The sequence below is a fragment of the Chenopodium album genome, chromosome 8, assembly GCF_948465745.1.
Source record: "Chenopodium album chromosome 8, dcCheAlbu1.1, whole genome shotgun sequence".
NCBI lineage: Eukaryota > Viridiplantae > Streptophyta > Magnoliopsida > Caryophyllales > Amaranthaceae > Chenopodium > Chenopodium album.
This window is the reverse complement of record NC_137841.1, coordinates 63,001,008-63,145,186: the sequence shown is the minus strand read 5'-3', so window position 1 is coordinate 63,145,186 and position 144,179 is coordinate 63,001,008. Positions and strand designations below refer to the sequence as shown.

Sequence of the window (144,179 nt, the reverse complement as noted above, 5' to 3'; positions counted from 1 at the left end):
ACAAATTTATAATTAACAAAACAAATTAAAAGGTGTAAATTATTAAATACCTTGCTGCTTCACTGCTTGCTAGCGCCTGCCTTCAAAGTTCAAATCCTTCAATCGGTGATTCGGTGGTCCGTGCTAGACAGATGGCTACTCGCCGTGCTCGGTGGTGTTACTGGCGTAGATCTGAGATTCCGAGGGGTGAGGGCGCCGTCCAGTCGGGGCCGTCGGGCAGTCGGCCAAGTCGGGCCTTAGGGATGAACGACGAACCACGATTCCACCGTTCCACGAACGAATGAACTGTTGTTTGAACGACGAAGGGGACGAATGGATGAACGTGTGAAGACTGAAGGTAGGCTGCTCCGGCGAGGCGGCGAAGTAGCGGCGAATGCGAGATTGCGAGAGAGGGATTTAGGGTTGTGAGGTTTCCGTTCTTTCTTTCACGCGTTTTGGGCCTTTGTGCTTTGTCGTTCAACCGTTCTTTCTTGTTTTTTCTTATTTTTTTATTTTTTTTTAATTTTTTTTTTTGGACTGCTGAGTCACGTGACCCAGTGTGCACACGTGTAGGTCCGCCACTGCCCCAAAACCAAACCTAGTGATGAGTACCTTTCGCGTCGAATCATAATCGAATGAAGTGAAAGTGTGGAAAGTCTAGTGTTGCGGATAGTTTTAATTTCTTTTCTCTTCTCTCTGTTTTTGAAAAATTATTTTAAGAAAACAGATAATCCAGTTTAGTTGGTCCATGATATTGGTCCAATAGTGGTGTAGTTGGATAGGGCTTGACAAGAGCTTTCCAACGATATATTATAAGCCCAATTCCGATGAATATTGAGGAAGTTATGGCCAATTTACCAAACTGGGCCCGGTTTGAGCCTTATATGCGGCCCAATGATCTAGGGGGGGCCTAATATGATTTATCATTCCTAATGCAATTAGGAATGGGTTTAGTCTTCTAGATTCTTCTAGAAGATTCTTTTCATTCCTAATTCAATTAACATTGATAAATTGACTTTTGTTGACTTTTAAGAGTTTTAATTAAAATCAAAGAACATTTTTGAGGAAAAGATACGATTTTATCCTCCTGTACGGCAAAATTTATCTGATTTTAGAAAACGCGTCAAAAACAGGGTTAGCGCCTGACGCCAGGCATTGGCGCCTGGCGCTAGCATTGGCGTCTGGCGCTAATGTTGGCGCCTGGCACCAATAAGTTGGCGTTGGCGCCAGCTCTATTTTAGGTGCGCCAGATGCTCTGTTTTGATATTTTATCTTTTTGGCTGATTTTCTCTATAAATAACGTATTAAAAACTCCGTTTTCATTCATCAATAACCAGCTTTTCAATTATAATCACCTACAACCAGTTTTCATTCGTATTCATCAATTTTCTCATTCTCTTTAATCATTCACCATCTTTCTCCCTCTCTCTTTTTTCTAAACTTGCTTTTCAAATACAAAATTCCGCATTCGCAAGATCTAGAAACACCTAGCCATATTCGAAGTTGCCTTCGCCCTAGACGTGAAAGGTTTAATTTCTGAGGGTTTGGTCCCAAATCTCTCTTTCAATTATTTAATTTAATTGTTGATTATTATTTTCCTTGAAGTTACTAACGTGTATATTTTGTTATTAGAAAGAGGTACGAGGCATCAAAGTAAGTACTTTAATTGTTTAATTGATGTTATGATGTAGAAATCATGTTTAGATTGTTATTATGATTCCTAGTATCATGTCTAGGGTAACTTTAATATTAAATATGATTGTTACGATGCCTTTTATTTTCTTCCTAATATTTATGATTGTTAGTATCATGTTAGGGTTAAAGATTTGATTTTTATTGCTTAGTGACATGCTAGGGTTTGTTATTAATCTTGTTAGTATCATGCCTAGGATCTTGCTATTATTATGCTTTAATATTAACATGAACATGATTATGATTATAATTGTTATTATGAATATTATAATTATTATTTTGATTATTGTTATGATTATTTCAATTATCATGATATTTATTATTATTATGTTGCTTGATATATTTATTTTTATTGCTTGATCACGCCTTTTATGCATGTTTAAAGGGAATTTGTACTTGTAATCACGCTTAATAAGATAATTAATAATCTTGTTTAGGGTTTAATTTGATTATAATTCAAGTGATCGCCAATAATATTTTATTTGTGCATTATATTCAACCAACATAGATTAAACAGGTTTAGGGTTAATCCTAATGATTGTATGTTAGTCAGAAAGCGCACATGAATACGATCAGAATAAAGTAGAGGCCTATTATTAGGGCAGGTTCAATCTCTTTTAGGTTGGATTTGTACCATCATCCCTGAACCCTTATTTGGTTCTAGACCTTATGGAGTTGACGATCTCTTGGATCGTTAAGGGGTGTAACCTTCACCCTGTGAACGGTTTACAAGTTCCTAAAACTTGTTGGCGACTCTTTTACTCTATCTTCTTCCCTTTTGGACGCCACCGTACTTTAGTGTATGATCACAGTGGGGTTCAAGCAAAGAGCGAGGTTTAACGCTTGAAATTTATTCCCCCACAGTTTTTGGCGACTCCGCTGGGGAGGATTTCTATTTTAATTCCTGAATTTGTTTCGGCAATGATTTAGAATGAGTGGATGAGACTCGAAACGTTCTAAGTATTTCATGTGCGTAATTTTGATTAACATTATTGTCATATGCATAAAAAAGATCTCATTGGAAAGACCATCCGTAATGAGTTAAAAACATAGGATTTTACACGTAGGAAATTTGAGAAATATCTTTCATAACTAGGACCGAAATAACACCGCGCGAAACTGAAAAATTTTATCGAGCACAGAAAGCTGCTGAGGCATGTGGGAAGTAGCACTAGGGGCCAGAGCATTGGCGCCAGACTTTTAGCCGTAGCGCCAGACGCCAGCATTGGCGCCAGGCGCTACAGTTAAAAACTAGCGCCAATCTCTGTTTGCTAGCGCCAACTTCCCCCAATATCGAGCCAGAAATATGCGTTCTAATTTCGACCAGTTTTTCGTATTGTTTGCTCGATCCTACTTCTTGATTGAATTTTTTCTCACTTTTCTGAAACCCGTATGTGTTCTACATATGGACATAACCCTCTGGGAATTCATGCTCCATCTACCTGATTGAACGCTCTATGCAACAAAGGGTACATCCGAGAATGTTGAATTCACCAAACCATGGAAGCGAGTTTTTCTAAACTCGCGGTGTCCCATCCACTCGCGCCAACCCTTCACGGTTAGGCTTCCGCGCGGTGCATCCGGACAATTAACCATGGACCCTCTATTGACTAAACCATATCCCGAACTTTAGAGAACTAGAGCCATGGTTAGGTTGCAAACTCATTGCATCATATTGTGCCTACTTGACTAATTGTGCATTATTTGTTGTGCATATGATATATGTTTTCTTAATCGTTTGTTTGACTTGTGTTGAGATTAAATAAATTAATAACTAAAGAACTTTTCCTAATTAATTAATTTGAGTAAATAAAGTCTAATATTTTAATCAGAATTGACCTAGTCCGACTTTAGGCATACCCCAGTTGATTAATAACACCGAAAACAGTCTCAGATTGAAGCTCCACCATTGGCGCCAAAATCTGAGCTGTAGCGCCACCCTGTGGAGTGTGGCGTCTGGTGACAGCTCTGTCGTCTGGCGCCAAGCTACACATTGCAACGTCAGTCCTTTCGTTTGGCCAACAGTTCGGATTCTTGGTCGAGTCATCACCTAGTGTCTAATTAACCAGTTTACTAATTAATTTGGTTAATTTTCGCTGTCAATCATGCCTTGTCGAGTCATTAATTGAGTCTAGTCACATAGTCTAGCCACATGGTCATGACACGAGTCTTAACATATCACCTAAAATCACTAGTCTTGGCATACACTTTGAGTATACGTCACCATGACCATGTCTTAGGCTCATGCATGAGTCGGTCTTTTTCGTCATTTGAGTTGGGGGGTACATTCTATTCCTAATCTTCATATCCCTCCATCTACATCTTTTTTCTTCACATTCTATTCCAATCTTCCTTCACTTCCTCCATTCATTGCATTTTTAATAGAGTTTAAGTCAAATAATTAACAATAAATATCCCCAATTTCCTTTTCCACAGTACTTGGTCGAGGAGAGAAGGGCGATTAATCAAGGACAACCTCTTTATTCAAGTCTCACTTTTTGATAAACCGATTCGTCAAAAGAGGAAGGCTAAAAAGATAATGGCAACTCAAGAAGAAGTCAATGAGCTTAGGAACCAATTGGTTACCGTGACTGAGACACTGAAGCTACTCACACTCAAGATCGATGATCCCGTGAAGCAACAACAAATGAACCTCATGCAAGAAAGTTTGAGCAAGCTATCTAGTGACTATAAATTTCAGGGCATGAGTTCACAAGGGGTCTCGCTGGACAAGGAACTTCTTCCACATAAGTTCAACGCCACTGACATCCCTAAATTCAAGGCAACAGATAACCCTTACTTCCATCTAAGAGCTTTTGAAACCATAATGAACATTAAGGGTATCGATAAGAAGGTTTTCCCCTCTCTATTCCCACTATCTCTCGAAACCGTTTGCCAACAATGGTTCTTTTCTCTCGAGAAAGAAAAAACCTCTTCTTGGGAGTCGATAACAAACGCTTTCATATATAGATATAAGTGCAACATCCAAGACGAAACAGACCACAGACAACTTGAGATGTTAAAACAAAAAGAAAACGAAGGGTTCACGTCTTTCTTCAATAAATGGAGGGAAACTTCCGCTAATATGGTCAAGGCTCCTACCGAAAAAGAATCTGTGAGGATGTTTATCAAGAATCTCCAAGGGAAGTATTCAAAACACTTAAAATATCAACACAATTTGAATACTTTCAAGGATGTGTATAATATAGGCATTGATATTGAAGATGACCTTCTAAAATATAATAGTGCGAGAGGAAAGAATAGCAACCATCCTTCTTCTTCCTCTCCCATTAATGAGGTACATGCTACGAACGCCTCTAAATCACGAATCCAAAGGTTAAAAAGAGTGTTCACCCCACTTGACATGAGTTATGAAACAGCTTTCGAGAAGCTACATCACAAAGGACTAGTCATGCCCATAGGGCCCATCAAAGATCCAGTTCCAGAAGCCAGGCCACCTAAGTGGGACCCTAATAAGCACTGCAAATATCATCAAGGAAAGGGTCACGGCACTAAGGAGTGTTGGAAACTCAAAGAAACTATTCAAGATCTGATCGATAACAATGAAACTTCCGAGATTATAGCCATCGAAGATGACCAAGCATCCTTTGATCCATCACTTCTTATCACACCTGTAGGAGAGCCCATGATTGAGACAGCTTATATGACCTCTCTCGATGAAGTGGCCATAATTGAGGAGGATGAAAGTCTTTTCTTAGATAATACCAAGGAAGACTCGTCAAGTCTAAAAGAGGACGTTCGAAAAATGCAAGATGTCATTGCCATCCTCTTGAATGTGGTAGAAGGATTAGCAAATCGGGTAATAGCCATCGAACAAAATTCTCGCCAGGAGTTTAATGAAGAACTCAATGCTCCTAAGCCACAGGCAAAACGGACCATTGAAGAATACACACCAATAGGAATGACTTGCAATGAAGCTTCTAACTGTCTTCACGATCAAGGTCAAGATCCCCCACCTGAAAAAAGTTTTCCCAATTGGGATCCGAATTCCTATTGTCGATACCATAGAGGTCGCGGTCACACTATCGAAAAGTGTCTCGCCCTCAAGGATCGTGTTCAAGACTTCATTGATTCAAGTCTCCTTCATGTTCCTCCGCGCAACAAGAAGGTAAAGATTAGTAACAATAGTAACAGTGGCTGTAAAGGGAAAAAGAACGACTATCCTTCTTCTTCCAGAAACACCTACTCTAGTAATAGTGTTGGTACTTTCGACCTTAGTGAGATCCTAGCCATGGGTAATCAAAAGCAACCAAAAAGGGAATTTACCCCTATTGGAATTAGCTACAATGATGCTTTCGATCGACTCCATGCCAAGGGAATCATTACTCCCATTGAACCTATTCAAGATCCCCCACTTAAGAAAAGATTGCCTAGTTGGAATCCAAACGAACACTGCAAGTACCACCAAGGTAGGGGTCATGCTACTGAGAGCTGTTGGAAGCTAAAGGAGGATATCCAACATTTGATTGATAATAACAAGCTTCCCATACCTCTAGTTTACAAGAAGAGCGGGTGATGATAAAGGAAATAACACAAGACAAGAGGCGAGCTTCAACGACAAGATTTCGTGACCTCTTTATTCTATTCCTTTTTTATTTTTTTCCTTTCCCCAATAAGTCTAGCATAGGCACCTTTTCTTTTCCTTTAGGTTAATTTTGTAGATGTTTTTTTTCTTTTCCTTTAATAAAAATGAGCATTTATTTTCTTGCATATGATCATTTCATTTCATCAAAAAAAAAAAAAATCCATGTCGAATTAAGCACAAGGTATACCAATGATTTAAGGCACCCCTTGTAGCCACATCATATCTCCTTTCACCTTTCAAATTTACAATCTTTTCTTCATAAACCACTTTGAGCCTCGTCTAATGATAGACCTTTCATTTTTTCAACCTACATCTACCTAACCTTGGGATGGGATGGTGTATAACTTATGCAATTCTAAAAAAGCTTGAGTGATTTCAAAAGATCAAAATAAATAGAAAGCAATAGCAAAAATAAAATAATCATAAAAGTGTACAAAAGGGTAAGTGTTCCAACGTCTTTGATATGAAAATGTCTTTGATATGAACACGTCTCAGATTGCGTTTCTTATCGAGTGCTCGGTACCGTGCCTGAGAAACATGAATTCCAAGTGAGTGATAGACCGCATGATCGGGATTGCCCATACTTATAAAAATAAAATAGATGCTAAAGCAAAAAAGAAGAGAGCTAAAAAAGAGTAGAAACTCAAGCATAAAAATATAAAGATTCAAAAGCGAGGTTGCACACCTTGGGGGCTTATCTAGGGTCTTGAGCTTTTATCCCCTTCTTCTTCAACCTTTAGCCTAACCACGTTACAACCCTTAAAAAGACCTCTTTGAGGTATACACACACTTGTGCGAGGTTCGGCTAGAGCTACGTTCGGCCTGATTCCTAACGGATACGTAGGCAAGCTCACGTCGAGGTGCGGCCGTAATAAACATGCATTCATATTCACATTCACACACTCACACCATGATCATATCAAGGGATCTCCAATGCTCATCCCTATTCATTTAGAGCTAGACTTGGGGGCTTGATCCTTACATCATTAGCTTACCTAGCCTAAGAGTCACCATCATTTGACTTTTTTTTTCTTTTTTTTTTCAAATAATATTTTCCCACACACTTAGCCTTTGCGGCCTAACTTTAGTGTCACTTTCACACACCGCACAGATACATGACCAAATATACTTCCCTTAGGAGCCCTTTGTCATGAAATCTTAACGCTGAAGCATGCAACATCACTCATCAATCATAATCATCATTGCATCACGAAGTATGAAGTGCTTAGCCTCCGTGCCTAAGTTACCCAAATACTTTCATCATGGAGTCAACAGTTGAGATAGCCTAGGATGGATTAATCCTTGCACCTTGAGAGATAGTATCAAATGACATTTGACTAAGCTCATTCAACATGCATCTTCAAACTTTCGATTCTTTTTTCGCGTCTTTATTTTTCGGGAGAAAGTCGATACCCTCCACAAAAATGACGGAAATTTTTTGCTTTTTTGCATTTTTGAGTCAACACTATGCACACACGGGTCATGAGTCACACGTGTCATTTCACTTCGAGTCGAGTTAACCTCGAGTCAGTCGATCACAGCGAGTCAAGTTTATGCCTTGAGTCGTGCCAAGTCAATGAGTCAAGCGACGCTAAACCTTAGGTCAACCCTAAGATAGTTAAAGAAATTGGCAAAGTTCTATAGTCAAAATAAATACAGGTGCAGCAGAATAGGGAGGACCCTACTCCAATTCCTGGTGCTAGAGATATCTCAGCAACGACAGAGCTCAAAGCCTCTCAGAAATGTGATTTCGACCTCATACAGCAATTTTGGGTTCCTTGGTACGCCAGTTAGCCCCTATAAGCAATTTGACATGATCAAGTAGTCAGTTTGATTACAATCACAATAAGTGGTCGACCTGATGAAAGATCGTCTCACTTAGCTTAAAGCGCCTAAGAATTGGCTCGTCACGGAGACACCGACATACTGGTTCAACGGAAGCAAAGTTCAAACGAGCTTTAGATATCGACAAGTGTTGGTCTTCGGAAATTTTTCTTCGAAATATTATTGCAACAACTGAGGATGACTTCAAGTAAAGTTATTTTTTACAGCGTTCGCTAAGATTGTGGAAGTTGTCACCAAAGATTTGAGAAGATAGCACGGGATGGGCAGTCTTCGACGGCATTCGCTAAGATTGTGGAGGTTGTCACTAAGATTTGAGAAAAGATTTGAGAAGATAGCATGAGATGGGAGGTCTTCGACGACATTCGCTAAGATTGTGGAGGTTGTCACCAAGATTTGAGAAAAAATTTGAGAAGATAGCACGAGATGGGCGGTCTTCGACGGTATTCGCTAAGATTGTGGAGGTTGTCACCCAAGATTTGAGAAGATAGCACGAGATGGGCGGTCTTCGACGGTGTTCGCTAGGATTGTGGAGGTTGTCACCAAGATATGAGAAGAGTGGTTCATGATGAGGCGGTCTTCGGCGACTTCTGCTATGATTGGAAAGGTTGTCACCATGATTCAAGAAAAGGCTCAAGATGTAGCAACATTGATCGACGGCGTTCCCTAAATTGCGGAAGATCGTCAAAACAAACAGCAAGATGGCGTTCCATAGATGGTGGAAAGTTGTCAAAAAGCAACTGAAGGTGATTTCAGGCGAAGTTGTCTTCGATAGTATTCCCTTGGACGTGGAATATTATCAATGCGGATGAGGATTGTTTCAAGAGAAATAATCTTCGATAGTATTCCCTTGGACGTGGAATACTATTAATGCGGATGAGGATTGTTTCAAGAGAAATAATCTTCGATGGTATTCCCTTGGACGTGGTATATTATCATAGCGGGGGAGGATCATTTCAGGTGAAGCAATCTTCTAATTTGGAAGCAGTTACAGGCGTAGCGGTTTTCAAGCGGGATGGCATTCTCTAGCTTGCAGGAGGTCATCAAAACAGTCGGTTACTTTCAGAGACGTGTGCTCGACGGTGCAAGATACGCGTTTCTTAACTCTTTTATCTGTTTAACTAATGCTAGTTTTGCAGGTATCGGCGTTGCAAGAATGATTTAGGATCGCAGAACGTTCTGAATCATTCTTCGTACCTATCGCTACTTTGACTTTCGTTTTTGTAGGGAATAAATTTCAAGCTTTAATCCCACTAGCTTGAACCCCACTGTGATCATACACTAAAGTACGGTGGCGTCCAAAAGGGAAGAAGATAGAGCAAAAGAGTCGCCAACAAGTTTTTTTAGGAACTTGTAAACCGTTCACGAGGTGAAGGTTACACCCCTTAACGTTCCAAGAGATCGTCAACTCCATAAGGTCTAGAACCAAATAAGGGTTCGGGGATGAAGGTACAAATCCAACCTAAAAGAGATTGAACCTGCCCTAATAATAGGTCTCTACTTTATTCGGATCGTATTCATGTGTGCTTTCTAATTACCATACAATCAATAGGATTAACCCTAAACTTGTTTATCTATGTTGGTTGAATTTAATGCACAAATAAATCTATTATTGGCGATCACTTGAATTATAATCATATTAACCCTAAACAAGATTATTAATTATCTTATTAAGCGTGATTACAAGTATAGATTCCCTTTAAACATGCAATAAAAGGCGTGATCAAGCAATAACAATAAATATCAAGCAACATAATAATAATCATAATAAATATCATGAATAAAATTACAATCATAAATAAAATAATCATCATCAAAATAATAATAATCATAATCATAATCATATTCATGTTAATATAGAAATAGCAAGATCCTAGGCATGATACTAACAAGATTAATAACAAACCCTAGCATGTCACTAAGCAATAAAAATCAAAGCTTTAACCCTAACATGATACTAACAATCATAAATATTAGGAAGAACATAGGAAGCATCGTAACAATCATATTTAATATTAAAATTACCCTAGACATGATACTAGGAACATCATAATAACAATGTAAACATGATTTCTACATCATAAAATCAATTAAAGCACTTACTTTGATGTCTCGTACCTCTTTCTAATAACAAAATACACACGTTAGTAACTTCAAGGAAAATAATAATCAAAATAATTAAATTAAATAATTGAAAGAGGGATTTGGGACCAAACCCTCAGAAATTAAACCTTTCACGTCTAGGGCGAAGGCAACTTCGAATATGGCTAGGTGTTTCTAGATCTTGTGAATGCGGAATTTTGTATGAAAAGCAAAGTTTTGAGAAAGAAAGAAAGAATTGAATGAATGCTAATTAAAACTGATTGTAGGTGAGAACTCGTAAATCATGAGAATTGGTCAATGAAAACGGAGTTTTTAATACGATTTTTATAGAGAAAATCAGCCAAAAAGATAAATTAAACAAAACAGAGTCAGACGCACAAAAAACAGAGTTGGCGCCAAATTTGGCTAGCTAGCGCCAGGCACCAACCCTGGCTAGCTGGCGCCAGGCACCAACACTAGCGCCAGGCGCCAATGGCTAGCGCCAGGCCTGGGGTTGGGCGCCAAGCCTATTTCCAACGCGTTTTCGAAAATTAGATAATTTTGCCGTACTGGAGGATAAAATCATATAATTTCCTTGAAAATGCTATTTGATTTTGATTAAAACTCTGAAAAGTCAACAAGTCAATTTATCAATGCTAATTGAATTAGGAATGAAAAGAACCTTCTAGAAGATTCTAGAAGACTAAAACCATTCCTAATTGCATTAGGAATGATAAATCATATTAGGCCCTCCTCTAGATCATTGGGTCGTACATAAAGCTCAAACCGGGCCCAGTTTAGTAAATTGGCCATGACTTCCTCAATATTCATCGGAATTGGGCTTATAATATATCGTTGGAAAGGTCTTTGCAAGCCCCATCCAACTACACTATTATTGGACCCATATCATGGACCAACCAAACTGGATTGGTTGTTTTCTTAAAATAAGTTTTCAAAAAACAGAGAGAAGAGAAAAGAAATTAAAACTATCCGCAATACTAGACTTTCAACACTTTCACCTCATTCGATTATGATTCGAAGTGAAAGGTACTCATCACCGGGTTTGGTTTTGGGGAGACACAAATGGGTGTCTACAGTTTTCGAAACTCGCGTTTCTCCAAACTCAGTCAAAGGGGGGGCTTCTGTAGACACCCATTTGTGTCTCCCCAAAACCAAACACAGTGATGAGTACCTTTCGCGTCGAATCATAATCGAATGAAGTGAAAGTGTGGAAAGTCTAGTGTTGCGGATAGTTTTAATTTCTTTTCTCTTCTCTCTGTTTTTGAAAACTTATTTTAAGAAAACAGCTAATCCAGTTTAGTTGGTCCATGATATTGGTCCAATAGTGGTGTATTTGGATAGGGCTTGACAAGAGCTTTCCAACGATATATTATAAGCCCAATTCCGATGAATATTGAGGAAGTTATGGCCAATTTACCAAACTGGGCCCGGTTTGAGCCTTATATGCGGCCCAATGATCTGGGGGGAGGGCCTAATATGATTTATCATTCCTAATGCAATTAGGAATGGGTTTAGTCTTCTAGATTCTTCTAGAAGATTCTTTTCATTCCTAATTCAATTAGCATTGATAAATTGACTTTTGTTGACTTTTAAGAGTTTTAATTAAAATCAAAGAACATTTTTGAGGAAAAGATACGATTTTATCCTCCTGTACGGCAAAATTTATCTGATTTTAGAAAACGCGTCAAAAACAGGGTTAGCGCCTGACGCCAGGCATTGGCGCCTGGCGCTAGCATTGGCGTCTGGCGCTAATGTTGGCGCCTGGCACCAATAAGTTGGCGTTGGCGCCAGCTCTATTTTAGGTGCGCCAGATGCTCTGTTTTGATATTTTATCTTTTTGGCTGATTTTCTCTATAAATAACGTATTAAAAACTCCGTTTTCATTCATCAATAACCAGCTTTTCAATTATAATCACCTACAACCAGTTTTCATTCGTATTCATCAATTTTCTCATTCTCTTTAATCATTCACCATCTTTCTCCCTCTCTCTTTTTTCTAAACTTGCTTTTCAAATACAAAATTCCGCATTCGCAAGATCTAGAAACACCTAGCCATATTCGAAGTTGCCTTCGCCCTAGACGTGAAAGGTTTAATTTCTGAGGGTTTGGTCCCAAATCTCTCTTTCAATTATTTAATTTAATTGTTGATTATTATTTTCCTTGAAGTTACTAACGTGTATATTTTGTTATTAGAAAGAGGTACGAGGCATCAAAGTAAGTACTTTAATTGTTTAATTGATGTTATGATGTAGAAATCATGTTTAGATTGTTATTATGATTCCTAGTATCATGTCTAGGGTAACTTTAATATTAAATATGATTGTTACGATGCCTTTTATTTTCTTCCTAATATTTATGATTGTTAGTATCATGTTAGGGTTAAAGATTTGATTTTTATTGCTTAGTGACATGCTAGGGTTTGTTATTAATCTTGTTAGTATCATGCCTAGGATCTTGCTATTATTATGCTTTAATATTAACATGAACATGATTATGATTATAATTGTTATTATGAATATTATAATTATTATTTTGATTATTGTTATGATTATTTCAATTATCATGATATTTATTATTATTATGTTGCTTGATATATTTATTTTTATTGCTTGATCACGCCTTTTATGCATGTTTAAAGGGAATTTGTACTTGTAATCACGCTTAATAAGATAATTAATAATCTTGTTTAGGGTTTAATTTGATTATAATTCAAGTGATCGCCAATAATATTTTATTTGTGCATTATATTCAACCAACATAGATTAAACAGGTTTAGGGTTAATCCTAATGATTGTATGTTAGTCAGAAAGCGCACATGAATACGATCAGAATAAAGTAGAGGCCTATTATTAGGGCAGGTTCAATCTCTTTTAGGTTGGATTTGTACCATCATCCCCGAACCCTTATTTGGTTCTAGACCTTATGGAGTTGACGATCTCTTGGATCGTTAAGGGGTGTAACCTTCACCCTGTGAACGGTTTACAAATTCCTAAAACTTGTTGGCGACTCTTTTGCTCTATCTTCTTCCCTTTTGGACGCCACCGTACTTTAGTGTATGATCACAGCCATACATATATATATATATATATATATATATATATATATATATATATATATATATATATATATATATATATATATATATATATATATATATATATATATTTAGTATATATATATATATATATATATATATATATGTATTAATTACATGGTTTAATTATTTTAAAAAAAACACATATCAAAGAAAATTAAATCATAAATTACAATGTATATTAATGATTAGTTAGTTTCATGTAATAATCTGGGGCATCGCCCGGACCCAAAAACTAGTTTTATTAATGAAATCCTTTATTCTTCTTGTAAAAAAAAAAAAAACTGCTACCTAAAATTATGCGTCAAGATAGGTGTGGAAATTAATGTGGGTAAATACTAAAAAAATTATACAAGTTAATTAAAGTGAATTGCGAAATTATTTTTGTAAGACCCTACTAGAATATGTTTTTACTTACATATTAATGTATATTTTGGCTCTATAATTAACCAAGACATTTAATGAGGATATTTATGCTTTTTTAATTTACCTAAAAAAAATTAAAAATTAAAAAGAGTGAAACTTTTTTTTTTTTTTTTGAAACAAAAAAAAAAAAAAAATGGAGAGCAACTTAGTAATGAGGATATTTATGTTTTTGCTCGTGTAATGTTGTATTTTGTATGAAGATAGCAAATAACCAACCCTTTAAGCAAATACAAGAATTAATTTTGTGCATATTTACATTTCAAAATGGTCTTTCTAATCGTCATCTCTAATTTGCTTGTGACGGTAATAGAAAATACAATCGTAAATCGTAGTGAATAGTGATATCCCCATGACTATAAGTGTCAAAAACTGACTTGACCGACTCAAACAATTCGAATTTAATAACTTGTACGGATACAATAAATTAACCTGATTCAAACATTAAATAGACCCAACCAACCTCGCCGAACTTGTCTCGAACACCCAAATTGACACTCTACCCATTGACAAATTTAAAACACATAGACAAAAATAGACTCGGCCAACCTCACAAAACTTGTCCCGAACACCCAAATTAACACCTCTACTCATTGACATATTAGACACACATAAACAAATATAAACAATCCATTACCCATGCATCCAATCCCATGGTGATTTACATCATGCCTCCTAAATTGCAAGTAAATCCTTTAGACAATGACATCTTAGCATATTCTTTCTATCCATATTCCATCCTTACCCATTTAAGAAAACATAATTTTCGTTACCAATCTATATATATAGACTATGGAGCACCACATCCACATCACATTAATGTCGGTTTGAGATAAAATAATACCCGTTGTATATGGTGAATGTTTTGCTGGTGTATCTGCCTGTTTTGGCATGCACTCAGTAACAACAACAATACATCAAAGGAGAGAGAAAAACCACTGTGGGTCCCTCAATTAACAAGCTTCTTCCTTTCCTCCTCTCATGGTTTACCGTCTTAGGCGGCTCTTCTTCCAAATTACTTCCTCTTTTCTTCTTTTCTCTCCCCTATTTTCTCTCCTTTGAATCAACAAACCAGCTTTTTTTGGATTTCTTTGGAAATTTTTGTAGCAAATTTCATTGAACGAAGCTGTAATTTTTTTCTCCGGCGAACTTTCACCGGAGCTCCGGCTAACTTTTCCCGGCGACCCTTTTAAATTCCGTAAATACCCAGATCAGATCTGTCGTTAATCTACATTATCATCGTTTTTTAGGGATTTTTTCAGGAATTTTTTTTTCTGACATTTAGGAATTTTTCTGGGTTTTTTTTTAATTTAATTTTTGTAATTTAGCACATTGGGTATATATATTTTTTCTGGGTTTTTTTGGGTTAGTTTTTGAAAAATTATAAAAATAAAAACTTGGGTAGATGTCAAATGTTGATGGAAAAATGAAACAGCAAAAGAAAAAAAGTGGTGGGTTGAAATTCATGGGAATGTGTTTTAGTTCCAGTGAATCTGAACAACAATCTTTGCAAGAGGAACAACATTTGCATAAACAACAACAATACCAACAATATCAACAACATTTACAACACAAACATTATAATCTACATCGCCCACATCAACAAGCTCCTCGGAATAATCAAAGAGGTATCGTCTCGAATCCATCTTTGTTTATGCTTCGAATTTGTTGGGTTTTGTATTAATAATTGAGATTATGTGAATGTGGTTTGTTTTGATGATATGATTGAATAGGGGTTACAAATGTAGAACAATAACAACCCCAAAGCCAAGAAATTAATGTTGATTAATATAATAGTTAATGTGGTTTATATTGTTGGTAGGGGTGTATTTATTAGAATTTGGGAGATTTTACTTTTGTTGGTTGTATTGTTATGTTATTTTAAACTTCTCTTTGAGTTTGCATTGTTTAATTGATTGAATGTATGAGGTTTTTTCATTTTCAGGATGGTTTTTGGTTATATATGCTTTTCAGCTATGAGAATTTGATAGATTATACTTGTTAGATGAGTGGTTGTTACTTGTTAGATTATCAAACTATGTAAATGCAAATATCTTATATTCTTATGCAATACAATATTAGAGAGTTTGCTTTAGTTTTTGGCTTGTGTTTTGTTGCATTACACTCTACTCAAAAAGGGGTTATTGTAAGCTGCAATATTGACATGATTTGAAGAAGTGGGAAATGTTGGAATCCTTGGAAGAATTTCTAATTAGTCCATTTTTGGAGCATTTAGAATGTTCAGTATACATGACTTTTTGTGCTAATTATCTTCATTTGTATGGTTGGCTGTTATTCAGGTGGTGGTCATCGAGTCGGTCGAATGTCCCCTGTACTAAATCAAGCGACAACTACTTCGACGAGTAAAGATGGATGTAAAGGGGAGCGGCAGGGTAGCAAGAGCCCGAACTTCCTGTTTACCCCAAAAGATGTAAAAGAACTCCGCCAGCATCCTGAATATAGTAAAGTTGACATCTTTTCATTTGAGGAGATGAAGTTGGCTACGAAACACTTTCGGCCAGATCTAATTCTTGGGGAAGGTGGCTTTGGAGTAGTTTATAGAGGAGTTATAGATGAGACCGTGAGGCCAGGCTACAAGACCACAGAGGTGGCCATTAAGCAGCTGAACCCAAATGGTTTTCAAGGAGACAAAGAATGGCTGGTACTTCTTCATACATCTCTTGCCTTTTCGATCCTTTGTATTCATTATCATGCTCATAATATTGCTAGAGCTCTGTCTTGATCTCACTCAAGCACAACCAAGTTGTTGATTTGGAGTTGTCAAAAGATATTTAACTAGAAGCCTAGTCTCTATTTTAGTTTGACTAGATTATGATTGGGGCCTGTTGATAGCAATAGAGAATGAAAATAAGGTGCAATTAACAGCTACATGTTTAGAATTTCTTAGAAAAGCTCTTTCAAATAAAAAAAGAATTTCTTACAAAAATGACAATTTTGGGACCTTAACATGCAACTGATGACTTAAGATTCTCTTCTTAAAATCTTAATGCTCAAATTATATTTTCTATTCCTGTCGTTGTAGCAAGACATGATAAAGTAATTACTATTTTCTAGCTCTTCAACTTAATGTGTTAATGTTGTTGGAGACCCAAGTTGATGTGAGGATCCTTATTTGTCATAGAACATGATATGCGCTTGTTGCATTGAAATGGTGATAATGAATATAGATCTTTTATGATGCAGACAGAAGTTAGCTACTTGGGACAGCTTAGCCATCCAAACCTTGTAAAGCTGATTGGCTACTGCTGTGAAGATGAGCACAGGTTGTTGGTTTATGAATATATGGCATCTGCATGCCTGGAGAAGCATCTCTTCCGCAGTAAGTTGCCATTAATAGTTGCAAAGCCTTTTTAATTTTTTTTAAATCCAGTTGAATTGAATATGATGATGATTATTATTTTTAAGTAGATTTCATGCAAAACACAAAACTAATGATATATGATGTGACAATATACTTTACATACAGGGTTTTTATGTGCTTATTCTATTCTCTACATATTAGGACTCATCTCTTGTCTGAAACATCTAGGTAGATGTGTTTATTCAAAATTTATATGTATAAACTATGTTTTGTCAACTTATGCAAACAATAGGCAATAAATATGGCGATATATTTTCCCAAAAGTTAGAATATTTTATTAGGTGTAGTTGGGTGAGTTAATTGCCACTGCTTTGGTAGCACTCCAGAAGGGATTTGACATGGGAATGGACCCCTTCATTGAATTATATAGCTATCAGATAGATGTAATAGGTGAATGAGAAAGACATGTTATAGTTAATATGTACATTTGTATTATTCAACACATTTTGTATTTTCCTGAATTGCAAGATAGGAAGACAATCAAAATTCCATACATTTATTGTCTATAAGAATTGTACTATTAAAAGGCATTGGTCATCCCATGATCTCACCAAGTCCTCCATCTGGCCATGTCCCCATCTTGCAGGTTTGACTGGCACATACCATGACCATATTAAAAACTTCTAATCAGCAAAATCTCATCATATCTTCATTTAAGTTGTGAAAACATGTCTAGCTAAAAATTTAAGAATTTATTGCATTTATTCATATGATAAATATCAAAAATATTCAAAATAGATGACAAACAACTCTCCTAAATGGCTAAATATGCCAACCATCCTTTAAAAAACAGGACATACCGTGCATTACTATGAATAAGAATTAAGAACTAGTGTTATTAAATAAAACCTTTTAAAGTTTCTCATATATAGTGTACTCACTTAGTATCTCTGCTTTTGCAAGGAATGTCTTCTACCCTCACGTGGTTGAGGCGAATAAAAATTGCTCTTGATGCTGCGAAAGGGCTTGCTTTTCTTCATGGTTTGGAGCGGCAAATCATCTACCGTGATTTTAAGACATCAAATATCTTGCTTGATGCGGTTAGCTGTTGTCCCTTGCCTTTTTCTAACTAACTTCGCTTTCATTTTTTAGAAGTGCTTTATAACCAATAATTGCAGAAACATGAGATTTTCTTATTGGAGTAGTAGTTTGTATTTATGAAGTAAAATTACAGAAAATATATGCTTTGGGAGTTTGGGGTTCTTTTTTGTGTTGGGAACAGTGGGTAGGGTCGTAAGGGTAGGATGCTCTGACCTCTTTTTCTTGATTTTTTTTTTTCTTTCTATTTTAATACCCTTTGTAATGCTTATAATGTGCACATTTTGCTTCAATAACTTTATTTTTCTTCTTCGTTTTATCTTTTCTTTTTTTATTTTTTCTTTCAAAAAATTTTAATTTTATGGTGAAATAATTAGAAGTTGTCTCATCCTGTTTTGCCTTTGTTATAAAGCTGTGACTTTTCTGATTGATATTTTCTTTTGCAATGTGCAGAATTTTAATGCAAAACTTTCTGACTTTGGGCTTGCTAAGGAAGGTCCAATGGGTGACCAAACACATGTATCAACACGTGTTATGGGTACTTATGGCTATGCAGCTCCAGAATATGTGATGACTGGTAAGGCTTCTAACTAACTACTGTTTGATAAGTTCATCTTGCTCTTCCAGAATATGGAGGGTATCTTTTTCTCGTCGAGATTTTGACAAATGATTTGCTTCAATTTGAGTTGCATCTTACATTGTAGTAGTTTTTAGGCACTGCTTTGCCTTCCAGCTTCTAAAACAGTTTTCTTGCATTTCAATTAAGGGCATTTTCAGGGGGAAATCTGGATTACAGTCTGAATTTAATTGTCACATTGTTTTAACCACTTATAATTAAGGATATAACTTGATTTCACAAAAATGACACTTAATAATAGAAGTGTTTTTCCTATCTTCCCTTTATTGTTTAATTTAAGTAGTGGCGTATTAGGAAATTTAATAATAGACCATACTCCCTCTATCCCTAACTATTCATCTGCCCTATTGGGCCTCATAGCTTAATACTTAAATAAGTGTTGGAGAAAGTGGGATGATGTCTCCACTTTTAACTGGAAGGAGAGAGAATGGTGAGTTGCTGTTGGGTGATAGATAGTAAGTAGGACCCCAAATTGTGAGGAAAAAGGGGATATTATTGGACAATGCTGACATAAAAAGGAAAAGTGAAAATAGGAAGAAATAACTAGTGACACCTCAATAGGGAAGGTGGAAGAATAAAAAGGGACAGAGGAATACTATTGTAGTAGGAAAAGTGGTTTCTTTCTAGACATCTTAATAATATACGTGACTATTACTAAGAGAGTAGATGATATGTATTTGTTACACAGCATACCAGTTCTGAGGCTCGATCTGGCTTGGTGGAATCATTAAATTTCAACCAACTGGGTGTCTTTTCTTAAATTAACACAGATTTAGATTTGGTCCAGTACTTGTCTATGAATTGAGAGAGAATGCAAAGAGTGAGAAGCTCTAAAGAAACCGATTAGGCTGTTGAATAGTTTCTATCCCGTTAGATTCTATTCATTCTAACCTTGGATATTTGGCTTCCAAGCTGTTGTATTAATATTGTGTTGTCTAAGCTTTTATTGAGAAACCGATTAGGCTGTTTTAATAGTATCTATCCCATTAGAGTCTAACCATGAGTCTCATTATTTGTTTTGCTTTGGAGTGTGCCAGTGACACATTCATTATGACACTGTGATATTTAACCTTTTTCTGCCTTTCATTATGTGGGCATCTTTTGGAGATTGCATATTCCATCATTATAAATTCTAGTTTTTGTAACTTGGATTGTAGGGTTAAAAAATTTTCGCTTATTGACATCTGTTGATGACATCCCAACTCTTCTTTTATGCAACAATTATACTAAGAGATCTGTCATAATTCTATGTTTCTGAATTTTATCCTCATCCAAATACTTAATTTAAGTGATGGTATTTTTTTTAGTCTGGATGGATGGAATTTTATTGATATATATACATTCTTTTAGTGAGGCCATCAATGTAAAGTTGCCTATTTTTGTCAGGGCATCTAACGGCACGAAGTGATGTCTATGGTTTTGGAGTTGTGCTGCTTGAGATGCTCATTGGAAGGAGAGCATTAGACAAGAGTAGACCCAGCCGAGAACATAATCTGGTAGAATGGTGTCGCCCCCTCTTGAATAATAACAAGAAACTTCTTCGAATTTTAGATGCAAGAATTGATGGGCAGTATTCAGTTAAGGCTATGATGAAAGTGGCAAGCCTTGGGTACCAATGCCTTAGCCAAAACCCAAAAGGAAGACCTCCGATGAGTCAAGCAGTTGAAACTCTTGAAGCTGTTTATGAAGAGGAGCGAACCCGGGAAACGTCTTTGTCATCTCAAAATGGTGGAGTCACCCTTTATGAAGCTCCTAAAGAAAAACTTAACGTGGACCCTCGAGTAGAGAAGAAAATCCTTGCTAAGAATGAAGAAGAAAGAGTTGGTGTACAGCATGAACGTCGGAGGAGGAGAGAGGGAAGAGCCATGAGTGAGCCTCAAAATGATTTTTTTGGCCGCAGTCTTTCCCGCCGCAGTAATTCCCCTGAATTAAGGACTCACAATAGATCTTTCAGAGATCAGATGTCTAAATGAATGTTCAAGCACTACAAAGTGGTGTATTCGTCTAGCTTTCTGATCTCAAAACAAGTCTTGTATAAGAGAGAATTGAGGCATTGATTCTCTGAGTAGTAGCTATTTTGTCAAGCCTTCCGTATCAACAGGGAGTAGTAACCAATTTGGATGTAAATAGAGATACATAATGACATAATCTAACATTTTATTAATTCATTTTTATTATAGTGCCCCTATTGTTGTAAATGTCATTTTCTACTACATCCAACACTTTTTTTTAGTCATTTAGAGAATTCTGAATGAATGAGAGATATATACGAAGTATAATAGACACCATACTCAAATCATTTATGACATTAATCCTTTATTTTTTAAATTGTCACGCAATAAAATGTTATCTATTATGAGTATTATCAAAAGGGAAAGTATATACTATATTTTTACCCTTCATGTTGTATAACAAAGTGCGCACTTATTATTTTATCAATAAAAAATATTTCATCTGCTCATAAATAATCTTCTTGTATTCTTTTTTAGATTTTTCATGCACAAAAATAAGACTTTTAATTGGATAAAATGAGTTTCAACAATTATAAGTTACGTAGTATTCTTTTTAGGATTTTTTTTTAAAAAAAAATAAAAAAATAAACTTTGTGCAACACAAAATGGTTAAATTTTACACTCAACTCATGTGATGTGGAGAAGCAGGGAGAGGTGAATGCGCTCACGAGATTAACTTTTGTCTCAACAAGAACAAAGATGACAGTTGGAAGATCAAGGTGGCACATATTTATAGGGAAGGCAATAGCGTGGCAGATTGGTTGGCCAACCGTGGAGTCGTTCACGACACAAGTTTTGGTTTAATTAGTTCAGTTCATGTGGATAATGAAGAAGAATTATAATAGAATATCAGTAAAAAAATAATTTCAGTTCAGCAAAATTAATTTAAGTTCAGTAAAATTAATTAAGTGCAGTAAAATTAATTAAGTGCAGTAAAATTAATTTAAGTTCAGTAAAAATAATTTAAATTCAGCAAATACAATTTTGTTTCAGTAAAAATAATTTAAGTTCAGCAAAAATAAGGTGAAGAGAACACTGAGTTTCAACAATTATAAACATATAATTTTTGTACAACAAAAATGTTAAATTGTGACTTGAAATCTAGTAGGGTTGACTTTGAACGCAAAATATCTCTCAAACTAAAAGCGATTTTGAGGTGATTCATTGGAGGTGATAGCTATCTTGAACCAACGATAGGTCATATGCCCAATTCCGATAAAAAAACGATAAAGTTATGACCGTTTTAATTTACGAAAACCTGACGAAGCTTGAAATTTGCAACGAGGCTGCGAGCTATAGCTCTATGCGAGTGAGCTATAGCTCAGCCCTATGAGGACTTGCGGGCTTGCGGCAGGCATGAGCTAGCTACCGAGCTATAGCTCGGTAGTTAGGTTATTCTAGGATAATTGATGGAATATTTCTTAAAATTATATCTTTTCTATGATGGCTATTTGAGTCTATTTGGGGAACAATCTTAGGGTTTTATTAGGGTTTCCTTGTGTTATAAAAGGACCCTTTAGTTGATCAATTAGATTATAACTTTTGAGCCATTAGATTAAGGACTCCTTGTATTATTCTCTTGTTTCTTTCTCCATTATAGTGAAGAAACTCTCGAATCCCCCACACGTGGATGTAGGTCTATTTTGACCAAAACACGTAAATCCTTGTGTTCTTTGTATATCTTCTTTATTGTTTTTCTCGTTCTTAATTTCATTGACTTGTTCCGCATTAATCAAACACAATTACACCCTTATTTCCTAACAAAAAATAACCAATGTTTGACAAAAAGATAAGTTCACCATAAATAAGTTAAGCAAAAGGTCAGCAAAAATTGATTGAGCAAAAATAAATTTGGGGGATCACATCATGAGGATTAGTGTTATTTTTAAATGGAAGAAATGCAAAGGGAAAACTAAGATTAATTTGAAGTGAACTGACTGATTTTGTGAAATAATTTAAAGTTTCTCTGAGTTGTGTTTTCTTTTGTGTACGTCATACTCTCCTTTCTAAACTATTGTCTAAATTTATACTAGTATATGCTATTCCAATATATAAGTAAAGTTGCCTTTCAAAAAAATATAAAGTAGAGTTCTTAACTTATTTTGTTTCTGATTAAATTTGCATTTTACAATTTTTACAAAGACATGATAAACAGAAAGATCAAAACAGGTCAACTTCGAGTCATTTTAATTCGTGTCAAGCCAGATTCAAGTTATTGAGACGGGTTACAACCTGTGTAACATGTGACAGGTTGATACAATATGTGAAAAAACAAGTTTGCTACAATCGGGCAAACTACATGACAAATGCAATGAAATTGAAACTAAAAATACCAAAGTACTCTGCAGATGAAGCAGATTACTTGATATACAGACCTATTGTGCTTTGTGCTAGATGTTGCCCATGGTGGAGGAACTGGGTGACTCTGCCGGTGTCCAGCGATGGGATTCCAATCCTTACCGGAGGCAGCTGACCATGATAAAACAGATCTTTCATATCCATATGCTTCTTTTTTAGGGTTACAAATATAAAGATTGTCAACATTTTGTTAAACTAATACTTCGTATCCAAGTGTACAGCCATTGGAATAGAAAGTTAAGCCCTACAGTACAAATTCCAGCTGCAATCATGTTCATTAACAGTAAATCAGCTTCCACAAGTTCGACAAAATTTTTACATACGTGTAATCCGGCTAGTACGACTCAATGTCATCATACGATCAATAAAAATCGCTGCTTACCATTACTTGTGAAAACTAACACACTAAATTAGAATCGATCATCCATGCAACATACATGACTAGTAGAAAACTTTTTGATAACATTATGCAAGATGTACAAACTGTTCTACTGGTAGAATCTTAATCTAAGCTTGTGATAAAGATTGACACTAAAAAGATACATACTAACTCAGAGTAGCCGGAGCACTGCCTTAGTCAACGTTGAAGGACACTCATCCTACAAAAGACAACAATCAAAAATCAGCAAATTGACAGCTCACTGACTGTAAAATTTAAAGCAGCTGACAGAAGAACAAAAGGATGGGATTCAAGATATGCTGACATGACAAGTGTTAAGCCTCAATAGAAAGAATGGGGAAATATCAAGTGCTCACACAACATAAACAATTACACATCAACAAATTCACATTAAAAAGGAAAGGAAAAAGAAGGGGGAAACTGAATCAGATATGATTATTTATATAAAATTAAATACTAGTAAATAAAAAGAACCAAGATAATTCTAGGTTAGTTCTGATAATGGTTGTTAAGTCTATTTTACTACTAGAATCAATACTGGGGGTACAAAACTATAAATAAACTCAATTAAGGGCCACTAGTTACAGATAAGTGATATGTTTGCAGCCCATCATATTGGAAGAAGAATAGGACCAATGAAAAACAAGAGTCAGCAAATTAGGCTGCAAAATTAAGCTGATTCATAGTTCAGACAATGGAGAAATTTTCTTTTATTAGATGGGAGTCGCTCTGTAGGCTGAAGCATTAGATTTCTGGAATCTGAGAGTGAAATAAAGCAAAGAGTCATTTGGGTCTGAGATATCCTACGATAATGTTAGTTTCTAGTAACATCTGATGCATCTTCTCAACTACAATGGCAGTAATGAACTTACAAGACCTACTTTTCAGCATGTTCATTTCACAAAACAGTAACTTGAGCATACCATATGAGATATCAGCCTAACCCCAAATTTGTTGTAATTTCATCGCTAGTTGGGCAACCAATCTTCTCTTTGTAGGATGAGTAACTTCAACATCCAATGCTTCCTGCACTGCCAATAGAATATCTCTCTTCACTTTCAGAGAAAGAGGAACATAGTTTGGTCCGTGCATTGTGCTCAGATCTACTATCTGTAATGAAGAAAAGGTCAGCAAGTATGTTCAGGGCAGACTATTTTATGAGAGAATTAATCTGACAAGTAAGATGAAATTCATATTTCCCTGAATATGATATTTCCCTGAATATGATAATCTAATAAGTGACATGAAATTTATGTGACCAGATCTTTGTAATGTAGCTTTCTATTAACAAGATATAAATGCTATGCTGGCATAGAATACAGTTGTAATGTGAAAAGAAGCATGAAGGTTTATTTTGCATGACCTCCAATAGTTTTCAGGTTCATTGCATTTTACCCGTGACTCCATGAGACAATTATTTGACTCCCATTAAAGGGAAGAAGTCATCACCAAATAGTGATCACTGAACCATTGAAATTTAAGTAACTCTAAGAGTAGAGTCATGAAATAACAAGCACTAAGGTTAATCTAAAACAAAATTCTTACTTAAATTTGTGAGGAAGTCACATAAGATTACCTGCTGCAACCAAGGAATTATAGATTCAACAATTCTGTGTTCCGAGGCACATGATGCTAAAGCAGTAAAGAGATTGTTGATGGTCTCATCTGACAAACTATCCAACACCGGACCAGTTCCATCAATCAGCTCAATCAGAAGTAGTTGATCGCCTGAATAGAGAGCTTCTGTGTAGGCAGAGTCAAGGTCCCCTTCGCATAGAAGACTCTTAACATACTTCCAGAGGTCATTATTATCCACTCTTCCATTCAGCTGAGTATTACCATGAGAAGTTGAAGAAACAATGTCATTTTTACCCACTCTTCCATTCTGCCTAGGATTACCCTGAGAATTTGAAGAAATGATGTCAGTTTTCCTGCTTCGGTGGTAGGTTGTGTTTTGCAGATTTGGCCCAGTACTTTTCTCAGGCCCTTCTCTAATATGATTTCTATTCACCATTGACAATGGTTGTCTTCGAGAGTCCACACAAGGGCTAATAGGATTGCTTTTATTCTTCATCCCTACAGCTTTCCCCTCCCAACTGTTTCTGTTGCTTGAGCATTGTGCAGCAAGATTTCGTTCCTGAGTTTCGATTGATTGCCTAGGAGTGGAATTATTCGAAATTCCAGAAGAAATAACACTCCGGCTTTTTTCAACAGATCCCCTGCTTGCGAGATCACTATATTTGCCTCCCTGAGCAAGGTCATGCACAATTCTGTCAACAGCATGTTCCAGACTTGAAACCTTTAACTGTATGATAGATAGGGTCTCCATGGTGCTCGTTGTAAATCCCTGTCACAAAACAAAGAGCAGATTTAACAACATATGAATAATTTGCAAAATCTGACAGAAAATTTAACCATGCAGTGATGTGCTAACTAGTAGGCCATGTTACCAAGGTTGGCCAGACTCTAAAAATTTTATCTTACAAGAGTCACAAATCACCATATAATAAAGGAAACAGTGATTTATTACTCCTTTCCAGATATACATCAAATTACAATAAATTATTGGCTTGTAGGATTAACAAACAACAGAGTTCAGTTCTGTTTTTCCTTATCTACTTCTCATATTCATAATGCTTTTAGTATAGGTTGGCCTGTAATGAAAAAATAAAAATCTTATACTAGAAACTGAAATATAAGAAAATGTCATGTATACTACTGGTGGACAATAGCAGATGGGCAGCACACAAAAGCATGCTTAAAGCATCTAAGCAGTTACCTGTAAGATATCCATCAATCTTGATTGCTTGTTTTCTATTTCTATAAGCTGTTTCTGGATAGAGATAATCTCGTTTTCTGTTTGGGGACGATAAACACGCACAGAGTGACACTCTTCAGCTTCTGTAACTGTAGAATCAAGACTTCTACGATCTGTCAGCTTTGATATGTATGACTGCTTTTCAGTTTCAACGTCATCTTTTCCCACAGAAAACCTGTTATCTCCTCCTGCTGACTTTGTGATATCACCTCTACGAGAATTGCAATGGAAATCTGACACAAACTTGTTAGTAAAATTATCTGAAACACGGTTAGATGCAGATGAATACTCTTGCTTGTCTTCAATTAAATCATACTCATGCCCAACCTCTTGCATGCTTATGACATCAGCCGTCACTGTTTCTTGTGTCTTACAAACAGAGCTGCTTCCAGATTCATCATTATGAAGATACTGTGGAATACCAGAGTGCATCTTTGGAACAGCAACATCAACATGCCAATCACTGTTATTAGATTTGCTAGAAATCTCAACAAAATTAGGACTTCCTTTTCTTCTTGAATCAGAAGCTCTATTCCTCACAACATTGGTCTTTGATTCTGTATGAGAGACGCCTTTCCACATAGAGCTTCCAGCAGTAATTAGATCACTGCAATCATCACCGCACAAACTATCTGCAATATGGAAAACCATCGATTAAATTATGCCAGACAAGGGCTAAATAAGGATTGAGATCATGCTGGCAATGTGTTATACATGTTCATGGAGCAGAAAAATGTTCCAGCAGTAGTGCACCACCAAAGAAAATGAAAAATCAGATTAATCGAACATTAGCAGGTTTCTCTTCATAAGTACACTTTCTAATACTTCTTAAGTAACCTAACTTAATTCATTACATTAGGGCATTATGACTAGCAGAGTTGGGGAAATTTGGATGATTGACATCATTACCCCAAACCAATCTAGCCTAGTAGTGAAGAATAAAAAATTCAAAAGGACCCGCCGAGAAAAACCAGAGAAAGGGAAAGAAATCAAGGTAAAGCACTTAAAATAAAATTAGTCAAGCATAAAGACATGATGATCAAGACCATTAAGGCCCTACCAAACAAGGTCCAACCATGGCACCGGGCATCAGTCTTCTGTATCTAGAACTCTAGATGGAGCTTAAATTGTTTATACAACTTTACATATGGAAGACCCTTGGCTTGAAAGACATCAAAAACCTTGATTTAAAAATGAGCAAAAATGGTATACCACCTTTGAACTATAGGTCTGTAAAATGGTGCTTTGGCTCCTACTAATCAGGTGCGCTTTTTTAGAACAAAGTATAAGTTATCAGCATTCTAATAAAAAAAGTTCTTGCCACATGGCTCTTTTCACCAGTTCATTGGCACAATAAAATTCCTTACAGAAATTATGCATTAGATGGCTCTGTCTCTTTCATGAGAAAATATGCACAAACTTGTCCCTTCAACCTATTTACCTACTTGCTATATGCCAAACTTATTTAAAACCTTTTTACTTTATAGCATGCTTCTTTTCATTTTATACTTTTTCCTCTACTTTTTATGTAACATAAAAACTCAATGAAGTTTCCCTTCATATATATATCAGGATAGTTGGGATAAAAAATGTACTCCTTTTCAAGGACCATGATTCCATACCCCAGCAAACCAGTACTTCACTCTCTCATTATCATTTTTTTTTCTTTTTACATGAGCCCTTGAACAATCTCCTTGAAAACAAAGGCGTGTTAAAAGAAACTTCAAAATAAACTAGAATTGTGATTATTTGGAATAGAAAATTCATGCAACTGAAAAATAAGTGCACGCATGAATGTAGAAAATAGAAAAAGGCTAGATATCAACTTTAGAATTAGGGTCTGTGATTTACTTGAACTGAGTTGAACTGAATATTTTATCAGAGAAGGAAATTAGGAACTGAACTGAACTGATTGGAGCTGAACTGAACTAAACTGAAAATAAGCTGAAGAGAACATGCCCTTAGTTTTTTAACAACCCTAGAATATGATTAGACCATTAAGGCTAAAATGTCCTAGAGTAGGATTAAATCTTCAAATCAAAATCCAAAGATATGGGCCACATCAACTAACCTGAAGGTTCGGGTACATCCTGTTGTCCAATGCTTCTCCAGCAATGCAGTGCCTGTGATATTGTATCTCTTACTGGTTTCACCTGTATAATAAGAAGAATAAGTTGAATAAACCTTTTGTATGATGTAGGCTTAATATCTTTTTAAATTGAAGAGTTATTATCAATATTGACCTTATCAAAGCGACATGATTCAAGTGCTTGAATGCAAGAAGCCTTAAAAGGCACCAAGAAGGGTCCTCCACTTGAAGCAATCTCCCCCAATGCTAATGACGCAGCCTTACGAGTTGTCCAATCACTGTCCTTTAGAGCTTCTTGTATGCTGCAAATTGCAGTTGATAAAGCACTATGTGACAGAGCACCTCCTGCCTAAGCATCAAGAATATGCACACAACATCAGGGGGACAATAACTCAATAAGCAATATAATAAAATTCGAAAGATAGTTTCTACAATTTGTAAGTCATCAATGTGATGAAATAATCTAATTCTGCTTCTGTAGTTCTGTGCATTACATTATGCACTCCTGTAACCATCAAATTGATGAAACAAGAAACTTAGTCTAAATAAACCACATATGCTGGAAGCTAGACTGTCACATAATCTGCAAACATACCCCTCCCCAAAGTTATGCATAATAAGGTGAGCATAGTAAAAAACATACAAGCATAATGAGATTATGTATACCTCAGAACTAAACTAACCTGAATAAGACTTTTGTTCAATTCAATCACTGCTGGTTTAGCCTTAAAGTGTGGATTCTTGAGCAATTTCATGGTGCGAGCCAACATCTTTTGCAAGATCGACACTGGAGGATCATTCATGTTTTCAATGACCCTGGCTAAACACATTGCAGCACCTGCCTGAATCTGCTTATTCTGATCACCCAAGGCCTCAAACAAGGGTCTCACTAGCAAAACAAAGACACCATCAGTTTCAACTTGACGATTTCCAAATTCTGATGCAAAAATACCCATTGTCTCCACACATGTATCCCTAACAACAGAATCCTGATCCTTGAGTCGTTTTACGATTGAAGCAACCATCTTCCCCAAGTGTGGCCCTAGAAGATCCCCATGCATTTTCACCAAAACCCCCATCATCCTAACACATTCCTTGCGAACTGCACTCTTCTGCTCCGAATCAGAATCCAATATACATGACAAAAATGGGACAAGTCCATCTAGGTTCAAACTTTCAGCTGTTTTTTCCAACTCCTGAACTCCAATTTGGTATGTATCACGGTCCGCAATCTTATTTATAGCAAGAACAACTCGATGCTTGAGTTCATACACAACATGCTGTGGATTAGCCACCTTTTTAGAACCCCTTGATTTCACCTCAGTTCTTCTCTTCATCATCTTAAGTTGTTTCTTTTTCGAAACTCAATCTTCCAATGACAGAAGGATCAAAACAAAACCGATTTCAAGAGGATTAAAAAGCAACTCCAAGCACACCAAGTGCTAGAAATCTGAGTCATTCATAGGTCAATAGACCACTAGAGCTTCCACAACAGCCCTACTTTGTGCTGCAAGGCATCAGACAACAAATATGCATCAAACTCACAATAAACAACTTAATGGTGTAAAGAATATTGCTTCACTTTCATTAAGCTCGTGCCAACTAGATTACTTAGTTAAAGTATCGGAAGTGCTACTACTTGTACCCATAACCTAACACAAGACCTTAGATCAAACCCCGTCTACATCATTACCCTTTGTGATTCTCCTTTATTAAGTCGCGGATTCTGTCATATCACTTCAACTAAAACTAACGCAATCCAAATCACATTACTGGCAACCCAAAACCAACAAAAATAATGTTACTATTTTTGGCTACCCATTAGCTAATTGTAATTTCTAAATTTACAGAAAATATAAAAATCAACCAGAAATCAAATTATACTGAAATCAACACATATTTGATATTAACACTTAATCAAATTTTTGAATAACATGCATATTTCACATAAAGAGACCCCAAACTATTCGTGCTCCTTTCGTCCCGATTTATTTGTCACAACACGGGTTCAAAATAAATTACACTATCAACGCGACTATTAATTCGGGACTAACTGAATACCATATAGCTAAAAACATAAAAACCCAGAAAACAAAAAACTTACAAGTTATCAATCCTTCAATAAACTCCATAGTTGACGAGCTAGAAGCTCGAGAAGAGGAAGAGGAGAGAGAAAACAACTCATTCCACAGCAGACGTAGTACAACTACAAGTACCTCGAAATGGGGTTTGAAAATTTTGAACTGGGAACAATTCAAAAAATAGTATTTTATTTATTTGAATTTAATAGTAATAATTTGAAAATAAAAAAATGGAAATTTGAAAAGGGTAGAATGTGAATAATTTTGAAAGTGTAAAAAAGAAATGGAAAAAAACAGTGGAGAAGTCGTAGTAAGAGGAGCAGAAAATGATTAAATTAACAGGGAATCTGAGAGAAATGCTGGAAAATGGGGAAACACGAGAAGAAGACGAAATTCGAGGGTGTGGTGGGTTGTCTTTTTCGCGCTCTTCTGTGTTTTTCGAATTCAGGGGAGCGTTAGTGTTTCAATTTTAGTGGGACCGAATATAAACCCTAACCAAATTTTAGAATACTTGTTGCGTTTAATACTCCTTACTTCCTTAGGGCCTCTTCATATTTACTAAACTGAGCTGAATTGAACTGAACTGATTGGAACTGAACTGAACTGAACTAAGCTGAAATGAATATTTTATGAGAGAGGAAAATTAAGAACTGAACTGAACTAATTGGAGCTGAACTGAACTGAACTGATTGGTGTTGAACTGAACTGAACTGAAAATAAGTAGATATGAACAGGCCCTTAGTGACGTCCTTACTACATTTGGGCATGGACAATTGGACATATCACATATGTATTGCTTCCTCCGTTTTTCCGCTTTGACTTTTACACTATTCACCACTCCTCCTTTGACCGTGTTTTGTGAATAATAATTAAAGAAAAACATATTTATGTAAGATATTTTTAAATTCGTCTAAACAAGTAATATAATAATATATAACTTTTATAATTTTTACTTATCAAGAATTAAAGTTATTGATCGTTAAAGTTTTGCATTGGCAAGCGTGATAAAAGAAACTAGTCAAGTAAAAAAGAACAGAGGAAGTATGTAGTTAGGGATGACAACGGATCGGATCTTGACCGGGTTCGAATAGACCTAGATCCAAATCCCTTTTTGTATCAAAGATTCAGATCCGACCCAGATTCTTCGGGTCTGGAAAATAGAGACCCGAATCCAGATCCGACGAGTCCAATGTATCCGAGTTCAAAACGGGTCGAATATATTTTACCTGAATTTTTTGCAATAAATGTAATGTTTGGGTCAAAAAATGCATTTTAAACTTCCTTTGGGAGTTATTAAGTTCAACCTAAATTAAAGTTATACGGCTAATCTAAAAACACAAAGTAACCAATTTATACATTTATATTTTGAAATAAAAATTATAAACAACAAAAAAGGTACGATGTTAAAAATGAGCAAGGGAAAAAACAACGATGTGTATCTGATTTGAGCATCCAAAATTCATCTTTTGAAAGGGCTAATCTCTATCACTAACTAAGATCATCAACATTTTTAATAAAGAAACAAACAAATTTTGTTTCTTTAAATAGAAAAATTAAAAAACGGGTAAATGGATCTAGGTCCGGGTCTAGGCGTCAGTTCCGTTTTTTTCAGCAAGACCCAAATCCGACGGATTTAGGCTTTACAATTATTCGTGTGTGTGAAAGCAAGGGTTTCCCTACTTCATCGTAGTATCTACCTGACAGGGTAAAGTCGTATCCCCAAATTAAAAGTAATTCCTAAATCCTCTAACTAATGTAGATAGAGAAGTAGGGTCGAATCCACAGAGAAACGGATCTTTCTATTCCTAATTAACTAATATAATCTAGATTATGAGGTAACCAATATTTATATTTGAGTATGAAACTAAACTACAAAGAATGAGAATAAGGAGAAAACAATATATAAAAGGATCTAGGGCATAAGTTCACCAATAAATAATACTCCAGGGTAAAACATCGTAATCAATCATTGACATTGCATAAATAACATGATTAACAGGCTCTCGCAATTTATTAATCAACATAGATCTAACAGGCTCTCGCAATTTACTAGATCTAAGTTCTTATTGAAAATAGCCTTTAATATCAAATTAACATCTACTCGATTCGTCAATTCAACATTGCTATACTCTTACAAGCCGTAATTGTAAAACGTTAAAACAATTCAATAAGAAATTATCATGCAATACCAATAATCAATAATAGTCAATCATCGATGCATCAATTAACCAGATTGTAAAGGGCTTTCGCTACGTATTACAATCACAGAATTAATCTACCGGTATTAAATCTCATCTCCCGAATCTCGACTTAACCATTTATAAATTAACCTGCCTATTGAAACTAGACCTAAACATCAATTCTCATCTCTCGAATCTCGAATCAATGTTGTCAAACTCATGCATAAAAGATAGGCCTAATCTAGTCACAGAGCATTAAATCAATCAATAGGAAATTAATCTAGCATTGATTATTAACAACAATAAATTACCCCTTCATATTATTTATGGATCCCCATAAACCCTAGAAATAAAACTACTCACACATAGTAGAAATTAAACTAATCAAAGCAATAAAGCAAGACATCATGAAAGGAATAAAATAAACAACTAAGATTAAGAGAAGAGAAATCGTTACCAAAATAAATCTGGAATTAAGAGTAGATTAAGAACAAAGGTTTAGGGGGAAGAAAATCTAAGAGAACAATTAAGAGAGTAAAGAAAAAGTAAAAAGAAGAAGAGAGAGAGCTAAAATCGTATTACGGAGGAGTATTTATACTCCGTACAAAATCCTAAACTAAAACAAATTAAAATGACGCTAATCGTCACCTAAGAAACACACGCGCCCGATCGGGCGAGGCACCGCCCGATCGGGCGCGCCTTTTTATCCCTAATACTAATCTCGCGCCCGGCCGAGCGCAACCTTAACTTCTCCCGCCCGGCCGGGCGCGCCTCCGGGCGCCAGCCTCTTTGGCCGGGCGGCTCACTTGGGCCACTATTTGGACTACGATTGGGCTCCAATACTTCGGGCCAATCTGGGTTTCCTCTTCCGGTCTTGAATACTTGGTCCAAATGCCCCGGTATCACCTATGTCGAGCCCTTAATCACCGGTTCGATGGCTCTAACCGGCCCTGGGCTATAGAATCTGGTTGTGCTTCTCCAATGTTCGTGATTGCTCCAAAATATTTCGGGAAAATACTCCAAAAGCGTAAATCCCTGCAAAAGTCAACCAAATCTACGAAAACACTAGAAAACACCAATTAGTAATAAAAGTGGCTCTAAAGAGCCAAAAACACTACTAATTATGACCAAGGGACGGGGGTAAAATACTATATAAAATAGACACATCAAACTCCCCCAAGCCAAACCTTTGTTTGTCCCTAAGCAAAGATCTCATCAATGAATCAATAAATATGCTTCACCCCAAAAAGTAAAAATCAAGCACAAACGATCCAGGGTAAATCAAATAAACAAGCCTCAAAGTCAACCAATCAAATCCATCTAATTACCAATCTCCCTAACAATTGTCAAACAGAGCAAACCACAAGAGCATATAGAATTCAAGACTAGTGCTCACACACAGCTCTCATTTATGTGGCGAGTAAAAGATGTACTCGGTCACTCTCCATCCAACCCCTTTATGTGAACAATGCCCTCCCAACTCACACTCTCGTGTGTATAAAACAATGAACGCTCAATCCTACTAGTCGGCGGTGGACAGTGGTTGTGGTGGGGGAGACCTGGGCAGTGGTTGTGGCAGGGGAGAGGTGGCTTGCTGGTGGTGGGGGTGGATGTGGTAATTATTTGTTAAACTAACGCTTGAGTTAATTAGTGAAAACTTGGACATTAATTAGAAGAAATGGGGTGGGGAAAGGGAAAAAAAAACATGTGCAAGGCACATGGGAGAGTCAACGCCGGAAATAGTGTAGTCAACGTCGGAAAATAGCCCTTGGTTGTCTTCAACAAAAAAATTTTAGAAACTGGTTTTAAATTGCCAAGAAATTTTTAAAAGTTTTTTTTGGACAAAATAGTTGCTTTAAAAGGTTTTTTCTAACAAATTTTCCTAAATTTTATTTTCTAATTAGATATGGTAAGTTTTAAAGAAATATTTTAAATTTTAAAAATTATTATTTCCTTAATTAATTAGAACAAGGGTAAGGAGGTCATCTTCTATCAATTATGGCAAAGAAAAAATTACTTTAGCCCTCTATAATAAAAGCTAGTAAATATCCCAATTTCATGAACATAGTCTTAAAAATCCCCAAATTGAGTGAAGATCCAAAACCCTAAAATTTTCTCTCTCTTCTTTTCCTCTCAAATTCATGGCTCTTACTCTCTTCCATGCTCCATTTATTTGGCCTTCGCCTTCAGAACCACCACCATCGACCAATGGCCACCGCCATGCCAGTAGCAATTGTGAGCCACTAGTAGCACTATCGGTCTCCTTGCGTGTTCAATTTTCAACAAATAGATCATTTAATTTCATAGTTAATTAGAACTTGACATCACCATCTCCCAGCCGCCCCATGCCATACATCAATGCTTGATTCTTCCCCCGAATTACAAATATCATATTTTAATTAAATACTAGCCACCACCAATATAATGTATTTATACTCTTTCTCTTGATTTAGGTCGAAATTGATACTATACTAATTCAATTTATTGCGAGTGCACACAATTTGTTGGCGTTGTGCTAATCTTGAAGGGTAGTCGTTTGTTGAAGTTTGCACCAGTGCTTCGACGAAATGACTTTTTAGGTTAATTATCTCTCGCGTGATAGAAGATCATTGCCTTCTTCGATCATTTTCACCAAGTAAGATTGTTCTTTTTATCTGTGTTTGTTTGTGTATTCTTGCATGTTTAATTTCAAACAATCAAACCATTTACTTCAATACTTAGAGCTTGACATTGAAATCATCCACATACATTGATTCTTGCCTAAATTGCAACTAGAAAAAATCAATTAAATAATCACAACAAATATATATATTTTTTATTCTCTATCTCTTGATTTGGGCCAAATCTGTTAATTCAATCGGATCTTTGTGAGTGCACATGCCCAATTGCCAACGACGTCGTGTTTATCTTAAAGGGTGGTCATTGCTATGAAAAAATCACTTTTAAGGACAATAATTTTGCCTGACATAGCAATTCATTGTCTTCTCCATTTTCCAGTAAGATCATTCATTTTATTTGTGTTTGTATGTTGTGTATCTCCTTGCATGGTTTAATTAATAGAACTTGACATTGAAATCCCCCGCATACATTAATGCTTGATTCTTGCCCCAAATTACTGATACCATAATGCAAAATAATAAACACACCATTATTGTAATGTTCATTCTTTATCTCTTGATTTTAGGTCAACATTATTACTCAAATCAACTATTTGTGAGTCTTTACAATTTGTTAATGTTGTGCTGACAGTGACGGATTGCTCAGGCGGTTAGAGCTTCTCTCTTGGTTCCAAGGGATCTTGGGATCGATTCTCATCATTCACCATTGTGACTCTCTAAACGTTATAAAAAAAAGGTGTTGTGCTAATCAAGAAGGAAGTTTGTTGGTGGAATTCTACACAAATGCTCCAACGAAATCGTCTTTTAGGCTGTGTGATCTCCTACATCATAACAATTCATTATCTTCTCCCTTTTCAAGTAAGAACGTGCATTTTATTTGCGTTGGTGTGTGTCTATTTGCATGTTTTGATCAATGGCGGTTCTAGTATGGGTTCAGCTAAACCCATATTGGATTTAGAAAAAATCTAATCAGTTAAATAAAATAAAATAAAAAAAACCTTAATATTGGTTGTATACATAACTATGCGCTATATTGTGTTGGTATTCCCAGCCTAGTGTAGTAACTTGGTAATTTTTAGCAATGGTCGTGGGTTTGAAACCCCAACACCCTTTATTTATTTTTTTTCCCCTTTAATCAGCTTTAGTAACTTAATGATTGATAAGATGATAATTCCAATACCCAAAATTATTTTCTTCCTTTGAACACTAAAATATGAAGACTCGATGAGCTCAATAGTAGATAAAATTGGTTTTTTTTTTTTTTTTTTTTTTTTTAATAATAGTTAAATAACATGTGCACACCCAAATTATTATTTTTAACTTGTACTTTACATTATGTTACCTGATTTCATTATATGTGTTTGGACTCTGAACTCATAGCGAAAAATTCCTGGAACCGCCACTGCTTTTGATGATTTTCAACAAATAGACCATTTAGGCAAAATTACACTAATTGACACCAACTATGGGGGTGAGTTACATATATTGACACCAACTTGTACCACTTGTTGAACACATCAACTTGTTAAAAAACAGAACGAAGTTAGTATTAATGACATTGGAGTGGGCCTATTGTTGGAAAATTCATTTTAACAATATTTAAATCATTTTCATCATTTATAATTGAATTTAAAAATTAAACAAATTATCTTAATGAGTCAACATTTAAAAAAATTATATTAAAATAAGAAAAAGAACCCAAATAATCTCTCTGATCTTCTCTTCTTCTGTTTTTTCATCTTCACTACCCACTCTCCCATATCTTCATAATCTCTTTTTTAGAAAACACCTTAAAAACACATCCCTTATTCACTTTAAAAAAAAAAAAAAAAAAAAAAAAAAAAAAAAAAAAAAGCCAAAATGCCAATCAATTTCATTGACATTCAAGTAATTTCATGCTTAGCAATTATGTGCTTCAAACATGAATAAAAATGTACTATTATTGATTTCTTCAAAATTACCCCTTTAAATTTGTATAAATGACTAACTTTTTTTTTAAAAGACTGATAAACTTAAAATTATCATACATTGACAACAAATTCTACAAAGTGATAATGAATATCTGGAAAGTAGCACATAGGGAGGGAAACATTAGACGAAAGAGATGAGACATGAGAGAGGTAAGAGGAGACAAAAGAATCGGGATTTTCGAATTTTAGTTTGGGTTATTATCTTTTAAATTTTTATTTATTAAATAAATTTCTTTTGTAAATTAACTTATAAATTTTGAAATTAAATTTTTATTCTCTCTCTTATCATTGTGTTAATTACATGTTTTTTTTTAAGCAGGTTGGTTTCATTTTAACAACTGATACAATAAGTTGGGGTCAATATATGCAAAACCCTTCAAAGTTGGTGTCAATGGCCGTAATTTTTTATTTTTTTTAGTTTAATACTACTTCCGTTCTTAAAAGTTTGACTCACTTACTATTCATATGGTCAAAATAAAACTTCTTTGACCACATGCTATGATTTACATAGTAGAAATGAATTAGCATGAGGGATCTTATATTATTAGATTCCCCTTATAATTTTTTCAAATATTAAATTTTTATAATTTTTACTTATATGTGGCTGAAAATATTCATGGACAAAGATATACATTGGAGACCGCGCAAATACAAAGTGAGTCAAACTTTTAGGAAAGGAAGGAGTAGTTAGAACTTGATATTAAAATCCTCAACCTTCATTAATGCTAGATTCTTGCCCCAAATTACAAATACCAAAAATTAAAAATCAATTAAATTACCACCACCAGTACAATGGTTTTCATTCTTTCTCTTGATTCATGTCAAAACTGTTACTTTAACCGTTCTTTGTGAGTGCACACAGTTTTCTAGTGATGTGCTAATCTGAAGGGTATTCGTTGAATAAAATCTGCACTTGTATTCCGATGAAATCACCTTTTCACTTTTTAAGACAGTGATGTCCCACGTCATAGCGGCAATTCATTTTTTTCTCCAATTTCAAGTAATTAAGACCGTTCATTTTTTATTTGCGCTTGTGTGTGTCTCCTTGCATGTTTAATTTTCCAATAAAATCATAGTGGTTAGAACTTGACATTGCAAATATATAAATTTGTGATGAAGTCTTAGGGGGTGTTTGGTTCATCAAATTGGAATGGATTGCTATGAAATATCATACTAGAGATGTATGGATTCTAAAACCCATAATAATCCAAAGTTATTTGGTTTTATTGTTTGAATGGATTCTATATTTCATTAATAGAATGGATTGTGAATCTTAGGGGGAGAGCTAGAACCCCTTGGGTATGAGATTTCAATTACTAAGAAACTTAACCAAACAAAAAACTAGATAGAATGGATTCTGATTCAATTTCAATCCATTTTAAATGATCCAAACAAATGACCCCTTAGTGATAACATGAATGAACTTTACCAAGCAAGACTTGGCTAACTCGGTAAGAGACTTACCTTGAATTTTAGAGGTCTGTGTATGCTTTGAATGTTATCAATATTTTTTTTAGAGAGCTACAAGGGCAAGGGTGAGAATCGAGCTCATGATAGATCTCCTAAAAACTGAGATGGAAGCTTTAACCACTTGAGCTATCTCTCACTCTCTTGAATGTTATCAAGTGGTAGCACTAGTTAGGATCCCTTTACTTTTACAAACACTCTATTTCCAAGTAAGTGGATGACCTACAAAAATCGGATAAAAAAACCGAGGTATGAGGTTTGATAGAGTTGTCCGTCCTTACTTTTAAAAAACTCATGAACTATACTTAAGTTTGTTTTATTTTAGGCAAGTAAACTTTAATTACTTACTTTTTTGTGAAAGGTAATTCATTATAACAAAAATATCTTTGTGTTAGTTGAGACGAACAATACAAGAGGGGAGGTGAATTGTATGTGAGTTCCTAATGACTACTTTTGCGGAATAATAAAACAATGCTTATAGGAATTTGCAAAGACACATAGATTTTGCGAGGAAACCTTCCAAGAAAGTAGTAAAACCTCGACCCTATCTTAGGGATTTCAAACACAAACAACTTCACTATAATAGGGCAAACACCAAGTTACAACCTACTATAATCAGACCTTTACTCACAAATTCCATAATGAACTTGCTACACAATAGGACCCTATCCTACTCAATCTAAGCACCATACTTAGATTCACTCGTACTCCCAAAGTACATAAACTCTCAGCTTCACACTAGAAGCTTACACAAACTATATGTAAATATTAAACACACAAACACCCAAATAACCCAACCAATACAAGTAATGAAACCTAGTATATGATAGGCAAGCTATGCACGAAATCCAAAACTAATATGACAAGGTTAGAAGCTTGGTAAACTTACTCAATTAAAGCTATGTGATTTCTCCACGCATAAACTCACAAAAACCTAAAACAATTCGATCTCTACTATTTATACAAGTACAACTTGTATAGCAAGTAGGTTTTCTTAAAGATAAAGAAGTTAACTTGCCTTATCTTAAAAACACGGCTTAAGTAATTCTTCATTAGAGAAAATCTTTTCCGGAAAAATAAGATAGAAAGATAAATATTAAAAAGAACAAAATCTTTTTAAAACTGATTTTAAGAAACAAATTTTAAATAAAATCTTTTCATAAAATCTATCTTTTTATCTTTTCCAATTTTATCTTTAATTACCAAGCAACTTGTCACGCCTCTAATAAATTTCGTGCATAACCTACTTAACATATTTAACAATAAATCTAGAAGATAAAATCTTAACTAAATAATATTGCTGCGCCATATTCTATATAAGTAGGTTACTTGGGCTTCATGCAAATTAAGTTCTTGAAGGAACTTATTGTCTTCACTCGCAGTCCTGACACCTCAGCATGCTGTCTTCAAGTTCCTGTTAGGGAATGTTCCTGTTAGGGAACTTAGTTCTTGTTAGAGAATTCTTCTACTTGGTTTAACTTTCTGTTTAAAGGCTTCTTTATGTCTTCTTAGCTCAAGTTACTTCCTCCATCACCAAGATCAATTTAACCTAAACTAATCAAACACTTAAAAATCTTTATTAGTTGAGTTTGCTTTAGTTTAAGTTCATCATCATCAAAACCTTTAAGCTTCAACACTTTGTGACAAATTAAGGGCATGTTCTTTCAGCTTAATTTCATTTCAGTCCAGTTCAGCTCCAAACAATTCAGTTCAGTTCAGTTCACTTCAGCTCCTAATTTCCTTCTCTCATAGAAATTCATTTCAACTCTATTCAATTCAGTTCAGCTCCAATCAATTCAGTTCAACTTAGTTCAATAAATCAGAACATGCTCTAAGATTATCAATATGATATCCCATCAAAATTAACATTTTTAATGATATTCATAATGAATATTAATAAAATAATAGATAATAATGCAAAATAAACGTGAAAAAAAAAACTATTTTATTGTTTGAGCAAGGGCTTATTTATTTATATATTTTTTTAAATCTTTTTTATTTTAACCTATTTGTCTATACGAAGTATTATTTTGTCTAAACTTATTTTAAACCGTGTTTAAATTTTAATAAGATAAATTAGTGAAAATTACAGAAAACATAGCCTACCTCAGTTTTCAATTGTTTTTCTCCTTGGGAACGTTTCACTATAACGTTGCACACTCTCTCTCCTCCATTGAAGCGCTTACTCTGAATTCTCCATTGAAGTGGCTACTGAACTTTCTTTTCTTCATCGAAGCAGTTTTCTGAGGTAAAGATTATATCTTTTCTCTTTAGAATCATCAAACATCAGTTTTTCAATTTAGGGTTTATCATTAATTTAATTCAGTATTCAATTTAGGGTTCTTCTAAGGTGGATTATTGAATTTTTGGTTTTAATTACTGATTTTTTGAATGATTATGACGATTGATTGTGTTTGCTAGAATTTTGCTATGTGCAATTCAGGTTAATTTTCTTTAGTGAGAAGAATTTTATGTGAATTTTGATGTCGAATTTGATAATTGAGTCTTGCTAATGTGTCCAGGCTGTTGTTCATAATAATCCTTGATTGTTCAATTGTAAAAATGGACCTTTTCTCCTTGTCTCAGGGCGGTCACCCCTGCCGCCCGCCCGCCTAGGATGTGCCACTGCACAGAAATTGATTGTTTCTTTTAGCAATTGGCATGAATGAATGCATTGCTAGATGATGTATTGGGTTTTTGATTTTTTGCGATTGGTTTTAATACCCATAGTTTTGTTTTTTCAGAAACGGGTTGATTGAAGAGAACTATGGCATCTTCTGAGCATGCATCTCAAGGGGTTCAGGTAAAAATTTGATTTAAAGCTGTATTACAGAATGAAAAGAAAAAAAAAAACCAGTTAAGGTAGCTGAGTTTGTGGTTCAATTTTGTTATCTGTGGGGGAAGTTGGTTTAAATTAAGGCTGGGTTTTGGTGTTTTCAATTGATTAGTGAAGCTTGTATTTTTGTTTTGGATGACGGAAGGTTGGGGGATGGAGGAACATTATGTTGTAGACATTAGAGAAAAATGGTTTGAAGGGTTTTACAATGGATAAACATTTGGAAGGGTTTTTAAATTTTGATAGTATAAGAATATGAGGTTTTTGAATTTTGATGGTTTTGAAGCATGAAGTATGGTATTTAGCTTCAACGCCTTCAAGGTTGTTTGACGATTAAAGCCTGATACTCAAGCAAGCAGGCTTTGGTTTTGATTTTCAGAGTATAACTAAAATTATTTTTTACTTCTTAGAGAATTGTCTTGTTTCTTTGTTTTTCTTTGATTGAGGCATTACTTTGGGTGTTGTTAGGGATTGTATTTAGTTGTATACTGTATCCTGAGTATTAATGGGTTGGATGATACTGACATTATTCCTGTTTTTAAGATACTAATATAGTTGATGTGAATGGTACTGGCTACTTTTTTTTTTAATAAATTATAAATTTATTGATAAAGTATTTTGTCCCCTTGATGAGGGATCTAAGAAGTAAAAGCTTTGTAGTTTCAGATATTAGGAGCTAAGTAGTTTGGGCTTAGTTAGGTTAGATGGATATTCTATGAAATATCAAGGGACTAAGGGGGTTAACATTTTCTTAAACTGGATATGGCATCCCATATGATCCCTAGAGCACTCTAATCTTTTGCTTTCAATGTAGCACCAACCATATGACATGATGCATTACATTATGATCTTAATAAACATAGCATCGAAGTTCTGATTCTAAGAAAGCAAAGTCATTTCCAAAATAAAATATTACCCCTGTTTTTGAAATCTGACCCAGTTTTGTTGATAGGAAAGTTTGGAAAGAGTGAGTAGGTATTAGAAAAAAGGTTAATAATGTAAGAGAAATGGAGTAAAAAGGTGGGTGGATGTAAGAAAAAAGTGGATATAGATTACGAGAGAGTGAAGAATGTGTAAATATTGTGAGGTAAGGGGGATAAGGTGGTGATATGGGGTCGCCTAACATAAAAATAAAGGACAAGTAAGTTGAACCTTTTGAAACACATTCATGTTTGGATATCAGTCATATCACACATAGTTAACAATGACCTTGTTTATATTGTTATGCTGTATGCATTGTTGAAAGAGAAAGATGACTTAATCCATGTACTAATTGTTGAGTTTGGGAGTTTTTTTTTTAATTTTCATTTAGTGGAGTGATTTACAGGTCTATATCGTTCTGGATAGATTTTGGAATGAATTATCTTGTGGCTTTTTGTGAGATTTGATTTATTGCAATTTGTAATTCTGCACCTGTGTTTCTTTTTTTTTTGAATGTTCCAATTGTTTCTGAGGACTTGATTGAACAGGATGTCATGCTGGAGTTTCGTGCTGGTAAAATGCTATTCGAGGGAAAACGTGTAACCCCAGATTCTCGTAAAGGGCTAGTTAGGATTGCCCGGGTATGCTTCACCTAACAACTTTTTGCTCCATTCTTCTTTTATAGTATGTATTACAGCTTGACGTCTGTGGAAAATGTTTTGCATTGGAGCTTAATTTGGAATTTCTCTTCAAATGTTTAATTGATTTTGCCACATGATGTTTTATTACTGAAATTTTCCTTAGGGTGAGGAGGGCTTGGTCCATTTTATGTGGCTTGATCGGGTGCAAAATGCGATTGAAGATGTATCCTTTAGCCGTGTTTTACATAAATTATGTTCTTAGCTGTGTTATGATAATGCCTGTGCTGGCACTGCTGGTTGAGCAAATAAGGTATTTTATTGTCTTTGTTCTTAATTCTGACAACTATATATATCCTGTCCATCCCGTATTCCCGTTGTTAATCATTCTAGATTTGATATTTGTACTTCAATAGGAATTGATTGGAGAACATTACTTAACCATTTATTGGTGTATTGGGAAAAATGTTTGCTGTTTGAAAGTGTGAAACAGACTAGCAAAATGGAATGAAGATTGATACATCTGAATCTTTTTCATGAAATGATGTGTTATGGCTTGGATGATTTATGCAGTAAATAGCCTTTGCATGTTAGTGATCTGGATGAAGGGGCTATTTATACCCCCTCTGTCCCTTATTGATAGTTTCTTATGGGCAATTTTCACGGGAATTAATAAACATAAATAAGAATAGTAAAAGTACATTGAAAAGGTAAATTTACATTGGGTATGCAAAAGAGTAGAGAGAAAATAATAAAAGTACATGGGAAAACATAATTTACATGGGAAAGTTAAATTTGCACAAATATTGTTGCAAATTGGAGGGAATTTTGGTAAAAAATTAATATTAATGGTTGTTGGTAAAAGCAAATGAGGTGAAAATTTTGGGACTAAAATTTGGCCAAAAAGGACTATCAATAAAGGACGGAGGGAGTAGTATATATGTTTCCTTTGGTCCATATATGCATTTTGTGTCTTTTCAAAGCCGCTGAGATATGAATCATATAAAGATGGCATTGTTTAGGCCTCGCATGAAAAGCATGGCCCACACCCTAATGTAATTGTCTAACACAATGGCATGACAAAATCTGCCTTAGGCATGTAGGACCGAGCATATCCTGGTCTGCCCCATTTGAAAAGTGTAGCATGGCACATCCTGTCCTGTGAATAGTGGGTTGTGCCTAGTCAACCCCTGGCATGATCTAGTAGGAAGAGAGTTCACACTATACAGAATTTGCGCCTTCTTTATATAAGTGTGATAATTAAGATCATGAAGTTGGACAGTGAAATTGTTGGGTCCACCAAGCTAACATTTTTTGCCAGCTTTTGCTGCTTAAATACGACACTTTTGACATTGATTGTTGTTATCTTGTGGAGTTTTACACTTATTACAATGTCCAGTAGGAATCTTGTACTTGCAAGTCATGCAACCTTACTCTTGTTTTTTTAGACCAGTAGAATCACACAATCTTGGAAACATAGGGCCACTTAGAGGTTAGTTATGTTGGTGGAAGTGATGATTTAAAGGGCGATTGACTTCACATGTCTTGCGGAAGTGAGTAAGAGAAAAGGTTAGATTATAAGGCCTAGCACTCCGGAGTCCTGACTAATTAAGACTAGAAATGGATTTGGTGTTATTATCAATACGTGACGGTTTGAAGATGTAGTTGAGGTTTAGTGAAAAGAGGATAAGATCATAAGGGCAATTCCATTTATGGTAGAGGTTGGGAACGTAGTGCATATACTCCCCAAAGGATGCTCTTAAGGGTGTGTTTTGTGATACAAGGTATTATACAGTGAGTGAACTAGAGATTTGAATGATTATGTGGATATGTTGCTGTGGCTTTTCAATTGTTCATGGAGGATTTTGTCATGGAGTAAGGAATGAAGGGGAGAAACAATCTTGGACTTTGCACAACCATATGACTATAAGGGTAGTTATTTTGGTTATAAGGTGATGGAAACCTTGTGGAAACGGAAACGTTTCAAGGTATCAGGAACGGGGAAACCTGAAAAACCAGAAGTTTCTGTACTTTTTGGGTGACAAGTTTGCAAAGTGTTAGCATTTGGAATTAACAATTGATTCTTGCTTCTTTGTCTCAGGCTCACAGCTGTGAAGAAAGCTTAACATTTCACTTCAATGCTGCTAAGTGGAAGGTTCTTATGGACAATGTATTGAGAGGAGGAAACTTATAGGCAGCTATGTGAAAATAAATATTTGTCAATATTTTATCTTTTTGGTCATGCTTCAGCCTTTTATATAGTATTGCTGTTTGTCCTGTTTGGAATGAAGTAGCCGGGTATTGCTAGATCTATCAATAAATCTGGTTTCTTTAGTCCTATCTGAATACATGCAAGGAAAAAAGGTGACTATTTTGTTGGGAACATCCTGGTTATTGAGGCTTTTGTATAGGTGGCTTGCAATTATAGATAGCTGTAGCAAAGTGCTTTGAGTGAACACAGTTTGTGTTTTTTCATTTATGGCAGCGTTTTATCAAATGCCTTTTAGTTTTAGGGTTATTGATGCAACCTTGATTTAGTAAAATGCTGTATGTCATGTTGTGTATGATCCTTGTATCTCAGTATAAATACGACCTAGCATATATTGTTTATTGCATTGGATTACTATGGATGGAGTGCTTGCAAACCTAAGTAGATCATTGAATCTTGTCAGTTTATAAATGCTTTATTTATACCAGTGTGGTCTATTCACTTAACTTATTTTACATTATATTTTCTAATTATACCAAATGCTTGTACGTTACCAGTCTGTTTGGTAAAAGGCAACATTTATGAATCTATGTGTAATATTTGTAAGAAAAATCCCATGACAATGCTCTTACCACCACTAAGTATTTACTATTCTGTATATATTTCCGTTACCCCACAATACCATCTCTAGAAATGGTTATGAAAATTCATTAGGAACGCACACTCAGAGAAACTTGGGGTTACAGTTGCATTACCATGGATATGTAAGTGGCTTTCCTTGTGAAATACATGCATGTTTACTACCAATACTGTTATGTGTTACTGCTACTGCCCACCAAATGAGCTTCTATGCTTTTTTTTTTTTTTTGGTCTTTTCTTTGTCATTGCTGGGATGCCCCTGTTGTTCCTTAATGCAACATAGGACCAGATAGTTTTTCCAGAGGAGGCAGTTTTTGAGAAGGTATGTTTCCTTTTCTTTAATATTGATTCAACTTTTTGGATTTTTTTTCTTCTTAAAAATATACTATATGTGTTTAATTTGGTCCCATGGTTACAGTTTAAAGCCTTATACTCAATATGCAGGTTGAACAAGCAGCTGGAAGGGTCTACATATTGAAGTTTAACACCGATGACAGGAAATTCTTTTTCTGGATGCAAGTGAGTTGTACTATTCTTGCATTTGGTGCATTGATTCACCGAGGTAGAATTTTTGGTTTAATTTTTTATTCCTTTCTAACTTTTCTTTGCTGAACTATTTCCAGGAGCCAAAAGCCGAGGATGATCAACAACTATGTCACTCAGTAAATTATCACCTTAATCGACCATTAGGTACTAAATTACCAATTACTATCACTTCTCAGTTTATAGCTCTGTTTTTTTTATTTAAAAGCCTGGATCCCTCTGGCCCGGAGAAGAATAATCACATAATCCTATGATAAAATAAAATTAAAATAGTCACATAGTATTGCAAGAGGTTACCTGCCAAGAACCCATCTTTGTAGAGTGAGAGAGAAAAAAAATAATTTATGGGGTTCAAGAATTTATCTTTTAAGAGCGAGGTGAGTGGAGAACGGAAAGTCCTTTGTTGGAAGAATGATGTTGGCCCTTGTCTTAGACTCCATCTGCTTCTCTCTCTTCTCTCCCTTCGTAATTTAGTTTCTCTGTTGGTTGGTGGATAAACCAAACATGTTTGCAATGCATGTGCATTGTTCACTGTTCGCTGTCTACTGGTACTGGACTTCGACCCTCACCTTTCTAAAGCTTTTCGAAGACATCCTACACAATCCTATGTAATTGGGATATTTTGAAGATGATAAATGTCACCAATTAGAGGTCTCTGTGCACGATAGATGTTTACAGTTTGTCTCAGTCATCCTGTTTAGTTGCAATATACTCCCTCCCAGTGGCGGATCTAGGATTTCGGAACTTGTGAGTCACCCTGAATTACTGATGTACTGATGACCCGTAAAAGTACCAAATTTTTTTTGAATGCATCATTTTGAGGCTTTGTGGCATCTTATTAAAACCCGACGAGCTTTCTCTAATAACCCAAAACTCACATACATGTAAAGCAAATTGTTCTGAGAAAACCCATCATATAAAAACCCAAATTTGACAACATGGGTATGAATTTGCTTGTTTTCTAAAATCCAATCATCAATGCAACAAGCTCTAACAATAGAAGGATACATGAAATTATTAGGCTAAGCAGAGTCCTGCAACATTCGTAAGTACAAAATCAAGCATTCTCTAGCCAAATAGCATTGCAAATAACCCCTGATTAAGGTGTTGTATATAAAAGTATCTGGTTGGGGCATTTTATCAAACAGTTAATGGGCCTAAACCAAATCACCAGATTTCGACAAAGCACAAGACTTGATAGCTCAACCCATTACATCAAAGTATGAAACAATAAGGTCAATAACCAGCTAATCAAGACTACAAAGTACCAATTTTACCAAATAACTTCAATTTAATTCAACATTTCAACACTACAATGAACATATTGAACAACCTGTCAAAGTGTCAAGACTATGAAATTATAAAAGACTGAAATTATAATTACTTAAGTAATTACCACAATGATGAACAACAAATCAACAATTCAGTTCAATTTAATCAATCAAATGACTGAAATTATACATAATTAAAATTAAATCTAAATAACAAATTAAATAGTTCATAATTTAAATTTTAATGCAACAATACCTTGTTGAGTTGCTCTGCTTCAATTGGTGGTCACAAGTCACTCACTCACTCAGTGTCTCGGTCACTCCGGCCTGTGGCGGCGGGTGGTGTGGCGGTGCGGCAGGTAGGAGACTAGGAGAGTGAGGACTGGTGGTCACAGATCTACAGCAAAATGGTGAGCTGTGGTCGCCGTAGATGGTGGCTGGTGCTTACTGCGGTACTGGTACGGTGGGTCTTTCGGCATTGGCGATCGAAATGTGACAGAGTCAGAGAGGGAGTTAGGGTTGTGTCGTTTGAGTTCGTTTGTTCTGTTCCTCTGTCGCTCTTCGCTTCACGCGTTTTGCCTTGTTTCTTTTTTTTTTCCTCTCTTTAATAAACTTAATTTTTTTTCCCTGCCGAGTCACGTGACCCAGCCCTCTGCTCCCTCCGTTTTTTTATTTGCATCACTTCTATATATAGTAACTTTATACCATTTTTTATTATCTCTCCCTCACTTTAAACCCCACTCAAATAATTCATTTCCCTCTCTCATGGTCCCCACTACTCTCTCTCACATATTTCCACTTTCATGGTCCCCACATTACTTTTATCATAATAAATTATTCATCCACTCACATTATTATATTATACCAAATTCACTCTCCTAAAACTCCGTGCAAACACAAGTGATGCAAATGAAAAAAAAACGGAGGGATTAGTATTAGAATTTATTTTTGTATAGAGTGACAATGAAAAATCTATGTTAATCATGTTGACAAATTATTGAGCTTCATTTTTTTTCATTTATTATTTATTTATTTATTTATTTTTTGTAGAATTTCTTGCTGAAGAGGATTCTGGAGCATCAATTCCCATTCAAACCGAGGATATGGTTGAAGATGATATATCATCTAGGTACATTTTTTCTTGATGTACTATAGGCTTAGATTTCATAGGGAAGTTGTACTTCATGATCAACCATTGCAGTATTGCATTGAGAATGAAATGTGCCTATACCTTGCATAAAAAGAGAGAAAAGCGAGAAGGGAAAATTAACAAAAGAAAAATGATAGTAGATGCTTGCTTTCAAGGGATGTCATCCTGTATGTATTAATTTTCATACACAGTTGGAATAAGAATACTTGCAGAACTGGGAAACTTATCAATGTTCGAGATGAAAAGTCTTCTTAAAAGCTACATTGTTTTGTTGAAGTTAGTATTGTTTTATTTGGTTGATGTTCTAATTCATGGGAGTCTACTTTTCTAAAATCTAGAAGCTTATATTGTTTATGTTCATGTTAATCTATTCTACCCCTTAAAAAAAAAAAGCTAATATTGTTTGGTTGGCATGAGCATTGAGCATAGGAATTGAAACTTAGGAAAATTCTAATTCTCACATAATGAGGGAAATTGCTTACCTAATCCCACCTATATAAATAGAACTTCCCATGGGAATTCCATCTTCCTATGCTCAACCAAACAATATTGCTCAATTTCTAGGCAAGTGCGTATTTAACCAAATGACCACAATATTTGCTGTGTTGTGGCCTTTACTTATTAATTTGGTTGTCTAATTTTAACTTCACTCTGCTTATGTCAGTATTTGGGAGTATTACAACGAAGTGCTTCTCTTTCTATTTCAAATGCCCAAAAAAAAAAAAAAAAAAAAAAAAACAGAAAGTGTTTGCTTTTACGAGATGAGGTCATGTATATGTTGAAGATTACAAACCCAAAAATTCAAACAGTACACATTTTTTGCATTAATTTTCCTGTCTAGGATAACTTGCATAGTTCTCTTCTAGTAAGTTGCCTCCTGGAAAGTTGCCATTGATTTACTGAGAAAAAAATATTAGTAAGAGCTACTCTCTTTGATATAACACTTCAAGAATTGTCACACATGGCGAATTAGTAAGAGCTACACTTTCTAAACCTTTCTCTCTGCTTCAGTGTGACCAGATCTTTCGTTCGCCAGTTTGAGAACACCCAAGCCTTAATTTTATCTCTACTTAAGTCTTTGTTTCTCCCTTCTTTAAATTTGCCAACAACCATACGGCCTACATCCGCATGAGCTTTGAGCTTTTCGTCTGTCGTTGGTCTGATTATTGGTCCCATTTGTCTTAAATTGGAAAAGGCAAAAGGATTATGTTGATTGGGGGAAAATCCCCAACATCTGCCATGAAGTGGTGAAACAGAGAGTGGGGGTGAAGGTAGTGAAGCAGAGAGAAAGGTTTAGAAAGTAGGTGTTTTGACTTTTTAGAGAGAGATGCTTTGGAATTCTAAAAGAGAAAGGAGCACAATAACAGTAATGGTTTTTAATGTTGCCTTTGTATCATAGTGCATTTATATTTTGGATGAGAGGAATGGGCTAAAATAACTTATGTTTTGGATAGGAGTATAATGTGACTTTGAAGTTTATATGGCTTGTAGTATTATGGCCTGTAATGGTTCAACTCTAGTAGTATAGATTTGGTAAATTGGACTCTGCTCATGTCAGCATTTCGAAACATTCTGTGATGTCTACCAATGCTACTCCCTACATAATCGTTTTCCGGTTTCCATAATGGATTTAAAGTTGAGTTTTTATATGTATTTTTATATTTTTAAAGTTGAGACCATCATCTCTTTGTATTTTTATATGTTCATATCTTAAGTACTTGTATTTTTTAAAAGTTGCCAAGGACAATTATTGTTAAATGGATGTAGTTTAAATCTTTATATACTTGTTTGTAAATTGCAGAGCTGGTAATTTGATTGGCTCTAGCATGGGAGGTGAAGTAGTGAGTGATGTGACCTCTGCCCCTGGACCAGTAAAAATGTCTGATTTGCAAAGGATATTAAGTAATCTACAACCTGCAGGTATATTTTTCTGAAAACACTGTTGTTTCGACCATCAAATTTTGGCCTCTTCCTTTGTTCTCCCCCTCCCCCTCCCTGTCCTCCCAGTTCCTATGATCTCATTTCTAAACTCTTATCTGTTACCTTGTAGGATCTGTAGATGATATGGAAGATCCTGATGGAGGTAACCACATAATTCATTTAGATTTATATATCACTTACATATGTAGTTGTGTGAATGTTTTGGAGATCAAACATTTTAGCTTGAGTCTTTGCTCCTGCTATATGAAGGACTTATCTATATATTTATAGAGTCCGTTCTCTTATTGTTACTGAGTTGTTTTAAGTGATTTATATATCTTATTTTCTTGGTTTATATCGGCTTCGTGTTAAAGAAACATGACTTATTTTTCTTTTGAATTATCCTGCTATTTTTAGCATTTTGTAATTAAGGTATTGAAGAGAATATTTGTAGCTGTAACATCACTAAGGGTAATGCCCATCTCCTTTTTAATAAAATGCTACAAGTGTTACCCAGTCTGATGCATTATCTGCTTCATGGCTGTATATTGATTGTCATTAAAATGGGAAAATTCATTGATGGTTGTTAATCTTTACCTTTTTTTTTTTTTTTGGAAACAGTTGTTAGTCTTTACCTCACTCTGCAGTCTGCATAGGAGAATTTTGTCATTTGTAGATTAGGGATGCCTTGTTATATGGGAATCAATTAGCTTTGTGGTTTTTGTTCATCTTTTGCTGCTTGTCTTGGGTATGTCTGATCTCACTGTTGGATAGTTTGTGAATATAAGTGTATATCATTCATCAAATCAGATAAAAAGGAACAGTCTTATAATGGCTGTGTCTTGTTGTTGCTATCTGTCTGTTACAGGCTTTGGTTTAGGGGATCTTTTGAAGCCTGATCTGGTATTACCGTTGCTTGAGACTTTACCTATTGAAGAACGCCTGGCTTCATATTTGCCAGAGGTAAATATATTTTGGTACTTTTTTAAGCTTTACTATATTTCTACAGGGCAATGTTTTTATATCTTTGAGATTACAGGGTCAACAGTCGCGTCATGACTTGTTAGAAGTACTACAGTGTGCTCCTTTCCGCCAACAAGTTGATGCTTTCACCTATGTAAGAACATGTCTTCCTGTTCCTTTGATTAAATTATATCATCAAAAGGGTTGCCCTGTTTTCCATCCCCCACCCCTCTTGCATGTATTGTTATTCACGTTCTTTTTTCTGTAGGTTCTGAAGACAGGCCAAATAGATTTGGCTCAATTTGGCATTGACCCGAGTAAATGTGAGCAACCTGCACCCTCCCTTCCTCTATTGCCTTTCGTTCTTTTGTTTTTCAATCCTGAGGCTTTAACCACTTGTCAGTAGAAAACCAGAAATTTGTCTGAGTAATATATCAGGATATCTGTCTACTGATTAATAACAGTTTTGAATAGTTCAATGATTTTGAGCGCTGCTGTGTCACAAGCTTTAATTATTATTATTATTAATTTTTTTTTTGGTGATCACGAGGGGCAAGCCCCAGACAAGCTTTAATTATTGAAGTTGATTGTATTCTTGTTTTCTTCGAATGTAGACAAGTTTACTGTTCTTTCTTTCCTGGAGGCATTAGAAGACTCTGTTGCAAAAGGCTTGGAACCTGATGCATTGGGGCAAGGAACTGATCAGATGGACGAAGGGCAATAGTGTATGGCATTTTGAGATTGTTTTTTCGTTACTGCATTGATCCTGTGAAGCAATAGTTGCTTAGACATCCTCGTCTTTGTTTCCCCTTTTATTCTGCCTGGGTAAGAGAAGGGAGGGGTGTTTGGATTTAGAACCAAGACTTACTCAAGCAATGCAGATAGTCTCTAGTTATTACTAGGATACTTGTTTACATTTAAATAGGCAAGACATCCCTTCAACTAGTAGTATTTTTTTCGTTTTCTTTTTGTTTAGGGGTTGGATCCATGGTTGCAAATGAAATTCTTGGAATGGTGTGGATAATTTGTTAATATTGAATATATTCATTGATTCTTCTTGGGTTAGCTGAGCAGAAATTTATTGTCATGTTGGTCCCTTGTTTGTTATCGTCTTATGCTCTAACTCTACCTTTGTACTGGTCCGAGTTGGTAGTGATGGGTAGCACGGTCTGCTGTTGTAGGCTTGTGCAGGCTAATCCAAGGGCCTCATCCTATGGGACACTGCCAGACCGCAGCACCGTTTTAACAGTTTTGGGTTTTGCGTTAAGAGAATAGAGATTGGCCATGCTGTTCTGGTGTTTGCAAAATACTGAATCGTCGTCAAGGCAAATTGCTTTTAGATTAAAAGCTAAAAAAAAAAAGTAAGATAATTACGCCTAGTGTTTTAAGTATGGTCTTTGGCAGCATTATTTATTTATTTTTTTTGAGAGAACTGTTTAAAGTTTTCTTTTTGGTAGAAAAATAAATGTTTTTTTCCCCTACTTTTTACTCATTTGTAGTTAAAGCTAGGGCTGTTCATCGGTCCAAGGCCAGACCGGACCATAGACCGAAAATTAGAATTTTAAAAATCGAAAACCGGATCAATTAAGCTAGGATCGCATTGAAGACTGGACCAATTAAGCTGGGGTTGTTCATCGGTCCAAGGCCAGATCGGACCAAAGACCGAAAATTAAAATTTTAAGAATCGAAGACTGGACCAATTAAGCTAGGACCAAACCCGGACCACATCGTTTTGGACTTATTTAAGAATTTTTTAAAAAGAATTCTAATTTTTTTTAATAATTTTATGGAAAACTCGAAAAAAGTAAAGGAAAATCAACACTTTTTAATGTTTTTTTTTTGTATATTTAGTACAAAAAAGCTCATAAATTTAAAGTTTTCTAAGCTTATTGAGGATAATTTTAACCATTATTTAAGATTTCACGCATATTTTTAATAAAAAAAATTGGTCCAGTCCAAGATCGGTTTTTATAGGATTTTGGACTGGACTGGATCGAAGACTGGAAAACAAATTTTCATGCCCGAAGACCGGACCAATTAATTCGGTCCAGTTTGGTCCGGAGTCAGTCCGAGGTGGTGTATTTTATCGGTCCGGATCGATTTATGAACACTCCTAGTTAAAGCATATATTTTCTTTATAGCGTTATCAAGGGAAAGTAGAATCATTGAGCACATCAAAATATTTTATAGATAGCATATATTTTCTTTATAGCGTTATCAAGGCCAATTGACCAGATTGGTAAATAAAAAAGACTTCTAGCGACAATTTGGTAAAAAAACTTACTCCGACGACAGTTTGGTAAAAAAAGCTAACAATGTGCGACAATTTGGTAAAAATAATAAACTCCGGCGACATTTTGACCAAAAAATCTATTTTTTTTCCCGACAAACTCTTTAAAAAACCTATTTTAATTTGTTTTTGTGTTCTTAAATTTATTTTTTCCATTTAAAATATTGAATTTACATGTCATCCCTTTTTAATTCCAACCCCTTTTTTAAAAAATTTCGTTAATAAGGGGTATGAAACTTAAGTGAAAATTGATACTTAATGTTTTTTTTCTTCAAATTGTAATTTCCGTAAAAAAGGGTTGGTAAAATAACAAGAAAAACAAACTATATTAAGCATTCGCGAGTAATTTATCGATTTTTTTTGTATTTTTTGGGTTAAGTGTCGCCTGAGATTATTTTATTTATCAAATTGTCGCTTAAGGTTAGTTTTTTTTACCAATTTGTCGCCGGAGTAAGTTTTTTTTACCAAATTGTCGCTAAGGGTCTTTTTTATTTACCAATCTGGTCAATTGGCCGCGTTATCAAGGGAAAGTAGAATAATTGAGCACATCAAAATTTTTATAGATACATTGCTAATTTGCCACAATTATAAGTTAAGGACTAAAAAGACAATGGAATTATTATCTGTTAATAAAATTGATGTACATACAAAACTCTATTCCAAAGTCGAAATGTATCCAACTCTTAACATAAATCTGAAAAATGTACTAATCTCCCACTTTTTTCATCACAACTTAGCTTATGCATAACACCACCTCGGACGCATCCATTTTGTGTTCATCTTTACTTTTTCTTTGGTGGCCAAGAGGCGGTCCACGGGTGGGGAGAGGACTAGGCAAATTCTAGCCTTCTAGGGAGTTTACATTGATCAAATGTTATAAAGTTTACGATTGGAGAACGAGAGAGAGAAATAAAAAGGATTTTATACATGCTACAATTTTTCTCCTGATGAAGATGAAGCACTTGTTTGGCTTCTGTTGCTAGATGCTGTCGATTGCAATGATGGGTTTTCACTATCCTGTGAATACTGAAACCAAACAGATCGTTAGTCCTTGTAGCATGTACGTGTTTAGGGACCAAAAATTAAATGTGACATATTATTTAAGGACAATGAGTCTACTATATTGTACTCGTAGTAGTAGAAATAATAGTATCGAACTTACATTGTTTATGGTCATGACTTGACTTGGCCTATATGACGAGTTTGAAGGTACGGGAGAAAACATGACGGTGGGCATATTTGCTTCACCGAACTCCCTAAATCTGTTAAGTTCAGGAAGTATTTGAATAAGATCAGGTCTATCCTTTCTTCGTAACTCTGCACATTGAAGCGAAAGTTTAGCAAATTGTAAGGCCTCTTCGTAAGGACAATCATGTATGTAAGGATCCAACATATCTCGAAAAGTCCCTCTTTCGATAGCCCTTTGTACGTGATGAGTTAAACCCATAGCTGGCTTAGCCGTGATAAGTTGCAAGTACAAGATGCCTAAGGAGTAAATATCTGATTTAGTCCCTAGCATCCCGGTTTGCTGATACTCTGGATCGATGTAACAGAATGTTCCGGCTGCTTGAGTCATCCGATACTGTGTTACTGTGTCGGCCATAGATGGTGGCACCAACCTTGCCAATCCAACGTCACTGATTTTACTCACAAAATTTCGATCAAGTAAAATGTTGGCTGGTTTAAGGTCACGGTGCACTAATGGCTCGGGCTTTGACTGGTGAAGAAAGAACAATGCTGTTCCGATTTCTGCTGCAATGCGGAATCTTAGTTGCCATGGGAGTGGCGGAGTGTTATCTCTACAAAAAAGGCGGTCTTCTAAGCTTCCATTCGACATGTACTCGTAGACTAGACAACCGTACTCGGGGCATGCTCCCAAGAGGAGCACCATGTTTGGATGTCTTATGCAACTTAGAATTTCAACCTGCAACATCACATGATATATTGCACATATTATAGTCTTTTGTGGCATAACTTTGAGCAGGTTGTATAGTATTTATGATAGACCAGTCAATATAGTTCGCATTTTATTTTTTTGGGTAAGATAGACCTTTCTAAACTAACACCTCTTACAAGTCAGTCAACTCAACTATACAAGTCAATGCTTGAGAATAGAGGGGGGAGGTAAGGGAATATAGTTAGCATTTTGGCCCTAACATCTTGGTGTATACGAACATTTAGGGGAAATACTAGTTGATCTTCATGATCAACAAAAATTGTCAATCATAAGGGTGTAAATGAGATTTCCATCATTAAATTAGGGATGGTATGGTAAATTTTCCATTGACAGTTGGCATTCTTGCCATATCACTACTCCAGCTCACAGTCACACAATTCACGCCGTTTAACATAACATTTTCCATCAACTTTCTCTCTCCTCACTCTTCTCAATCTCTCAACAATGGAGGTAACTTCCAAGAGAAGAGCTCACTCAATCGGCGATCGATGTCAAACGTGAAAGCACTCCACCACCATCACAACCACAACCACCGTCATGTATATTTCATCTCCTCTCTTTGCCATCGACGACCTCACTTCTACCATTAACGACCCATGTTCGAAAATCAAGCTCAATGGAGGGAGCTTGAATGGAGGACATGGTCACCCCTACCCTTAGGGGTTGACCATGCCATTAATTTCACCCTTTATTCATAGGGTTTTCGTTTAAGATTGGAGAAGGTTGGTGGATTTTGGGGAATCATCAATGGTGGTGTCGGGAAAGCTTCAAAGGTTGTGGAGATGGGGAAGCTAGCTTCAATGGTGGAATGGAGGTTGATGAAGCTTTAATGGAGCAAGAAAGAGTACGAAGCTTTTCAATGGTTAACCCAATTGCGGTTACGGCGTCAAATAAAATGATGTTTCATCTTGCTGATTCATCAAGTGGGGGTCACAAAAGCTGAGGTGGAGATTATGATTGACAAATTTTGTCAATCATGAAGATTAACTGGGCAAGCCCCGAACATTTATTCTATTTTAAGCCGTCCCAAAATAATAAGCTAAAGCTCAATATTTTTTAACACATCCTATAATCATTTGCACAAATTATTTTATGCACCTGAGAGCACGAGACTTACCTCTTGTTGAAATTGAGCCTCTCCCTGCGCGGCATCAGGCCTAAGAACCTTAATGGCAACAAGTGTATGATCAAGAGTGCTCTTATAAACAGGGCCATAACCACCTTCACCAATCTTAAGTGATTCAGAAAAGTAAGAAGTAGCAGCTTCAATCTCTTTGATGCTATATTTCCTATACCTAACATCATTGTGATTCAAAGCTTCAAGTGCTGCCTTCTTCTCTTCTGCTTCTTTGGTGGCTTTCTTTTCTGCTAACTCTCTCTTTTGTGATTCGAGATCTGCCAATCTCTGAGCGGCTTCGGCTGCTTCCATTGCCGCTCTACACTTGGCTTTCTCTTGCTCCGCGATTGCTCGTGCTGTTTCCTCTGCGTAACGTGCCTCTTCTAACCTGTGATCTTCTTCTATCCTTGATCTTTGAAGCTCACTTGCCTAAGGATAAAATTGGCAAACAAACAAATTATTAGTGTGCTTTGTATAACATATTTTTCGGGCTCAAATATTTTTGTTGTTGCATGGAAACGGATAACAAGATAGATAGGCAATACTTAGGGGAAACTAAACTAGGAAACATAGGTTTTTTTTTTTTGAGCTAAAGAAAGATAAGTTTTGAAGAAGAGGAAAAACAGAACATTATTTAAGAGAGTTTCGAGTATGAAAGCGTATCCAAAATAGAAACGTTGATTTCAAACAAAATTTTCGTGCATCATATTGTGCGTATGTTCATCATAACGGGGTGAAAAATCAATATTAGCCATGTTATTTTTTTTTGGCAGGTTACGATCAGGTCAATTTCAATTTGAGTCAAAATTAAGTTACGTAATTTTAAATTCAATCTGAGTAATCGGACACGAGTCATGTGACACATGCATTAAATCCTAGTAAACAAATATTTCAGCACCTTTTGTTTTGCAGTTAGTGCTTCCTTGCAAGCTGCATTATACATGTCCATAGTTTTCTTGAGCTCCATTCTCAATCTTCTCATCTCAGACTCAAAATCTTCCTGTCAGATTCAATCAAAATCAAACTTTTAATCAATTTTTACTAAGGTTTACATAGACAATGAGATCTTATCATATAAATTTGTTAGATATCTTACTGAAGATGATGAAAAACCACTAGCATTTGAAGAGGAATACTCCAATAAGGCATTTTGATCGATTGATTTCCTGTCTGCCACAGAACCAATACTCATCCGATCTGCATCCGATCCACTTGAAGGCCGAGGCGCGAGGCCCCAGTCCATTGCATCAAAGGAAGGACGATCAATACTAATTCTTGGCTCATTGGTTGGCCAAGAAGGGTTAACAAATGATATGTCAGAATCTGGCATACCAATTTCACCATATGCCCTGCCATTTGCTGCTCTTCCTCTAGTAAATGGTGACCTATTGCCAAAAAAAATAAAGATCATGGTTAAATGGTTGTTGTTTACATATATGATATGTCGTAGAAAATATCTGATGCAACCGTTGTAAAAATCGTGCACTTGCCTTATTGAGTCCATTTCTTCAATGCTCCTATTTGGGTTATAATGACTCTTTTCTCTGTCTGTTATACAAAAAAAAAATAAAATAAAATTGATTTGTGTTTATTTCAACTTAATGTTTCAATAAAAGTCGATTTAAATAGGTGTAACAATTAAGTGAAGAGAGCACGGCCTAAATGATGATTGTACCTCTTGGAACATAACCACCAGGACGGATGGGGGACTCGTATATAGGGATACCATTGGGGATGGGTTGGCGATGTGGTGGGCTTCGGCTAGAAGGCCTTGGGAGAGGACGAGTGGCGGACCGACTTTGTAACATTTTCCCCTTGGAGATCACATAAACAGAGCAAAAATCAGGGCAACCTTTGAATAGATTTGTTGCAACATCTGGGCCTTTGAACCTCCTGCTCCAAACAAAAGAAGCACATGACATAAAAAGTCTAATATGCCTAATAGATTAGGAAATTAATAGAGGGCAAAATGTCGTAAATACCCTCAGTGAGCAAACTATAGTACATGAGACTCATGTAATTAAGACAACCATCGACATTTTGCCCCCTATTGGTTGTCTAATCGTCCAAGCATTAACTACCGATCTTGATCCAAAACATATGATTCTTAACACTATTAATCTGTTATGTCTAATCGTTAACGTATACAAATATTACCTCATCAATTGATTCCTTGATGAAGCACTTACAACCATGACCTCAATCGCGTTATGTTGACAATATTCTATCAAAGCTTTCGAAATGTCAATGTCTTCCAAAATAACCTCATTACATATAACCTAAGGATAAAAAAAATCATGCATAAGATTGTAATTAAGGTTAAAGAAAGTTAATTTTGTACCTAAGAAGATCATATCAATAGATAGCTTAAAAGACAAGGTAAAGAAAACGAACATCTTTACGACTACAGAAACATCGAAAAGGAAGGAAAATTTCCCGAGCTTGAGTTTCAGCGTAGTACTTGGCGGATCTAACAACATCTTCATGACTATCAGAGAGGGGCGCTGGCGAATCTGTAATTGCACAAGACATTGTTAATAAGGCAAGTGAGCACGCAACACATTGTAAACAACCACATTTTTTTTTTGTTAGGAGGCAATTATATGTTTTTACGTACTATGTGATATACTTCCTTCGCTTTTTTAGTTGACACCGTTTGACTTTTACACTATTCACACAACATGCTTTGACTCGTTTTTGTGGTTTATATGTGATGTGGTCAACGCCAGAAAATAAAAGTCAACAATGACTTTTCGACTAGGGTAGTCTCTTACAACATTTATCCTTTTATAAGGTAGTTTCTTATAACATTTTTTTTATTAGGTAATTTCTCTATTAAAAAAAAAAGTGCTTTATAAGATAGTTTTTCACAAAATAAGTAGCAGTCATGCAACGTACATTTCAAATGGTTCATAATTAACAATTTAACACCTTTTTCTATAGAAATCCAAGCAAGGTTCACCTTAAAAACACATTTTTTTTATCGAGATTTCTATCCAAACATGGTAAAATAGGTCTATTAGGCCAAAATAGCCTAAGAACATAACGACCTTAAACACCCCACGTCAAAGGCCAAAAATTAAAATGTTCGACTTTCAACCCAACCCGACCCTAGGAGATTCATATATGTATATATGAAGGAAATAATGTTATGTTTGGCATGTTTTTAAAGCACAAAAACATAAATAAATGAATGTAGATAAACAAATTAAACAATTACATACTTATAAAGGAATTGGAAGAATTTCTTTGCTTAACATGGAGCAAAGTAACAGTTTGACCCTTGTTAAGAACATGGTCAACAGCCCATTTTAGGGCATATTGGCTTCCTTTATCCTTATCAATTGCAACAGCAACTTCACCATTTTTCTTAGCCTCACCAACAACATTACTTTGTGGTGGTGGTAATAGTTGTTGTTGAAGGTGGTGGTGTTGTTCGCGATTCCACATCATATTTTATCAATATAAGCTTCTTTGTTCGTGGTTGCCTTAATTAATCCTTAACCCCTCTCTTCTTTTTCTTTGTGTGTATTCTTCTTATGTTGTACCTCCTCCGCGCCTCAATTCCTCGAAAGGAGAACGCAGAGGAGATGTAGGATAAGAAGAATCACTTAGAGAAATTGTATAGTTATGTAAGAAATTAAATTATAAAAACCAGTTCAAGCTTTCATATATTTATTTCAAAGTTTGTTTTTTTTTCCTCTCCCTCTTTTTCCTTTCTGTTTATTTTTTTTGTTAAGGGTTGTTTTTCATTTGATCAAATGGCAATATTTCTCTCTCTTCTACTTATTTACAACCTTGAAATAATCTAATTTGAGTATATACGTGTGCTAGTAAAATCTAGAGCCTTTCGCAATATTTGCTTGATTTCTAACCTTTCCCTTGATTAACGGATAACCCTCTTTTCTTTTGTTTATTTACCCATCTCAAGTTAATAATATGCAGCATGACGTTTCAATCTCAATAACACAAAGTATATATAATCTAATCTACAAAGAATTATAATTTATAATTTTATAAGTTGTGTAACAAATACGAAGTATATGTTTGATTTATACTATTCTTTGACTAATTGAATTGTAATCTATCTATTAACTATTACTAAAACAAAACATTGATGATGTCATCAATTTCTTAAAGTGCTTACGTGTCAAACTCTCATAAAAAAAATTTTCCGTCCAAATTTGACAATATGATGTCATCAATTTATTTATTATTTATTTATTTATTTTATTTTATTTTATTTTTTGCGGCTAGAAACTAGGACCAATTAGGTATGAAACTTGAATTTGACATCAATATTGTTGTATATACTCTACACTAATTTTGGATATTCATAATACAACAATATTAAATAGACGTAAATATTCGTAGCTAATTATACACATTTTTTTTTTTGAACAAATTAATACACATTTTAGGAAAATGTTATACATAGCCCTTAGGGCTACATATAAGCATTAAATTTACACTTGAAAATCGTAAAAAGTTAAGAAATCATCAAAATATAAACACTATTAACATCGATTTACGCGTGTTAATGTCATTTCCAAATTTTATACAATTTCCAAAAGTATATTTAATGCTTATATATAGCCCTTAGGGCTAGATATAACATTACCCTTTTTAATATACAATATAGACAAAGGTATAGATAAAGCAGGTTTACTATAATTATCGTACATTTATTTGAGTGTAAATTAAAGTTGCTAATTTTAACAAGAAATTTATCTTGTAAAATCACTTAAATTGTACAAAATAAATCATCATACATGTTATAAGTTATTATAAGCTCTTCAAAAGTCAGGTTAAAGTTAACCCTACTAATTGATAATATTTGAATATATATAGAGGCTCCATTATTTAAGGTGTTATTTGGTTGAAATACGAAATATAATAAGAAGATAAAATTCGTAGGAATTACCCAATGAGGTGTACATAAGTGAGAATTACCCAAATACATTTTTTTTTTTTTTGGTATTTGGTTGACAAATCCATGAAAAGTTGAAATCCATAAAATATTTCACTTCTCACAAAATGGATTTGAAGAACTAAATTACCCAATGAGGCGTACGTAAGTGAGCATTTCCATGAATAACCAAACAATATTTAACCTTTTTTTAGAAAATACTTTTCTTTTGAGAAATTTTTTTAGGATAAGTAATGGTAGATATAGAGATTTAGTGCTTGTTTGGTTGAATGTAGAAAGTGTTAATTCTTTGAAAAGTTTTATTTTCATTTTTCTACGAAATACAATTACATGGAAACAAAACTTTTCAAGGAATTAACCGTTCCTACCTTCAACCAAACAAGCACTAAGTCTCTATATCTACCAGTAACCTACTCAATTGATCAATACTATTTTATTTATTTTTTTATTTTAGGTCTTAAATCTTGTAAGATATATGCCATGTTATCATTGCAAAATCTATGTCTTTAGTGCATATTGTAATGATTCTAGCTATCATCATTAAGTTTATCTATGTATTTTAATTTTTATGAAAATAAACACTATTTATATATAATTATATCTCTTAGACAATTACATGGCATGCTAAGGTGGCAAACTTCATGCTCTTGAAAAAGTTTTTCTATTCTTATTGAAACAAAACTTTACTTTGTCCATTTCATAAAAAATTAAATATCCCATTTATCAATGTTAGTGATTTATACGTAAGAAAAAAATATAATCATGTAAGTATTTCTTACAAATTTACAATCGTCTTTTTATTATATATACTTATTAATATTTAAAATATATTAGTGGCCAAAACTCTCTATTTACATATTTGCCTAGTTAAATTGGGTATTTATTTTGAAATAAAGGAAGTATTTTATTTCAATTTCAATTATGAATTTGTGACACGACATCCTTATGTGGCATGCATTATATATGCGAAAGTTTTTCCCTTCATATTAGGCTAGTTTTTGTATGATGCATGAATAAAAACACACACACACATTGAATTTATTTGTTTAGAGCTCAATGGAATGTGTCGTTAGTTTTCAATTTTCAGAATTGTATATGAATTAAATACTTATATAAAAACGTGTAAAATGATGATACAAAGAAGGCATGGAAAATTGTCAGTTAATAACTTAATAACCATCGTTGTTTGATTAAATTGAAATTTATTGAATCCAATATGAAATGAAAATGAATTTGCTAGATTATGATTTCTATTGTAAATGTCACATGCCTTTCAATTAATAGAATGATATTATTAGATTTAAAAAGAAAATATAAATCATGTCAAACTATAGAAGAGATATCATCAAATTCAAAAGAAAAAAATTGCTTTGTCAAAAACAAAAAGAGGAAAAGTGTTGCTCATAAATAGCAAAAAAATGTAACTGTTGTAAATCCTTGTCTAATTGAAAGGCTAACCGGATATATCTCAAGTAACACAACTACACACACAATATTCATGGGAAAAACAACATTAATCCTCTACCATTACCATATTTCCTCAATTTTCAATTTTATTGCTAATATCTTCTATTCTTAGCCTCTTTTTGTTTTTTCATTTTTCTCTCTCCCCTTTCATCCCCTTCTTTGTGTTCTTCCCTTATGCCATCAAAATCATTGTTTTTGCCTTTGACCTTTCTCTTTTGGAAGAGAGGTCTAGGTCATACATTCCAATCACTATCCTTCTTGTAAAGGGCGGTATCATCTGCCCTTTACACACCTCAATCTACATGATCATATGGCTTCTATGCAAAACCAACCGCGCCATTCTCTTATTTTCTTGTTCATTATCTTCCTCCACATTGCCATTTCTTATAGCGCGTCTTCCTCATCAGACGATGCAAATGCCCTACTAACGTTCAAGAAAACCCTAAAGGACGAGTCTAATGCTCTTTCGAGTTGGAATCTCTCTACACCTCCATGTTTCGAGAATAGGAATAATTGGGTTGGTATCATTTGCTCGCGAGCTGGTAACATTTGGGGGTTAAGGCTCGAAAACATGGGATTATCTGGATCCATCGACGTTGATTCCCTAGTCAAATTATCAAAATTAAGGTCCATAAGCCTTATGCACAATAGTTTTAGTGGTGAATTGCCTGATTTTAGGCAGCTAAGAATGTTGAAAGCATTGTTTTTGTCATATAACAACTTTGAAGGTGTTATTCCTCCTAATGCATTTGATGGGATAAGACGTTTAAGGAAAATTCATTTATCATTTAACAAATTTAGTGGTGAAATTCCTAATTCTTTGGCAACATTACAAAAACTTGTGGAGGTAACTCTTCAGGGTAACCAATTTCAAGGGAATATTCCAGATCTTAAATCAACACAAACTCTTCAAGTTTTTAATGTTTCTAATAATCAATTACAAGGTTCTATTCCTGCTAATCTTTCCAAATTTGATCCAAGTGCTTTTTCAGGTATATTTTGTTCTTTATTTCATTTATTAACATTGTTTATTTCATATACAAATATAAAATCGTTGCTTTTAAATAAGATAATAGATCTATTATGTGTACACGTGACGTAATGTGTTCGTGGAATTTTATACATAAAAAAATGTATGATAGTTCATAATATATTTGGGAATTTTATTTTGAAACTTAATTTAGACATCAGGTCTCAAGAATTAACTTATACAATTGAGATTATATGTTTTTTATGCATACTAATTAATATGTTTACATGTACATATTATTTATAATCACACGAAATACAATTAATTTTCTTTCCAAAAATTTATTAGTGTCTAACCTAATCGAATTTTGTCTATCTATTGGTATGTTTTAAATCATAATTACACGCAAAAAGGTTGAGTCCCTATTAATTAATAGTGTGTCAATGTTAACTCATGATTTGAAATTGGGTACAAATTAAACACAAAGTGTAACAAATTAAACACAAAGTGTAACATATTTTTTTTTTCTCTTGTCTCTATACTTGAACGCAGGTATCAACAGAGTTGAGTTGATTATTTTACCTTGGACATAAATAATTTTACATAATTTATATACAAATTCAATAATATAAAATATATATAAATATAATATATTGGCAATTTGACATAAACTTAAATTTTGTATTTTTGAATAGGTAACAAAGATTTATGTGGACCGCCTCTAAATGCATGCCCACCATCGTCGTCGTCCTCTGACCGGAAGACAAACACAACACAACCATCACCAGCGAAATCATCGGATAAACCAGTTCCAATTGCAATCATAGCAGTTGGAGTAGGAATGGCAATTATTTTGGCAATTTTAATCATTTTAATTGTTGTTGGCATTAATCGATCCAGGAACAATAACAACAACAACAACAACATCAACGACAACAACGATAACAACAACATGCCTTCTTTAACGTCGAATTTACCTAAGAAAAGCATGGTGGAACACGACGAAGAAGAAGGCCCTAATAAAAGCACAAACGTTGTAGGTGGTGGTGTAGGCCGAAACAATAAAAGCGGCGAAAATGTTGGGAAATTAACATTTGTAAGGGATGATAGGGAGAAATTTGACTTGTCAGATTTACTAAAAGCTTCAGCTGAAATATTAGGAAGTGGGAGCTTTGGATCTTCGTATAAGGCGACGTTGAATAATGGAAATTCGGTTGTTGTGAAGAGGTTTAAGCAAATGAATAATGTTGGAAGAGAAGAATTTCAAGAACATATGAGAAGATTAGGGAGATTATCACACCCTAATTTACTTCCTCTTGTGGCTTATTATTATAGAAAAGAAGAGAAACTCTTTGTTAGTGATCCTGTTCAAAAGGGTAGCCTTGCTCTCCTCCTTCATGGTACGTCTTTTTTTTGTCTATCCGATCCATGCACTACCCTAACATCATATTGGTGTAGCAGATATTATAAATCGTGGGAATGATAATGAATTTGTGTGTAATAAATTTGTGAAAAAATGTTGTTCGTCATTTGTTAGCCTATTGTGGGGTCATCTATATACAATATACCGTTATTTACTTCATAAACTTTCATTATCATTTATTACCATTTGTAAGGTGGTATGTATTGAATGGTAATGAAAATTCACGAAGAAATTCACCTGCATTGGGATGAATTGAAGTTATTTTTTTAAAAGTTGACCTAGAAATTCATTACCATTCCCATGATTTATAACCACTAACCAAACAATTACTAATTTGAGTAACTAGTTACTAATTAGAGTAACTAAGTATCCCTATAGATACTTTTCATTATAGTACGTCTAAGCCAGCTTAGAAAATTTTTAAATAGAGAAGAAATGGAAAGTGTGGGATTAAAAAAGAGGAATACTTAGCTTGTAAAATGAAGAGGTATGGTTCAAATAAGTAATAAGGATATGTATAAATCTTGTGAGTCATGTGAAATTTTGTTAGAAGGACAAAGTTATTTTTTCAATAGGAGGTAATATATACCTTTAGATAACTTCTTTAATTACTTCCTTGCAACTTTTAAATAATCTCAAAAATATGTGAATTTTGAACCTACAAATGTTTCTTACTTATTTTCTATGTAAATTGTAGGTCAAACTCGGGGAACACCAACCTTAGATTGGCCAACACGATTGAAGGTAATCAAGGGAGTAGCAAGGGGTCTTTCCTACCTATACAAAGAGCTAGCTTGCTTAGTTGCACCTCACGGCCATCTTAAGTCATCAAATGTACTCCTAAACGCCTCGTATGAGCCTCTACTCGGAGATTATGCACTAATCCCTCTCATTAACCAAGAAACCGTGCAAGAAATGATGATAGCCTACAAATCACCCGAGTATTTCAACAACGGCCGCATCACCAAGAAAACCGACGTATGGTCACTTGGGATCTTAATCATAGAAGTGTTGACGGGCAAATTTCCGGCATCATACTTGCAACAAGGGAGTGAAGTTGATATGACAATTTGGGTAAGGTCAGTGATAAATGATGGATATGACAAAAATATGGGACTAACAAAAAATTGTGAGGGTGAAATGCAAAAATTACTAAACATTGGAATGGCATGTTGTGAAAGAAATGTTGATAAGAGGTTGGATATTAAGGAAGCTTATGTAAGGCTAGAGGAGGTACGAGAACGAGACCGTGACGACGAGGATTTTCACTCGACGTGTGCTAGTACGGATGCTGATCATCGTTCTTCTAGAGGGACGTCCGAAGACTTTGCTGTGATTATCAATTAGATGTGTTTCCTAACATGCAATGCTTACTCCTCGTATATCATCAAAAGGGCTAGACGTTAGTTGTTACACTTATCGCGAAATCCAAATCTTATGTCCCACTTTTTATGTTCCACAATTGTGTTCTTACTTGTTGGTACACACAACTATTCAAGCCCTAACCCTTATTTGATTAATTAATGAAAATATTAAAATGAACCAATTCAAATGAACGGCGGCATACAGGTAATACTACATCAAAAGTGGGACAAAGATTTTTGTTAAGTAGTTATTGTAAATATTAATTCTTTGTCTTTTTTCATTGTGTGTATTTAAATCAGTCCGTTTGATTTTTAGCGAATTATGTTAGTTTTAGTGCTACGAATTATCTTAATTTTAAAAGCAAGTTGATATATTTACCTATAAATTTGACTACCTTTGCCCCTTCTTTGAGTTCATAAGGGTTTTATCGAATATTTGAAGGGATTTAGATTTTGTCATTGGAAGTGAGCAATAGGCATGTTGGGTATCATCTAGCCCAACTTCTTGAGAAGCCCAAAAGCATTCTTCATGCTTCTAAAGAGTATGTTCGTGCATAGACTCAACAATTCTCTTGATTTTTCTAGAAGATGGTCAACTTACAATATTATAAGCAAATCTAGAGAATTCTGCCTGAAATATCATCAAAATCCCACCGACCTCAACAAGTATAAATAGTCGAGGCTTGGCTCATATTTAAACCATTCACAAAAGTGGCCATTCCCAAATATATTGTCATACCACAAACTCTTGGTAAAAGTTAGCTAAATTGGGAATAGCGATAATATATAATATAGTATAATTCATCCGTTCTTAAAACTTAGTTGATGTGTTTTAATTTCAACTTTATTATATACTTATATATGTACACTACTAACACTAGTAACACTACTTTGACTATAATTTATGATTTCAAGACATAACAATAGTTCGTTCGATTCGTGATATGTTTTTAAAACATTTAGCTTTTTATCAGTTAATGATAATAAAAAGATTTACAGTCAAATAACACATTTTGTATTATAAAGGTAATAACTAACAAGTTTCAGAGAAAGATCTGATGTACCCAACTCAGCCTCACAAGTCACAAGCAGCCTTTATTTTGGCGCATAAAGAAACTAACAAATATAAACAAAACCTTCTCTCTCTAAAAAGAGGGCCTCTCTCTCTAGAGTACTAGAGCCTTATCCCCAAAACCCCATCTTCTTCCACCATCTTCCACCATTTTCCACCTTTTCCCAGTCATCCATGGCACCACAAATCTCTAATTCTAATCACAAAAGCTAAGATCAGTTTATAGTTCACAATAACCACTTTAATTTTTCAATTCCTTGTTATTGTCGGTGATCCCACATCACATTAAATTCCCCTTTTTGTATTCCCCTATTTCGTAGAAGATGACAATCATGAAATTCGCACATATGAATCGGCAACGCTCACCCTCAAGCGGTAATCCTTGTTTCCTTAATCATCTTGTATTGGGCAAGTTCATAGATTACAGAAGTTTTTCCCAGACCCGAATCCAAAAGTGGGTTTCCAACGACTGGATTACATTTGGGGAAATTAAAGTCCAGAAATTCGATAGTGTTTTCTTGTTTCTTTGTGAGGACGTTCGTGATCGAGAAGCTATGCTACAACAAGGCTCCGCGGCGTACCAAGCGGCTCTCTTGGTCTTTACTCCTTGGACTCAGGGTAAGTCAATCACAGATGTGATTTTTGACGAGGCTACTATTTGGGTTCATCTTGATGAGTTACCTTTGAACCTATGTGACATTAATGTCGTTAATCCAGTGCTTACTATGGTTGGAAAAATTATGTGTTGTGAAGAACCTGTTCCAGGATCCATTAATTGCGTGGTTAGAGTAAAACTTCACATTCGTGTTTTGGAACCCTTATTATCAGGCTTTTACTTGGACCTTGGACAATCTGAGTTTAAATGGATTAATTTCAGATATGAGAATATGTTTGTTTTGTGCTCTAACTGCAATAGAGTTGGACATAAGAAGAATGCTTGCCCTTTGAATCTCTATAGCTCTGCTCCTTTTGCTGTTGATAAGAATGGGTTGTGTAAGCCTGCTAGTTTACTTTACCGTAATCTATCAAATTTAAATATTGGTCTGAAACGAATTGAAAAATACAGAACAACCATCGTGAATCTCAAGAACTTTTCCAAAAACATTGTCCCACCCCAACCCCGGAGCAGTCACCCCCTCAAAAGACCCCGTGAGTTTACTACTACATCTTTCTCTCCCGTAAAAAAAAGGAGATCACAATCAGAGACAACACACATTAACCTTACTCCAAATAAATCAGGCTAAACACCGAACCAACCTACCCACTCAACCCACAAGCATCCCTTACACGATAAAAAAAAAAAACCACCTTGGTCGAGAGTCCTATCAACTATCATTCACCAATACTACTACCCAATCAACTACCCAATCAGCTCATTCCCCTCGACCCTCGAGGTTCAAAACGAGATTATGCTCGCTTAAACGGCCAAATCTATTTAGTTCTTTGTCAGTTTCAATGAAAAAGCCAGCTCGATGCTCTTCGCTGTCAGAAAGGGTTATATCAGTCTGTTTTAAGAAGACATCGGCTTCGAGGTCTGCTATGAATTTTCTATTCTATTATGAGAAAATAGGTTCGGAGATTGAGGGTACTAGTGGTTTATCTTGGCTCCCGTTTAAGAAACGTAAAGGAATTGGTATTTCTTTTCCAGATCAGATGTCTCTTTCTGGTTCTTTTCCTGAGGGCTTGGTGGCCGCCCATTCAAGGCCACAAGGTGATAGATGAAGATTATGGCGTGGAACTGTAGGGGTTTGGGTCAGGCGGACTCCCCTAAAGTTCCTTACATCGCGTCCTTAGTCCGCTCTTGTGGTGTTGATATTATTTTTTTGGCTGAAACTATGGTGTCTGTAGATTCTGTAATGCATAAGTTATCTTCTTTGTCATGTTCAGGTTTTGCTGGTGTGGATTCAGCGGGTCTCAGTGGTGGGCTTTGTGTGCTGTGGTTTGCCCCAATTCTGATTGACCCTCTCTTGGTTTCTTCGCATATAATATTGTGTCGAGTTGTGGAAAATTTGGTTATAAAACATGTTTTATTTCTGTATGGGGCGCCTCAGGTTTCTGATCGTATGATTGTGTGGTCGGAAATTGCTGATATTTTAGCTTCTTATCCGAATGTTGTGTTAGTTGGCGATTTTAACCAGGTTGAATATTTATCGGATAAGGTCGGAGGTAATCTTGATATTCCAGGTCGTCATGATTTTATACAGTGGAAATTAGACAATGGGTTACTTGATATTCCGTTTTCTGGACCTTCTTTCACCTGGACTAACGGGAGAACAGTTATGGACCCCACTTTTGAGAGATTAGATAAGGCATATGCTACTTCCCATTGGCTTTAGGATTGGCCGGCTACTTCAGTTCATCACCAGCCCATTTTGTTTTCTGATCATGCGGCTATTATTTTATGTGACTCTTTGCCTTCTAGTAGATTCAAACGTCCTTATAGAATTGAAAATTGGTGCCTACACTCTATGGACGTCGCTGCTATGGTTCGAAATACTTTTGCTGAACAAATTCCTGGGTCTCTCATGTTTTCTTTGTCTAAGAGACTATGTGTTCTTCGTCATTGTCTACTAGCTTGGTGTGTTTCTCATAAAAAGGTGTGGGGCATTGATTGGAAAGCTTTGGTTGCGGATGTCACTAATGCTTCTGTTAATCTTGATTCACGGAGTAGTCGTTGTCTGTTTAGCACTTTTAGAATGGAAAAAGTAAAGGAGGCTGAAGCGGCTTTTCTTTTTTGGAGACAACGAGCAAAAGTGAAGTGGGATGCTTTTGGTGATGAGCATTCTAGGTTGCTGTTTTCTGCAGTTCAGGCCCGACGTCGGAAGAACACTATTCTAGGGCTTAAGGACAAAGAAGGTACCTGGCTTTCGGATGTAGGGGATATTCGTTCTTTGGTTCTTAATTTTTACAGATCCTTATACAGTAAGAATTTGGATCTACCTCATGTTTCTCAATTCCCTTGGAATTCCCTTGACCTCCCTTCTTTGTCTGATAGACATCGTCAGTCCCTACTACTTCCCTTTTCGGCTGATGATATTAGGCAGGCGATGTTTAGTATTGATGATGATAAATCTCCAGGACCCGATGGTTTTACTTCAGCTTTTTTTAAGACCTATTGGAGTGAGGTGGGGGATCAGGTGGTGAATGCTGTCCAGTTCTTTTTTGCTCATGGCTATTTACTTAAGGACTGGAATCGGACTTTCTTAGTTTTGCTTCCTAAAGTTGATCATCCTGAACTTGTTTCTCAATTTAGACCGATAGGCCTCTGTAATGTTCTATATAAATGCATAGCTAAGTGTCTTGCTCGCCGTCTACGTTGGATACTACCCGACATTGTGTCGGATTTTCAGACTGCCTTTGTTCCTGGTAGGTTGATGTTTGACAATTGCCTAATGGTGCATGAGATTCTTTCATTTATGAATGCTTCCAAAGCTAGGAAACGTTTTTATGCGGCACTGAAGCTAGACATGAATAAAGCATATGACAGAGTTGAGTGGGACTTTCTGTGTCGGGTTCTTCAGATTTTTGGGTTTCCTCCTTATTGGATTCATCTGATTATGCAGTGTGTATCTACGGTTTCTTACCAGGTGTTAGTTAATGGGTCACCTACAGAGGGTTTTCGTCCTCAACGTGGTCTACGTCAAGGAGATCCGCTATCTCCATATCTGTTTGTGTTATGCATGGAGGTTCTTTCGGCTATGCTGCGTAAGGCAGAATCAATAGGCCTTTTTCAGGGTATTAAAATTGCTAGTGGGGCTCCTTCCATTTCACACTTGTTCTTTGCCGATGACTCCTTGCTATTTTTCCAGGTTTCTCCTCAGGCTTGTGAACAGGTGTTGCAGGTGCTCTCTAACTTTTGTGATATTTCAGGTCAAATGCTTAATTTGCAAAAGTCGTTTGTCAAGTTTAGTCCTAACACTCCTGAGGATTACCGAGCTTATCTGTCTGGTTGTTTGAAAATGCGCTCTGAAGTTAGATTGGGATCTTATTTAGGCCTTCCTGTTGATTTAGGTCGTAGTAAATGCTCTGAGTTTGGTTTTCTCTTGGACAAGGTGGCCAAACGTCTACAGGCCTTTGCAGCTCTTCGGCTTTCGCCGGCAGCTAAGCTTGTTATTATTAACTCAGTGCTCATTGCCTCCTTTAATCACATCCTGTCTGTTTTCAAAATTCCTGATTCTATATGTTCCAGAATGGATAATTTGCTAGCCAGGTTCTGGTGGAAATCTTCTTCTTCTAATCGAGGGTTAGCTCTTCGGTCTTCGTCGTTGCTCCATCTTCCGAAGGGTTTAGGAGGATTGGGAATTCGTAGTATTTCCCCTTTTAATTCTTCACTGTTGGCGAAGCAGAGTTGGCGAATTATTCAGTGCCCTCAGCTGTTGGTTTCTCGGCTTCTGTCGGCGAAGTATCCGGCTCTTCGTTCTACTGATTTGTTTTCGGCTTCTCGTCCCTCCTGGGGTTGTAGGGGTCTTATTTCAGGGATGTCCTTGTTGAAGGGTTTGTGTTGAAAGGTTGGTTCGGGTTCTCGAGTTCGTATTTTGGAGGATTCTTGGGTTCCGGGGGGACCAGTTCATTTTAAGGATCTTTCGTCCGAGTCAGTTCGTCCGACTCTTGTGTCTTCTTTACTTGATCCGCGTTCTTGCGCGTGGGATGCTACTATTATACATGGGTTGTTTGATTCTAGCTCTGCTGCTAGAATTCTGTCGTTGGATCGACCTGTGCGTTTAATGGATGATTTTGTTTACTGGAAGTTTGCTAGGGATGGTGTTTTTACAACGAAGTCTGCGTATGCCCTTCTTTGTGAGCCTGGGGTCAGGTTAGGTAATCCATCTCAAATCTCTCAAGCATGGTGGAGGAAGTTTTGGGCTTTACCAATTCTTCCTAGGTGGAAAATATTTGGATGGAAATTGCTATACGACGCGCTTCCTTTGGCGTCTATTCTCAATTCTCGAGGTCTCCCTGTTGATCCGGTTTGTGCTTTTTGTCATATGGATGTGGAATCTGTGTCTCATACATTCAGAGATTGTCCTGCTATCTGTACTATTTGGCTGTCTGGAGCGTTGGACATCCAATGGGATCTTATGCAGTTTCCTCCATTTAGTATTTGGTTCTCGAGAACAATTTCTCTCTTTTCGTCTTCGAGAAATTGGAAGGGTATTGCTTCGTTTTTTGCTCTCCTTTGGGCGATTTGGATTTCTCGGAATCATTTGAGATTTAGGAAAGCCGTTTGGTCGCCTGGGTCAATTGTTGGCCTGGCGTCAGATTGGGTTCTTCGTAATATGCAGGCTCTAGATTGGAAGCGGCTTGTGAGGTCCTCTCGTTCGATTAGTTTGGAGGCCAAGCAGGATGTTAAGTGGTTGTGTTTGCGGGGGTTACCTTATATTTCTCCAACGACATGCTTGATTGTAGACGGGGCCTGGGATTGTTCTACTAACAGGGCGGGTGCAGGCTGGGTAGTCCGTGATCTTGATTCTTCTGAGGTCTTAGGAGGGGGTTGTCGGGCTTTTATGGCTAGTTCAGCGTTGCAGTCTGAGCTTCAGGCTTGTATATGGGGTTTGGAGTTTGCGATTCGTAAAGGTTTTTTGAAAATCCGGATTTATACAGATTGTGCTGCCCTCCTTGCTCTTCTTCCTCCTTCTGGTTCAATGGAAATCTCTGCTTGGTGGCTCATTCAGGAGTTGCGGGCTTTGGTTCAGTCTTTTTTAGTTTGCCAGGTTCAAAAGGTTCCTCGTTTGTGGGTCAATCCTGCTCATTGGTTGGCTGGTTGTGCCCGACGTCGTCAGTTGTTGTATTTTCTGTTTTAGTTTTTTTGGTTTGACAATTGTTTTTTGGTTGTTGTTCCTTTTATTTGATAGCTCTTTTGTCAATATATATATATATATATATATATATATATATATATAGGTAAAGAAAAAAAAAAAGTAATAACCTTTATTACAATAATAATTGAAGATAAATCTATATTAATTTAAAAATTACATACGGTTTATTACAAAATTAATAAGATTGAACAATTTCAAACGATATTCTAAGATGGTATTATTTATATTGTTTCTGTACAAATAATAATATTGAACGCTAATTAAATAAAACTGCCGTTTTCTGCCCTAACTTCCCCTCTTCCGCAAAACTCAAGGGAGAGAGAAAAAAACCAGGGTTTTGTATATCTCTCTCAAGCTAGGGTTTTGCAGCAGCATTTGACTAACAATGGCGAAGAAGGAGAGTAAACCCAAGCATTCTCTCGATGTTAATCGAGCCAATGCCTCCGACTCCGGCAGCCGTAGCGCCGCCACTGTGCGCCGTCTCAAGATGTACAAAACTCGACCTTCTAGGAATACTAAGGGCAAGATTATGAGCCAGCAATTTCAGTCTAGTGATTTGCCTGATTCTCGTATTCAACCTGATCGTCGTTGGTTTGGTACCTTTTTTGTACGAATTTGCTGTTATTTTGATGCAAATTTTGTAGAATTTCAATGATTATGGAGTTATTGAGATTGGGACTTTGGAAGAGTTGGATTTGAATTTGATTGGAACGTGAAATTTGTCAAATTGTATAGGTGATGATTGAATTAGTTGATAGAGTTGTTTTGTGATAGTATCGTTCGGAAAATTAGGTGAAATTGGGAATTTGGATTATAGATTAGGGTGTCTGAATTTCCTTTGTTCTGAATTTATTGCGTTATTGGCACTTATCTTTGTTTAAAGTTTGAATTTTGGAACTATTTCTGGAAGCAGGCTTGTTCTTCATAATCAACATTCTCTACCATTTGGTAGAAGTTTCATTTAATTTTAGGATAATTGATTGTTGAATATTTTAAATTGTGTATGGAATTGAAGAGGGAGATGTAAAATTGAATTTCTGCCAAAGTTAACTCTTGTTTTTGTTGAATTCCCTTTCAAATTCCGTAGGGAATACTAAAGTTATCGTTCCAAAGGAACTCGAACATTTCCGCACTGAGCTTGCTGGTCAAATGTCAAACAACTACAACATGATATTGAAAGGAAAGAATCTTCCTATGTCCCTTTTAAATGATCTTCCAAAGGTATGTGGCATATCCTCTACACTCATTGTTATTATGTTTCATTAAGTATGTACTCCACATCGTTGATGCATAATTTTATTTAGGATTTCAAGACTAATTTAAGCTTCATGTAGAGCTCTTCATCATGTTGAATAGGTTGATTCGACTGAGGTTTTCTACTGGTGTCATTTTTCAGCTATATTTGAGTTAGTACTTGAGTATTGGGAGTAATGGGTGTGTAAAATGAAACTCATATAGACTGGGGTTGATTTCTCCTGTTGATAGCAAACTTTTATTTCTTTTTATTTTTCTCTTATTGAACCTGGGAATAGTCTGTCACCGTGGCTTTATGTGTCCATTATTTGTCCAGGGCTTTGGTTCTGTATTAAACTTTTATTCCAGGGCTTTATGTGTCCATTATTGTGTTGAGTCTGTTGAATAAGTGGATTGGTTTACTGCTGTTTGTCTCATTGCTGTTGAATGTTGTAAAAATTTGTTGCTGGATTTAGGAGCTTCCTTTTTCCATGTTGGTGGGAATAGCTAGTTCTTACCTGATTTGCCTTTTGGTTTTCTATCTCAGCAAAAAAGAGTTCATCTTCTAGATACGGAACCTTTTGAGAATGCTTTTGGATCAAAGGGGAAGAGGAAGCGCCCAAAGCTTCTGGTGACAGATTACCAGTCTCTGGTGCAGAAAGCTGATAGTTTACAAGGTATTCTCAAATTTATTATATTTGGGTTTTGTTATGTGTGGTAAGGTGTAATGTGCTAAACCAAAGCGAGTGGTTACCACTTGTACTAATAAAATACCACTTGTCATATTTACTGCAGCTAAACATGTTTTGTAGCTGCAAGTATATTACTTGATTCATGGCTCATGCTTTGCTCTGTGGTTCCGCAGATGAATATAATCAGAAAGTAGAAGCTAACCCTTCTATTGAAGGAGAAGATGTGGATGGATTCCGGGATTTGGTTCGCCATACAATGTTTGAGAAAGGTCAAAGTAAACGTATATGGGGTGAACTCTACAAAGTCGTGGATTCGTCAGATGTTGTTGTCCAAGTAAGTAACTTGCCATTGCCTCTTTTCAGTTGGAGCTTAAGACTTAGCCACTTACCTGTATATGTTTTACAACTGTTGCATAGGCATAGACTTTCTTCCTTTTTGTGTTCCTTATCTTGGTTAAATAACTCCTTGTACCTAAGACACTAGATTGTAGGATTAGGATTTCCTTTGATAGAAAATGTTATCTGTCAATTATTTCTCGCTTGGACGAGGGTTGGCACCTAAAGTCTGTAGAAGACTTCTGAGTTTTCTGTAATGCAATCTCTTCAATTTGGATGAAAGTTAAGAGGAAGATTTGTTTAAAAGTTGGAGGATGAATCCGTGTGGTTCCCAGGGTAGCTGGTAAATTTTTAGACCGTAAAGTGTTAACTATTGTTAGATTGTGGAAGTCAAGTTTTTAAAAGTGTCTTTCTCACACAGGCTTGTTTATGATGGTCTGTAGCACCTGTGATGGATTGCCCTTGAAATACGAGATGATTAATGTCTTATTACACGTATTCATATCAATGTGTTAGATGGAAAATTTTTAAGCTGTTTATCATTGTTAGGCTGTGGAAGTTGAGTTTCAATGTCTTCTCCTCACTCAGGCTATCTGTGAATCTGTGATGGTCTGTTGCTGAAGTTTAACAGATTTATGGGGCCTGTGATGGATTGCACTTGGATTACAAGATAATTAATGTCTTATAGCAAGAATATATATTCTATTTGTTCAGTTGACTTATTAAAATATGTTGGGTAAATGCTTATGGTTCCTCTTGATCATTTTTTGTTAGGTTTTGGATGCTAGGGATCCACAAGGAACACGATGCTATCATCTAGAGAAGCATTTAAAAGAGAACTGCAAGCATAAGAATATGATCTTCCTGTTAAATAAGGTTTGATCCTTGCCTATATTTTGTCTCTTATATTTACAGTTTACTGCACCATGGTGTCTTCTAAGATGATATAGGTTACTGTTGCCCTTTATGCAGTGTGATCTGATTCCAGCTTGGGCTACAAAAGGTTGGCTTAGAGTATTGTCAAAGGAATATCCCACCCTAGCTTTCCATGCTAGCATTACTAAGCCTTTTGGAAAGGTAAGGCTGTTGCATGCTAAGTCTTAATACACTCATTCTTCTCTTTAATAAAAGTAGAACAATGCTCTGACTATATGTCATTGGCATGCTTATATATTGTATTCAACTTCCTTATTCAAGAGATTCCCTCGCATGATAAAAGTTTGAGCACATAAGAGAATTATACGTGGATCTTAACAAACCTGAATTGAAAACACTGGGGGATTTTTGAACATAATGAGCAAAAAAAATGGCATTTTATTTACCATTTTTGTTTGATGAAGTCATTGGGATCAGAAACAAGGCATGATTTTGGGGGGAAAATTATTGCTGCTATAAAATCCCCTGTTTTATTTTATTTTATTTTATTTTTTTCCATTTAAAAAAACTTGTTTTATTTTATTTTCAGGGTTCTCTTCTTTCAGTTCTGAGGCAATTTGCACGGCTAAAGAGTGACAAACAAGCAATATCCGTGGGATTTATTGGGTACCCCAATGTTGGAAAATCATCTGTTATCAACACATTGCGTACCAAAAATGTATTCCTTTTACTGGTTATTATTTCAAGATACAGTTTTTTTACAGGCTATTCTGACTTGTTTAATTCCTTTGCTTCCATGTAAAGGTCTGCAAGGTTGCCCCTATACCTGGGGAGACTAAAGTTTGGCAGTATATCACGCTCACCAAAAGGATTTTTCTGATAGACTGCCCTGGTGTTGTTTATCAGAATAATGACTCAGAGACGGATATTGTTTTGAAGGGTGTGGTATGTACTTTCCATTATTTATATATTGTTTTATTGCTGTCTTTTATACTTGTGTTATGTTGGTGTAACTCCGACATCTAGGTGCTTGTACCTGCTTTTGGTGTCATTCATACTTTTTCCTGGTATCGCTGGTCTGTGAGCCATTTACAGATGAATTGATGTCTGAGAATCTCTTTGGTTTTCTAATGACATTTTAAAAGATAGATCAATCATAGCTTAATCATAGCTGTTTTATGCTTAGGCAAGGTAGCTGGAAGCCTGGAATATGATGATAGGGTACATGTATGTAAATTATATTCTGTTACAGCTGAAGAATCTTAATGAGCTGTTTTGGATTGTAATTGCAGGTGCGAGTAGCAAATTTACATGATGCCTCTGAACACATTGGAGAAGTGTTGAAACGTGTAAAGAAGGAGCATCTGGAAAGAGCATACAAGATTAAGGACTGGTATGTATTTCATACTCCTGATTTCTTCCGGACTTGTTATCAGCCTGTTTTTGTTCACCTCAAGTTGCAGTTAAAATATTGAATTTACTGTAGACACAGAATTCCTCTCTCTATTACATGCATGTCACAATCTTAAAATAGCGGCTTTACTATGTTGTAAATAGTGTATTGGTTAGATATGAGCTTATGAGAAAAACTCTTTTAGGGAATTAGGCAGTTTCACTTCAGATGCTCTCTTGTACTTGGTTAGATATGTGATCATGAAGAGTACACTTTTATTGAATTACTCCATAGAATTTTTAGTTTAGATCCTCTCCGTACTTCCTTGCATCTGATTCTACCCCCTCATCCCCATTGCAAATATTGACTTGTGCTCTTAAGTGAATTTGAGTGAAATAGTCGACTTAGCCTTTCACATTTGAGGCACATTGGAAGATATTTATCTATAAAATGTTCAAAATGTAGATACCCAACTGCTACTGTTTTTTGACAGATAAAGTATTTTTGTGCTACTGAGAAGTCTATTTATTGTTCTGTCTTTTCTTTTGACGTACATTTTTCTTCACATAATGTGAGATGTTTAAATGAAGATCAATTATGCTGAAGAACTTTTTTGCTTATATATACTTTCGCTTTACCTTATAATATTAGTCCACATTTGAATATTTGATTGAAGATCATTTTTTAGGATTTTTGATGATTGTTTTCATTATTAAAAATTATTATGTCTTTGCCATACCAAGGGAGTCTTTATTTAGAATTTTGACTATGGTGTCATTAAGTGTAATATTTGAAAATTTGAAAATTTATGCCTATTTTAGTAATTAGCCTTACATTTTGGGATGTCCTTTTTCCAATCCGTCACTGAGAAAATTGGATGTTTGATAATAATGGTTGTAGTTTGTTGCTGTTATTGGTAGTTGATATTTTAATCCGTCACTTTGCATTATATGGGTTGTGCTTTGGTGTCTGTACATATTGTAATTTCAGATTCTTGAATATTGTTTCCACTTTCTGCTAATGTGCTGAGTTGTGGAAGCATTTCATCTTTTGATGCTTGTGTTTATTGTTTACATTTCCTTTTGGGATTAAATGAAGTTTATGATGTGTTATTGCCAGGGAGGATGAGCATGATTTTCTCTTTCAGCTTTGCAAGTTATCGGGCAAGCTATTGAAGGTGTGTTTCGTTCTCTCTTTTTCATTTCATTCACCTGAGCATGTTCTCTATAATAACAGCAGACAAGCAGAATGGTTGATGGAAACTGATATAATTCAGACATTCCTGCATGAACTAGCTGCTATTTTTGAAATTAAGTTTTTAAGATTTTTACAAGCTATTTTATAAACCAACAAAAAGATGCTTTTAGACATGTCCATGTTTATATTGCTTTCTTGTCAAAATATTACTTCATTGTTGATAATTAGCCTTGGCTAGATTATAAACGTTTTTTTTGGTGATTCAAGTTTAAATGAATACCACCTCTTGATTTGTTTAATCTTCTAGACTTTTAGGCATCTGCTGCCTGTCTGCTTCTAATTCCGAATTTCAACTACACTATCATAGTGGGAAGGGTTGTGAAACTTGTATGCCATATAATTTTTATTTGCTCTTTGGAGTTGTGGATGTTTGATGAAAGTGGCACTCTTTGCTCCAGGGTGGAGAACCAGACTTGATGACAGTTGCAAAGATGGTCCTTTATGATTGGCAGAGAGGCAAAATACCCTTTTTTGTTCCTCCGCCACAGCAGGAAGATGATACAGTAGAGGAGCCAAATGTTGCTGGTGATGAAGATGGAGAGACCGAGGCAGAGAAAGCAAAGTCCTCTTCAGCCATGAAAGCTATTGCAGATGTTATTTCATCTCAGCAGCTGGAAGAAGTCCCAGTTCAGAGTGATCTGTATAGCGAAAATGAGCTCAAGGGAGAGATATCTAAAGAAACTGTGAATTCGGAGTAATTATTTTTGTTTTATTTTTGTTTTTTGTACTTGTTTTTCTAAAAAATCTTATTGATCATAGTAATCGAACGGGTATTACTGTGAGTGAAACAAAGATAGGAAAGAAAAATATTAGTAGATTTTGATCTATTGCTGCCCGGGTGGCTACATCTTTTTGGTTAATGTACTAGTCTACGTTATTTATGTATTGGCTGCAATTTATTGCGACTTTGTTGTCAATTACTCAATTGTGCTGTGTGGTTCATGATCTCTGGTTGGTGAGACTGATCTTTAATTTGTCAAAGTTGACAAATTATTTAACCTAGTTACCTAAACCATTATAAAGAATTTAACACATTCGGAGGACTTGAACGACGGACACTTGATACAGCAGTTCGAGTTCGACATTGTTACTATCTTATGGTTTAGTTGTTAGTATACGTTGGAAAGTTTTTATGAGATCAAGACAATATTCACTACTACAAAAGCCTTGTAATCTCGACACGGTATGGTCGACGCTACAGGAAACCGTCACTCTTAAATTATAGGTCGCGTCTCACCTCGACACTTTTTAAATTTGAAAATTATTTATGACAATTAAAAGTGTCGAGATATTGCAAGGAACTTTCACGTGATAAACTCAGCGGCTCGCTTTTGAAATTTTTAGGAAAAGTTAAATAAGGTGTCTCACTTATAGCTGCCAAAAGCCCAAAAAAAGGCCCATATTCATTCCTGTTCAACTTCATATGTTCTAAACCCTAACATTCATCTTTTTTGTATTTCCTATGATTTTAATCATCAAAAGAGTGTAAACTAAAAAAATCAGATTAAGATTAAGATCAAGATCAACATCCTAGTTCTCTTTAAAATACTCATTAGATCAATTTTATGCAACAATCAAGCCGCATCTCACCTGCGAATTGGAGAAGCAATTGTCATTTTGTGGTACTTCAAGGTATGATTTTTGTTTGTTAATTGTTATTCGAATTTGCTTTGTAAATACAATTGAGTATTGGATATCAATTTAAGGATTTTATCTATAAATAATATTAAGAAATTAGTTTGTATAGATGGGTTTAATATATGATGAAGTAAGATATATGAAGTATTTCCCACACAATTCTTTAAATTCTTGTACTGTCAGGAATTGATTTTCCTTAGTTTTTATTAGAGTATAGCAAGCGTATATATATACAACCTAGCAAAGAGATTAGGGCTCATGAGATAGGCCTGATAACTATACACTATACACAATAATAGGTCCTAACACCCCCCTTCAAGTTGGAGCATGCAAATCACAAATGCCCAACTTGCCAAGTAAATACAAAAATTGGTTTTTGCTCAATGCCTTAGTAAAAATGTCCGCCAATTGATCCGTTGTCTTCACATACGACGGACTAATAATGCCTTCCTGAATTGCGTCCCGAACATAATGACAGTCAACTTCAATATGTTTCGTACGCTCATGAAAAACCGGATTCTGCGCAATGTATAATGCAAATTTATTATCACAAAATAGACTTATCGCATGCAGATGAGAAACCCCCAAACTCTCTAGCATGGCCTTCAACCATTTTAACTTGTCAGTTGCTTTAGACATCGAACGATATTCAGACTTCGCAGAAGATTTAGCAACCGTATCTTGTTTCTTAGTCTTCCAAGAAACAGGAGAGTGACCAAGAAATACCAATCAACCAGTAATAGAACGCCTAGTCAAAGGACAACTTGCCCAATCCGCATCACACCAACCTGTAATGTGTAAATCACAATAAGAGCTCAAAAGAATTCCCAGGCCCGGACATCCTTTCAAGTATCTCACCGTACGAAGGGCAACCTCCCAATGATCATGTCGCGGTTGTTGCATAAATTGAGAAAAGATATGCATCGCGTAAGCCAAATCTAGTCTAGTCACTAGTGGAAAAAAGGTCATCCGTAACGGGCAGCGTCCGTTACGTATGCGGCCGTTACGGATGGCCTTTGTTATTTGTAACGGGCTTTTCAAGTGCCCGTTACGAATAACCCCGCTATCCATAATGGGACATGGTTTGCCCGTTACGAATATTGTATAATCAAATTAAAAAAAAAATCCAGCAAAATGCTGGATTTTGCACACCATTATCCGTAACGGGACATGGTTTGCCCGTTATGAATACTGTATAATCAAATTTTAAAAAAAATCCACCAAAATGCTGGATTTTGCACACCATTTTAATTTTAGTTACAACATCAAAATCTCCTAATCTCATCCATATTAATATTACTGTTTTTAAGCTATAACCAAAATTACTACCTACGCTAGCAAAAAACACATAAGCTAACCAACACAAGAACAAATTAAAATGGCTAGGGACCTAGCTAGATTAATCTGAGTATCATCTTTAGACGGCAGAAACAGTCATATGCACTTGTGGTGCTGTTGGCTTCACCGGGTCCTTCACGGGCTTCCCCTCCTTCGGTGTAGACCCATAGTAGCAAGCGTACAAGATCAGTTGTGCTACGGCAAGTATGGCTCCAACCCCATTGCTAATCTGCGCGCAACAAAGAAACAAAGGATTAGGATACAAATTACAAGCATTGTAACGCTTACATTGAGAATCACCAGATGAAATGAGGTTATAATTGATTACCAGAATGTAAGGATCAAATCTGATGAAGGCCTATGCACTCCAAATAACTCCATTAGACAAACCAGCCAATGAAAGAGTCAATGGCATGAATTCAACACTCTTCGTTTTTATGACCTTGTACAGTTTGTGCCAAACAAACATTTTTTCATAATTTAGTACATGATATGCGTGTAACAACTTGTAATTAACAGCAATGTTACAATGCTAACATCGAAAAATACAAGTACAGATGCAAAATTCATACCATAACAGTGAGAGGTGCACCATAGAGAATGATCCCAAGGATGTCACAAAAGATCCCAACAAAGGTAAGACCCATATTTCTCCCCTTGAATTAGTCACTAATTTCTACATTCAGTAAAAATCGATGCATCAATATTCCGGCAACAATATGTAATAAACAAACTAGGCTCATTTACAAAATGAGATGCATAATTTAACAAAACAATGTAAGTGAAACTATATCAGGCACTACAGATCACTCGAAATTCTGATCACGAGTCGAAATTCAAAATCTAGCTGTAAGTTCCCGGATCCATATGATTCAGGCAACATAATGTCAGATTGCCATAACAAAAATGCTTGCAAGTACTAAAAATCAAAGAAAATAAGCTGATTTCACCATAAAATTACATAATTCAAGCATAATTAAGCTTCGGAACTACGAACATTTGCGCATTACTTAAAGATTTCAGAATTCAGAAAGTTTTTCACCAATTTAAAGTCATAACTACCAAATTGCATCTCATTTCCAAGCTAAATTCAAATTCGCAAACAACAAAACTAAATAGCCATTTTCAAAATTCAAATAAATTTACAGATCTACAACATTTACACCACAAAATCCTCAGATCATTGAAATAAACAATCCAAAATCACAAATCCTAAAATCAACACTAAGAATCAAACATCTAGACGAGAAATTCTCAAACCTTACCAATGATGAGAATGCATGATATCACAAATTCACTAACAACATGTACTGAAAATCAGATCAAATGCTGAATCAATAATCACATTAAAAATCTATTAAATCACTCAATAACGTAAATAATTCTCGAACAATAACCAATTACAAATCCTAAGAAATTCAATGCGAAGATCAAAACAACGAGCACATCAAATCGAAGAACGAAAAGAATGCAAAAGAGAAGGAAATCAAAACGAACCTGTAAACGAAAACAAAAATCCTACTAAGAAATTAAACTAAAGATGAAAATTCAGAAATCACTCAAATCAGAGAGCTAAAAATAATTGAGGAGATTAAAATACAAAATGAAGATAGAATTGGAATAAAATAAAAAACTTTAGATCCAAAAAAAGACAATAATCATTCCTGAATCTGCAAAAATTCAGCACAAAATATCCCAAAAATCCAGTACCCTGAAACTTAAATCAATTAAAAACAACATAAATTTCAAAAAATAAAGTTGAATCAACTTAGACTGATAAGTCGTATATTGAGCGTGTTTTTAGAGTTCATTTAGGTAGTTTTCAAGCTAAGATTAATTGTTCATAGCTTATTTTAGCTTGTTTTGATTTGGTTGTGATCATGTTGTGCTTTTATGGGTAGTTTCGTTGTTTTTGATGTATTACAAGATGAACGAGACTAATTTGGATGGTCACGACAGTTTGTTAAGATGGAAGAGTGTTGATAGCCGTGTCCGCCCTGGCAGGGCAACATTGCCCTGGCAGCCAGGGCGGAAGAAAGAGAAGAGACAAAAGAAGATTACTACGAAGCATATTCTTCTCATCGCCTTGGGAGGGAAACATTGCCCTGGCAGCCAGGGCGGAGAAGATTTGTATTGATTACAAGCTTCGAAGGTCAGCCGTGGAGTGTGTATTGCGCGCCCGACCGGGCAGCATTGCCCTAGCAGACCGGGCGGACAAAAGCGCTGCATATGAAGGAATTCTTGAAGGCGTAAGCTCCATTTTTCTTCGCGCGCCCAACCGGGCAGCCTTGCCCGGTCAGACCGGGCGGAGTGTCGATGACCGCATTTTCCTATTTTTTCGGGTTTTCTTGATTGAGGGATATAAGTACCCTTTGTAAACCCCGACTTAACATACTTAGTTATTATTTTCTAGCTTTTTAAACCTTCATTAGAACCCTAATATTCTCTCTAGATCTATATTAATTTGCACTTTCAAGTTTTGATCTTTGTTCATCAACAATTGGTACTTTTCTTCATTCAAGCAATTGGTATTCATCTTTATTTCTTCTTTTACTTTTAATTACTTATTAATCATGTTTTCTTCATTGATTATTGTTTTTGCTTTCATATATATATGTGTGAGTAGTTTTCATATTCCAAGATCTAGCGGAACCCGAATATGATTAATGCATGATTTAATTCTTTAAATTCTCTAATAATAATTGTAATTGATATGCTTAATTGATTGTGCTTATGCCAATACTAGATTAGGGATAATTGGTATTGTTATTAATCCTTTGTTTTAATCGCAACGGGAGTTGGGTTTTGACGGATTTGAATAAATCAATTAAGGGTTTGACGATCATCACGGGAGTAGTTGAATGGATGATTAGGAAGTTAGAGTAATGTGCTCAAGGTCTTTAATTTACATGATTCCACGGAAGTAGGCTTGATTGTGATTAGAGAAGCCATTGATAACTCGGGAGAGACCATTGGTATTATTCATGGATTACTTTTCCTCATTAATCAATTGAAGACATGGTCATGGTGACGTATACTCAAAGTGTGTGCCAAGACTAATGAGTGTAGGTGTTATGTTAAGACTCGTGTCATGACCATGTGGCTAGAATATGTGACTAGACTCAATTAATGACTCGACAAGGCATGATTGACAGCGAAAATTAACCGAATTAATTAGTAAACTGGTTAATTAGACACTAGGTGATGACTCGACCAATAATCCGAACTGTCGGCCAAACGACAGGACTGGCGTCGCAATGTGTAGTGTAGCACCAGACGACTGAGCTGTCGCCAGGCGCCACACTACACAGAGTGGCGCTACAGTCCAGATTTTGGCGCCAATACTGGAGCTTCAATCTTGGACTGTTTTCGGTATTAATCAACTAGGGTATGCCTAAAGTTGTACTAGATCAATTCCGATTAAAATATTAGACTTTATTTACTCAAATTAATTAATTAGGCAAAGTTCTTTTAGTCATTCATTCATTTAATCTCAACATAAGTCAAACAAACGGTTAAGAAAAACATAGAATATATGCACAACAAATAATGTACAATTAGTCAAGTTGGCGCAATATGATGCAATGAGTTTGCAACCTAACCATGGCTCTAGTTCTCTAAAGTTTGGGATATGGTTTAGTCAATATAGGGTCCATGGTTAATTGTCCGGATGCACCGCGCGAAAGCCTAACCATGAAGGGTTGGCGCGAGTGGATGGAACACCGCGAGTTTAGAAAAACTCGCTTCCATGGTTTGGTGAATTCAACATTCTCGGATGTACCCTTTGTTGCACAGAGCGTTCAATCAGGTAGATGGAGCATGAATTCCCAGAGGGTTATGTCCATATGTAGAACACATATGGGTTTCAGAAAAGTGAGAAAAAATTCAATCAGGAAGTAGGATCGAGCAAACAATACGAAAAACCGGTCGAAATTAGAACGCATATTTCTTGTTCGGTATTGGTGTTGGCGCCAACAAGCAGAGACTGGCGCCAGGTTTTAGCTATAGCGCCTGGCGCCAATGCTGGCGTCTGGCGCTACAGTTAAAATCATGGCACCAATGCTCTGGCCCCTGGCGCTACTTCCCACATGCCTCAGCAGCTTTATGTGCTCGATAAAATTTTCCAGTTTCGCGCAGTGTTATTACGGTCCTAGTTGTGAAAGATATTTCTCAAATTTCCTACGTGTAAAATCCTATGTTTTTAACTCTTTACGGAAGGTCTTTCCAATGAGATCTTTTTTATGCATATGACAATAATGTTAATCAAAATTACGCACATGAAATACTTAGAACGTTTCGAGTCTCATCCACTCATTCTAAATCATTGCCGAAATAAATTCAGGAATTAAAATAGAAATCCTCCCCAGTGGAGTCGCCAAAAATTGTGGGGAATAAATTTCAAGCGTTTACCCCTAGCTTGAACCCCACTGTGATCATACACTTAAGTACGGTTGCGTCTAAAAGGGAAGAAGATAGAGCAAAAGAGTTGCCAACAAGTTTTAGAAAATTGTAAACCGTTCACAGGGTGAAGGTTACAACCCTTAACGATCCAAGAGATCGTCAACTCCATAAGGTCTAGAACCAAATAAGGGTTCGGGGATGATGGTACAAATCCAACCTAAAAGAGATTGAACCTGCCCTAATAATAGGCCTCTAATTTATTCTGATCGTATTTATGTGCGCTTTTTGACTAACATGCAATCAATAGGATTAACCCTAAACCTGATTATCTATGTTGGTTGCATATTAATGCACAAATAAATCTATTATTGGCGATCACTTGAATTATAATCACAATTAACCCTAAACAAGATTATTAATTATCTTATTAAGCGTGATTACAAGTACGTAATTCCCTTTAAACATGTATAAAAGGTGTGATCAAGCAATAAATATAATCAAGCAACATAATAATCATAATAATCATGATAATAACAATCTCAATAATCAAAATAATAATTATAATCATAATCATAACAATAATCATCATAATAACAATCATATTAATCATAATAATAATCATGTTAATCATAATAATAATAATTATAGCAATAATAAAATTATAATCATAATTAAAACAATTATAAAAATAATCATAAATCATGTTAAAGCATAATAAAAATAGCAAGATCCTAGGCATGATACTAACAAGATTAATAACAAATCCTAGCATGTCACTAAGCAATAAAAATCAAACCTTTAGCCCTAACATGATACTAACAATCATAAGTATTAGGAAGAACATAAAAGCCATCATAACAATCATATTTAATATTAAAGTTACCCTAGACATGATACTAGGAATATCATAATAATAATTTAAACATGATTTCTACATCATAACATCAATAAAAACTATTAAAGTACTTACTTTGATGCCTCGTACCTCTTTCTAATAACAAAATACACACGTTAGTAACTTCAAGGAAAATAATAAACAAACAATTAAATTAAATAATTGAAATAGAGATTTGGGATCAAACCCTCAGAAATTAAACCTTTCACGTCTAGGGCGAAGGCAACTTCGAATAAGGCTAGGTGTTTCTAGATCTTGCGAATGCGAAATTTTGTATGTAAAAAGCAAGTTTAGAAAAAGAGAGAGAGAGATGGTGAATGATTAAAGAGAATGAGAAAATCGATGAATGAAAACTGGTTGTAGACGAATCAAAACGGAGTTTTAGATGATTATAATTGAAAACTGGTTATCGAAACGGAGTTTTTAAGACGTTATTTATAGAAAAATCAGCTAAAAAGATAAAATATCAAAACAGATCATCTGGCGCACCTAAAACAGAGTTGGCGCCAATTCTAGCGCCAGGCGCCAAGATTAGCGCCAGGCGCCAATGTCTGGCGTTAGGCGCTAATTCTGTTTTTGACGCGTTTTCTTAAATCAGATAAATTTTGCCGTACAGGAGGATAAAATTGTATCTTTTCCTCAAAAATGTTCTTTGATTTTAATTAAAACTCTGAAAAGTCAACAAAAGTCAATTTATCAATGCTAATTGAATTAGGAATGAAAAGAACCTTCTAGAAGAATCTAGAAGACTAAAACCATTCCTAATTGCATTAGGAATGATAAATCATATTAGGCCCTCCTCTAGATCATTGGGCCGCACATAAGGCTCAAACCGGGCCCAATTTAGTAAATTGGCCATAACTTCCTCAATATTCATCGGAATTGGACTTATAATATATCGTTGGAAAGCTCTTGTCAAGACCTATCCAACTACACTACTATTGGACCCATATCATGGACCAACCAAACTGGATTGGCTGTTTTCTTAAAATAAGTTTTCAAAAACAGAGAGAAGAGAAAAGAAATTAAAACTTATCCGCAACAATAGACTTTCCACACTTTCGCTTCATTCGATTATGATTCGACGCGAAAGGTACTCATCACTGGGTTTGGTTTTGGGGAGACACAAATGGGTGTCTACAGAAGCCCCCACTTTGACTGAGTTTGGAGAAACGCGAGTTTTGAAAACGAAAGTCAAAGTATCGATAGGGACGGAACGTTCTGCGATCCTAAATCACTCTTGTAACGCCGATACCTGCAAAATAGCGTTAGTTAAACAGATAAAAGAGTTAAGAAACACGTATCTTGCACCGTCGAGCACACGTCTCTGAAAATAACCGATTATTTTAAGAAAACAGCCAATCCAGTTTGGTTGGTCCATGATATGGGTCCAATAATAGTTTAGTTGGATGAGGTTTGAAAAGAGCTTTCCAACGATATATTATAAGCCTAATTCCGATGAATATTGAGGAAGTTATGGCCAATTTACTAAACTGGGCCCGGTTTGAGCCTTATATGCGGCCCAATGATCTAGGGGAGGGCCTAATATGATTTATCATTCCTAATGCAATTAGGAATGGTTTTAGTCTTCTAGATTCTTCTAGAAGGTTCTTTTCATTCCTAATTCAATTAGCATTGATAAATTGACTTTTGTTGACTTTTCAAAGTTTTAATTAAAATCAAAGATCATTTTTAAGGAAAATACGATTTTATCCTCCTGTACGGTAATTTTATCCGATTTTAGGAAAACGTGTAATTTTCCAGATCAGCGCCAAACGCCAGTTGTAGTGCCTGGCGCTACGCTTGGCGCCTGGCGCCAACAGCCAGCGTTGGCGCTGGTTCTTTTTTTTGTGCGCCAATGCTCTGTTTTGTTAATTTTATCTTTTTGGCTGATTTTCTCTATAAATAACGTCGTAAAAACTCCGTTTTCATTCACCTACAACCAGTTTTCAATGATATTCACCTACAACCAGTTTTCAATGATATTCACCTACAACCAGTTTTCAATTCTCTCTCATTCTCTTTAATCATCCACCATCTTTCTTTCTCTCTTTTTCTAATTTAGATTTTTACATACAAAATTCCGCATTCATTAGACTTAGAAGCACCTAGCCATATTCAAAGTTGCCTTCGCCCTAGACGTGAAAGGTTTAATTTCTGAGGGTTCGGTCCCAAATCTCTCTTTCAATTATTTAATTTAATTGTTTGTTTATTATTTTCCTTGAAGTTACTAACGTGTGTATTTTGTTATTAGAAAGAGGTACGAGGCATCAAAGTAAGTACTTTAATGGTTTTATTGATGTTATGATGTAGGAATCATGTTTAGATTGTTATTATGATATTCCTAGTATCATGTCTAGGGTAATTTTAATATCAAGTATTATTAAAAGTACGATGCCTTTTATGTTCTTCCTAATGTTTATGATTGTTAGTATCATGTTAGGGTTAAAGATTTGATCTTTATTGCTTAGTGACATGCTAGGGTTTGTTATTAATCTTGTTAGTATCATGCCTAGGATCTTGCTAATATTATGCTTTAGCATGATTATTATAATTATTATTATGATTATTATGATTATGATTATTATAATTATAATTATTATTATGATGATTATTATTATGATTAATATGATTGTTATTATGATGATTATAATTTTATTGTCATGATTATTATTATTTTATGATTATGTTGCTTGATTTACTTTTTTATTACTTGATCACGCCTTTTATGCATGTTTAAAGGGAATTTGTGCTTGTAATCACGCTTAATAAGATAATTAATAATCTTATTTAGGGTTAATTTGATTATAATTCAAGTGATCGCCAATAATAGTTTATTTGTGCATTGAATTCAACCAACATAGATAAACATGTTTAAGGTTAATCCTATTGATTGCATGTTAGTCAGAAAGCGCACATGAATACGATCTGAATAAAGTAGAGGCCTATTATTAGGGCAGGTTCAATCTCTTTTAGGTTGGATTTGTACCTTCATCCCCAAACCCTTATTTGGTTAAAGACCTTATGGAGTTGACGATCTCTTGGATCGTTAAGGGGTGTAACCTTCACCCTGTGAACGGTTTACAAGTTCCTAAAACTTGTTGGCGACTCTTTTGCTCTATCTTCTTCCCTTTTGGACGCCACCGTACTTTAGTGTATGATCATAGTGGGGTTCAAGCAAGGGGATTAACACTTGAAATTTATTCCCCACACCACCCTTATTTAGGATATCATGACTTCCGTACTTGCATCATTGCTTTACAAGTGGAGAAAATCTATGAGCAAATCTAAAGAGGACAATTGCATGAAATCGACGTGCATAATTGCAATTAGGATGAGTGATTTCTTATTCTAACCCTTATAAACACATGAGTGGCTTATTTGTTTTATTTGCACAACTAAAGTGAGATGCTATTCATATATGACTGAGTTGGTTAGGGGAGATGTGTGGAAAGATTGGTTGTCAATTCCGAGTGCTTGAAGTTTATGGTGGTTTTATAATCACTAACTTGCATTTCTTGTTTTTTCACTTGGTTTTAATTCGTTCGCACATATATTCTTGCTTGAGGGACCATCCTACTCTTCTTGTGTTCTATGTTTCAATGATTGAGGACAAGCATTGGTCTAGCTTGGGGGAGTTTGATAAGTCGTATATTAAGCGTGTTTTTAGAGTTCATTTAGGTAGTTTTCAAGCTAAGATTAATTGTTCATAGCTTATTTTAGCTTGTTTTGATTTGGTTGTGATCATATTGTGCTTTTATGGGTAGTTTCGTTGTTTTTGATGTATTTCACTATGAACGAGACTAATTTGGATGGTCACGACAGTTTGTTAAGATGGAAGAGTGATGATACATGTGTCCGCCCTGGCAGGGCAACATTGCCCTGGCATCCAGGGCGGAAGAAAGAGAAGAGACAAACGAAGATTACTACGAAGCATCTTCTTCTCATCGCCCTGGGAGGGCAACATTGCCCTGGCAGCCAGGGCGGAGAAGATTTGTATTGATTACAAGCTTCGAAGGTCAGCCGTGGAGTGTGTATTGCGCGCCCGACCGGGCAGCATTGCCCTGGCAGACCGGGCGGACAAAAGCGCTGCATATGAAGGAATTCTTGAAGGCGTAAGCTCCATTTTGCTTCGCGCGCCCGACCGGGCAGCCTTGCCCGGTCAGACCGGGCGGAATGTCGATGACCGCATTTTCCTATTTTTTTGGGTTTTCTTGATTGAGGGATATAAGTACCCTTTGTAAACCCCGACTTAACATACTTAGTTATTATTTTATAGCTTTTAAACCTTCATTAGAACCCTAATATTCTCTCTAGATCTAGATTAATTTGCACTTTCAAGTTTTGATCTTTGTTCATCAACAATTGGTACTTTTCTTCATTCAAGCAATTGGTATTCATCTTTATTTCTTCTTTTACTTTTAATTACTTATTAATCATGTTTTCTTCATTGATTATTGTTTTTGCTTTCATATATATGTGTGAGTAGTTTTCTTATTCCAAGATCTAGCGGAACCCGAATATGATTAATGCATGATTTAATTCTTTAAATTCTCTAATAATAATTGTAATTGATATGCTTAATTGATTGTGCTTATGCCAATACTAGATTAGGGATAATTGGTATTGTTATTAATCCTTTGTTTTAATCGCAACGGGAGTTGGGTTTTGACGGATTTGAATAAATCAATTAAGGGTTTGACGATCATCACGGGAGTAGTTGAATGGATGATTAGGAAGTTAGAGTAATGTGCTCAAGGTCTTTAATTTACATGATTCCACGGAAGTAGGCTTGATTGTGATTAGAGAAGCCATTGATAACTCGGGAGAGACCATTGGTATTATTCATGGATTACTTTTCCTCATTAATCAATTGAATTATGTGTTAGGGGTAGAACAACTATTGCATTAATTGTATTCGTGGTGATGCTTGATCTTGGAAGTTTTTAGCATTGATTTGTCATATTGCTTTGATTTAATCGTTTTAATTAGTTCTTTAGTTATTGATTCTCACTTATTTTATTTGATTACTTGCTTAGTAATTTGCTTGAGTCTATTTAATTAGTTGAACCATAGTCTATTGGGATTCGACCCTTGCTTGCCCGTCTACATAGTAGTGGTCCAGTTAGGTTTATTTTTGTTAGGTACGCGACACGCCTATCATAGACAATTATCGTTTACCACATTCAAACTGATAAATCACCGTCGGAGTGGGTTCGTACCTTGGTCGAATCGGAGTGGGTTTTCGAGCAATAGTTCTGTCACCGCCGGTTACACCTCCGCCAAAAAATGACGCCGCTTGGGAGCTCTTGTATGAAGCCGTCGGTCAAGTTTATCGTCTCAAGATGAATGCAATCGCTGCTCAAGTTAACCACCAAAACAACAACCAACACATCGGAATTGGGCATATGACCTGTCATTGGAAAGCTCTTGAGATACGCTTTCTTCTCCAATTAGAATTGCCCCAAAATGTTTTGTAGATCAAAAGATATAGGCGTTTGAAGTATGATCTTTGCAAATCAAGTGCACATTTCTTCATTACTTGTTCTTTTATGTTTTATATTTCTTCAATCTTGAGCAAGAACATATCCAAGTGTTCCTAAACATAAGATTAAACCAATAAATTTTAATCTTATGTCATAAGCCACCAAAATATGCAAGAAAAGCCAAAATTGAGCAATAACGATATTTCACACACAAACATGACTTATGTAGTATAACGTTATTAAAACCAAGTAAAAAGATAGAAAAACTATGAAAAACTAACTAGAAAACTCCTAAATATAGCGACATAAATGACACTTATCAGAAACAGTTTGGATAGAAGCTCTTAACTGAGCTGGACATCGTACCAAGTGCTTAAAAGGGAATCGAGTTGCATTGTGACAACAATGGAACCATTGCTCAATCAAAGGAGCCTAGGTCACACTTCAAATCCAAACATGTTGAGAGGAAGTATCACCTCATTCGAGAGATCGTTGGCAGAGGAGATGTCAAGATGTGTAAAATTCATACGGATGAGAATGTCACTAATCCACTTACTAAACCCCTTTCATTGCCTAAGCATGAGAAGCATACTAGTGCAATTAGATTGAAGCTAATGATGTAATTTAACTTGTATTTGTTTTGGAGAAAACTTATTACATATGTAATACATTCATTGGCAGAATTATGTTTAATCAGAAATTTATCATTTCTCTTATTTAATTGTGGTTTTATATTATTAAATAAAATGTCCAAAATAATTATGGATTGATGGGCTTATCAAGTTGATGACCTGGTAAATGAAACCCAACGAGTGAACAAAATCCATATATTATTCCAGTTTATAGTCTAGAGTCATTAAAGTGGACATAAATGATCTCTTTAAATGGACTAGCATGTAAGATTGATTGGATAACGTTGTTTCTTGGCTATAGGAGCATAGTGAAGCTCGGTCAATCACATGGATGTGCATGAATGATGCATGATCGAACTATAGACCTACTTTCAAGCTCAAGTATAGAGCTTCTGAATATATTAGTGGATTCCTTTGACATGAGTGGAACATTGATTTCATTCAGTGATTGATGTAATTGTGTACATTCAAACGTCTTCCCGTAACGGGAGATTATAAAGGGTGTTTCCTGGTTACCTCATGATTTGAGTGGGAGGCTTGGTTGTCACAAGATTGGATTGAGTCTACCTATTTAACTAGAAATGTATCTTGGCCCCTTGAGGAGGGAGAATTCAGAAAATGTATGGTCGTACTCAAATAGATTACAAAGTAATCATTTGTTTTGTAATTCTAACTCAGTTTCTCAAGAAAAGATTTGTAGATTAATATGATCACAACATGAGATGCAATCAAATTATCAAATCGACACACATTGACTTAAGGAATTTGAATATTGTGCACTTGTCTCAGACAAGTGGGAGATTGAAGGAGTTCAGTCTTTGATAAGTGCAATTATAGATATATCAAGGATCACTATTATGGAGATAATAAGTTCGTTCTTTTGGGTCGTCATTGTCTGTTGCTAGACTATAATCATTGATCTTTGGGCTAGTCAAATAGTCCAAAGCCCACTAGAATGGATTCTATGAGGTCACACAACAAAGGTATTGGGTTAAGCCAAGGGCGGATCCAGAAATTTTTTATAGCCCGGGCCGAAGTTATAAAGCATTTCAAATAATAAATCCATAAAGGGATATGAGTTTAAGAAATCCATACCAAAAAAAAAGTGCAAACAAGGGGAATTGAACCCTTGACCTTCCAAATCTATGGAATAAGTATCTAACCAACTAAGCCAACTATAAAACATGAATACTTTTATTTATATAATATCAAAATCTGGGCATTGGGGGGGCCAAGGCCTGGGTAGGCCCCCCTTGAATCCGTCTATGGGTTAAGCAAGTTAGAGGCCCATTTATGGGCCTTATGAACAAGTAACTAATCATGACCTGGATTGGCCTAGCATAGTTATATTAGAGTTAGGATTTGGGATTTATTATGGACTCTTATTTAGAGATGAGATCTATAAATAAGGTCCATGCCTAGGGTTGTATGAAACAACACAATTAACAATTAATTGTGCATCAAGCAACCAGTATTTCCCAAAACCCTCACACACTCTCTCTCTGTCCCACGCCTCTCTCCTCCCCCCTTGGATTCACGGTCGGCCACCCTAGTAGCGCGTGTGGTGGTTCGTGATTTGTTCGTTGCTCATTCTTCTCCATAGAAGGTCAATTGAAGTGTTCGATTGCGACTAACTAGCATTAGTGGAGGTCTTAATCTGTGCATGTGGACCAAGTAGAGGAATCACGCTTGAGGTTCTTTATCTCCCTTGTTCTTGTTTGATCGCACGTGGAATCACGCTTCAAAGGTTTTAATTCTAATTCTTTATGTGTTATGCATGATCTTGGGATTAGGTGCTATATGAATATGATTCATGTTTTTTGCATTCGTACCTATAAACTCATACATTTTCGCCCTGTGAATTTGACATTCACCTAAACTCTTATAATCATTAAGATCACAAATCACAATTTCCAACAATTTCTCCTATTGTCTAACCTGTTCAATTCCATCATCTTTAATTAAGTTACAAACATCAAGAGGTTTAACACTTCTTTCATAAATTACTCTACTACTTGTTTTTGAAACGTTTCGAGCTCGAATTCTTGATTTGTTGGGTCATGTGAACCCTATATTGTTGAATGAACTTGACCTTGATAACGTCTTATACTCAAAATCAAACGATCTTAATTCGTCAACGGACTTCCTGAACCTTGGTAATCTGTTGCGGGCATTTCTCAGAGAAAATATCCACTACTTTTTTTTTTTTTTTTTGGGTATCGATTAAATTCAATCAATAATGATTTTTTTTTATTTGGGTGTTGGAAAAGTTCATCAAAATAAATCTAATCTTTTACCGACATTTCACAAAATTTTTGATTTGGGTGCTGGAAAAATTGCAAAAAGATGTCTAAAAACGGTGAAATTTGTGAAATTCGGAGAAATTAAGAAATGGTACACAGAAAAGAAAAAATGAAGAAAAATGAAAAGAGAGGTTCAAAAATGAAGAAAAGATTGAAGATTGCAGAAATTTAAGAGAGTAAATGGGGATGGGGTGGAAGGTGGCTAGATGGTGGAGTTGACCCCACCGACGGAAACAATAACAGAATAAGGTATGTGGTAGTTATTTTTAACAAACTCTGATTTCGGTGGTAGCTTAGTAAAGTAAAAAAAAATAAAATTAAACAGGTAGTAAATGTGAAACATAGTGTTTTCAGTGGTAACAAATGTCAAAATTTCCTAAATTTAAATATAAAATATAGGTGATTTTACTCCATAATTATATAGCGAAATAAATCTATCTAATTTATACTTATGCAATGTGTGGTTCAATACAGACATTTTTCGAACGCAAACTCACCCGCACCCAGGTGTTTGTGTGTCCAATCTTCAAAGACAACGATGATGACAATGGTGGATGACGACGATGACGGCGATTTAAACCCTAGATTTATTTGAAGCATCTCCGTTTTTCGGTTTGCGTGTTTGAGCGTGGCTCGTAGCAGGGTAGCAGCAGGGGAGGGGTCGTGGTGGGATAGGTGGGTTAGTGGTTGGCTGCGGGCCTGCGGTGGTGTGAGTTTGCATGCAGGTGGTTCGGTGGGTTGGTGATTGGTTGCTACGAAGTGCGTGGTGTAAGTTTGGGGGTGATGAAGAGTGACGGAGTGCATGAGTATATATAGTTGGGGTTTTGGTGAACCCTCCATTGAAGGGGTGGAGGGAGAAAGTGGTGAAGGAGAGAGAAAGTGGCGTGAGGATTGGTGAGTGGGGTTTTGGTGAACCCTTCATTAAACGGGAGGAGAGAGAAAGTGGTGAAGTGAATGGCTGATATGTTTTTGTGATGGCTTATACTTCGTTTTTTATTTTGTTGTTGTTGTTGTTAAAGAGCTTATCAGCCAAGAAGAGAGAGAAGGAAATGAAAGTATATTGTATGTTATTAATTATATTAGCCAACAAATGACGTATCATCCATTAAAATGAATGTATCAACCAATTGATGTTTGATACTTCTTCTGTTTTCTTTTACTTGCAACACTTCCCTAAAAAGTAAATGTCACAATACTTGCAACACACTATAAAAGGAAAGTTAATTTAGGGAAAAACTATACTATATCCCTTATTTAAATCACATGGCCCACTAAATTACACTCCTAACAACCACTCATCCTATTTTAAAGTTTATTATATCATGTAAACCCCACCTTCCTTAATACCGGGCTAAAGGATGTGTTGCATCTAAAAGAAAACGAAGGAAGTATTAGTTTACATTGGGGACATATCATACATTAATAAAAACGTATCAACCAACATAAGAAATATATCAACCAACAAAAGATGAATACCATATACCAGCCAACAAGAGGAGTATATCAGTCAACAAGAGGTACTTATCAGCCAACAAAGGATGCATACAAGTCAATAAAAGGATGAAATCAGCAAACAAAAGTAACAGATAAGCCAACAAAATAAACATATCACCAAACAAAATGAAACATACAAGCCAACGATAAAATATACATATCAACCAACAAAATAAATATATCAGCCAACTAAAGAAATATATAAGTCAATTGATGTTTGATATTAGACAACAAAAGGAAAAAAAAAACATATGAGCCAACAAAAGGAATATATTAAGCCAACCCAAAAACCATATAAGCTAACAAATGTAACATATCAGCCAACAAGTAAAATATATCAGCCAAGCCTCCCGCACCAAACACACCAAACAGTTCTTGTGTCCGTCCGCACGCAATAACTTCTCCTTTTCGAATGACCCCATACTAATAACAACAACTAAATGTTTGAATCGTAATTACATGTTATAATTCCTTAATGACATGTAATTGTATTCGTATGTACTAGCTATTTTATCTTGGGTGTGCATGGCATGCACACCGCACACGCCTTCACATGTCTCAAGTGCGACAACACAAAACACACACTTGCACCACCTTGTTTTTCACAATTTTAAGGAGTTTGACAAACATGACATGTACTTTAACTTAAGAAAATTGATTACAATATAAAAGGACTAGAAAAACTATATAAATGAGTTAGCTATTAAGCAATTTCACCACATACACAACAAACAACTATATTTCTTTTCCATCAACTCATAACTAACTAATCACTACATTACTAAAATTTAATTTAGCATTACAAATGAATGAATACATGAATTTGATCTCTGAGGTATAAATTGTTATATCCATCTCGAAGATCGATTAAGTCGGGAGCTTTGAGCTTATGATCTAATTGATTTTCTTGCTTGTAAATGACGATATTCTCCAAGAGCCCATATGGGGAAGATATTTCTATATGAAGAATAATTTAGGGTGCAAGTCTTCATGAATACTCCAGTGATTTCCTATTACAAATTGGCATTGTTATAGTTTCACATGCATGAAAAACACATGCATGAATCTAATTTGTAAACATAAAATTAAAACCCTACATAAGAATTTTATTTAAATTTGGGAATTCATATTGGAGAATATAATTTTTACTTAGTTTACATATCTTTTAATATACAAATTATCTTAGCATTTAGAAAATAAAAAATGATATTACGTAGTTTAGTTTTGCAAAATTACCTGTTGTGGAAAGTCTCCATCATCCATCTGTGAGTTTATTAAAACTCTTATTCCTCGTTCTATGGGAGTTGGATCTATATCACCCTGTTGTATTGGCAAAATAATATAAGTAAAAAGTTATGTTAAAATAATAACACAATTTTTATTGATAAAATAATTAATATTAAAAGTTTATATTAGAATGAGCGTTATGCTTTTTCTTTAGGAGTTGTGATATAAGAATGGACATAGTGATTTTATTTTACATTAGGTATACATTAGGAGATGTGACATTAAGTTTACTAGTCTAATAAGCCCAATATATGAGTACGCAAAGCAAGACTAGTTGTGTGTTATGAGTGTGATTAGTGGATGTCACAAAAATGACCAAGGTATAAGAAAGAAATTAAAAATACTCACAAATCCGGCTTTAATAAGGGACAACAATGCCCACGATGTTTGCACCAAATTCGACTTGTTCCCTTCTAAATTCGTGTAAACCTGTTTCATATATACCCAAATACGTCAATTGTTCAATAAAAAGATGATATTGTGAAATTAAATCATACATAATAATCCTCAAAATTTTATGCAACTTATTTTTATTTGATCAACAATAATTAAGAAAATTATTAGTACCTTGTTTGGACTAGAGAGGTAATTCTCCCCCCAACCACCATCAGGCAATTGCTTTGAGAGCAAAAAATGACAAGCCTTGCGCAATGCAAGGCTATTGTTGTAGTTCTTCCCAGAACATACTAATGCCTCAACTCCAAACCACGTTCCATATGTATAACAGATTCCCCAACAACCATACCTACACTCATTGATGAATAATTTTCGAAAATTTCGTTATTTTCTCAGGATTATTAATGTTGTTATTAAAAATTTTGAAACAAAAATAATAATCGATCGAGTAATAAATGAGAAATAACTTACCAAGAACCATCAGGGTTTTGTGTCTCTTCAACGTAGCGTATACCTTTAGCAATGCTCTTTTCTATTTCTTTCTTTCTATGTCCAGGGTATAGCTTCTTGAAGAGTGTTAAACCTTGGATTGCTGAAGAAGTGCACTCAACATACCTACATTAAAATTATGGAATGATTGTTAGTTGAATTTTAAAATAAAGACTAACATGTGTTGCATGTTTTATGTAGTGCTTTAGGATATACCCTCTAGTTTCTAAATCGTCCAATTACTAGAATGAGAGCTATGAAAAGGAGATATTGAACCCAAAAAATAAGTTTTTTTATTCACTAATTTTTCATATTTTAGTTCTATACTAAAATTGAGTAAACTTTTTTTAAAAAAATTAAATAAAATTAGTTACATACGTACTCACCTTATTTTTACCAATCTAAACTTGTATGAGTTAATTTTCCCTTGAACATATATATATATATATATATATATATATATATATATATATATATATATATATATATATATATATATATATATATATATATATATATATATATATATATATAGTTATCTAATTATATAAATTTGAATTACATAATTTTTCTAAATTTAAGTGTTACTCCATAAATTTAAATTTCATGAAGAAGATGGAATGTGGAACTTACTCTCTTTCGATAAGAACATCTTCAAAGAACTCTGTAGGATTGAAATTCTAAAAAAAATAAACAAAATGTTCTTATAAGAAATAAATCTTCCCAATATTGCTGCAAATGCTATAATACAATTACATACATTATATAAAATCATTTTATTATACTTATTTTTTTTATATACCTCAAGCCAACGAAAAGCTCTCTTGGGCTCCCAAGCAGGAAAACCACCATTTTCACTCTAAAAATGTACCAAAATATATCATTTTAATTAATTACAGTGGTAAAAATAGATGAAGAAAAGTAGATAAAAGTCATTAATTAAACAAATAATTAAACACTTACTTGAAGGGAAAGAATGACATTAAGAGCATCATACAAGCGTTCTGCTTCAATTTTTTCACCCACAACTTCGGAGGGATATCTTGAGAATAGAAGTGCAACCTATGAAATATTCAACACGTGACGAAGATGTTTAAGACCTTGTTCTGCTAACAATATTTCACTCATATAAGTTCAGATATGATACGTTTAGAAAAAATACATTTATTAATTTTTTTTATTTTTTTAATATTTTTTTTATTTTTATTTTTTTTGAGGAAATAAGAAAAGTAAGTTACGATACAATTTAATAACAGAGGTTTTTTAGAACGGCAAGCCACATGGTACGGCAGGAGTTACTTGTAAGGTGTTACTTGTATTTTAGGGTTACTTGTATGAGTTACTTGTATTCTAGGGTTACTTGTAAGGAGTTACTTGTATTATGAGGTTCCTTGTATCGTGGGGTTACTTGTATTCTATGTAACTCCTACAAATAACTCCAGACCAAAACTTCATACCAAACCAGTAATACCCTATAAGTAACCTCTGACCAAAACCAGTAGCACCCATACAAGTAATCCCAGAATACAAGTAACACTTACAAGTAACCCCTAACAAAACCAGTAACACTTTATAAGTAACCACTGACCAAAACCAGTAACCCCAGAATACAAGTAACACCTACAAGTAACCCCTGACCAAAACAGTAACACCCTACAAGTAACCCCTACCGCACCATGTGGCCAGCCGCATACAAAAATTTGTACTAATTTCAAATAAGGGATGTTTATATAGATTTAAGACTACTGTAAATTAACAAGTACACTATACCTTAAACCCTTCAGCAGTGCAATCAGAGACTTGCCAACCATGATCTTGTAGTGAAAAAGTCCATGCGCCTTTTGAAATATGTCTATACATCTCCTGGAAGTTTCCAGAAGGATTGTCTTTGACCTAATACACGCAGGTTGATCGAGTTTGTTTAATCAACTTTGTACCAAAATGATCATGGTGAGGGTCGAGGGAAGGTTATAACAGGAGCGTGCACACACACACACAAACAATAAAGATAATATACCTGGGAGGCTTTTAAAAAATAGTGTGCTTTCTTTAATGTAGGTGCATAATCTTGTGTAAGACCACTTGCAAATATTGCTTGGATTGCAAAGGCTGCATCCCACATTTGGGAACCAAAACTCTGTTTTTTTTTAACATAAACTTACATATTAGAAATCAATAGCTACTTTTGTTACTTGAATTTTTATGAAATTTTATTTTATTTGCCTATAATTACCTGCATTTTCATCCCATCTTCTGCAAGCCAGAAGTAATCTGGAATTCGCGCTAGATGTTTCTTGTATGCTTCAGAATTTGAATCTTCTACCCAACAAGAAAGCATACAAAGAACCTGTTACAAGTTTTATTTGGTAATATAAGTTATTATGTAACAACATTTTTTTTATTAGTAAATGTAATATAATGCAATGGTATAAAACCTTTTCCACACAACCAATGCAGAGGTATCTACTATTAATGTCCTCATAGTGTACATGTTCCATAGCGATCTTCATCGACTTCTCTCTCAATTTCGAGAAGGGCCAACGGTTGAGTACTGGCTCGACAAAGTTGTGAAGGAATCCCCATACCATGTCTTGTACTAGGGGATGAGGGTAGTAAAGGTCCTCCTACAAAACATTGGTTTTTTTAGTATGTTCACTTTCATATAGTATATAATCATATTATTGTAGGATATATATATTTACCTTAGCACAAGTGTTTCTAGCCTTGTTCCAATTTATTTCATTGTAAGGTTCATTGTAAAGCTCCCTTCTTAGTGACAGAATGAGTGGAGTTATTGGACCAACAAATCTCTTACCATAAAGATATGACATTGGCATATACACCAACCTACAGTAGCATAACAATTTCCCTGCAATTTTGACCATAATTTCCCTTAAATTAACTTTATTGAATTTAATTTAGTTCAAAAAAAAGATGTTGCACTAGAAAAATTAAGTTTAGCCAATTTGGAACCTGGATGCATAGGTGAAATCTCAGGGAGTAGCCAAAATTCTGGTGGCATTGGGTTGCACCCATCCCACTCGTACGCTCCAAGCACCTACATATAAAACGAGCTCATTTTATAAACAAACACTCTATGTACTCCCTTCGTTTTAATTTGATAGTCTCATTTTAACTTTTTTATAATCAAACTTTAAAAAATTTGACTAAACTCACATTAATATTAATATAAATATACAAAATATAATCATGTAAGATGAGTATTACATTTGGCTCAATGTGAAGATTTATAATATCAATTTTATAAAATTGACTCTTGAAAATTGCACAATATAAAATTAGGAATTCATGACAAAAACACGCGTAAATCAGTGTAATTAGTGTTTATATTTTTATGATTTCTAGGGTCTGTTCTCTTACGTTGAAATTTAGTTCAGTTCAGTTCAGTTCAGCTCCTAATTTCCTTCTCTTATAAAATATTCATTTCAGTTCAGTTCAGTTCAGTTCAGTTCAGCTCAGCTCAGCTCAGCTCAGTTCAGTTCAATTCAATTCAGTTCAGTTCAGTTCAGTTCAGCTCAATTCAGTCAATGAGAACATGCCCTTAATTTTTTACGATTTTCAAGTGTAAATTTAATGCTATGTATAAAATTTTCCATTTTTTAAAAGATAATTAAAGATACTGATGGTTAAAAATACATACTTCGTATTAAATTCCGAGCAAAGTCAAATTTTGACTATCAAATTGAAATAGAGATAATATTAATTATTTGTCTTATACATTATGAATTTTATTCATAAGTCTAATAATGACAAATGACTAACCGTGAGCCAAAATTTTCCCCAAGATGGGATGGCAGTGGCACCACCATGGTCAAGGATCCATTGACGAGCCCTTGCAACCGCGTTATCCTCACCATCATCGGGGCCTTCTCCGAGCAGCCTAAGGGCAATGTAGCTAATTACAGAACCAAACATTGTGCTATTGCCTTCTATGTGAAGTCCCCATCCTCCATCTTCATTCTGCCAATATTTTCCACATTTTGTAATGTAAGACTTAAGTTTATTTCACCAAATAAATGAGAGTTAAATTAGTTATGGTTGAACCTGGTGATTGTAGATGTAACGCTTGATTTCCTTTTGGTGTTCAGAAGATAAAATTGTATTTGTTGCTCCTGTAATGTGCAGGGCTATTACCTGAAATTTTGAAATATTACATTTTTGAGATGAGGTTGGTGATGAATCATATTAATATTGGCCATTTTAGTGTAACGGATGTAGATTAGTTAGTTTAACTTTTGAGGGTGACACGCAAGTTTTAGGATCGAATCTTATCTACATTATTGCCTTTATGACTGTCTCAACACCCAAAGAAACATGACAACCCTTTAAAATGTGCAAGAAATGATCTTTGAAAGTTTAACCTATTTTTTTAAGAAAGTAAATTTCCATGAATTTCACATAACAAAATTGTCATTCATTGATTATCCAAAAAAAAAATAACAATGCATTTTTTCAATGTGTTCAACAAGTTCATTCTTCCATTATTTATTTCTTTATTTTTAGTGAATACAATTGCACTTTAAAGCTTGACAATGTATAATTTGAACAAGTAATATATTTAACTATTTAAGAAAAAAATAAGCCTTAACAACACCAACTATAACTTGAGTACCGTGAATAGCACCCCTGTACGTAGTAGCCAAAACAACACCAACTTTTGTAATAAGCCAGGTGCAACATGTGTATAATAATAAATTAATGGTAAAACTTACAAGTGGAGGGAGGAAGAATAATGGGCCGGCAGATTCAGCGGGCCAGTGACCATCATGGGCCTGTATACTGGAGAAGAAATTGATGGATCTTTTGAGTGTTGTATCCATTGCTTCCTCTGTTATCTCCTCTGTTTCCTTCAATTTGATTCTTTGAGGTATTGGCAAACTTGTGTTTTCTTTTCTCAACTGTTCCAAGTATTTGTTCCCCATAATTTAGTTTGTACTAGGAATATATTAAACCATTTACTTGTACATATTTTGTTATTACAACAATATTACTTGTCAATGTTGTCATTTGTTTACCTTGCCAATTCCTCTAGATACAATAAAAATTATAACGAAAAAGTTGTGTGTAAAATCATGACTTTTAGGCGTGAGTTCCAACAAAATTATACTAGTACTTATTATTTTATCCCATTTAATTTTTATGTATATTAAAATCACGGTTAGAGCTTTTTAATATTTATTTGATAAAGGTTTCTATAATTTGTAGTAAGTGGTATATATGTACAAACTATAACAAAGGAAATGTATTAACCTGCATTCTCATTAAGAGATCAGAACTTTGCCTATTCTTGAACCGATTCCTCTTGAATTCCTCCCTAACCATCTCAACCTCAGCTTGTTCCTCCGGTGTTCCAGCCTCATGATCATACTCCCAATGTTGTCGACCTACGTGATCGTTTATGCTCACTAGCCATGGATCCTTTCCTTCTGCTATCTTTAGCTTCCACATTATTAAATTCTTGTTTCTTTGGGCAAGAAATGTAATTCTCTAGGTTTTTTTTTTTTTTTTAATTATTTTTTTTTTTATTAACAAACTTTTTCAAGAGAAAAAAGGGAGAAAATTAAGAAAATGGTGTTTTTGAAGAGGAGTTTTGCATGATTTTGCATGAGCTTCCTCTATCCTATTTATAATACTCGATTCAAATTTCAGAACAAAAATAATTAACTTATTATTGTGTATGATCTTTAATTATTCTTTGATGATTTTGGGCATGGAAATATATAATCTAGTGTCTAGTGACGTTGACTTATAATCTTATAGATCATGTACATATAAATACATAATATAATTGTTCATTAAAAAATTGAAATAGTTTTAGTATCCTCTATACATCAGAAAATATTGCAGTTAGCTAATTATAGTGTATTAGTGTATAATGACATATTTTTCCATTAGATTATAAGTTCAAACTATAATCTAATCTATAATATATTAATTTAAGATGTCAAAAGACTTGGATCATCGTTTTTTTCTAATTTGACCAAATCAACATATATCTGTATGTATAATCTTATACGTGGGTATAATTGTGAAAAGAACCTAAGTTTGACCTGTTTTTAAGTTCTTTACATTATTTTGAACTTTCAAAGTCTGTATCAGCTATAAGATTCTTTGTTAAATTGCATGTTTCAATAGTTGATACTCCCTTTGTTAGGGAAAATTCGACTTACAAAAGATAAGGTTAAGGAGATTCAACACTTAACCTCTTATAACAAGGAATACTACTTAACCATCTAAACCAATTACCAACCATGTTATGGGGCGTCGGCCAGGCTAAACACTAGTGAGATATAGTAAAGAAGGTATAAATAGTACAGTATTGGGTGGAGGAGTAAGTTAGTCAATCTTTTTGAATAAACTCAAAAAATTTAACAACAAAAGTTATAAATGTTGTTCAATTTAATGCTCCATGCGTTATTAGCACATGTATGTTCAATCTAGTCGAGTACTAAGAGAGTAAATCATAATTTTAAGTTAATCAATCTCAATTTTCGAACTATATATGTTTATAATTTGTACTCCCCCCGTCTTTTAATTAAATGTCTACTTCTCTTTATTATGTGATGAATAAAGACCAGAAAATAGGCATCTAATAAAGGGACGGAGGAAGTACTTATAATTGATAATTAATTACTTTTTTTTCTTTTTGTTGCTTATGCACTTATAACTACCTAAGTACCTTTTTTTTTTTTTTTTTTTTTTAGGCAACCTAAGTACCTATATTTAACATGTTTAAAGCTTGTAGAAGTTAATTTGAACTAGAATAAAAAATTAAAAAAAAAAAAAAAAAAAAAAACGCTTATAGCCACTTTGGCCGCGCCATATTTAGTTGTTATTGGTTTAAAATGGTTCCTTAAAACAAGTAACTTGCTTTGTTACTTATATTTACCTATATTTGACATGTTTAAAGATTGTAGAAGTTCACTTGAAAGAAATGGGAATACATATGGCCATATTAAGTTGATTTTGGTTTCAAATGGTCCTTATAACAAGTAACTTGCTTTGTTTTTGTAATTTCTTTGCCTAGACAATTAAAACTATCTATATTTGATATGTTTAAAGCTTGTAGAAGTTCATTTGAAAGAGAATGTAAAAAATGGGAATGTGTATAGCCGTTTAGACCATATTAGTTGATTTTGGTTCAAAATGGTCCTAAAAATAAATAGGTAACATGCTTTATGTTTGTAATTTCTTTGCTTAGCCACTTCTAACTACCTATATTTGACATGTTTAAATTAAGATTGTAGAAGTTCAATCATTTGAAAGAAAATGTAAAAAATAGGAATGCTTATAGTCATTTAAGCCTTAATTATTGTTTAATTTTCATTCCAAATTGCCCTTAAAATTAAACAAGTAACTTGCTTTGTTTTTGTAATTTCTTTGCTTAGACGCTTCTAACTACCTATTTTTGACATGTTTAAAGCTTTTAGAGGTTCATTTGAGGGAGAATGTGAACAGTTATAGCCATTTAGGCCAAATTTGGTTGATTTTGATTCAAAATGGTCTTTAAAACAAGTAACTTGTTTTCTTTTTGTAATTTCTATACCTAGGCACTTATAATTTCGGGTAATTGACATGTTTAAAGTTTTTCCAAGTTCGTTTGAAAGAGAATGAGAAAAAAATAAAATAAGGGAATGCATATAGCCATTTAGTAGGCCATAGTTGAGGGTTTTTTTTTTTTTTTCTTCGTATGCAACCATAGTTTGTGCTAGATTTTAATTTAAGCGATTTCACTTTAATTGCTTTTATAGGATGCCTTCCAAAAGAAGGTAGATGAGTGTAGAGGAAAAGGAATTGAGAAAATTTCAAATGTAATCTATTGGGAAACGGTCGGTGCTAGGAAGATAGGGGTATAGTAGTACCATGCCTCGGGACGACTTCAGTAAAAACCAACCTCTTATATTTTACAGTCACGATGATATGCCACATTTTAGCGACCGTTTGTCCGTCATTAAATACCAACCGATACATATTCAACTAGTTAATATCGATTGATTTGTAGACTGAAAATAACAACTGTAACACCTTCAGTCGGTAATCACCAGCTGTTTAAATTTCAGTCGATAAATGCCTAAAATCAATCGGTAAGTATGTAATTACCAGTCAAGGCTTTACTAGCTGATCTTTACATACTGAAATCAGTTGGTAAATATTTTAGACAAATGCTTTTTTTTGTTTTACCGAATGATTTATTGCAGGTCGAAAAAATGGTGTTTATTGTTGTATTCTTTTTATACAAATTGCAACAATTTGACAAAAACGTTATCACATTTTTAGTCTAAGGGCGTGTTCGACAATAATTTTTGAGTAGCTTTTAGTGGTTTGATTAATTCAAGCAATTACTTTAGTTAAAAACATGAGTGTTTGGTAATTTAGTCGTGAGATCGAGTATAGTTTAGTTAATTAAAAACATGGTGAAGCAACTAATGAAAACCCCTCTCCTCCTTCCTCTCTTCTAATCCCTAGCCTCCATTATTGATTTTTGAAGGGGCTTCTATTGGTTTTAACCGATGAAAAGCCCGAATCTTTTTCTTTATAAGATTTTTTAGGTTTTTAATAATGCCTCCTTCTTTTGGGAGTAACTTTTCTCCCTCAAAAGAAAGGGTTTCCAACCTCCTTTGAAAGAAAAGGTTTATCTCCTCTTTTCGAAGGAGAAATTTCTTAGTTCTGAATCCATGATATAAGATCTAATAAATTGTCATTATGTAATTTTCGTTGGTGAAAAATTATGAGAGATTGCAAAGGTTATCTAGTTTTCGAATACAGTCAGATGAATAAGAAGGAAAACATCCTCATGGCTATAAAAGATCGTCAGATTCCCTTTACAACAAGGCTATATTTTCCAGCGGTATGAGTGGAAGATATTCCACAATGCAAGATCTACTCGACAATTATTGTAGTTGTTATGAAGGAAATTTATATTTGCTTTATGTATTTAATTTGTTAGAGTTGAATCTCCTTTGTAGATGTCGTATGATTTTTTATTAATGAATTATTTTACTATTAAAAAAAAAAGTTAATATTACTAATGAGTGAAGATTGAAGGTAATTGTTATAATTTTCTTTTATATTTTTAGAGTTTTGCAGCTAATAGGTAGTCAACTGCTATTTTATCAATAATCACACTAGGGCATGTTCTCTTCAGATTATTTTTCAGTTCAGTTCAGCTCTAATAAGTTCAGTTCATTTCAGTTCAGTTCTTAATTTCCTTCTCTCATAAAATATCCCAGTTCAGTTCAGTTCTAATTCCTTTTCTCATAAAATGTTCAGTTCAGTTCAGCTCTAATAAGTTCAGTTTAGTTTAATTCAGTTCAATTCAATTCAATTCAGCTCAGTTCAGTCAATCAGAACTAACAGACCCTAAATTATATATCTTCACAACTAATAAATTTTGACAGCTAATCGTTACTCCCACAGCTAATAACTACTCAAAACTATCAGTCTATCACGGCTAACAGCTACATTGATCTACAACTACTTTTTGCTAAACATGACTAGTGTTGCAAATTTTTTAAAGTTGTGCATGGACAAATAAATCAATTAATGGGAAAGGGTAAGAGATATTCACCATCAAATACCGTAGTTGAGACTCTTGGAAGGATTTGACTTTATAACCTAACTCAAAATTAAAAGGTAAATCCCAAACTAATTAAGTACGATGATAAATATGATCTTTGGAGGAATCCAACAAAATAGGGAGATTTACAATTTATAATTTTTAAATATTGGGTATAGATTTTTATTTTTGCTTGCAATTCCCCTAATCTAAAGACCGAATAACGAAAACTAGCTTAACAAAAGCTAAGGTAAGATTTAGCTGATGTTCATTTTTGTGATTGAGATTAAGCACGATTATTGCATATAAAGGATTTCACAAAATTAAATCAATCAAAATGATTTCATGACGACGACATATATATGATTTAGAAATAACAAGTTACGTGCATCTTGTATTTGATTTTTAGTTGACTGTTGACTAATAATAATACAATATGTGAAATAACTAGCAATGGTTTTAAATAAAGAATGTTTACATTTTCCAATCGATCGAGCCTCAAGATATGTAGAAACTCATGTTGAGAGACTCATCCATCATAAGTTAAGTTTGTGACATTGGTCGGATTCGAATGTAGTCGGAGTTAAGCTTTCAGTAAATCGGATGGTCTTCCTAAAAGCAAATAATAAAAGTCTTCTTCTTTTCCTATATTATTATTTTTCTATTAAGGAATTGTAAGATAAAAAAATGGTCGGAAGCTTTTATTAATAATTTAAATCAAGACTCGCCAAGGTAATAGCTCCGCTGGGAAAGAATTTAATTATGCATATACTTTCTTTGTTTCATAATAATTACAATGCTTAGCTTGACCCTATTTGAAATTTGAATCATGCATGCTAAATTAATGTGTCCATACAAGTTGAAATTTAATTTAAGAATTCAAGTCGGTTATTTTGGATCAGGTCTATCCGATCAAGTTTTGACACCTCTAGATCCAGCTTGGCCCGTTAGAGACAATTAATCTCGATTTTAAGTGAGCAACATCATTCCTGGGTCTACTAACAAAATTATAACAGATCGAGTTCAATTTTAGCATTAATGAACAAAAATTCATTAGTTTTATTTATAAAGATGAGAGGGGAATATAGCATATACGCTACAAATGTATGGGAAAGAGTAAAGTAAGAGAAAGAGGCTCCACCTTCCTCAACCCAAAAAAAAAAAAAAACTATTAAAGTTTAAAGGGCCTGTTTTGATTTACTGAATTGAGATGAATTGAAGAAAATTAGGAACTGAACTGATTGGAGCTGAACTGAACTGAAATTAAGTTGAAGAGAGCATGCCCTAACTCTATCCAAAATTTAACCTTACGGTTGAAGTCCATTATTAGTTTTGTAATGTATTGCTTTCACGGATTAGATGAGAATCATGAGATCAATAAAAAGCAATTTTGTTGTTTCATTCTCTTTTGTGTATACGTATTTCATGTTTAGTTCTAATATGGTAAAGAGCTACAAGTTTGATCATGAGAAACTAATAAAGAATTATGAAGGGAAAAAAAAAGGAGAGAAAGAAGTTATTCACTGAAATTCTGTATGTATTTGATTGAGTAAACTTTGATTTCAGATAGTTTTTGTTTTGTATTTTTTTTTTGACACGGTAAATCATTGTAATTATATGACGAAAGGATGAAAATCATTGTACTGTAATTATATCATCATTATTGCAAATTTTTTTTATCTAGAACATTCTTCCTCGATATTCGTGGCTAAATTTGTGATGAATCAATTGAATTGATGCAATTGATGAATTTGATTTTTTGTATATTAATTCCCTGCTGAATTTGTGATGAATATCATAATATTTATGTTTAATTTGTAATCGATGTTGCAGTAATGAAGGATTAATGAATTTTTTTTATTAGTTGGAGAAGAAAGTAGAGTAGTATGCTTGCCTCTTATTTGTTACAAGTATCATATATTCATATTAAGCTATTGCAGCTATCTTAGGTGCACAAGAGTGCAGGTAAGAAGTTGCCTATGATCCAATTTAGCTAATAAATAAATTTATAATCTCGTCAAAAAAAACAAATAAATAAATTTATAAATATAAGAAGTATTTATTTTGTTTAGTAGTCCATGTAATTCTGTTAAGCCAATGTCCATGAAAAAAAAATATTGTTCATACATATAAGATGAACAATATATTAATTTACCAACTAAATTAAATTAGCACTTAGAGACACATCAAATGAATGATAAAACTAGTAGAAAGTTCATCTCAAACACATGATCACATTGTGTGATACACAAGAATAATCTATAAAAGTGTTTGCAATAACCACTAAGCTTCTTTGACCATCTACACTTTCACATTGTGTGGAATGAGACGAATAGGAAGCCCTTTTTCTGGCTTAGGAAAAGGATTAGCTATTATTTTTTCATCAAGAATTATTTTCTCAAATTTATATCTCTTCACCAAATTGTGCATAAATGCTAGTATCTCCAACCGTGCATACTCCTTGCCGGGACACATCCTTGGCCCTCCCCCAAATGGTACATATGTGTATGGTGCTGGCCCGCTTCTCTCGAACCGACTTGGGTCAAACTTATCTGGTTCCGTGAAATATTGTGGATTTCGATGAGTTGAGTAGGCACTCCAATATAGCTACATCCAACAAAGATAGAGGAGAAACTATTAAATCATACGTCATAGTGTTGAGAGTTTATACGTGTACAATATAAAATATGAGTTTTTTTCCCAATAAAATAGAAATACACACGCCAAAAAAAAAAAAAAAAAAAAAAAAAAAAAAAAAAAAAAAAAAAAAAAAAAGTTCATCGTGAGCTAGACCAGTGAAAATTTGTGGTAAAAAAAAACAAATTTGCCACACTTGTTAGGTAAAGCTACATGGGTCCGGGCCGTCCGGCCATACTCAAAAATGGTCTAATCAATGAAGGTGAGCCACATTTTCAAGAAAAATTCAAATTTATGCCTTAATACGTATGACCCGAACCTGTTCATTAGATCTAGAATGAACAAAGTGCACCATAGCACATCTTCAATTAACACTCTAAGGTAGATGTTACAACTTACAAGTGGTTAATTAAAATCTTATAAACATACCTTCCAACCCTTAGGAATGTTGAAACCAGCATACTTAAAGTCAGCCATAGCTTCTCTAAAAGCTCCTTGTAATGGAGGAATTAGTCTCATTACTTCACAAGCCACATTCCATGAGTACTTCATCTTCTGCATATCCTCCCATGTTAACAACTCCCCTGCCGTTTTCGATTTCGCAATCTCCATTTGCTCTGTACAACCCAAGAGAACAGATTAACAACATAATAAACCCCAATTTTCATGATCAAAAGATGCAATAGAAATTTTCATATATTTTTTTCCATGCATCATTTCTACTAGTATATACATACCTTCATAAACAGCATTATATACATGAGGAAGTTCAGCAAGGTATTTGACAATGAAGGTAATGACAATACTAGCAGTGTCATGTCCACCAATTAATAAACCCAGAATTTTATCTGCAATATCCATTTCATTCATATGTTTCCCATTTTCATCTGTTTTTGTTAGCATATGAGACAGTATATCTTGTGTTGGTGTTGCTTTATTATCTGCTAAATCAATCTTCCTTTGGTTAATGATCAATATGAGCTCCTTCCTAATAAACTCGGCGGCCTTAATCGCCTTGTTAAATGGTGTTCCAGGGAAATTAACTGGGATAGATATAACCCCGGAAACCAAGAGGCGAAATGGGTCAGCAAAACGAGCTACATGGGTAAGATCCTCGACACTAAGAAAAATGTGGCACGCGAGCCAAAAGGTATATCTTTTGGCTAATGGGAAAACAATGACGTCGTCTTTGTTTTCCCACCCAGAGGCAAAATGTCTCTGGGCGATGGTATCCATGATACCAACGTATCTTTGTAAGGCCTCGGCCTTTAGAAATTGAGGAAGGAGTTTCCTCATTTTCGTAGACTCCTCCCTAGAGTTAGTTTGGAGGGAACTAGGGAATACTTTGTTTACGGCCTCTGGCCACCAAGTTGTAACAAGCTTGTTCTCGTTTGAGAACAAGAACTTGTTACCCGTTGGGCCGCAAAAATAAGCCACAGGCTCCCCAAGAATGCTCGTCTTAAAGCATTCTTGGGAGTATTTGACCATACGGTCAAATACAAATTTCTCAGGATGGCCTTTCCATCCAGTGGACAAGAACTCTAGCGTCTCACCAACAAGAGGCCATCCCGTCTTTCCTGGAGGAAGGTTTGTCGAGGAGAAAAGGGATCGATGTTTATAGAAAAGGATTTGAAGTAAGAGCAAGACGAGGAGGAAAAATCCTAGGAAGAAGTAACAAAAGAAAAGTTCCATGTTGTTCTATAAGTACTTAATTATTGAATTTGTAAAAATTTGGATTTTTAACTATGAATGTTGAGAAATTAGAAGAAAAAAGAGGTTTATATAAGATTGTTTTGTAGGGAAAAAAATTGTATGGAGTCATTAGTTCACAAGATTGCGGTATCATTAGTCTAACTCAAAATCAATAACATGATGTACTTATATTAATTATATTGAAAATATATGGTGGTGTCATGAAAATCAAAGAAAATGTTGGGTTTGTTTTGTTTTCCCCCAAAATTTATTAATTGATTTAGTTACGTATAGCTGCATGAAATTCTTGGAATGTGAATATCTGATTTTGCATGTAGATCTAAATCCCAAAAATGAAAATCAAATATTTGTTATATGGTCTTTGATTTGGGTGGATTGTATAAAGACTAATTAATTATTGCTTAGTACGTACGTCTTACATTTTCATTTGGCATACTAGTCTACTTTGTTGGATTATTCAATTATTCTAATACACATATCTTACTCAATTATATGACATTTGCAATTCGTACTACCTAGTCAATCATAAGTTGAACTTAGAAAGTATGAAAATTAAAATACGAATAAAATCCCTAACAAAGTACTCATAGGCCTTGTTTGATAAATGACTTTTGGTTGGCTTTTTCATCGGCTTTTGGCTTTTGACTTTTTCTTTTGGTCAAACAACCAAAATATATGTTTGGTAGCTGAAAAGCCAGCTTTTTCGCCAAAAACAAAAAGCTAGTCTTACTAGCCTTTTGGTTTTGGCTTTTGGTTTTTCATTAAACAAATTATTTTTAATAATTAATAATTGATAAGTAATAACTAATAATTGATAATTAATAAGTAATAACTAATAATTGATAATTAATAACTAATAACTAATAGTTAATAACTAATAATTAATAACTAATAACTAATAACTAATAATTAATAATTAATAACAAATAACTAATAATTAAATTATTAATTAAAAATTAAAAATTATAATTAATAATTAACAATTAATAATAAATTATTAATTATTAATAATTGATAAATACTAATTAACAATTAATAATTAATAATTAACAGTTAATAATTAATAATTAATAATTAACAATTAATAATTAATAATTAATAATTAACAATTAATAATTACATTAATTAAATCCCTAGTAGAAAAAAAAACCCTAGCCTCTCTTTCCTCTCTTCTCTCTCTAAAACCCTAGCCTCCATTGTTGAATTTTGAAGGGGCTTCCATCGGATTTACCGGTGGAAAGCCCCAATCATTGTTTCTTTTGTACCTTTTCTCTTGCTTTAGGTTTATAATAATTCTTCCTCTTCTAGGAGGAATATTTCTCCCTCGAAAGACAGGGTTTTTCTTCCTCTTTAGGAGGATTTGGCTCCTTTGAAAGATCGGGTTTTTCACTACGTGAAAAAACGAATTTGGCACCGGTTCAAACCCAGCCTAAGGCACCGGTTTGAACCAGTGCCAATGTGGGGGGTGCCAAAAAGGGGTTTAAAAAGGCACCGGTTCAAACCGGTGCCAAAAGTTGAAATTGGCACCGGTTAACCGGTGCCAAAAAGTACCAAAAAATTTTATGATTCCTTTTTCGGCACCGGTTAACCGGTGCCAAAAGTGCCAACATAATAATTTTTTTTTTTTTTTTACTTAAAAATTAGATCTGTATTAATATTAATATAATCAAATCTGTTCATTATAATATTAATATATATAATAAAAAAAAATTACAGTATAGAGCAAAATAAATTACAACAGCTAGATCAAAATAAAAAAATTACACATATAAATAAATAAAAATTACAATATAAATAAAAAAAAAAAAAAAGAAAATCAGTTGATTCTTCGATTTAAGATCAATATACTTGCATGTTGATTCTTCAATTTAAGAACTAAATCCATATACCTGCACCAATTAAAACAACCAAAATGAATCGATTAACATGAATTAATTCAAAAACCCAGAAAATCGAAAAAAAAAAAAAAGAAAAGAATAACCCAAAAAATGAAAATGAAAATCAGTTCAAAAAAGAAAATGAATCGAAAAAAAAAAAAAAAAAAAAAAAAAAAAAAAAAAAAAAAACCAGAAAATCGAAAAAAAAAAAAAACAGTTCAAAAATCCAAAAAAAAACCCAGAAAATCGGAAAAAAAAGGAAAATAAACAAAATCAGTTCAAAAACGCATAACATCAATTACAACCCAGAAAATAAAACCCAGAAAATCAATTAAAACCCAGAACATCAATTAAACCCAGAAAATAAAAAATAAAAAAATTCGACAAAAAAACCCAGAAATTAAAAAAAAAATCGAATTAAAATAAGTTAAAAAATTGATTAACCAAACTAGAAAATCGAAAATCATTTTAAAAAAACAAATTTGAATCGATTAAAATAAAAAATAAATCAATAAAATAAATTTCTTCACTCTTTTGAGGGAGGATTTGCTTTTTTATTTCATGGATTGCTATAGAGTTGTTTCATGGGTAAAATTTTGTGCGGTATTGAAAAAGAGATTAATATTTCGACAACCATCAAACGAATCAGAGGGAAATTTCTGCACGGCTACAACAGATCGATAGACCCCCTCGCCGAAGAAGGTTGTAAATCACATCGATATAAAAGAGGGTATGAAGAATGTACAATTTGCAACAACGATCGTAGCTTTGATTACATAATGTTTTTATTTGATTCAATTATCATGTATTTGTTGGATCTAAATCTCTTTGTAGATGTCGTATTACTTATTTATGAATTAATTTTATTTCAAAAAAAAACAATTAATAATTAATAATTAATAATTAATAATTAATAATTAATAATTAATAATTAATAATTAATAATTAATAATTAATAATTAATAATTAATAATTAATAATTAATAATTAATAATTAATAATTAATAATTAATAATTAATAATTAATAATTAATAATTAATAATTAATAATTAATAATTAATAATTAATAATTAATAATTAATAATTAATAATTAATAATTAATAATTAATAATTAATAATTAATAATTAATAATTAATAATTAATAATTAATAATTAATAATTAATAATTAATAATTAATAATTAATAATTAATAATTAATAATTAATAATTAATAATTAATAATTAATAATTAATAATTAATAATTAATAATTAGTAATTAATAATTAATAATTAATAATTAATAATTAATAATTAATAATTAATAACTAGTAATTAATAACTAGTAATTAATAATTAATAATTAATAATTAATAATCAATAATTAGTAATCAGTAATTAATAACTAGTAATCAGTAATTAATAATCAATAATTAATAATCAATAATTAGTAATCAGTAACTAATAACTAGTAATATAATTAGCATTTAATTTTTAATAATTAATATTTAATAATTAATAATTAGTTGTTATTAATTAATATTTAATTACTATTATTAATTAGGAGTTAATGATTAATACTTAATAATTAATAATTAGTAATTAATATTTAATAATTAGTAATTAATAGATGATAATTATAGTTAATAATTAACCGTAATTAGTTATTATTAGTACTTAATAATTAATAGTTATAGTAGTAATTATTAACAATTGGTCAAAAAGCCACTACAAACAACCAATATTAACAGCCAGTCAAACAAGCCAGGTTAAACAGCCAACAACCAATTGTCAAACAAGGTCATAGTCATTGTAACACGAATGTATTTTAAAAAGTAATATTACATCATTATAGACAGAATTGTGGTTAAAAAAAATAGGAATGTACATGGATTGGACTCGAGTCAGGTTTGGATTTAGCCCATATTCTAACACATTTTCATGCGAACCAAATTACATCCAAATCGATAAGGTCTTAAAAATTTAAAACAACGGGTTAGTCGAGCTTATAAAGTTTTTTATCCTCAAATTGTTTCAATCCAATCATTATTTACTATCACATTAGTTAAATAATTAATCACTTACCATCACATAATGATATTCGAAAAAGGTTGGAGTGTTTTTCATAATCTATTCTCTGTTTAGCGATAATGACCTTCACTCAATAAATGAGTTGTTCGAGAAAACAATAACCTTCTAAGAGAACCAAGTTCAAACTTTTTTTTTTTTTTGGCTGGTGGAAAGTTTACTTTCGTGTTCATACTCTGCATGAATGACAGGGTAAAGTCATATCCCCTAATCAAAAGTAAATACCTAAATCCTCTAACTAAAGTAGATAGGGAAGTAGGGTCGATCTCCACAGGGAAACAAGTCTTTTTTACTCCTAATTAATTATTATAATCTAAATTATCTAAGTAACCAATATTTATATTTGAGTATGAAACTAAACTACAAAGAATAGGAATAGAGGGAAAACAGTATATAAAAGGATCTAGGGCATAGGTTCACCAATAAATAATACTCCACGGTAAAACATAGTAATCAATCATTGACATTGCATAAATAACATGATTAACAGGCTCTCGCAATTTACTAGATCTAAGTTCTTATTGAAAATAGCCTTTAATATCAAATTAACATCTGCTCGATTCATCAATTCAATATTGCCATACTTTTACAAGCCGCAATTGTAAAACGTTAAAACAATTCAATAAGAAATTATCATGCAATACCAATAATCAATAATAGTCAATCATCAATGCATCAATTAACCAGATTGTAAAGGGCTTTCGCTACGTATTACAATCACACAATTAATTTACCGGTATTAAGTCTCATCTCTCGAATCTCGACTTAACCATTTATAAATTAACTTGCCTATTGAAACTAGACCTAAACATTAATTCTCATCTCTCGAATCTTGAATCAATATTGTCAAACTCATGCATAAAAGATAGGCCTAATCTAGTCACAGAGCATTAAATCAATCAATAGGAAATTAATCTAGCATTGATAATTAACAACAATAAATTACCCCTTCATATTAATTATGGATCCCCACAAACCCTAGAAATAAAACTACTCACACATATAAAAAACTAAACTAATCAAAGCAATAAAATAAATCATGATGAAGGGAAATAAGATTAAGAGAAGAGAAATCTTTACCAAACTAATCTGTATTAATGGAAATAATCAAGAACAAGAGTTGAGAGAAGAGTTAAGAGTGAGAAAAGATCCTAAGTAGAGAGAGAAAGTCTAAGAAAGAAGATAATCTAATAATTCCGTACAAAAAACGTATTTAAACGTTTTCTAAAACAAGAATTAAAACTAAACTTAATCAGGTCTTCCAGAAACGCGCGCCCGATCGGGCGAGGGGCCGCCCGATCGGGCGCGCCTTTTTCTTCGCGTTCTTCCCAAGCAGCATCGCCCGATCGTGCTAGATGCTCGCACGATCGGGCGCGCCTTAGCATGCACAGCACTATGGTTTGTCGCGCCCGATCGGGCTAAAGGTTGCCCGATCGGGTCTTTGCTCCCCTTGAGGCTTGGACTTCGATTGGGATAGATTTCTCGGCCCAATCTGGGTTTCCTCTCGGGTCTCGAATACTTGGTCCAAATGCCTCGGGATCCCAATTACCAAGCCCTTAATCACCGGCTCTCACCGATCCTGGGCTCCAAAAGTGGTCGCGTCCTTCTAGCTTCCGAGTTGATCCATAAAGCCCGAGAAAATGCTCCAATAGTGCAATTTCCTGTAAAATACAACTAAAACTACGAAAACACTAGAACACACAAATTAGTAATAAAAGTGGCCCGAAAGAGCCAAAAACACTACTAATAACGACCAAGGGACGGGGGTAAAACACTATATAAAATGGACATATCAATGAACATGAACAAAAACATAAATAAGTACTTATATTACTTGGGTCAATTTATTTACATCCTTAGTTGCATGGATGCAATAAGGGTAATAAACTATTAACGAGTCACCTTTGAGACCGAAGCTCTATAAGATTGACTCGACTTCAACACTAGTTTCGGGCTCAACTCAAGCTCAATGCTTGTTGAACACGAGTTGAGTAAGATACCCTAAACATAAGCTCAGCATGACTCAATAATCAAATGCTCAATCTACTATCGAATTTACTCGTTTTGATCACATTAATTATTTTAATTGATAACTTAATTCCCTCAAATAAAGCCCTAAAATAACAATAGCCCAAGGCTTAGATGGCAATATATGATTTTAGGTTACAATTTATATATGAGAATAATATTGTTATGAAAAAAATTCAAGCTTGTTGATGTGTCCAATTTGTATAGTATTTTACCCCCGTCCCTTGGTCATAATTAGTAGTGTTTTTGGCTCTTTAGAGCCACTTTTATTACTAATTGGTGTTTTCTAGTTTTTTTGTAGTTTTGCTTAAGTTTTGTAGGAAATTGCACGTTTGGAGCGTTTTCCGGGTTTTTCATGGAGCAACTACAAACATTAGGAGGACACGACTATCTTTGAAGCTCAGGACCGGTTAGAGCCGGTGATTAAGGGCTCTGTTGGACTTAATGATTTTGATGATGACACAACCTCACTTACTTACAAACTAATAAGTGCTTGATTGTTTAAGTGTGTACTCAGTTACAAAGACTAGGAGAATGAAGTGTCTTGTAAAAATACCATGAGGAACAAGAAGGCTAGAAGCAGAGCTAGCCATAAAGAAGAGTTCCCTCACAGGAACTGGTGCTTCAGAAATGAAGACTGGAGAAGAGAAGGTTCCCTCAGGGAATAGAAGCTTCAGAGAAGAAGCCTCATCAGAGAAGAGAAGTTCCTCCCAAGGAACATAAGCCTCGGAGTAGAAGCTTCATCAGAGAACATGAAGACTAAATATATTTTTATATTTTAGGATTTATGTAAGTATAAGATATTAATTTGCACTCGAAAAATATGTGTGGAATTGGTCTAAAAAGATAAAATTGTGCATGCTAGTTTTTAGGAAAGTGGTTAAGTCTTTAACGATTATCTTTTATTTAACCAAAAAGATTTTATTTCTGATTTTCTAAAAATATCTTCTGCAAATAAAATCTCCCACGTTTTCTAAAAACTTGCGGCCTACTCCTCCATGATTTTCTTCAAGTCATGGTCTTGCACATTGAGGAGTTCATGTTCCCTTAATTTTAGGAACATGATCTTCTTAGTGGGTTGGAGTAGTGGCGTAATGGATTTGCTGCACAAAGAAGTTTTTCTTAAACGAATTTTGGTCTATAAATAGTTGTTGATTTCAGATGGAAAAACTCACCCTTGCTCACATAAGTTTTCAAGCTTTAAATCGAGTTAAGAGTCAAATTCCACACAAGTTCATTAGAGTGTTCTTAATGTTCTTATACTAGAGTTTGTTTATTTTTCGAGTTGTAATTTGGGGAATGGGGAAGTTCGAGTGAACGTTTGTGTATGAGAAAGAGAAGTGAGAAAGAGAAGATAAAGAGAAGAGAACAGAGAAGAGAGAACAGAGAAGTAAGAAGAGAGAAAGAGAAGAGAAGAGTAACAAGTTGAGTGACCTGTTCCTCAGGGTCTCAAGTGTGTAGAGGAACTTGAGTTTGAGTCGTTAGCCTGTAATAGGTTCATTTGCCCTATTATAGTGAAGATTCTTTTCCCAAAATCCCAAGTGGTCGTGGTTTTTCTCCTTGTTAGGGCCAAGGAGTTTTCCACGTAAAATCTCTCTTGCATTCTTTAGTTCCTTTAGTAAATCTTTCAGTTCCTTTAGCTAACTTAATTTTAATTCCGCAAAAAGTTTGGCTAATTTCTCATACTACAATTCAACCCCCCCTTCTTGTAGTATTCTTTAAAACAACAGGCTCGGTGTGTGATACCGGGGCATTTGGACCAAGTATTCAAGACCCGAAGAGGAAATTCGGATTGGGCCGAAGAAGCAAGCCCAATCGAAGTCCAAGCCTCGAGGAAGAGACCGGCCCCGATCGGGCAAGCTTACGCCCGATCGGGCGGGCGCGCAGAAGAAGTCATCTTGCAGAGCGCGCCCGATCGGGTGAGCATTAGCTCGATCGGGCGCGGCTGCCCAGGAGAAGCGTGGTGAAAAAGGCGGGCCCGATCGAGCGGCCTTTCGCCCGATCGGGAGCGTGTTTTTGGAGGCACCTGATTGCCGAATTTTTAGTTTTTAATTAGGATTGTTTTAGAGTTGTTTAAGTACGATTTTAGTACGGAATTTTTGTTTTACCTTCTCTTTTAGACTTTCTCTCTCTACTTAGAATATTTTCTCTCTCTAAAATTCTCTCAACTTTGTTCTCAACTCTACTCTTAATTTCAGATTACTTTGGTAACGATTTCTTTTCTCTTAATCTTAACTATTTATTTATTCCTTTGATCATGTCTTGTTTTATTACTTTGATTAGCTTATATTTAATTATGTGTGAGTAGTTTTAATTCTAGGGTTTGTGGGGATCCATAAATAATATGAAGGGGTGATTTATTGTTGTTTATTATCAACGTTAGATTAATTTCCTATTGATTGATTTAATGCTCTGTGACTAGATTAGGCCTGATCTTTTATGCATGAGTTTGACAATATTGATCCGAGATTCGAGAGATGAGAATTGATGTTTAGGTCTAGTTTCAATAGGCAGGTTAATTTATAAATGGTTAAGTCGAGATTCGAGAGATGAGATTTAATACCGGTAGATTAATTATGTGATTGTAATATGTAGAGAAAGCCCTTTATGATCTGATTAATGTATGCATTGATGATTGATTATTATATTTTACCCTGGAATGTTATTTATTGTTTTTTTTTTTAAAAAAATTAAGCCAATCATACGCTGACACGTGTCTAGGTAACTTGCTACATCAGGTTAGATGACCTGTTGGGTGCAACGAAAATTAATACCCCCCAAAGTTCGGTGCAATAGATAATAAACGAAAGTTGGGATTATTTTCGGCGGACGAGGAAAAGTTCAGATTAATGGGAGCAATTTTTCCTATTATTAAATTGTTACTTAATAATTTAGATTGCTTTAATTAATTAGGAATAAAAAGACATGTTTCCCTGTGGATTCGACCCTGCTTCCCTTTCTGCATTAGTTAGAGGATTTAGGAATTACTTTTGATTAGGTGATACGACTTTAGCCTGTCACTTGTTCACAAGTTTTCTAATTAAGTAAACTTGGCATGTTATAGCTTGTTATGATCTCGACCTGAACCTGAACTTGAGTCTAAGCCCACTCTAGGCAAGCTTTGACCAAGTCAAACATAGAGCATTTCTTGAGTAAATTCAGCTCATTAACACCCTCGAATTAAAAATAGTGTAGAATAAAGGTGTCAATTCAGATGATCGGATCGGGTCTGATAAGATCGTGATGGGTCACAACTATTTTTAAACTTGAGTTATGCTAAATGATGTGTCTATTTTATATAGTATTTTACCCCCGTCCCTTGATCGTAATTAGTAGTGTTTTTGGCTCTTTAGAGCCACTTTTATTACTAATTGGTGTTTTCTAGTGTTCTCGTAGATTTGGTTGACTTTTGCAGGGATTTATGATTTTGGAGTATTTTCCCGAGATATTTTGGAGCAATCACGAGCATTAGAGAAACACGACCAGATTCTATAGCCCAGGGCCGGTTAGAGCCATCGAACCGGTGATTAAGGGCTCGGTATAGGTGATATCGGGGCATTCGGACCGAGTATTCAAGACCGGAAGAGGGGACCCAGATTGGCCCGAAGAATTGGAGCCCAATCGTAGTCCAAATAGTGGCCCAAGTGAGCCGCCCGGCCAAAGAGGCTGGCTCCCTGGCCGGGCGGGAGAAGCTAAGGTTGGCGCTCGGTGACGCGCCCGGCCAGGCGCGAGATTAGTATTAGGAAGCAAAAAGGCGCGCCCGATCGGGCGCGTGTATTGATTAGGAGACGATTAACGTCGTTTTAGTTTGTTTTAACTTAGGATTTGTACGGAGTATAAATACTCCTCGGTAATACGTTTTTAGGACCCTCTCTCCACTCTCTCTCTTCCTCTTTTTCCTTTTTACTCTTTTCTTTACTCTCTTAATTGTTCTCTTAGATTTTCTTTCTCTTAAACCTTTGTTCTTAATCTACTCTTAATTCCAGATTTATTTTGGTAAAGATTTCTCTTCTCTTAGTCTTACTTGTTTATTTTATTCCTTTAATCATGTCTTACTTCATTACTTTGATTAGTTTAGTTTTTATCATGTGTGAGTAGTTCTATTTCTAGGGTTTATGGGGATCCATAAATAATATGAAGGGGTAATTTATTGTTGTTAATTATCAATGCTAGATTAATTTCCTATTGATTGATTTAATGCTCTGTGACTAGATTAGGCCTATCTTTTATGCATGAGTTTGACAATATTGATTCAAGATTCGAGAGATGAGAAATGATGTTTAGGTCTAGTTTCAATAGGCAGATTAATTTATAAATGGTTAAGTCGAGATTCGAGAGATGAGATTTAATACCGGTAGATTAATTCTATGATTGTAATACGTAGCGAAAGCCCTTTACAATCTGGTTAATTGATGCATTGATGATTGACTATTATTGATTTTTGATATTGCATAGTAATTTCTTATTGAATTGTTTTAACGCTTTACAATTACGGCTTGTAAAAGTATAGCAATATTGAATTGATGAATCGAGCAAATGTTAATTTGATATTAAAGGCTATTTTCAATAAGAACTTAGATCTAGTAAATTGCGAGAGCCTTTTAGATCTATGTTGATTAATAAATTGCGAGAGCCTGTTAATCATGTTATTTCTGCAATGTCAATGATTGATTATTATGTTTTACCCTGGAGTATTATTTATTGGTGAACCTATGCCCTAGATCCTTTTATATATTGTTTTCTCCCTATTCTCAATCTTCGTAGTTTAGTTTCTTATTCAAATATAAATATTGGTTACTTCATAATCTAGATTATTTTAGTTAATTAGGAATAGAAAGATTTGTTTCCCTGTGGAGATCGACCCTACTTCCCTATCTACTTTAGTTAGAGGACTTAGGAATTATTTTTGATTAGGGGATACGACTTTACCCTGTCACTAAATTATTATGTCCACGCGAGTCCAAATCTAAATTATATACGAAATATTTTTCGAGTTGGTTTCGATCGAGGATCGGGTCGAGTCGGATGTAGGGGTGGCAATTCGAGTCAGGAGGTCCTGTTCGAGTTAGAATTCGTGTTGATTTTGGGTTGTGCTTAGAAACTATCAAAAACAGTGTTAAACTTAATATTATTACAAAATATGAAATTTGGGTCAAATCGGATCGAATTCGGGTTGTTTAGCTTCGGGTCGAGTCGGGTTCAAATATCTCTCATTAATTTTGAGTCGGGTTCGGGTCGGGTCAGGGATTGCCGACCCTTGTCGGGTGTGGTTTTGACCCCTATACTTAGAAGTCAAAGAAGTATAAAAAAAATTAAAAAAAAAAATGGAAAACCAGTGTCTTGCTTCTTAATTTTTCATTGCAAGAACTCTTCATCTATAGGACGATAGCAGAGACGCCTTCCATATTCCACTGGTGATCAACCGCCTGCCACCGGAAAATCAAATCGGAAAACTCTTTCCGGTGACCTAGCATCTCCGAGGTTCATTCATCTTCTTCATAAATTAAGCATCCAATCAATTTACAGATCTAGGGTTTTTCCAATTAAACCCTACTGCAGTACTCTTTCTTCGTTTTTTTTTTAATCAACTTTTCGCTTTTACTTGTACTAATAATATTAATGCACTTTGATTGTTTGCTATTTTCTGAAACAGTGATTAAGTTTGAATTAAGTCTGCATTTCAGTAGCTAAAATGGCGGATGAAGCAAGCAGAACAGTATGTTAAAGCTTAGTTTTAGCAAATTTTTAGTGTTTTTAAGATTAATGATGCAAATTTTGGCCTAATTTTAAAGTAATTTCGTTATTATTCGTTTAATGTTATTTTTTTTTTTAATTTCTTTTGAGAAGAATGTTAATTTATTTATTTTTTTAATTTTTTTTTTTAATGTGAAGTATAAAGTATTTAAGGGTATTGCTGATTTGAAATTTATGTATTTAGGCATTTATTGAGATTCAAGGACGTATGATTGAGACTACTTCTAAATTGAAGCAGGTTAGCTCCCCCTTACTATAGATAATGACATTGTTTATCTCGAATTTGTGCTGCCTTGTTCTTATCATGATCTATTGTTTCATACTTTCATTTCGTATCTTAATTGCATTCATGTCGACTTAGAATTGATGGAAAAATTAAAATTGCCATGGTGTTGTGGTATTTTCCTTCAAAAAGAAAAGGTTGGTTTTTGTGTTCTTTGTTATAGTTTTTGTCTTTGGAATAATATGTATATTCATTATCCATTCTATTTGTTGAAAACCTGTTCTTGGGTACACACCAAACAAGTACAATAAGGTGAAGGGATTTGGATATGAAAGAAAGATATGAAAAGTTGAGATTGGTTATATATGTGCTTAAGTGGAGCTTTGCGAATCCAATTAGTTACCTCTTATTTGCTTCCATTGGAAGATGTGGAGCCATGTTAAAGACATGTTACTGTTGTTTAAAGATTGAATTATTTATTTGATTGGGCAGAATTGGAACTTGTACCTATGCTCAGGCATAAGATTGTTGGAAGTAGACTATTAGTAGTTCGATAAATCTTGGTACTTTGGTAGTCTAAAGTATAAAGTAGGGTGTGATGACTAGTGTTACATCCCTGTCCACCATATTTATTCTGGACAAGCGATTTAAGGAGAGAAGTCATAGTGGTGTATTGTTGATTAAGGCTGAATAAAAAGAAAGGTAATGGGATGGTTTATTGTTTTGAGGAACAGAGATAGTAATTATTATCAAAAGATGGACCTTGCATGAATGAATAATGAGGCTTTTATTTTGGGAGAAATGAAGCTTGTATTTTGGGGCAAAAAGAGTAGAGATATTCAAAAGCTTGATGTTACCACTCTTTATAGGCCTACATTCCCACTTTCCCAGCGGTCAAGTGACATATAGGTATTGAATTGGAAATGGTCTTCTGATAATTAAGGAATTGTGACAGCCTTATTTCTTGTGTAGCTTATATATCCTCATTATTTTAAATTTTTATCAAGATGGTTAATTTATTATCTAAAGAACTTAGGTCAATTATAGTTGTGCAAATGGTACAATATCATCCTTAATTTCCTATTATGTTTCATTATGGTGAAAAAGAGTTTAAAAAGTTCAATTCCATGAAAATCGCCTGTCATGGCACAACTCTGGGCTAGCATGCTAACTTGGAGTTTGGACAGTGGTATATTGCTTGTATAATAGTACCTCTTACAAAGCTTCTACAATGTTTTATGTTGTCTGTCCATTAGCTAATGCAACCCTCTTATCATAGCTTACGATTAGCCATGCCAAGCAAAGAACTGCTAGCATAGTGTTAGAACCTAATTCCCTATAAATGTAGTTGAAGCTTTCTAGGTCTGTTAATTTTCTAGGCCTTGGAAGAAGTTATTATGTGGGAAAATAATGTAATTCGTAAAGGAAGCTCTTTAGGAAGCAGTGATTGATGAAATCCAAGTTGCCTAGCCAATTTTGCCTATCACTTTAATACTTGTGTATTGTTGTAGGCATTTAATGATATCTTGCAGCCACGTGTTTAAAGCTCCCAAAAACACCATTGTTCATGCATGTTTTACAGATAATATCGTAGGAGACCCTCAAAATAGATAGTTGTCATCAGATCCGCTTGTGCTTGCCTCAACCTGGTCTATTGTAATAGACTAGGGTTTTCAGATTATAAGTTCTATTTAACAAGAAATTTAAAGATTGTAGTTTGAGTCTTTGATTGATAATGCATAATGGCAGAAATTTGCATACAAAAGTGACAGGTTAATAGCTTTAGCCTTTAGGCTATTACCCTCTTGATAACTTTAGGTTATCACTCTCCTAGTAACTTGACTTGAGGTTATCACTCTCCTAGTAACTTGACTTGAGGTTACCATTCTCTCAACATATTTCCTCACAATTTACATAATGTACAACTGCCTTAACTATTACACTTAATATACCAAGCCACATTACAAAACATTAACCTAATATTAATTGTTCTTGTCCTGTACTGCTGCCGTACAGAATCTGGAATCAGTCCCATGCTCCCACTCTCCTTAGTGCTTTCTTAATTGCTTTTGTCCTCTAGTGCTATTGTGTTACTGTGTTCCTTGTTGGCTCAGTGGTGGTAGTCACCAGGTCTATAACATCTATTGTCACAAGCCTCGATCAACCCTATAGGCAAGACCGCAAGAGTGCCCATCAAACTCGTCTTCAGTCTGTGTTGCTTCATGCTCACAAGCCCTTTTCACCTTTGACTTGCCAGTAGACGAGAGTGCATCGTGTGTCAAAACACTCGGACCGTGACACATAGTCACATAGGTACATATGTGAAGGCATCTATAGTACAGTTTACTTCCTTTTTCTTTCTCTGGACTATCTCCAAATCCTATCACTCATCCCATTACTCTCCAAAAACATGCTATGAAGAATGAGGAACTTGTTAGTGTGATAGGTTGTTTATAGGTATATGTCTTCTATATTCTGATGTTAGCACTGCAATAACTTGCGACTCATTCTAAATGCTCCGTATCGAATTATTCTTTCTAGTACATTAGTTTCATGGGCTGCAATGGGTTTGTTATGCTTTTGTATTGTAAAATTAACCATGATTTATGATCTATCCAGGTGCAAAACCAAATCCGATCTAAAGAAACAGAAAAGAAGCGTGCTTACTTAACCTTGGAGGAGTTGCGACAAGTGCCTGATGACACAAATACATACAAATCCATTGGTAAGGTCAATATCAGTATAAATACTTGATACACCAAGTGAAGCATATCTATTATTTTTGGGGTTTGGTGCAGTTTGGGACCTATGTTCAATTGATTGCGACTCCTGTCTTTGTTGTTTAACTTATAGATTTTTGAACTTACTGTGGATTTTGTTTCCTTGGTTTTGCAGGAAGAACGTGAGTGTCCTCCTTGGCTTACAGGAATCTGTGGTTGTTAATCCTCAACAATATTTTGACACCCTTCTATGTTTTTTGTCCATAATATTTAGGTTTGTACTGGAGCCAAAATCAGTCTTGATTGATGAACAAGAACAGAAGTTCAAGGATAGTGAGACTGCAATTGCTTCTTTACAGGTTTTTATGCTTATTAATTTGTTTGTTTTCTCAATTATTTCATTTGTTAGGTTTTCAGGTTTATTTATTTATTTATTTATTTATTTTCCAAATCTTTGATATGTTTCATATCAACAAGACCTCTTAGCAATATTTCAGCTTTTTTTTTCCTTTCTCCTTTTTCAGTTGTATTTGTTCATTTGTACAAATTACATTGTTGCTGAAGATTCTGATTTGATGCATTGTCTTTATATTTGGTGACAGACTTCTAAAGAGTACCTGGAGAAACAGATGGGGGAAGTGGAAAACAACCTAAAGGAGCTGCTTCAACAAGATCCTGGTCTCGCCAGCCAAATCATGTCTCTTTCAGTAATGTAAATCTCCCTTTAGAGAATTATCTTTTAATCCTGTTTTTCTTTTCTAGAGGTTTTTGGTTTTGTTTTGAATTGCCTGTATGGGTTCCATGATAATATAAGATCATATCAATTTTCCTCATTCATCTACTCTTGATTTCTCTGAGCTCTTCTTTGAGAATCTCTGACTAAACCTGTGCGACTGTGCAACACGTATTACTTTTGGCGTCCCCTAATCAGAAATTTAAAAAAGGTTAAAAAAAAAAAAACTTAACATGTTCGATATCTAACAAACTATTATTTAACAAAATGCCCCTTTAAATAAGTCAAGTGTGTAATGGGAACTGAAAAAAAAAAAAAAAAAAAAAACTTAACATGTTCGATATCTAACAAACTATTATTTAACAAAATGCCCCTTTAAATAAGTCAAGTGTGTAATGGGAACTGAAAAAAAAAAAAAAAAAAAACCCTTAGCCTGACTTTTGGTAATTACCCTTTAGAAGTCACCATAATTAGCCTTAGTGCAACTATCTGCGCTCTAAGAAACACTTCCCAAGAAGACAAGTTCGAAAGAGGACAATTGATTGATTGAAAGATAACTAACCAAATGGTTAACAAGTGAATGACTTTAGGCCATTAGTCCCCAAGAGTTTCAATACACAATTTTCTGAAATGAATTCCCCTTCCTAAGCTTACTATTACGTATACTACTTTCCTTCACATGACATGGCAATTAGCCTTAATTGTTACATTTACTACTTCTTGTCCTCTTCCTGAAAGCAAATAACAAAAAAAGCTAATAATCCAAAGATAGCGGACTGCAGTGGCTCAAGGTAACCTTTGCGGGTTGGTGGTGTCTCCTTGGTGCTAATTTTGTCTCTGTCCGCTGTCCGCTCCGTCTCCTACCGTAAGTATAACGGATAGGTGGTGTGAATGAGTGGTTCATTGCAATACCCCCCCTCCCCCCCCCCCCCCCCCCCAAAAAAAAAGATCCACCTTGTCCTCAAGGTGGAAGTCGGGAAACCGCCACTTGAGGCCTTCAAAGTCTTCCCAAGTTGCCTCAAAGGTAAACCCAACCTCGTCACTGGTACCTCTGTTGCTCCCGCCCCCTGTGAAACTGATTCGGGTTCCACCACTAGCTTCAATGTGATTTGAGTTGGAATGGTTGGAGAACTACTCACATCCCCTACTCACCGGATGTACTCGGCAATTCTCTAGAAGTTTTAGCTTGTATGCCACTTTTCCTACCCACTGGATTACTTCAAACGGGCCATAAAAGCAGGCTGCTAGCTTTTCGAATGGTCGCTTTGCCAAAGAGCGCTGTGGTAGCAGCTTAAGGAAAACAAATTACCCCACTTGAAATTCGTTGTCCCTTCGCTTTCGGTCAGCATTCTCCTTCATGATTTGTTGAGCTCGTTTTATTTTAAGACAAATTCCCCCTAATTAAGTTCATTTTAAGTTCATCAAGCATGAGGTCCCTTTCTCACAACTTTTCCTCTAGACTTCCCACTATAGTGTCGGCCACCCCCATTCTCATCAACCTTGGAGGGTCTCTTCCATACAACACCTTAAAGGGAGACATGCCCGTGGATGTGTGGATGGCTTTGTTGTAAGAATACTTGGCCATGCCACCCAACTAACCAATTCTTTGGCTGACCACCAACAAAACAACGGAGGTAGGTTTCGAGAGCTTTGTGTACTACCTCGGTTTGGCCGTTTGTTTGGGGATGGTATGAGGGGCTCAGTCCCATGAAGCTGGAACAACTCTCGCCAAAAAACACTTAGAAAAATTCGATCACGATCTGACACTATACTCTGTTGAAATCCGTGGAGATGCACCACTTCCTTCCGTGTGGGCGGTTGAATGGATGCTTTAGCCCGATAAAGTGAGCGTATTTGGACAATCGATCCACCACTACGAAATTCACATCCACCCCCTTAGACTTGGGTAATCCCTCGATAAAGTCCATTGTTATATCCTCCTATACCCTTTCAGCGACTGTAACAACCCTAACCCTGCCGGTTGTTGTTGAGAGTGCTTGTTCCATTGAAAAATCACGCAACCTTTAACATACTTGCCCACGTCCTTACGCATTCCCTGCCAAAACCATTATCTGCCAACCTTAAGTACATCATGGCTTTCTTGAGATACTCGAATGCTACAATGGCATCATCCCCCTACTTAAAGTAATCCTTTTTTAGCTATCAGTTGATGAGTGGCAACATGTGCATAATGGGCAATAAACTTTCAGTAATAGTCTGGGAGGCCCTAAAAACCTCTCAAGTCCCTTAATGTTTTGGGCTTGGGCCAATTAATCATTGAAGCAATCTTTTCTTAATCAACTGCCACCCCATTTTGAGAAATTATGTGGCCCAAAGCACGTTTCTTATGGTTGGCAAACAATTTCTAATTTTTCAAGATAGTCATCACCAATTTCAAATGCACTACATGCTCTTCCTTAATAAAACTATACACAAGTATATCATAAAAAAAACCCAAGAATGAATTTACGCCGGTAAGGTCGGAATACCTCATTCATTAGAGATTGAAAAGTGGTCGGTGCATTGGTTAGACCGAATGACATTACAAGAAATTCACAATGGCTCTCATGCGTTCAAAAGACCGTATTATGCACATCCTCGCCCTTCACTAGGATTTGGTGGTACACGACCTTAAGGTCAAGTTTGGGGAACATTTTTACACCACCCAACTCGTCCAATAGCTCATCTATAGCAAGGATTGGATATTTATTCGACACATTTTCCTTGTTCAACGGTCGGTAGTCAACATAAAAACGCCATGACCGTCCTTTTTCTTGACAAGGAGAACCGAGCTAGAAAAAGAGCTAGTAAAGGGTCGGATTATGCCCGCCTCAAGCATCTCTCGAAAGAGTTTCTCAATCTCATTCTTTTGGAATCGTGGATACTTATAGGGCCGAACGCTATTCGGGTTACTCCCATCCTTGAGTGCAATGGCATGCTAATGCCCACGAGATGGCGACAGTCCGATCGAAGCTTCAAACACCTTCGAAAACTCCGCTAGAATCGGTTGCAAGAACCCCGGTCTGCTATCGTCATGACCCACGGTTTCATTTGATTCCACCCTTCACAGTCCGCGCAAGAGAGTGATCCCCACAAATGGTCACGGTCTTCCCTCCCCATGTGAAACTCATTTTCTGGGTTTTCAATTGGCGAGTATCAAACTCAAGTTCTTAAGCCACTGGATTCCGAGAATAACATCGGAATTGCAAGGGTAAAACATCCTCTAGTATTTCCACTTCACCGTTCAATCTCAGCTCACTGCCCGCGCCCTTTAACCGCCTCTGCGTTTCCCAATGACATCCCAAAAGTACCATCTTCGGTCACTGGAATTCCAAGCATTCAACCGTGTGCAAGGAGATGAAATTATGCGTCGCCTCCGGGTCAATCATGACTATCTCCTCTTCTCCAATTCTTCCGATTAACTTCATGGTTTTAGGGTTAGTGAGGCCCATGATCGAGTTGATGGATATCATGGCTGGAAATCCTTCTCCTCCTTCCTTTGGTGTCTCAAGCGCCGACAACTCTCCACCTTCTTCCTCCTCTTGTTCGTCCACCAACAACACACTAAGCCCCTTGGATTGGCATACATGCCCAATTCCATATCTCCCATCGCATTTAAAGCAAAGACCCCCTGGCCTTTTAAAGCTCCTTCTCTCCTGACTTGCCCACTGAAACGAGAAGAAGATGGGTAAGTTCTTGATGTTGAAAATGTGGGTTGGTTGGTTGACCAACTGAGCTTTGGGTATGAGTTTTGATATTGGGTGGGTTTTTTTTGGCTGGAAGGGGGTTTGGATCTGGGTTTCGGCCAGTTTCGCCACCTAGGATCGTCGGGCTTTTGTTGAAATAGGAATATGGACCGGGTTTGGTGAATGCTCCACCCACTCTCCTTAACCCGCTAACCAGATTTCTCTCCTACACCCAGGTTGCAAGATCCATAGCTTGTTCTAGGGTTATCGGGTTAGGCATTCGAATTTTGGCCCGTACCTTTTTCCTTAAGTAATTACGAATTTCCCCTTCATGAGGCTTTCCGGAATGTCTTTCCGTGGTCACACCTTTTCTATGAAGGCTCGTCAGTGCTTTGCCACGGTGGTGGTGTGGCTCACCGCTAATCACTGTTCATGTAAAGTTTCGGAATTGATCGGTACCCAACGGCGGTTTTTTCATTGATACAACCTCAGGGCATCGTTTTCCATGGAAACCACCGACGCTTGTTATTTCTCACCTTCTCCGAGTTAGTAAAAGTGGAAATATTGTTCACTCAAGATTGTAATTTCCTCGACCTCCAAAGTTTTCCCCGCTCTCCATGTCCCTTGGGTGCTCCCTTATCCTCTCATACTTTAGCCCAAACCTTCTATCGTTTCCCCCACCTGCTCCAGAAAGTCACTCCTCTTCATCCTCGACCACCACGACAGGTTTCTTCCCCTTGTCGTTGAGGGCGGTCATGATGCCACGAACTTCTTCAATGAATTTGTCTTGGTTATTATGTAAAAGAGTAACCTGTAGTTGTGGTCGTCCGTGAAGCGGTTTATCCGGCCTTCGAGCCGCCTTGTTTCGCTGTGCTTCGTTCTCCTGGTTGAACTGACTTCTGGAGTGCTCTCTATCAGAATGTGTTGGATGATTTCTCTCCTCCGTCCACCTTAGACACGACCTCAATCGGGTGCCCTTCTAATGCTTTGATTCGTTGCGTGTTTGTCCCTGCTGCCGAAGTGTTAGAATCCAACTCTTTTTGATGTATTAGATTCTCTTTAGATGCTTTCTTAGAGTTTAGTTTATGTTTTCTTTGCTTGAGGTCCCATTATTGTGTTACTATTACTTCAGTGTTCACTAGGGATTTTCTTTGTAATCAAATTAAAGCTCTTTAGAGGGTAAATGATTAATGAAATCTTAAGCCTTCTACCAAGTGTTGCCTTGCTTTTATGCTTGTTTGTTGTTAGACCTTTATAGATATTGTGCCTTACTTGCATAATAGCTCCCCTCCAACCCAACTTGATGCACTAAGAACTTGTGGTTCGGACCCACTTGTGCCCGCCTCGAAGTATCGGCCGTCACAAGCCCCGACCACCCGCATTCCGTCGCCTAAATAGATGTGAGTGCTCCCTTGATTTAATTGCCCGCTTGTGTTGCTTTGTGCTCAGAAGCTCCTCTTCCGCTCAAGGCTAGCGTTCTTGCCACCAAAAAGCTAGAGCGCGCCGCACGTTTCGGGGTCCAAACTCCCGGAACGTGACACGAAGCCATGGCTGCTCTGATACCAAATGCAACGATCTGCGCTCTAAGAAAGACTAACCAAGAAGACAAGTTTGAATTATGAAAGAGGACAGTTGATTGAATGAAAATTAACTAACCAAATGGTTAGCAAGTGAATGACTTTAGGCCATTAGTCTCCAAGAGTTTCAATACACAATTTTCTGAAATGAATTCCCCTTCCTAAGCTTACTATTACTTATACTACTATCCTTCACTTGACATGGCAACAAGCCTTAATTGTTACATTTACTAATTCTTGTCCTCTTCCTAAAAGCAAATAACAAAGCAAGCTAATAATCCAAAGATAGCAGACTGCAGTGGCTCAAGGTAGAGCTTGTAACTGTTGCGGGTTGGTGGTGTCTCCCTGCTGCTGATTTTGTCCATGTCTCCGGCTGTAAGTGTAACTATAGGTGTGTGGTGTGGATGAGTGGTTCATTGCACTTACATATTGACAAAGATTAGTAAGCTAGAGCATAAAACAGTATAATAGCCAACGTTGTATGATTTGCTTTTACATCCTGTGATGTTATGCAGCAATACACTGTAGATACTAGTAACTTGTAACCATCTCTCTTGGAGTTCCAGTGAGTGTTGGGCTTGCTTATAGTATGCCTAATCTTTGTGCTTGTACACGTCGATATTCACTAAGAACCCATATTGGGAAAATACACCTGTATGATGAAAATTCTACTATGCAGTTCTTCATGAATATTCCAGTGCTTTCCTGTAGAAAGTTACCATAATAGCATATTTGTTAGAATATTATGGGTAAGAAGTAAAACACTAAATATAGTGTACAATGACTGAACTTAAATGAGGGTCTAGGTTTAAATTGAATTTATATGAACTTAATTATTACACTTTTACAATCTCTGCATGATTACCGTAATATTTAGTTGAAAACTCTGCTAAGGCACTATTTTTATGTGCCAAGGCAAATACTTGTATAGAGGAACAATCTACTCTTACCACAGGCAAACTTTTCTAGTTATTATATTGGTAAGTGATACTCCCTCGATCCCTAAATAGAAGTCTCGTACTACAATTTTTGTGGTTTTGAAAGTCGTATCTTTTCAATATCAATTTTTTAGTTCACATTTATTTTTTTAACTAACTTCACTATTTTCTATTGTACTTTTAATCAAGTTAATGTTATTCTCTTCTTTAATTTTCTTTCTTTTTTTTTTTTTTTAAATTTACTTTTCTAAATAAAGCCCAGTTTTGAGTGTTCTCTTAATATTGAGCAAAATAATTTTCATTTCGGTAAAAATAATGTTTAATCAGTAAAGATTAGTAATTTTAAAGAACAAATATAATAGAGAATCAATAAATATAAGTTTTAAAAATAACATTGTCTTGCGCATTATTTTGTTTTTATTATTTTTTTATGCAAACGTTTTGCACATTTTATCAAAAACTTCTAAAATATGAGGACCTCTTTTTCAAGCTTTTCTCACATTTTTTTTTATTATATACACACATTAATATCTTGTTGTATTTTATTTCCTCTATGACAATCTTCTATAGCTCTATCCTTTTTTCATCATCTATTGTACATTTGTACTTAAGTAATAAAGTCTTTTGCTCTCTATGAGTACCCCTAATGTTGTTTCTTGTTGAGTTCTCTTTGATTATGTTGCTGTATAGTAGTAACACCCGTGACGTAGGTAGTTTCATTTGAAGATGTGTAGTATCATTTGAAGATATATTTAATTCTGTTTAGTACTTATGGTTGTGTTTATCAAAATTGATTAGTTTTAGGAGAAAACTTTATTTTACCTGTGGCGGGAAGTCTCCATTTTCATATTGCAAGTTGATTACCAACCTCATCCCTCGATCTACAGGGTCTGGATCCACATCCCACTGTTACATTGAGAATCATTTGGGTTAACCATAGGTTTAAGGTTGCTGGCTCTTTCTTTAAGCTGCAATAGGAAATTTAGGATAGAATGCAAGTATACTCACCTGCCCTGCTCTAATGAGAGTTAATAATGCCCATGAAGTTTGCACCACATTTGACTTGTTTCCCTTCAGGTTTGTATAAACCTGCTCCACAATACCAAACAGAGGAGTGATGCACAAATCTAGACTTTCGGGGGAAAATTGTGACAAACTGATCGGGTTAGAAATGCGTCTTTTACCGACCTTGGGGTCAGGGGAGGGAGAGAGGGGAGTGAATTAGAGTACCTCTTTTGAGCTTGAGAGGTAACTTTCGCCCCACCCGCCGTCAGGCAATTGCTTTGAGAGTAGAAACTCACATCCCCTTTGCACAGCCTGACTATTATGGTAATTTTTATTACTCGTCAACAGTGCCTCCACTGCAAACCATGTTGCATATGTAAAACATATCCCCCAAAATCCATACCTATCCTCGCAAAAACAAACCAAATTGAAGTCACTCTCATAACCTCGAAGTGTATTTTTCTAGATAGAAGGCTCAACTGGACTAATGAAAAAAAAGGTGAAATTTTCGAGAGAAAAATCAAAATTGTGTTGTGCATGTTGGTAAACAAATGAAAAATTATACGAAGTACTTCATATTTACCAAGAACCATCAGGGTTTTGAGTACTTTCAATGTATTGTATTCCTCTAGAGATGGATTCCTTTATTTGTTCAGACCTGTGATCTGGGTAATGCTCCTTGAAGAGTGTTAAAGCTTGGATTACTGAGGAAGTGCACTCAACATGCCTAGTATAACAGCATTAAAAATCAAGATTATATGAATTAAATTAGAAATTTTTGTAGTTCTTTTTTAACTCAATTACGACCGATTGTTTTGGTCCGGTCTCTGATCATCTCTAGTTAACTACCGAGGTATTAGCTGATAATGGTTTATGAAAAAAAAGGTTGGCAATCTTAGCATATAAAAACTTACTCTCTTTCAATTAGAGCACTGCCGAAGAGCTCTGTAGGGTTGAATTTCTGAGACCATGTGAAATTGACAAACACATGTTATTACAAAGGTATTACAAATTGTAATAATTAATATTTTAAGTTTTATAAAATATTACTACCTCTGTTTCATATGATTTGTAACTTTTAAATATTCATGTCTCACAAATAATATCTCAAAGTGGTAAATAATATGAAACGGAGGTACTCGTAATATTTAAGAAGTTAGTCAATATCTCAATCCAACTGTATGTTCGCTGAGCCTCCCAAGCTGGCAAACCACCATTCTCACTCTACCAAAAGGATAGGGCAAATTGCATGGAATAATTAGTTAATTACTCCAATAATCCAAGACATATATAGTGATATTTGAATATTGAAATTATCAAAACTTGAACTATATGATTTTATAGTTTGAAATTATGACTATGTTTGACTTAGCTGAAATTACTTTCTTTGATATTACTCAAACTAAGTTGAAGTGAACATAACTTAGCTAGTTTATAATGGCAATGTGTTCTCTAAATTATATCAATAATTGTACAAGAAATTATTACTTCGTATAACACATACCTGTAGAGAAAGGAGGACATTCACGGCATCGTATAGGTGTTGTGCTTCCACTTTTTCTTCCTCAAGTTCAGGGAACATTTTTGCAAATAAAAGTGCAGCCTATTCAAGATGCAACAAGAAAAGGACATAAATTCTTCTCATAAAAAAATCAACCACAATCGCTTGAAATTGGCTCTCTTTCTACAGTTGGGATCCTCTGCGGGGCTATGATCGAGTACTTGGGGAAAGAGCAGTCGGATACACTGTAAGTTCTTAAGGAACTGCCAAGGATGGTAAAATGGAAATGACTGGAAAAGAGGGGGCAGGGGGTGTTTTAATTTTGCTACGTTGTTAGGTGTTCTCATCTAAAGATGAAAACTCGAGGGTTAAGAAATGGCTAGATGAGTATTGTTTATGATAGAAAATGTGTATTCAATTACCTTGAGCCCCTCTACAGTACAATCAGAGACTTGCCAACCGTGATCTAGTGTTGAGAAAGTCCATGCACCTTTACAAATATGTCTATACATCTCCTTGAAATTTCCTGATGGATTCTCCTTAACCTGTTGCAATAGATCATAATAAACATTATTAGTTCAAATAATTTTAACTAATTTATAAGGTATGAATTCAAGGAGAATTGGACAAGAAACTCTATTTACATTTGAAAAACTTGTATGAAATACTTAAAACCTCTTCACTGTAGTTTTTTTTTTTTTTTTTTGAAACCTTTTAAATGGAAGTTAAAGGTTTATAATGTTCTCTCTTTTTTTTTTTACATAAATTTCAGAAAGTTGAAAGTATACCATGATATTATATACAGTAAATTATTAAAAAAATAAAAAAAAAAAAATAAAAAAAAATGGGGAAACCTGTGAGGCTTTGAGAAAACCGTGTGCTTTCCTAAGTGGTGTTGCATATTCATCCGTAAGACCACTGGCATATATTGCTTGAAATGCAAATGCTGCATCCCAGGTTTGGCTACCAACGGCCTGCTCCCAAATTAAAACGAGGATCATGAGTAAACTGCACACGAAAAATTGTTACACAACAATTTTTTGTGTAGCTACAAAAAGTTACCGTTAACTTCATCCCATCCTCTGAAACCCACAAATAATCAGGAAGTCTGGCTAGATGTTTCTTGTATGCTGTTGAATTTGGATCTTCCACCCAACAAGCCATCAAACAAAGTACTGAGGGCTGAGGGCTTTTTTTTTTATTAAGCTAAGATAAAAAAAAAAAAAAAAAAAAAAAAAAAAAAAAAAAAAAAAACCCAAGGGCTGAGGGCTTTTTTTTTTTTTTTTTTTTTTTTTTTTTTTTATTAAGCTAAGATAAAAAAAAAACCCTACTGAACGACACCCCTCACAAGTTTAATCAGCCCTAAACTCAAGCATTTTGTAGTAGGTGGGGCTTGAACTTGTGACCTCAAAGTCATAAGGTGAGTTCCCTACCAACTTCACCAAGCTTTGCTAAGGGTTTCTTTGTTATCATTGGGAATGCCAACATTGTATACCTTCTCAATGCAGCCAGTGCTGCAGTATCTGCTGTTATCGTTCTCATAGTGTACATTTTGTATTGCCGTTTTGAGCGCTTTTGCTCTCAGCTTTGAGAAGGGCCAACGGTTGAGGATTGGCTCACTAATGTGGTGAAGAAGTCCCCAAATCATGTCTTGTAACACATGATGTGGAGTATAAAGATCCTCCTACAAAAAGTTGTTAGTTGTGTCCAAAATTAGTCATTACATCGTAAGAAATTCTAGAACTTACCTTAGCACATGAGTTTCTAGCTTTGTTCCAGTTAATTTCATGGTATGGCTGGGGGTAAATTTCTGTTCTAAGTGACTGAATGAGTTGAGTGATTGGACCAACAAATCTCCTACCATACAAGTATGATACTGGCATGTACACTAATCGGCAATAGCACAAAGTTTTCCCTTCAATTTAATTGTACAACAAAAATCAATGTTAGATTTGGAAAAAATAAAAATATAGAAGTGAATTTGCAATATCTAAAGCAAAAATAACCAAGGAAATATATTACATAGTAATACTCTCTCTGCACTCTCTCTCTATGACTTCTATAATTAAAGTTAATTTTTTTAATATTATTTTGTATTTTTATCATTATATGGTGTCGTTGTAAGGACTGTTCACCTCAGCTTAATTTCAGTTCAGTTCAGCTCCAATAAATTCAGCTCCTAATTTCCTTCTCTCATAAAATATTCATTTCAGTTCAATTCAGTTCAGCTTCAATAAGTTCAAAAAAAAAAAAAAAAAAAAAAAAAAAAAAAAAAAAAAAAAAAAAAAAAAAAGTATAGAACTGTCTTTACAAAAATACAATATTACTTTCGTTCCAAACATCCAATGTAGTTCTTTGATCATTAAGTATATTGAAATTTTCATTTGATTACAAGGTAATAGTGTGTATTACAAATACACACTATTATTTGTGCACAACATTCCGTCCAATACATTTTAATTTTTGGAAACAAAACGAAACACAGTCGCATGCATGCATAGGTATGGATGCAAAGAGTAGTATAAGAACCTGGATGCATTGGTAAAAAATCAGGGAGGAGCCAAAGTTCTGGAGGCGTTGGGTTGCACCCGTCCCATTCGTACACTCCACTCACCTATAGTATTTAATTCAATGCCAAAAGAATGGCTAGCTTGTTATACAAAGCGTAGTCAATGAATAAGAATATAGTCATAATTTATTAAGGAAAATTTGTCTGGAAGGGACTTATATTTTCACTCTTTTGTCTGGAATGACCTTATATGTTCAAAGTGGTCTAAAAAGACTTTATAAGTATGTTTTGTTGTCCAGAGGGACCTTAATGCCGGATTTCGGTGTTTGACTTTTTACTCCGACGTTGACCAGTCACGTGACTTTAAAAAATCACCCTTCCTCTTTTTTTTTTTTTTTTTTTTTTTTTTTTTTTTTTTTTTTTTTTTTCCTCCAATTCACATTCCCTCTAACTTTCATCAAGAAAAAATAAGGACAATAAGATGTTACATTAAGTGTAAATACAACCAATAATACAGTAACAAATTTAGAGAGTATAGTTCAAATACCTGATGATTGTAAATATAACGCTTTATTTCCTTTTGATGTTCAGGAGATAGAATCTTATTGAGATCTCCTATAACGTATAGAGTCATTACCTGAAAATTATTTATCAATGCAATATTATGACTTTGCATGGAATACTCTTCACGTGAATTTGGTGCATAATACGACCACAATCAGAATCTACTCTTAAATAATAAAATACTTTCAACTCTTAAAAAAAACAAATATTTTTATTCAAAAGTTGTTATCGAGTAACATAGTAATAATCTATTTATGTCGTATCAACTTTAATTTTTATATACTCCATAATAACTATATATAGATATTAGCAGTCAAATTTGTGTATTGATAAATGTATCAACAAAAATATAACAGATAATACAAAATAAAAGGAACATACTGATTATTCACCTCGCTCCTGAAATACATTAAAAATTGACTTTAATTAATAAAAATTAGTATCCTTTAAAACTTATGTCTAGTTGATAGTGCTACCACTCACACCATACTTAAGAATAAGAAATATTTTTCGCAATTGATGATGAAAGAAATTAATGTGAGTACTATATCAGGTAGTACAAAAATTATAAAAGGCTCCGGAAGAGCAAATGTTTTATTGCCAAGGGGAACAAAATTGGAAATTATTGATGCATTATACTCCCCTAAGTCTCAAAGAAATTTACTGAGTTTTAAAGATATTCGAAAAAATGGATACCATATTGAGACAATTAGTGAAGGAAATAATGAATTCCTTCAAATCACGAGTGTAACTTAAGGCAATAAAATTACTATGGAGAAATTACCTACATTCACACTGGTTTGTACTATATAAAAATCAATACAATTGAATCACATGCTATAGTAAACCAGAAGTTTACTGATGACTTTAAAATTTTGCATGACCGGTTAGGCCATCCCGGCTCAATAATGATGCGAAAAATACTTGAAAATTCATGTGGACACTCATTGAAGAGCCAGCAGATTCTTCTTAATAATTTTTTATGTGCTGCTTGCTCAATAGGCAAGTTAATACTTCGGCCATTACCAGCTAAAATAAATTTCGAATCAATTACTTTTCTAGAACGTATACAAGGAGATATATGTGGACCAATTCATCCCCCGTATGGGCCATTTAGATATTTCATGGTTTTAATAGATGCATCAACCAGATGGTCACACGTATCATTGTTATCAACTCGCAACCTGGCGTTTGCGAGACTACTTGCTCAGTTGATCAGATTACGAGTACATTTTCCAGACTTTCCTATTAAGACTATTCGTCTTGATAATGCTGGTGAATTCATATCTCATGTCTTCAATGAATATTGCATGTTCACACACAAAATGGTCTTGCAGAATAATTAATTAAACGTTTGCAGTTAATAGCTAGACCATTACTTATGAAATCTAAGCTCCCAATTTCTGCTTGGGGGCATGCTATATTACATGAGCAGCACTAATTCGCATCAAGTCGACAAGGCATCATAAGTTCTCCCCGTCACAATTGGTTTTTGGTCAGGAACTAAATGTATCCCATTTGAGAATATTTGGATGTGCAGTATATGTTCCAATTGCTCCACCACAACGCACTAAAATGGGCCCTCAAAGAAGACTAGGGATATATGTTGGATATGAATCTCCATCGATAATTAAGTACTTAGAGCCAACTACAGGAGATTTATTTACGGCTCATTTTGCAGATTGCCATTTTGATGAATCAAATTTTCCAACATTAGGGGGAGAAAACAAACAGTTGGAAAAGGAAATTAGTTGGAATGAATTATCATTACCTCATCTAGATCCTCGTACTAAACAATGTGAATTGGAAGTCCAAAAGATAATTCATTTACAAAACTTAGCAAATCAATTGTCAGACTCATTTACTGACCCAAAGAAAGTGACAAAGTCACATATACTATCTGAAAATGCTCCTATTAAAATTGATGTCCCAGAAGGACAAGCCCAAGTTGCAAATGATTCTAAAGCATGCCTGAAGCATCGGTTCCAAAGATAAAAATCCTCGGAAGAGAAAAGGAGCAATTATTGACAATGGCCAGACCGAGGAAGCTATTAATTTTGAAGGATCTCCAGAAGAGACCTTAGACGTGATGGAAAAGGATATTCAGGTACCTGACAATGAAGAAATTTCAACAAATTATATCATGTCTGGAATTATATGGAACCGAAACCAAATCGACGCCGATGATGTTTTTGCATGCAATGTAGTATTAGATGTCATGAATGATGATGAGGATCATGAGCCAAAATCCATTAATGAATGTAGACAAAGAAGCGATTTGCCAAAATGGAAAGAAACAATTGAAACTGAATTGAAATCTCTCAAAAAAAGAGGAGTATTCGGACCTGTAGTCCGTACACCTGAAGGTGTAATACTAGTGAGATATAAATGGGTCTTTGTACGAAAGAGAAATGAAAATGGTGATATTGTAAGATATAAGGCCCGATTATTTGCACAAGGATTCTCACAAAGACCCGGTATTGATTATGAGGAGACATACTCTCCCGTGGTGGATGCAACTACTTTTAGATTTCTAATCAGTCTGACAATAAGAGAAGGACTTGATTTACGCTTGATGGATGTATTCACAACTTACTTATATGGCCCACTGGATAATGACATTTACATGAAACT

General features: G+C 34.9%; 9 protein-coding genes and 1 pseudogene across 11 annotated transcripts; 5 read left to right on the top strand and 5 right to left on the bottom strand.

Annotated features, from left to right (window-relative positions):
- Positions 1-14,546: 14,546 nt before the first annotated feature.
- On the top strand, positions 14,547-20,980 carry LOC145556228 (putative serine/threonine-protein kinase PBL17). The gene is made up of 6 exons (XM_081617881.1): positions 14,547-15,367; positions 16,040-16,401; positions 16,944-17,079; positions 18,025-18,161; positions 18,613-18,736; positions 20,183-20,980. The coding sequence occupies exons 1-6, from the start codon at positions 15,145-15,147 to the stop codon at positions 20,767-20,769; spliced, it is 1,569 nt and encodes a 522-aa protein (XP_081474007.1). The 5' UTR covers positions 14,547-15,144; the 3' UTR covers positions 20,770-20,980.
- A 2,491-nt stretch (positions 20,981-23,471) lies between these two features.
- Positions 23,472-31,065, bottom strand: LOC145556227 (TORTIFOLIA1-like protein 2). 2 transcript variants are annotated; one of them, XM_081617880.1, is made up of 8 exons: positions 30,578-31,065; positions 29,157-29,980; positions 28,628-28,822; positions 28,456-28,537; positions 26,346-27,016; positions 25,143-25,913; positions 24,490-24,676; positions 23,472-23,765 (listed from the first exon to the last, which is right to left on the bottom strand). In XM_081617880.1, exons 2-7 carry the CDS (start codon positions 29,811-29,813, stop codon positions 24,506-24,508), a joined length of 2,547 nt encoding a protein of 848 aa, XP_081474006.1. In that variant the 5' UTR covers positions 29,814-29,980; positions 30,578-31,065; the 3' UTR covers positions 23,472-23,765; positions 24,490-24,505. The 2 variants fall into 2 exon arrangements, with proteins under 2 accessions (XP_081474006.1, XP_081474005.1); XM_081617879.1 differs by lacking the exon at positions 23,472-23,765 and having other exon boundaries at positions 24,076-24,676.
- Positions 31,066-40,880: 9,815 nt separating this feature from the next.
- LOC145641968 (26S proteasome regulatory subunit RPN13-like) lies at positions 40,881-52,944 on the top strand. 2 transcript variants are annotated; one of them, XM_081693003.1, is made up of 14 exons: positions 40,881-41,037; positions 41,534-41,592; positions 43,095-43,187; positions 43,351-43,410; positions 46,316-46,354; positions 46,477-46,551; positions 46,656-46,722; positions 48,897-48,975; positions 50,798-50,916; positions 51,056-51,079; positions 51,785-51,879; positions 51,956-52,033; positions 52,148-52,202; positions 52,494-52,944. In XM_081693003.1, exons 2-14 carry the CDS (start codon positions 41,557-41,559, stop codon positions 52,601-52,603), a joined length of 930 nt encoding a protein of 309 aa, XP_081549129.1. In that variant the 5' UTR covers positions 40,881-41,037; positions 41,534-41,556; the 3' UTR covers positions 52,604-52,944. The 2 variants fall into 2 exon arrangements, with proteins under 2 accessions (XP_081549129.1, XP_081549128.1); XM_081693002.1 differs by having other exon boundaries at positions 51,047-51,079.
- A 2,155-nt stretch (positions 52,945-55,099) lies between these two features.
- On the bottom strand, positions 55,100-60,696 carry LOC145643142 (U-box domain-containing protein 52-like; annotated as a pseudogene).
- Positions 60,697-63,950: 3,254 nt separating this feature from the next.
- On the top strand, positions 63,951-67,425 carry LOC145643141 (pollen receptor-like kinase 2). The gene is made up of 3 exons (XM_081694299.1): positions 63,951-64,632; positions 65,306-66,010; positions 66,731-67,425. The coding sequence occupies exons 1-3, from the start codon at positions 63,951-63,953 to the stop codon at positions 67,378-67,380; spliced, it is 2,037 nt and encodes a 678-aa protein (XP_081550425.1). The 3' UTR covers positions 67,381-67,425.
- A 7,133-nt stretch (positions 67,426-74,558) lies between these two features.
- Positions 74,559-80,980, top strand: LOC145641967 (nuclear/nucleolar GTPase 2-like). Its single transcript, XM_081693001.1, has 11 exons — positions 74,559-74,884; positions 75,376-75,509; positions 76,069-76,198; positions 76,387-76,547; positions 77,324-77,425; positions 77,522-77,626; positions 78,015-78,143; positions 78,230-78,370; positions 78,718-78,818; positions 79,938-79,995; positions 80,474-80,980. The coding sequence occupies exons 1-11, from the start codon at positions 74,674-74,676 to the stop codon at positions 80,771-80,773; spliced, it is 1,572 nt and encodes a 523-aa protein (XP_081549127.1). The 5' UTR covers positions 74,559-74,673; the 3' UTR covers positions 80,774-80,980.
- Positions 80,981-99,149: 18,169 nt separating this feature from the next.
- On the bottom strand, positions 99,150-105,927 carry LOC145643140 (lupeol synthase-like). Its single transcript, XM_081694297.1, has 18 exons — positions 105,706-105,927; positions 105,168-105,353; positions 104,500-104,589; positions 104,218-104,415; positions 103,408-103,492; positions 103,137-103,303; positions 102,870-103,058; positions 102,668-102,781; positions 102,452-102,571; positions 102,205-102,327; positions 101,398-101,496; positions 101,237-101,293; positions 101,068-101,114; positions 100,417-100,560; positions 100,117-100,294; positions 99,898-99,978; positions 99,499-99,582; positions 99,150-99,272 (listed from the first exon to the last, which is right to left on the bottom strand). The coding sequence occupies exons 1-18, from the start codon at positions 105,901-105,903 to the stop codon at positions 99,150-99,152; spliced, it is 2,283 nt and encodes a 760-aa protein (XP_081550423.1). The 5' UTR covers positions 105,904-105,927.
- Positions 105,928-112,271: 6,344 nt separating this feature from the next.
- On the bottom strand, positions 112,272-114,340 carry LOC145556226 (beta-amyrin 28-monooxygenase-like). Its single transcript, XM_081617878.1, has 3 exons — positions 113,386-114,340; positions 113,078-113,265; positions 112,272-112,618 (listed from the first exon to the last, which is right to left on the bottom strand). Exons 1-3 carry the CDS (start codon positions 114,338-114,340, stop codon positions 112,313-112,315), a joined length of 1,449 nt encoding a protein of 482 aa, XP_081474004.1. The 3' UTR covers positions 112,272-112,312.
- An 11,303-nt stretch (positions 114,341-125,643) lies between these two features.
- LOC145556225 (prefoldin subunit 1-like) lies at positions 125,644-129,873 on the top strand. Its single transcript, XM_081617877.1, has 7 exons — positions 125,644-125,816; positions 125,989-126,051; positions 126,274-126,327; positions 128,932-129,037; positions 129,208-129,214; positions 129,307-129,391; positions 129,635-129,873. Exons 2-7 carry the CDS (start codon positions 126,028-126,030, stop codon positions 129,746-129,748), a joined length of 390 nt encoding a protein of 129 aa, XP_081474003.1. The 5' UTR covers positions 125,644-125,816; positions 125,989-126,027; the 3' UTR covers positions 129,749-129,873.
- A 5,409-nt stretch (positions 129,874-135,282) lies between these two features.
- On the bottom strand, positions 135,283-139,642 carry LOC145641965 (lupeol synthase-like). Its single transcript, XM_081693000.1, has 11 exons — positions 139,535-139,642; positions 139,327-139,446; positions 138,895-139,017; positions 138,476-138,574; positions 138,141-138,195; positions 137,886-137,934; positions 137,555-137,698; positions 137,197-137,374; positions 136,975-137,055; positions 136,789-136,872; positions 135,283-135,733 (listed from the first exon to the last, which is right to left on the bottom strand). Exons 1-11 carry the CDS (start codon positions 139,634-139,636, stop codon positions 135,611-135,613), a joined length of 1,158 nt encoding a protein of 385 aa, XP_081549126.1. The 5' UTR covers positions 139,637-139,642; the 3' UTR covers positions 135,283-135,610.
- Positions 139,643-144,179: the final 4,537 nt, after the last annotated feature.

Bases quoted from the DNA above. Each gene is read 5' to 3' on its own strand.
- LOC145643141 (XM_081694299.1), top strand. From the start codon at position 63,951: ATGGCTTCTATGCAAAACCAACCGCGCCATTCTCTTATTTTCTTGTTC. The intron at 64,633-65,305 runs GTATATTTTGTT...ATTTTTGAATAG, and splicing joins TGATCCAAGTGCTTTTTCAG to GTAACAAAGATTTATGTGGA. The intron at 66,011-66,730 runs GTACGTCTTTTT...TGTAAATTGTAG, and splicing joins CCTTGCTCTCCTCCTTCATG to GTCAAACTCGGGGAACACCA.
- LOC145556225 (XM_081617877.1), top strand. From the start codon at position 126,028: ATGGCGGATGAAGCAAGCAGAACA. The intron at 126,052-126,273 runs GTATGTTAAAGC...TTATGTATTTAG, and splicing joins CGGATGAAGCAAGCAGAACA to GCATTTATTGAGATTCAAGG. The intron at 126,328-128,931 runs GTTAGCTCCCCC...TGATCTATCCAG, and splicing joins CTACTTCTAAATTGAAGCAG to GTGCAAAACCAAATCCGATC.
- LOC145556226 (XM_081617878.1), bottom strand. From the start codon at position 114,340: ATGGAACTTTTCTTTTGTTACTTCTTCCTAGGATTTTTCCTCCTCGTC. The intron at 113,266-113,385 runs GTATGTATATAC...TGGGTTGTACAG, and splicing joins ATATAATGCTGTTTATGAAG to AGCAAATGGAGATTGCGAAA. The intron at 112,619-113,077 runs GTATGTTTATAA...TGTTGGATGTAG, and splicing joins ACATTCCTAAGGGTTGGAAG to CTATATTGGAGTGCCTACTC.
- LOC145641968 (XM_081693002.1), top strand. From the start codon at position 41,557: ATGGCATCTTCTGAGCATGCATCTCAAGGGGTTCAG. The intron at 46,552-46,655 runs GTGAGTTGTACT...AACTATTTCCAG, and splicing joins AATTCTTTTTCTGGATGCAA to GAGCCAAAAGCCGAGGATGA. The intron at 46,723-48,896 runs GTACTAAATTAC...TATTTTTTGTAG, and splicing joins TCACCTTAATCGACCATTAG to AATTTCTTGCTGAAGAGGAT.
- LOC145643140 (XM_081694297.1), bottom strand. From the start codon at position 105,903: ATGTGGAAGCTAAAGATAGCAGAAGGAAAGGATCCATGGCTAGTGAGC. The intron at 101,497-102,204 runs GTATAGTGTACT...AATATTTCATAG, and splicing joins GCACTGCTGAAGGGTTTAAG to GTTGCACTTCTATTCTCAAG. The intron at 100,295-100,416 runs GTAAGTTATTTC...CAATGAGTGTAG, and splicing joins CAAAACCCTGATGGTTCTTG to GTATGGTTGTTGGGGAATCT.
- LOC145641965 (XM_081693000.1), bottom strand. From the start codon at position 139,636: ATGGCTTGTTGGGTGGAAGATCCAAATTCAACAGCATACAAGAAACAT. The intron at 138,575-138,894 runs GTAATTGAATAC...CATCTTGAATAG, and splicing joins GTACTGTAGAGGGGCTCAAG to GCTGCACTTTTATTTGCAAA. The intron at 137,375-137,554 runs GTAAATATGAAG...TTGCGAGGATAG, and splicing joins CAAAACCCTGATGGTTCTTG to GTATGGATTTTGGGGGATAT.
- LOC145556228 (XM_081617881.1), top strand. From the start codon at position 15,145: ATGTCAAATGTTGATGGAAAAATGAAACAGCAAAAGAAAAAAAGTGGT. The intron at 15,368-16,039 runs GTATCGTCTCGA...GCTGTTATTCAG, and splicing joins TCCTCGGAATAATCAAAGAG to GTGGTGGTCATCGAGTCGGT. The intron at 18,162-18,612 runs GTTAGCTGTTGT...TGCAATGTGCAG, and splicing joins CAAATATCTTGCTTGATGCG to AATTTTAATGCAAAACTTTC.
- LOC145641967 (XM_081693001.1), top strand. From the start codon at position 74,674: ATGGCGAAGAAGGAGAGTAAACCCAAGCATTCTCTCGATGTTAATCGA. The intron at 77,627-78,014 runs GTAAGGCTGTTG...TTTTATTTTCAG, and splicing joins TTACTAAGCCTTTTGGAAAG to GGTTCTCTTCTTTCAGTTCT. The intron at 78,819-79,937 runs GTATGTATTTCA...TGTTATTGCCAG, and splicing joins GCATACAAGATTAAGGACTG to GGAGGATGAGCATGATTTTC.
- LOC145556227 (XM_081617880.1), bottom strand. From the start codon at position 29,813: ATGATGAAGAGAAGAACTGAGGTGAAATCAAGGGGTTCTAAAAAGGTG. The intron at 28,823-29,156 runs GTTAGTTTAGTT...CTTGATGCTTAG, and splicing joins TGAACAAAAGTCTTATTCAG to GCAGGAGGTGCTCTGTCACA. The intron at 27,017-28,455 runs GTTAGTTGATGT...TCCATATTGCAG, and splicing joins GGATGTACCCGAACCTTCAG to ATAGTTTGTGCGGTGATGAT.